Genomic DNA, 144,179 nt, shown 5'->3' with positions numbered 1-144,179 from the left:
GCTTTTATTTACGTTGTACAACTGTTTAAAGTGTTAATATGTGATTGTGTTTGCAGCTCTGTGTGCGGACGCGTTACATGTAGAAAACCGGACTTCTCGGTGCAAAGTGAAATCACCACGGCTGTTGTGTCTCGCACTTCTTCATCCCTGCGTGTTTTTACAAAATCTACTGTCTGTATAATATGATGAAACAATAAAACAATAAACACGTATATGATCTGTGTCATACAAATAAATAAACAAACTTGCTTCCACTGGGGATCGATCCTTCGTCAATGAGAAAAAAATCAAAACTTTACGTTCGCTGCATTAACCACTCGGCCATTGATCAGCTTGCAATTCACTGTTCTAATCTTTACATACCGTTCTTATTGGAGGTCGCAGGGGAATTACACTATTTCCATGTTAACTTGTGACCGCGTTTACCTGAATTTACACACAGAGAAGATATCTCCATCATTGTTTTTGTTTACAAATCACTCTAAGAATATTTTTCAAACAATCTGTGGAGCCAAACTTCAGCGCAAACTTCACAGTCCAGAACTATGACTTTGTTTCGGTTCAGATTAACTGGCGACCTACTTCCGAACATAGACATTATATACATATATAATGTCTATGCTTCCGAAGGTCGCAACATACCACATGTTACATCTGGATCACAGGTATTGTATAGAAAATAATAACATGGAGTGAATAACACGTACATCTCACTAAACATGATTATGAGATGTGATAAAGTACATAATTACGTGAAATAATGTTTTTAACAAAAATAGGGATTTGATACACACACATTACAGTAGTAAACCATTAAGTAGTATAAATAATAACAATAATACAGATACCTGTATTTACTACAATCAAAGGTGTCAGGTTACAGTGATGAATTGTAAAGTTCGATCACCACAGGCAGGAATAATTTAGCGCAACAACAATAAAGGATTCAGATTCTGTATGTTGCGACCATCAAAAGTAAGCTGGCAGTTGATCTGGGCTGAAACAAATGCTTCGTTCTTGACCATAAAGGCAGCACATTGCCTCCACAGATTGTTTGAGACTGGTTGTTAGTCATTTCTGAACGAAAAAAAAAATGTCATGGGGTCTGCTTCTCCGTGTGTAAAATTAGGTAAACGAGGTCACAACTTAACATGGAATCACTGTTTCCTCTGCGACCGACAATATTTGGTAAGTTGACAGTAGGACCAGGTCAAAAGAGCTGACTCAGTAGCCGAGCTTTAAATGCTGCCCTCAATGGATTTTGTTTTCTCAATGACGCTGGATCGATTCCGAGTGGAAGAAACTGAAGGGTTTGTTTTATTGAGACAAATTGTACTCATGCTCATTGTTTTATTGCTTCATCACGTTATACAGATTGTAAATTCTGGAACGTACAATAACACATCTGCATGATGTTCGTGTGTATTTTCTTTTTTGCAGCAGGCTAATCACACCACGATGCTCCACAGATAGCCACAGGAAATCATTCCTGCCTGTGGCGATCGAACTTTACAATTTACCACTGTAACCTGACACCTTTGATTGTAGTAAATATCTGTATTATTGTTATTATTTATTCTACTTCATGTTTTACTACTGTGTGTGTGTGTATCAAATCCTTATTTTTGGTAAAAACATTCTTTCACGTAATTATGTACTTTTTTTTTTAACGTGTATAATTTCTTCTTGTTTAACGTTTATTATTTATTAGTAATATTTCTTGAGCGGCTGTAACGCAAGTGATTTTCCCCTGGGATAAAGAAAGGACTTCTGATTATGTAATTTCACTTAACTTTTACCACGTTCAAGTAGATCAATCACATCACATCTCATAATCATGTTTAGTGAGATGTATGTGTTATTCACTCCACAGTGACAGTAAACAGTCTTTTATGTTATTATTTTCTATACAATACCTGTGATCCAGATGTAACATGTGGTATGTTGTGACCTTCGGAAGCATAGACATTATATATGTATATAATGTCTATGTTCGGAAGTAGGTCGCCAGTTAATCTGAACCGAAACAAAGTCATAGTTCTGGACTGTGACGGCCCCGCGCTGAAGTTTGGCTCCACAGATTGTTTGAAAAATATTCTTAGAGTGATTTGTAAACAAAAACAATGATGGAGATATCTTCTCTGTGTGTAAATTCAGGTAAACGCAGTCACAAGTTAACCTGGAAATAGTGCAATTCCCCTGCGACCTCCAATAAAAACGGTATGTAAAGATTAGAACAGTGAATTGCAAGCTGATCAATGGCCGAGTGGTTAATGCAGCGAACGTAAAGTTTTGATTTTTTTCTCATTGACGAAGGATCGATCCCCAGTGGAAGCAATTCAACTGTTTGTTTATTTATTTGTATGACACAGATCATATACGTGTTTATTGTTTCATCATATTATACAGACTGTAGATTTTGTAAAAATACATAGGGATGAAGAAGTACGAGACACACGTAACTTCCTGTTTACAACAGCCGTGGTGATTTCACTTTGCACCGAGAAGTCCGGTTTTCTACATGTAATGCGTCCGCACACAGAGCTGCAAACACAATCACGTATTAACACTTTAAACAGTTGTACAACGTAAATAAAAGCTACCCGGCATCAACGCGGGCAGCTATGCACCCTGGTCCTTTTTGAACACATCTGCCATTGCTGTGGCAACAAGCCACGCTACCGGAAGTCGGTCGCCAGTTAAAATGGTCGCCACTTAAACTATAACACCGGCTTGTCACAGCATCACGTTATTATTCTTCGTAAGGTTTAAGAACTTCTCTGCGTAGTTGGTGTCACACAAAACACTGCATTAAATGTAACACCGACTTGCTGGTTTACAGCAGTTACAACTGCTCTAAATAACTGATTTATTTATTTATGCCATTACTGTAACCAACAAATACTTTTTTTTTTTTTTTTTTCTGGCATTCATCACTCACTCTTTGTCGTGCTGAAATTCCTTTTTCTTGTCATCTTTGCCACAAACGATTGTAGAATTCCTTTGATCAGCATCTCGTTTTGATGCAAAAACCATTCATGACCTTTGCATTGACCATTTACGGTAGAATGTTGGTGTGTAAAGGGCTGCATAGGAAGTTATTTCACCTGCACAAATGTCTAACTGGGCTGTGATTTGTAAATGGAAAGATGCATGCAGGTGAGCTCCGCAGGGTTCCAGAATTTTTTTTTTCTCGTGTAGCACATTTTCAGATTATTGACATACGCTCACTTTTAGTGTAGATTCTTTGTTTTATAAACGAGGCCCTCGATCTCTAAACCAATCATTCCCACTTTGATGCTAAGTTTTGATTTAAGGTTTTGGAACATAGCCATGTGTAATGTGTAGTTTAAATGCAGCTAAGTTGGAGCAATACATTTGCTTTTGTTGTGGCTTATTTTTGATTTTTTCAAATCCATTTTTTTTCTATTTTTCAGGCAATGGAGGAGTCAGATTTGCGCACACAGACATCCGAGTACCAGACTTCTCTGACTACAGGCGTCCAGAAGTGCTTGACCCTAACAAGTCATCCCAGGACAGCAGTGAAGCCAGGAGAGCCTTTTCCTATCTTCTCACTGGAGCTGCAACTGTAGTGAGCATTTATGCTGCCAAAACAGTTGTCACTCAGTTTGTTTCTTCTATGAGTGCCTCGGCAGATGTTTTGGCAATGTCCAAGATTGAAATCAAGTTGAGTGACATCCCTGAAGGAAAGAATATGACCTTTAAGTGGAGAGGCAAACCCCTGTTTGTACGTCACCGCACTGAGAAAGAAATTGCTGCAGAAGCTGCAGTTAATCTCATGGAGCTGCGAGACCCCCAGCACGACAAGGACCGTGTGATTAATCCGACATGGGTCATTGTTCTTGGTGTATGTACACACCTTGGTTGTGTGCCCATTGCTAATGCTGGGGATTTTGGAGGTTACTACTGCCCCTGTCATGGTTCACACTATGATGCTTCAGGTCGCATCAGGAAAGGACCGGCTCCGCTCAACTTAGAGGTTCCATATTATGAATTTGCTGATGATGACACAGTTATGGTGGGATAAATTCAGTAGATTGAAAAAGCTGTGTATTAGAGATTGCATACACATGAAATGTTCCATTGCAGCATTAATGCATTTAGCACAGCACATCATACACACAAATCAGGCTGCCATTCTTTTTTGTTTCTGGTCAAGGATGTACAAAGATGTCATCGATATTTTTGTGCATCTTTTAAGTTATATTCTTTAAAAGGACTTGGATTCAAGTTTGCCAATAAAGATCTGTATTTTATGACGAGATGAATCAGTTTTAGCATTTTTTTTGAGGACACTAGATGTGGCGATAACATCACCAGTAATTCCTCCTTTTTTGAATATATGATCAAAGAAATGCAGGGTCCCCAAAGTCATGAAATTCCTAGAAAAGTTATGGAACTTATAAACCCGATTTTCCAGTCTTGGAAAGTCATGGAATAATTTAACTGTATTGGAAATATAGCCTATTTTCTTTAATGTTTAAAATCCAAACCTTCGCTATTACTGTTGGAAGTTAAGCAAGTCTCTTAACCCTCACACCTTGTGTTGTACATCGCTTTTAATAAATCTGTCTTCAAATTGAAATTGTAATCTTATAATGAAACATGGTAACAGTTATTTAATGTTACATTCAATAGCTGATGCATCATTATATTAAGAAAATATTGCAAAATGGATGTCAAGGGTAATTGCGTCTGTACGATGCTATGATAGATAAGTGATGGTCAATTAACTTGCATTCTCTGCCACATTTTTGCTACTAAACATGGCACACTGTCAGACCTCTGTTGCATTAGTACACTAGAAAGTCATGCTCATTTTTGCCCTCTAATGGTCTTGAATAGATCTTAGCATTTCAAAACTAAGTCATGGAAATTTGGCCAAATATTTTGGAAAAGTTTTGAAAATTAATTGTGAAAAAGGTGTGGGATATGTGTTAAGGGTGTAATGATTCATCCATTAGATCGAAAAGGTAGAAGAGTCGGGTAAACCTAATATGTATTTTTATTGAAATGAGAGCAGAAAAGTTGGTTGGACTTTAATCAATTAAAATGTGAATACATTTGCCATTAAATGTTCTAGGAACTATAAAAGCTCACGTGCACTGTCAAGTATCCAGAGGCCGTATTCATGAAGCTGCTTAGAGTCCTCTCAGAGAGCTTCATTCTAACTTAGCCTAAAAATTCAGAGCAAGAAATTTTAGCTTAAAAGTGATTCAGAAAGTTTCTGATTCTGAGAGCAACTCTGAGCAAGGAGTTGACAGAAATGTTTATCTTAGTGAGGAGGTGAGGTTGACCATGTTGCTGGGTATGATGCAGTCTGCTAAAAGCTGTGATTGGTTGTTAAAGAAAGGGGGAAAAGTGCTCTGTGCTCCTAGTAATGAAGGGAGAATAAAATCAATGGATCACATTTGACTACATTAAGAAATGTGTAATCATGAAGCATCATACGTATTTGTACACAGCTCAAAATGTTTGAACCTCATCCCGGTGCCGATTATTATATTGATTTACTTATTAACTGTCCACGATAATAATTTTACCGCTTTATATATTTGTTTTGAACAAAACACCCCCAGCCTGTGAGCCAGATAGCAAAATAATAGGTGACATGAGAGATCATCCGTGCTCAGAGGAAGAGAGGAAAGGCGTTTATGAGACAGAAAATGGCGCTATGTACGAGAGTCGACGTTCCAAGCAGCGCACACTCGACCAGAGCATGTGTGGAACTCATGGATAGTGTGGCGATGGTGAGATAAAACAACATAAAAACAAAAACGGGGTAAGCAGTGACACTGCATGTCCGGGAGGAAGAGGAAGTGTGTGAGAAAGTTGGAGGAATGTCAAAATACAGTAAACAATCCATTCAACTCTGACATAGATGGATAAATAATCATAATTTTGCCATCAAAAGCCTGGTCTCAGTGTTGTTTTCTTCATTTTATATAAGGAAACAATGTTTAGATGTTAAAGTTGTCACTAAAGCAAAAAAAAAAAAAAATAGCTTTAAAGTCACTGACAGGGGTTTTTTTTTTCCCCTCACAAAAAGGCTGTTTTCTCAGCTTTTTGCTCTGAAACTGAAGGTTTGTGTAAAACTTGCTCTATTCAACGGCTGATTACGAAACGAGCCAGAAACATTTTTTTTTTTTTTTTTGATAAAAGTAGAGGATTCAATCTTTCAGAATCTGGTGTCAGAGTTAAGATAGTCATAGGAGAAAATATTCTGTGGGTCTTTAAAATCAGTTAAAATGCTCAAAAATGGCTGGCACTGAATGAGTTAATGATGGACGCAGACAGCTGTCAGTGATTACTGTGATTGCGGGCAGGAAACTGGGTCCTGAAATCACGACACAAGGGAAGCGGCAGACCTGGGAGCGCATTGCCCAGATAATCAATGCGTTGTTCTGTTCCTGTGTGCGCAGAAGATACGAGTGTGAAGCACTGTTACCTGCTGGAATCCAAGCGACGGCGGAGATTGCAGCTCACAAGCAAGGGAGCGAACAAATCGCACAGCGATACGAGGCTGCTATCATGTTACACTGGGTGAGAGAAGTCGAAATCAGAATAGTTTTATTGCCAATTAGAGTTTAAAACAATACAAGGAATGTGACTTGGTAGAAAAAACTAAAACCAGAAACACTACAATAATAAATAAAAATGCAAGCAGTGATAACAAGCCCTCATACCTGCGAGGCGACTCCTTCCTACGGCCGCATTCAAAGTCAAACTTCATTCCGTACGGCACGAGGTTTGGTTGCAGAGTGAGGCATTGTCTGTATGGTGCCGGTAAAAATGATTGTTTCATAAAATGTACTTGTGCTCTAGAATAGGGGTTTTCAAAGTGTGCGTTGTGCCTCCGCTAGGGGGTGCCAGAGTTCTTCAGGGGAGGCGAGAAAAAATAAACCAGAAGAAATTGCGGTAATCTTTCTCAGAAAAAGAAGAAAGGGGGAAAGTGTCTTTTTGTCTCTATCTCCTCAGCTCAGCTGGTTAAGGTGTTGTGCCTATGGTGGGTTTCTCAAGCATCTGACCACAGGTCTATGTGTGCGAGTGCGATCATTATGGTGATCCACTCTACCTAAATTCTCAATTAAATTAAAAAAAGCTTTATAGGCATGATAAACATATTTAAATTGCCAAACCAAGTGAGACATTGAACAATGTACACACAAAGACATTAAAGAAGCATAATTTACATAGCACAAAAACAATAAATGTTGAAAACATTTGTCCCTCTGTCTCTCCATATCCCTGTTCTTTGTAGGCAGTACTCACAGGGGAATTAACAGCATTATGTTCATTCGCTGACGATTTAAGAGTGTTTTTGAGTCAAAGTTAAAGACATGGTGCAGGGCAAAATTCGAACCAGGGTCTTCTTGATAAAGCTGCACATAGAAGACACATAGACTGAGGTGGTGGTTTTTTGTGGAAAATGTATTGGAGGAACAAAAGCCGGAGTAAAGATTGTAGAAGGGAAGGGAGGCTGGCAAGTGGCAGAGGCACGTGGAGTCTGAACGGAGGCACTGGGAAACAAAAATGACAGAGGCAGTTGGTTTTCAAGAGGGAACTTGGATAAAAAGGTAAAATCTTTCTGTAACAAGAAGCGAGAGTGAGATCTTTACCACATTGGGCAGGCATACTCTGACAGCGTGCAGCTCTGTTGCTGGAGAGTTCATGTGCCTCTTAACCACTCCCAACCTGTGATGAAAAAACAGCAAACCCCACAGCCCTCCAAAGTACAACAAAATACACATATCAAACCACAAAACTAATCAGAACAAGACCATTCGTTACAGATAGTTATTTATTTAAGTTGTAGACCTAAAACACCTCTAATAATTCATGTCTTTATAAATGTGCTTCTCCATCTGCTGCTTGGACAGTGATCATTCTCAGGTTTAACTCTTAGGATTCATATGAAAAAAGTGAACCAGCTTTTTAGAATGCAACGTCTGTATATGTCATATCTTAACCTGAACATAAGATTTTTATTCATCCATCTACTTAGAATATGGCCCAGCATTACTCCTTTTTGGATCACTTGAAAAACTTTAAATTCCACCACTGTAAAGCACTAAGCATTGGGTAAGACAAATAAGATAAAATAATCACAATCTTTGTAATGTCAGTGTATGCGTTGGAAATTCACTGCAGAGTTTGAGTTAAACTGGGCACAATGATTGACTCTATGGTAGTCAATGAGAACGACTGCTTGAGAGCAGCTATTAAAGTTACTGGGTAGCAGAACTCAGCATCTATGCTCTCACAGACTCAGCAGTCCACTCTGATCCTCTTCACCAGGACACATTCAGAAGGAGGTCCTGTCAGGTGCTTGAGTATAGTCTTTGAAATCAGTCGGAACACTCAGCAGAGAACAGGCCTTTGCAGAAGCACAGACAAAAATATATATTCTATTACAATTTCAGTCATGCCTACTCATAAAAACAAACCATTTCTATTCTCATAAAAAAAACTAACACAAGTTTAAAGCATTATTAGTGTACAACCTTTGGAGAAAAATAGTTTAAAAAAAAATCATAAATATGGTTTGATATCAGATATCTCAAAATGCATTTTAAAAATTGTTTGGAAGACTTTAAAGGCTTCTTACCTCAAATGGAGGAAACTATTATCATCCAACACTTCTGTTATATTAAATGTTTTAAAAAATAAAATGTTTAAAAATAAATGTTTTTTCAAGAAATTGTTTGAACCTTTAAAATCAGTAGTAAACTTGTAAAAAAATTTTGTCATAATTTAATATATATTTTTTTAATAAAACAACCAAATACAACTAAATTTTTAAGCTTAAAGGAGTATAGGGCAAGATCTAGAAAGCAGACTCCAGAGTGACACCACAATGGTTAGTATAACTGCAGCCATCAGCCAAGCCGCCGCGGGGGCGTGCATTAACTGTTTACAGCTGATACTAGAGGACGAGTACCGGCCGAACCCTGATGGGACCCGACGGCACCGGACAGGTCGAGTTCGAACAGATATTTAGAACTGGTGGTCGGGTTTGGTTACATAGTGTTGTTTGTGTTCTTCCTTTCCTGCTGCAGCTGCTGTAGAGTGCAGCTTAAACTGTCTTGAAAGCAATGATCCATGGTTCAGGGAGGATGGAGCAGAGGACAATCATAAAATACACCATTGAAACATTCCATTTTCTGCACAATACATGGATTAAGTAAATAGATCTGATGGGTCTCTTGTGTGCACTGCGCCCCTGTTTGTGTTTCACTTTCGCTTGTTACCCGTGCGCTGACCTGATGTTGACGTTATCGTTTGTTAATAAAATTGGTGCTTACCACTAAAAGAAATGTCATTTCTTTAACAAAAAAACTCGGATAAGAAAAAGCGGCCCGACCCGCACTCCAACTGTGACAGTTATTTATTTACTTGCCGTTCATGTGACTGTTTACTACAAAACCTATGCACAGTCAACTGTGGAACCAAACAGTAGTTTAGTCCACCGTGCTTGTCTTCTCAGTACAAAAGGTATCACACAATCTTTTCAAGGAAATAGCTTTAGAATGCTTTATCACCCATTAGCAATAAAAAAAAAACCTTAAAATGAATGTATATTTCATTCCTGCTCTATGCTCTTTTAAATTTTTTAATAATCAAATTTTAGTGTCATTAGATACATTGCTGCAGAGCAGCCTGTATCTTAAAAGTCAGCCAGTTTGTAATAGAAGGAAACAAACAGCATGAAGTTGTTACATCACAGCGTTAGTTGTTTCGTAAAACATGCACATATGTGGTGTAATAAATTTACTGATGCGTTTCATTTCTTATGATCAACTTCCATGTGTGTTGACAGCTGCTGTTAGCGGTATTTATAACTTGCAAAATATTTTTTTTTTACTACCCCAAAAAAAAGCTGTATTTTTTTTTTTTTTTTGCAAAAGTGTCAAATGGTAGAAGTTCTAACACCAGCCTCAGAGTTAATATCCAGTCACCAGTTTATTTGGATACTATTTGGACCGTAACACTGCGAAACAAAACTACAGCGTGAGCAGGTTTTTACTGAAACATCCACAGACTGAATGAAAACATGAGCAGGAACAGAAAACTGTCGAAATAAATCCTAAACAGTCCTATCGTGTGAGTAGACCTGGTCCAGGACAAAAGGAGGGAAACCAGGTGCAGCGGACTTCAGTTCTCACTCTAATTTCTCCATAAATATCACACAAACAGAACAAGTTAAAAAAAAAAAAAAAAACAGAAAAACGCTGTTTATCTGGTTTCTGTTTTTCTGTTTTGGTTTTAAATCAGAAAAACAAAATAACCACACTGTTTATTTGTTATTTTGATTTGGTTTTAAAACGGAATAACCAAAGAATGAAGGGTACACGGATTCCTAATGCCATATAAACACAGCCACAAAAACAAAGTTAGCTCGCTAACTTACCTTATGAAGTGGTCACTACAGCATCAGCAGACACTGCTCCTCCCGACCAGACGTAAGTTTAAAATCCACGTTTTACTGTGTTGTTTTACATTTCTCACCCTTGTGAACGACAATCATCGGTACTCTATTAAATCCCTTTTAATCTTAAAATTACTCTTCTCAAAATAACAACTTTTGATATCTTTGTCACAATATCTCAATATCACCATCAGTGAAATTTTTTTTAATTTGTAAAATATTCACTGGACGTTTCTCTGGTGGTATGTGCAGTGGTGGTGGTGGTGGTTGTAGTTGTTGTTGTTGTTGTTGAAGCCAACATTACTTAAAAACAATCTGAAATTAGTGGTGACTCAAGTAAATCACCTTTATTATGCACTACAAAAATCTGTCAAATATCAAATAATTATTCCTTAAGTCTCTAAACAAGTGAAACAATGAAAAACATCTCCTAGAAAATGAAATTACAGAATATTAAATAATCATTTAATATAGATTTCAATAAATAAGGGCATCCCATGGTTTCATGTTGACTCTGAGCTTTATTCTGTCAGTTGTCAGTGGAAGTGATGGGTCGAGACCAGATGATGGAAACTAGGGTCAGCTCATGGTTTTAATGTCCAGGGAGGGGCGTGTCCACTTTGTAGGACTTGAAGAAGAAGAAATGAAAGAGGAGTTAGATATTGTCATTACATTGGATGTTCATCAAAAGAAAAACTGAAAGTGATGGAGATAAATATACTCAAATGGACTCACACGCACATGCACGCACGCACACAAAATTTAAACAAACACAAATACTCTGTCCTAAACTATCTCACACATTAAATACATCCATTTAATCTTATATTAATGTACACAAAGACTAGCTCCACAAAAGCATTTATTGATCCAAAAATTAAACTGATCTTACCTTTATAGGCTCAGTTTCCTTCTTTGATTTCAAATCCCTTTGAACCTCCATCCATGGTGGTTTTTATCATCCAAGAGTCTTTAAATCCACCGTTATTTGGTCTCTTTTAATTTCTCTTTCTTTCTCACTCACTTGGTTCTCTCTCTTTTCCTCATGTCGATTTCGACAAAACAAAACGGCATCTTTAGTGTTTCAATCACGTGTGAGTAAAATTAAATTTACCGACACTGGCTATAAAGAGCAACTTCTTATCTTTAATAAACTGAAGGTATTTCTCCGATAGAGCAAGTATGAGCAGAGTTATAGTTATTTAAATATACGTGGTTCAGGGGCACTGGGAAACCCAGTCCGTTCGCATAATCCAGCTGTGAAAAGAAGACGTGTCTGGGTAAATCTGGACGTATTGTTACCCTACGCAACAGAAGATATGAAATTAACAGCAATGAGCATGTACTGTCAACAACAAACCCAGAGTCGCTTAATGTTGACATAATGCCAAATGTGTGTCGTAAATGAACGCAATGACGTGTTTGTCTGTGGGAACCAAGTTGAGCTGGTGATCATGTCTGTTCTACCGTGCCAGAAAAGGGACAGGGAGGGGGGATTCCTGCTGTGAGCTTGGAACGGTCCGAGCTGGCAGTACGAGACAGTCACCAATCACAATGGAGCACCAACTTATTCGAGAGATACATGTAGCCTCTGCTCCAGTTGCAAACAGGAAATTTGGTCTAATTGTAAACAAACCACAAATAACTCCATTACCTGTCTGAATTTGGCTCTTATTTTCTCAGCATCATTCGGCAACTTTGCTGACTGCGGATCAACAAGAGGACAATCTTGGATCAAACCCAACAGGGACTCCAGAACCTTCAGGCGCTTTCTATTAAATATGAAAACACATTCACAAAAACAGAACATTAAATCCCAAAATTTGCTGTACCAAGAAGGTTTTCAACAAATCAATTACTCAATTACTACTGAATCAGAGTAAATGGTAGCCTTTTTTTTTTTTTTTTTAAATACTTTGAGATAAATGCAGGTAGTAAAAAGTTTAATGTTTAAGGCATACTGGACACAAATGAGAAAGGCTTCAATTTCAAATGCCCTCGTCGGCCATCTTCCCGCCCCCCCTCCCATCCGCGCTGCATGGAGGCGTGGTAGCAGCGCCCATTGGCAGCACGCCCATGTCCCCAAACGGCTGGAATCCTGTTGTTCTTCCCAGCCGACCCCCTCCCCCAGCCAACCCCCCACCCAACCCTTCCCACATGCCTTGTCTCGAGTTGTTTGACTGTGTCATGCATACATTTATGTTTGCGGAGGTGGTTTTTTTCCTGGTTTCACACTGCTTTCTCTGTTAGGGAAATCAGTCTCAAACTGGCAGTTTTTTCCCCTCACCCCTCCTCTCCTCCTGTTGTTGATCCCTTTTTCACCTAAATATGTGGGCACCGCAAATGGCTGCTCCGGTGTGTTGATGTGTCTTCTTTCACTGCAACTACCAAGTCAAATTCCTCGTGTTGTTCTAAACTGTACCTGGCCAATAAAGCTGATTCTGATTCTGTATTCACACCTGTGGCTCACTTGTTTTGATCCAAATCAGTCTCAATAGTCTCAATATAATTCAGGTCATTTGTGTCCACAAGGCAACAGCCTGCAGCGGTTCTAAGTTGTAAACAAATGTCATCCGGGGACCAGCTGGAAAGAAAGCAGATTATGCTCGCATCAATATTTGGCCTAGAGGCATGAGCAATGAGCACATCACTCTGTTTCTGACATGTGTGTGGGTGCGTGCTTGTGAAATTTGTCCATATCTCCCGGTCATCAGAGGGTCGAGCCTTGGCAGAGGGGAGAGCGGAGGCATGAAAGTCCCATGGAACCATGCGTGAAAGCGGAACAGCTGGAGCTGGCGAACGAGGAACAATCAGCTTCAGCTTTGGGGTGAGAGAGGAAAGAGGTCTGGCGATCTTTTTCCTTCTCTGTGCCTACATGTGCTGGGACTGCTGCAGCAACTGGGGCAGAGACTTTCCGGGCCAGGCAGGCGGGTTTTGCTGAGGCGGGGCGGAGGATCTCGGTGCCTTGAACAGCAGACCCTGGGGAGGAAGCTGCGTGGCCACAGGCGGAGACGTGAGCGGAGCCTTCCTAGGGAGGCATAGGCACAGAGCCTCATCCTCCCTTTTCTTCGCTTTGCAACGCCGCTGCATGGAAGGTTGGGGCGGAGCTGAATACTCCCTCAGGATCAAGGATGTCGCACCTTTCAGCATCCGTCAGCTTCGCAAGGTCGAGCCAGCGAGCACGCTCCTGGATCACCATATAGCCCATGACCTTCCCCATTGTTTGTAGTGAGCAGGCTTGGGTACGGAGGCACATATCCATCACTGTTGATATCTCCTCTATTATTGCCGGGTCCTGAGACAAAGCGAAATCCTCACAAAGTTCAGCCTGGTAGGCGGTGAGGAGGGAGGGTTTCCACGGCCCTTCGTCCACTCCGGAGGGGAGTCGGTCAGAGAAGTTCCCATCATATTCTCCACAGTCAATAATGAGGACACCTAGCAGCGGGGCTGTCACCGTAGTGAGAGGCCGCTGAAGGCCGGAGCGGCAGCATTGGAGGGAGCAGACAGCAAGAGCTGGAGCTCGGAGTGTCACACCTTGCGGCAGCGAAGATAGCACCTGCCATGCGTGAGCAAGGTAAAAGCTGCTAAACCTTATCTTCCGACCTGGTGTGGTCTAAAGCAAAGCATCAGCTCTGCCAGCGTTTATCGGCAGTAAAATAGAAAATCCCACCTGCGAACGCTTAAACTGGTCAGAGCCAAAAGTAGCTGAGAGGAGAAGAGGTTTAAGAATGGCACGCACCTGTTCGTCCCCTCCTTTTATAGGAGGTGGGAGGTTCTCCAATCTAACTGATGCACTTCACCGGCCAATCAGGATTGGCAAAGTGAAATAGATATTCTGAGGAATACATCCCATAGTGAGACATCTCACGAAATATTATGAAATAGAACTAAATGACTGACTGACTTTTTAACATTTGGTAATCCTGCTTTCAACTATTATGCTCCAAGTTGCTGGAGCAGAGGATGTGAGGAGCTGAAATAAAAGAATCAATATTTTAAGCCACGTACTTATTCAGGCCTTCATGTAATCTACTGTGTAATTGTATCGTTTAGTATTTATAGATTCTTTCTTAGACATTATTCTTTTTAATCCTATTTTGTTTTATCAACATTTTACTGTTGATAATCATTACGTATTTTATCCTTTTTTTTTATCATATTATTGTTTTACTATAATCATGTTATTTTTTTATACTAATATTTAATTATTCTATAATTATTGTTATTGCTTTATTATCTTGTTTTATTTTAACTGCAACATTTATTTTTGTCTTATTCAGTTTTGATGTTTTCTAAATCTTTTTTTTACATCCTATATTTTGTCACTTCTACTTTGAATTGTATTTGATTTGTTTTAAAAGTGTAATATAAATTAAAGTTTGATTGGTTAGCTGCTTGTCATGTTTGATTAAACCAATATAGTTGATTGCAGCCTATTTGTGTATTTCAAATAATACAACTGATTAGCTGTCCTAACATGGAAAACCACAAGTAACTGGTCTATTTAAATATTTTGATATTTAAATAGACCAGTTCTCAAAATATGTGTTCTCAATGTAACTTTATGGTGACACTACATATACTGACCAGTGGTGTAGTGGGGATTCTTTAAGTGGGGGGACGCTATTCATAAAGTCATCAAAAGAACAAAAGAATACCACGTAAATTACAGCATGCGGGAGTCCACATATACAGTAGATTTAGATATGGAAACTATAACTAATCAGTTACAAAAATGAACATCACCATCTCTTGATGCCAATTTATCTCCAGTCCAGCACACATTACAATTCTTATTGTAATGTTTTTCTTAATTGCCTATATCTGATACACGTGTATAAATGAACATGAACAATGTAAAAACACCAGCTTGTAGCAAAACCGCTCATTTGCATCTGTAGTCCTTTGGCAGGTAACAAATAATTTAAAAAACTACAAAATAAATGAAACAGTAGACAGTAGCCTACAAAATCAAGCTTAAAACAAAGTGCAATAAGAGCAATGTAGCCTAAACTCTATTAAGTGCAATGTGTGCAGTGCTTTATTTATGTCAATAAAGTGCAAAGTAGAATCTATTGAGCTGTCCTCTCACTCAGAAGTTGTGCTAGCCTTTTTTTGGTGCGTCATTTTGACGGACAGGGTGATAAAAATTCCGTCATTATCCATGAATACCCGTCATTGCCCAGCCCTAACGTCATCTGAGTTTGAATTTTTAATGATATTGAGGCATATTTATCAGCATTAAACTAAAAACAACTCTATGACGATAATAATTAGCGTAAATAACAAAGTTACAGATTCTGCATGTATAAGGGCATGGAGAGAAAAGATGAACACCAGGTGAAGTGAACCAGAATCTCTGACCCTGTGAGTGTCCAGATATTTAAAATGGGTCTCGTTTTTAACATTATGTAACTACTGTTCATGCAAAGGTAAGTTTACACACATTAATCAACTATAACTGACAACATGATCAAATGTTAGTCATTCAACTGATTTATTTACAAAAAGAACAGGTGATTATCACCTGGTCAATTTATAGCCTCCCAGTGCCTCCACATACCACCGGCTGCCTAAAATAGGAAACTACACCAAGCAATACATACACTTTAAGCATGAAATATACACAATACAGATTTGGCTCTAATAAAAGTCATGTAACCCTATGACAAACTGATGAAATTAACTAACAAAAACGTTTACATTGGTCGCAACTGACCAAAAAATACAATAGGAGGGTTTTCAGAAAACTTACTGTAATAATAAGTTTGACCAAATGTGAGTAGAGTTAGGCAAATATTACAATTTGGTCAAAATAGTACTTGCAATTATGCTATTAGGCATATTTACAGACAGTGGAGCAAATGTATTTAGTCAGCAGTTCTCCACTTAAAAAGATGAAAGAGGCCTGTAATTTTCAACTATAAGAGACAAAATGAAAAAAAAAATATCCAGAAAATCGCCTTGTGGGATTTTTAATTAATTTATTTGCAAATTATGGTGAAAAATAAGTATTTTACTCAAAATCTCACGATACATGGCCCCATTCATTCTTTCCTTTCCACGGACCAGTCGTCCTGGTCCCTTTGCAGAGAAACAGCCCCAAAGCATGGTGTTACCACCCCCACGCTTTACAGTAGGTATAGTGTTCTTTCTCCTCCAAACACGACAAGTTGAGTTTTTACCAAAAAATTATATTTTGGTTTCATCTGACCACATGACATTCGCCCAATCCTCTTCTGGATCATCCAGTACATGTCCGGGCTTCAGAGGAGCAGGATTTGAGTCCATGGCGGCGTAGTGTGTTACTGATGGTAGCCTTTGTTATTTTGGTCCCAGCTCTCTGCAGGTTATTCACTTGGTCCCCCCGTGTGGTTCTGGGATTTTTGCTCACCGTTCTTGTGATCATTTTGACCCCATGGGGTGAGATCGTGCATGGAGCCCCAGATTGAGGGAGATTACGTCTTCCATTTTCTAATAATTGCTCCCACAGTTGATTTCTTCACACCAAGCTGCTTACCTATTGCAGATTCAGTCTTCCCAGCCAGGTGCAGGTCTACATATTTGTTTCTGGTGTCCTTTGACAGCTCTTTGATCTTGGCCATAGTGAAGTTTGGAGTGTTTGAGGTTGTGGACAGGTGTATTTTATACTGATAACGTGTTCAAACAGGTGCCATTAACACAGGTAACACGTGGAGGACAGAGGAGCCTCTTAAAGAAGAAGCTACAGGTCTGTGAGAGCCAAAAATCTTGCTTGGTTGTAGGTGACCAAATACTTATTTTACCAAAGTATTTACCAATTAATTCGTTAAAAATCCTGCAATGTGATTTTCTAGATTTTTTTTCTCATTTTGTCTCTCATAGTTGAGGTATACCTATGATGAAAATTACAGGCCTCTCTCATCTTTTAAAGTGGGAGTACTTGCACAATTGGTGCCTCACTTCATCTATAGCTACACAAAATGGTTATTAATATGTTCGAAGAAATTAAGACACATCTTCTCAAGGGGGAATATCTCAAGAATGCTAATAAACAGCAGTGTTCCGTCCTTAAAAGGAGAGCTGGGAATTTCTGCATCACTGGTAAGCTAAACATCACACCTGAAATAAGTTGCAAACTCATCAAAGCAATAACTTATTCAGGTCAACAAATACAGTGAAAACTGCTTAAAGTAATCATTGACTGACGTGATCACTCGAAGAGGTTTCCACTTTACATTTCCACTTTTTATTTATTTAATATGTATTGTCTTCAAATTTACCATTTTAGTGATATATATATATATATATATATATATATATATATATATATATATATTCTACACTTATTGTTCTAATGTATGATATGATAGACCTCATTGACATAAAATTATACCTCGTTTTTTAGTTAAAAAAAAAAAAAAAAAGAGGCAGAAATTCTGAATTATTTTCATTATGGTTATGATCAGATCGGTGGTCCAGAGTGATGAAATTTTGTGGTTATACATGTGAAGAGCAAGTAAGTCACCTGAAACAGTTTGTTTGGTATGTCACACCTTTCCTTCAAAGCTACAGTGAGGACATATTTTGACAACTGGTCTAGTTAAATAAATAGACTAGTTAAAACTTAAGACCTCTTAAGTTTAAGAGAAAAAATAGAGTATTTAGTTCTTAATTTTATTTAATATTCTGTTTTCTGTAATAAAAGCCTTACATTTACCGTATTTGCCTGGGACATAGTTATTAATAAGACTATGCACTCTTTTAAACCATTTATGTATTAAAAAATAAATAACAATAAATATTATTAAAACTTTATGAAAATGTGAATATACCGAAAGGCTATATAAGACACGCTGGAATTCGACTAGTACATTTACGTGGAGAAAATTTCAATAACCGGACCTCAGTGACCTTTAATTGAATACCGCTGTCTTAATGTATACAGCAGCAATTGCTTTTGCACACTGAAACGTGACAAGGTAGCATATTTACTTTTAATTATGGTTGTAGACGCAATACCTGCACTTGGCATCCGTGTTTTGCTGAAGAAGGTATTTCCATGTGGAGGCAAACCCATGATAGAAGTAGAACTGGAAGAAAAACAAACGTCTTTTGTGGCTTGTTGTGCTTAGAAATTATTACAAAAATATCGAACAACCTATCACACGGATTACTAAAAAACTTAGGTCAACAGTGCATGAAGTGACTTGTAATAATATGGCGTGTATTACTTGTTGAATGTTTGCACGCACCTCATTGGACAGCCGAGCTCCGTGCGACGAGCCGTGTCTGCGGCCACCCATCAACCCCCGGCAGGTCCCCTGAGCATAGCCTTCCCTATAGCCCTCTCCCCGGAACCTGGAAAAAAGCCCACTTGTGTGAATCTGAGACACGGTCGGACGAATACAGGAACCTTTAGTAGACTCACATGTCATCTGCCAGCAGAATGCTGTCAAATATATCTCCACTCCGCTCAATCGCCATCTCTTGACCGCAGTTTCGCTGCTTCACTTTCACAACACGATCTATTCTGTACCGGAAACACGATCTATTCTGTACCGGAAACACGATCGGTTCTGCGCAAGTGCACAACGCGTCTCCTCTTCTTCTTCTTTTTCAGACTAGAGGCAACCAAGGCGTATTGCTGCCAGCTGCTGTCCAGTCTTCAACCGATTCCATTTAAATTGAGATACCGTTAAGAGTAACCTCAAAGATATTTCAGTATTTTTTTTTTTTTTCATTTTATTCCAGCTGTCCAGATTGAGGAGATCCTTCAGAGTAAAGCTTGTCTGACCAGTAGATCGCAATTCTCTAAACAAATAATGTCTTTGTTGCTGGTAATTACCAGAGCTAACATATTACAAGTACTGTTACTATTTAGTTGCTTTAATGGGTACTTTATGACCAGAGAACAATCAAACGTATCACACCATAGCCGACCAACCAGATTAAACGTAATGCACGACGCCAAAACAGCTATGAATGGAGGTTATTTATTTTCTCAGTTTTAGAGTTAATAAATGTTGCTACCCACAGCCTGAGAATTATCTATTTTTAATGGAATTAATTGGTGTTTTTTGTTTTTTCAAAGAATTATACATTTTGACAGACATTTTATTATATATACAGACGCCTTTGTGGAAAATAAATTCAGTTCCAATTGTGCAGGATTAGGATCCATTTTTAAGTTTATGCATGAGATGTTTACTATCTGCAAGGGAACCATACCAAGATGTATTACCCATGGTATTAAATTGAGTTTTACTTGAGTATTTTCTGTATGACTGACTTGTACTTGTACTTCAATACAATTTAAATCAAGTAACAGTACTTCTTCTACTTGAGTAGGATAAATCAGTACTCTTTACACCTCTGATAATTACCACACTGGACACGTATGATGATTACGTCATCATACAAACGGACCAGCCATGGAATCATTAGCAGGTAGTAAAACATCACGTTAAAAAGACCTGCAATGTAAATATACCCTTTCACCCACGCACACGCGAGGGCGGACACACACGGGGTTTGCGCGTGCACACACACACACACGCACACAATCTCTCTTTAGTTAGCTGGGTTATCTCTTCTATAGATAAATTGTTCTCTGCTCTGACATCATAACAGGGCTGCCAAGTTTCAGAAAATGACAAAAGTCAGACTTCATGACATGATGTGTTCCGGCGAAAAAAAACCACAACGTTGATTTATACCTTAAGATTGACGTCCTCACCACTCTGCACTGCGGTCTCCTAACGCTAGATTTATTTACAGACATGTAAACACCAACGGCATGAAAATGGTGACAACAAAACCCATTGTAGGGGGGTCTGGGGGGATTGTCTCCCGGACAATTTTTTATATATATATTTTAACACAAATTAAGCAATCTGGAGCACTCTAAATAGTACAATAAGGCAAAATACACTATTTTCTTCAAGCCTAAAAACATTTATTTACACCAAGTTGTGGTTTGTGAAAAATTTTATATATGATATATATGATATAAAAGTACCTAAAATTTGCAAAATATTAAGTACAATATATAAAAAACAATTTTATTGCCATTTTCAGAATTTAAAGTTAGTTAATTCTGTTATGACACAACTGCACTTGACATTTGACATTAACATTAGTAAACGGTTTAAACCCATTAGATAATTGTAGATGCGTTTCCTAATAGTAGTGCAGACATAAGCAACTGGCAGCTCAGGGGTCAAATGCGGCGCTTGGTCTAATGTTATGTGGCCCCCAAAGTAAATGTATAAAATAACAGAAAAACACACAAAACAAAAGCAAGACAACACAAAAAATTACAATTACAACATTGCAGGAAAATACAGTATAAGATGAGAAAAACAGAAAATACTCCAAAAACACCCACAACTACTACAAAATGAGCAAAAAGCAACAGTAATACACACAATTACTCAGGAAAATATACAACATTACAGAAAATGACAGAAAAAGTACACAAAAACAGAAAGACACAAAAAAAAAATACTCAGAAAATGCAAAATGGCAGCACAAATACACAATATGATGCAAAAAAATGTATTTAACAGGAAAAATACACAAAAAGACGACAGCAATGCTCAAAATGTCTGACAACGACTAGGACAACAACAAACATACGCAGAATGACAGAAAGACTCAAAATTACTATAAAAACTGTAGAAAAGGCTCCAAAGTTATAAATAACTAGTACAGTTGTTTGTGGAGGTCTGTTTATCTATTTTTGTGTGCGGAAGATGTGTTCACCGTTGTTAACGCGAGAGGTGGACTTACTCACGTGATCAGTACGAGACTCGGAGAATGGGTGTTACGTAGTAAGTGGTTGACAAGTTGATCAGTGGGTTCCGGCGGTAAAGTGACGAGTTAACTAGGAGTCATGTGTAAATGAAAGCGTGAGTACCCACCTCTTGTATAGTTGTCATATTGTTGGTGTTTACTTGTGTTCATGTGAGTTTGGTTGGTTAATGTGAGTGAAAGCATGCGCCTGCATGCTCGCGGTGTGCGCGGTGCGTTCATGGGGGCGCAACTGGCTCGGTGCGTCCGCTCTGCATGTATTATGTCTGATTGAGAGCATGTTTCTTTGTACTCTTATAACGTAGTGTTAGTATGGGTTATGTTTGAGCAGTAGTTCCAAGTTGTAAGTGTGAATTAAGTGTGTTTAATCAGGCTGCTGGTCAGTTAAGTGAATTCAGTGATAGGATGTAGTAACATGCTGGGTATTTCACAATAAAAGCAGCCTGTGAGTTACCGCAGTTAAAGAGGTTCATAATACCGGAAATGTTACATAAAGTTGGTTAGCAGTAACTTGATAAGATTGGTATGTTTAAGTAACTGTGATTTCTGTGTTTTATGTTAGTTCATAATGGTGTGAATGAGAAGGAGAGATGTGATATTAACAATTGAATTACTTTATCTGTGTGAGTATATTTTATATTAAGTTGAACCTGTTACTTTACATAGGTGAAGTCAATTTATGTTTGTTATTCTTTATTATTGTAATTGTATTTTGTTATTCTGTCTTTATAGAAACCACACACACACGTAAACCAAGTAAAGAAGAAGTTAAGCCTGAAACCTCTCTCTGCTCTTTTCTCCATTATACTTCGGAACGATGGCCTTAAGTGGTGTTCTGGCCGACACCCTGGTGTGAACCTAGTGCATAACATAGAACCAGTGCCTAGCCTTAGCTATCATCATTATCGCCACTACATTTAATGGTCCTTCGAGCCGGATACACTGGGTTTACGTCAGAGCTGGAACAATTACCGGAGTATGAGGCCCATGGTGCACGCCCCAGACGAGACGTTTGCCTCCCTGCGTGCTATGCTGACTATGAAGTGGATCATCGAGGCTATAGCAGCCAGGTTAGGACGACCTCACTAACCCACCCTTGTGACTCCGCCACATCAAGCCGCATGCAGCAGCGGGGTGCTACGCCACAAGAGATGGAGTTGTGCTATGGGACTGAGGGTCAACGGTACATTCAGGGGAACAAGATTGCCTCCCCAATATTTCCAGAGGAAGAGACTCGATCACCAGATCACTTCACTCCCCTACCCCTCGCGCTACACCCCAGACATCCATATGAGGATTGTATAACAGAGTTAGAGGGCATTCGTCGTGAGAGACACATCATCCAGCAAACACAGAGGCACTTGTCATCAGAGCTAGCTGAGCTGAGAACACTGCGATCAGAGATGAGCCAACTCATGGATGCTGTTCATAACTTGCAGACGCCATCTTCTCTCCAAGCTCGCAACTCAGAGTCAAGAGTGATGCCGTCACAGTCACCGCTTGAAATTGGATCCTTTGATGGGGAAGAGGATGACTGGCCTGCACCACCACCATGGCCGGACCCTGTAAAAGAAGTGCTACCACCTAACAATCCATCTCAGCCGCATCATCTTAATAAGAGGGCAGAAGAGCTTCCCTCTGTTAAGGAGGAGGCCATGCCAACCCCAACTAGTAATCACTCTGTGGGTCAATCAAAAATTCCACACTCATTCCGTAAAGTCCTGCCTACTACGAGGCCACTGGACGACAATACCCGTTACTCACCTCCCTGGTTCAAGCCTATTCAGCCTCCGCCACAGCCAAACAGTTTTCCTGCAGCTGGATTCAAGTTTCCTACAGCTTATGGTGGTCACAAGAGTGAGCTTGGATATGACTTGGCCCCCCCACAGCAGCACTCAAGCATGCCAAGGTCACAGCAACTGTCCGCTGAACGGCCTCAGGGAAATAATTACCTCATCTCAGAGCCAAGTTACCATGGGCCACGCCCAACAATCCCTAACTTCACAAGTTGAGACCCAAGTGAGTTTGCTTGGCTCAAGATCTCACTGGAGAACCTCGTACCTCAGACTGCAAGCGAGCTGTTTAAGTATCAGGTGTTGGTCGATCACCTGCACCTAGAAGAGGCCAAGCTAATTGCCGACGCCTACCTCAACTCTCCAACGCCCTTCTCAGACACGATGGTAGCCCTGAATGACAAGTATGGCCAACCACATCAGATAGCTCTGAGGCGTATAGCTGCTGTGTTGGATGCACCGGACATCAGGCGTGGAGATCTGGCTGCATTCGAGAAGTTTGCACTCCAGATACAGTCACTGGTAGGAATACTGAGAACATTGGGGCCCGAAGGAGAAATTGAATTACAGTGTGGCTCTCATGTTGCTCATCTGCTAAGTAAGCTGCCACCTGAACAGAGAGCAGAGTTTCGCCGCTGCATGTTCCACCAGGGCACATGCACCCACACCTTACCGAACCTTTCAGAATGGCTGAAATATGAGTGTTGGTGCCAGGACTCTGAAGGACAGATAGCGGGGAGATGGGCTTGAGAGAAGCCGGTGTCCAAGCCTGAAGGACGACATGGCAAGCGATCCATCACTGTCCTCCATGGTGCGAAGGAAGAAGCTAGGAATCCCGAAGTTCCAGTGCCAGGGAGCGCCTTTAAAGAGAACAAAAGCCGGCCATACTGTCCATTCTGTAACAATGAAGAGCACTACCTCAGCCAGTGTATAGCAGTATCCAAGCTGAAAAAGGAGCAGCTGACAGAGTGGATTTATTTATTTATTTATTTGTTTATTTGATATGGACATAACAACTGCATTGGACAAACCAGATACATCGTTTTCAGTGTTATAGCAAAACTGCTAATTTGCAACACCTGTCCATAGGAGGCAACACATTTCACAATACACAATGCAATACAATACACATTACACTATTTAAAAGGTAAACAATACACATCAGGATACATTTCATAAAGCGTTACCATGTGAGTAGGAGTAATAAGAGGTATTGGCGCTGTGCACGGCCACACCAAGCAGCCCAGTGCAACTTGGAGAAGACATGCAGTCTCTGCCAGGGGAAACATCTTCAGGTTCTGCATGAGATCAATGTGAGACCCCCTAAGTCATCCGCGGTGGAGAACCACGGTGCAAGGGCCACGACTGAGGTACTATACCTAGACAGACCAAGCGAAGGCAGCAGAGTTCTTCTGAAAGTAGTCCGAGTCCACATTCACCATGGTGACCGAACACTCGACACCTTTGCCATACTGGATGATGGTTCAGAGATAACTATGCTATTGCCTGAAGCAGTGGGGAAGTTAGGTGTGCAAGGGACCCCAGAAGACCTACCTCTACGTACAATCAGACAGGATATACAGACCCTTGGCGGTGCATCGGTGTCATTCACAGTTTCTTCTCCGACAAAGCCAAAGAAAAGGTTCAAGATTTCAGGGGCATTCACTTCAGCTCGCATCGGGTTAGCTGACCATACATACCCCATCAAGCAACTTCAGCAGAAGTACAAGCACCTTATTGGCCTTCCCTTGCGTAATCTCACAAAAGTGGAGCCCTTGCTTCTCATTGGGAGTGACCACCCCCATCTCATCACTCCCATTGAACCTGTCAGGTTGGGACCTCCAGGAGGGCCTGCTGCCATTCGCACTAGACTGGGCTGGACACTGCAGGGCCCAGCTAGTGTAGTCTGTGACCTCACCCGACCACATCAGTGCCTATTCACCACAGTAGCCCCCCAGGTGAACGAGTTGATGAAGAACGTCGATAGACTATGGCAGGTTGATACTGTTCCATTCAGAAGTGAGAAACTGGTTACTCGTTCAAAGCAGGACCAAGAGGCCATCAGTATTCTTGAGTCCAAAACCACCAGAGTATAGGTTGACGGCATACTACTTTATGCCACCCCTCTGCTTCATCGAAAGGACATGCCGCTCCTTCAGGCCGCTAAAGAAGCCGTCATCCCCAGTCTACGTAGTGTAGAAAGGCGACTGGCCAAAGACCCTGCAAAGGCTAAATCTTACTGAGTGGAGATGGAGAAGCTGATCAAGGCAGGCTCTGTCATTAAGTGTGGCCCAGAAGTACCAGTAGAAGAAGGCCATGAGACGTGGCATATCCCACACCATATGGTGAGTCATAATGGAAAAAATAGGCTGGTGTTCAACTGCTCTTATCAGCATCAAGGGCAGAACCTGAATGACTACCTGTTGCCTGGGCCAACTTTGGGAGCATCACTTTTGGGAGTCCTGCTACGCTTCCGGGAGCATACCGTGTCAATCAGCGGAAACATCAGAGGTATGTTCCACCAGGTTCGCCTCCTCCCAGAAGATTGTGCCCTGCTCAGATTCGTTTGGAGGGATGTCGGTTCAAGGGAGTATATGAGTGGCAGGTGCTACCGTTTGGAACGACATGTAGCCCTTGTTGCGCCATGTTTTCCCTGCAGCGCCATGTCACCGATAACAGCCAGCCAGATGACGAGGTGAGGATCTCAGTTGAGAAGTGTTTTTATGTGGATAATTGCCTCCAGAGTGTTCCTACCACCACTGAGGCGAGGTGCCTTGTCAACGAACTACGAGCCCTCCTAGCATCTGGAGGCTTTGAGCTGCGGCAGTGGGCCAGCAATGAACCAGATGTGATAAGCCACCTACCAGAAGAGAGCCAATCTGCAAGTGTTGAGTTATGGATGACTCAGAACAAGACAGATGCCCCAGAATCCACCTTAGGGCTAAGCTGGCTCTTTCATGCTGATGTACTGGGCTACAAGCATTGTCATGTAGAGTATGGTGTATCCACTATGTGTAATATTTATAAAGTGTTGGCAAGCCAGTATGATCCCCTGGGGTTCATATTACCCTACACTACCAGGGCCAAGATACTTGTCTGGCACCTTTGGGACAAGCATCAAGGATGGGATGTCTGCCTTCTGTGGAATCACAGTAGACGCATCAAGTCAGCCTACTCCAGACCTGAGTCACCTCAACTCTTGGAGGGAGCTGGTAGAAGTGACAGTGCGAGGGTCGCATGGGGAGGCCAACTCCAAGGGTCCCCCCACTGCCGAAGATTACCGACAAGCAGAGCGGTTGATCTTCCAGAGGGCTCAGATGGATAGTTTCCAGCAGGAGTACAGTCTACTGAAAGCTAGTAAACAGATCCCTAGGAGCAGTCGACTCCTCACTCTGTCTCCGGAGCTGGATGAGAAGGAAGAGCTCATCCGTGTTGGAGGATGACTCCGTCGAGCAGAAGACCTCGAACCGCCAGCTCTTCACCCAGTCATCTTAGATCCAGGTCGTCAAGTAACTCTTGGCTCTTGATTGAAGATTTCGACCGCCGCCTCGGCCACCCAGGCCCAGAGCGGGTGTTCGCTGAGCTTTGACGATCTTTCTGGATTCTGTGAGGCTGTTCGGCACCACCAGTATAGCTGTGCATACTGCCAGCGAAGGACGACCAAACCCGCTGTACCAAAGATGGCAGACTTGCCAGCGGCACGTCTGCGCCTATTCAACCCTGCTTTCTACTCCACGGGGATGCACTGCTTCGGGCCATTTGAAGTTAAGGTGGGCAGGCGCCGGGAGAAGAGATGGGGTATCATCTTCAAGTGCCTCACTATCAGGGCAGTTCACCTGGACCTCCTCACAAGCATTGATACTGACTCTTTCCTGATGGCCCTTTGCCGATTTATTGCCCGCAGAGGAACGCCAGCGGAGCTGTTCTCAGACTAAGGGACAAATTTCAAGGGAGGTGAACAAGAACTCCATGAGACCTTCATGAGAATCTCCCCTGAGTTACAAAGGCTCCTTTCACCACAGAAGATCGTCTTCCGATTCAACCCCCCCAGCAGCTCCCCACTTTGGAGGGGTGTGGGAAAGGGAGATATGCTCGGTTAAGAGTGCACTCTATGCCACAGTGGGTGCTTAGCCTCTCTCTGAAGAAGTGCTTAACACTGTGCTTATTGAAGTGGAGGGGATTCTCAACAGCAAGCCTATGGGTTATGTTTCTTCGGATGCCAGCGACCCAGATCCGGTGACTCCCAACGTTCTTCTGATGGGGCGGCCCTATGGTTCTCTTCCTCAAGTAGTCTACCCTGAGAACGAGCTCCTCAGTCGCCGCCGTTGGAAGCATTTGCAAGTTTTGGCGGACCACTTCTAGGCTCGTTTCATTCACCTCTACTTGCCAAGTCTTCAAAATCGCCAGATGTGGCAGGCTACACCAGCTGACATCGTACTGGACTGTGTGGTGATGATCGTGGACCCACATCTTATGGCTGATCGGGAAACTTATCCCAGCTCCGACGGGCACATCAGGTCAGCTGACGTGAAGGTGAAGAAGAGAGTCTACACCCGGCCGGTTGCCCGGCTGGTGGTGCTTCCCGCACTTCCTTCGGGAGAAGATGTGGACCATTCCACTCCAGCAACCTCAACTCCACCCTCCTTAGCACTTTGTTGCCTTTAATGGGGGGCAAATGTGTTACGCATTTGGGGGCGGCTGTAGAAAAGGCTCCAAAGTTAATAATAACTAGTACAGTTGTTTGTGGAGGTGTGGAGATGTGTTCACCGTTAACGCGAGAGGTGGACTTACTCACGTGTTCAGGACGAGACTCGGAGAATGGGTGTTACGTAGTAAGTGGTTGACAAGTTGATCAGTGGGTTCCGGCGGTAAAGTGGCGAGTTAACTAGGAGTCATGTGTAAATGAAAGCGTGAGTACCCACCTCTTGTATAGTTGTCATATTGTTGGTGTTTACTTGTGTTCATGTGAGTTTGGTTGGTTAATGTGAGTGAAAGCATGCGCCTGCGTGCTCGCGGTGTGCGCGGTGCGTTCATGGGGGTGCAACTGGCTCGGTGCGTCCACTCTGCATGTATTATGTCTGATTGAGAGCATGTTTCTTTGTACTCTTATAACGTAGTGTTAGTATGGGTTATGTTTGAGCAGTAGTTCCAAGTTGTAAGTGTGAATTAAGTGTGTTTAATCAGGCTGCTGGTCAGTTAAGTGAATTCAGTGACAGGATGTAGTAACATGCTGGGTATTTCACAATAAAAGCAGCCTGTGAGTTACCGCAGTTAAAGAGGTTCATTTAACCGGAAACGTTACATAAAGTTGGTTAGCAGTAACTTGATATAAGATTGGTATGTTTAAGTAACTGTGATTTCTGTGTTTTATATGTTAGTTCATAATGGTGTGAATGAGAAGGAGAGATGTGATATTAACAATTGAATTACTTTATCTGTGTGAGTATATTTTATATTAAGTTGATCCTGTTACTTTACATAGGTGAAGTCAATTTATGTTTGTTATTCTTCATTATTGTAATTGTATTTTGTTATTCTGTCTTTATAGAAACCACACACACGTAAACCAAGTAAAGAAGAAGTTAAGCCTGAAACCTCTCTCTGCTCTTTTCTCCATTGTACTTTGGAACGATGGCCTTAAGTGGTGTTCTGGCCGTCACCCTGGTGTGAACCTAGTGCATAACATAGAACCAGTGCCTAGCCTGAGCTATCATCATTATCTCCACTACAAACTCTTTGTTCTTTCCTGTATTAATGCTCAGATCACTCAGATAAACACAAACTGATTCCCTGTGAAAATTATATTTTTATGTGTAATGGTACCGAGAGGGTTTTAGAAATACTAAATCGATTAAATTGGTCAAACCAATAAAATATTAAAACCCAATGTAGTGAGAGCAACTGGCCCAATAAAGAGAAGACAGTGGATGCACGTTAACCATTTAATATTTGCAAGTCTAAAAAAGTCGCACCACACTATTAAAACAACCATAGAATACCAATCTAAAATATTATCCAGAGAGGGTAATATAGACCAGTCCGGGCGCCGTGCGTAAATACCGCAGCTCATCCACTTTCAGGGACCTCTCAGGCACTGTAGTTTTGCATCGGGGCACGATCTCCGTCTCGCTCCGCTTGCACTTCCGGGCCGCTCTGATGGACTACCGCAGCCCCTGGGTCTCGATCCTCCCTGTCACAGAATGACACAGCCAGCACACAGCGCCACGTCCCCCCGAACCCACAGCCGACACGCCCCTAGGGCATCTGTATACTTACAGGCAAGGCAGGGTCTCCCCTGCCTCTACTGTAGATTCGCGTCGGTAGCTCGCAGGGTCTGCTGTGTGCTCCAGGGCTTCCAATCAGGTGTGCGTCCGCTCTCTCCCTCGGCAAGGCTCGTCGGTCGTCCGCGTTCCAACGAACCCACAGCCGACACGCCCCCAGGGCGTCCGCTCTCTCCCTTGGCAAGGCTCGTCTGTCGTCCGCGTCTCTCGTCCCTCGTCCGCCGTTGTCTTCCGTGCCCTCCTCTTTATGATCAGGTCTGATGCGTCGCAGGTGTGTTCGATTGCAGGGGGCCATTGATTAGCCAAAAGTGACAGCTGTTGGGGTTGCTAGGGGCAACAGGCTAAAAGGGGCGGTGTCCAAAATATGCAACCAAAAAAAACCACAATAAAAGCACACAACATGCAATCAAAAGCCACACCACAATAAACCTAAACAAAAATAAAATCCCCTACTTGTTCCCCATCACATATGCATTTTATAGATGCTTTATACTTTGACATCCTTTAACTAATATTGGCCAATGAGAACATAAACAGGGCATACTAACCTGGTATTAGATATAAATCTATGTGATGACATGGCAGGTGTTTTATGAGGTTAGATGTGTTCTCTCCTTTGGCTCCTATCGCTTGATGGAAGCTCCTCTGTACCTTGTTTAAAGCCAAAATAGTTCCAAATGTGACTTTTGAAGTTTGTTTTTTGTAGCAAAATTAGTGATGCCACTGACGATCGATGCTGCTGCAAACTTGCCTCTCGGGCCCGGTGCTTCAGCCATCGTGAGTGTGTTGTCTAGTGTTTGTGATGGTGTGCGCGTCTGGGTGAGACAGAACTTTAGTATGAGGTAGATATGTTGCAAAATGTGAGAGCTTGTAAAATGTGATGTGAGAGCTTGTAGAACGTGATTTGAGCTTGTGTATAAAAAATTCCACACACGTGAAATAAATTAAATGTCACAAATGATGGAAAAAAAATTTAGACACTGATATTTACACAAAGTTACAGCTGCAAACTTGTAATCCAACATTTATTCACATGTTTTTTAATTACTTGCGTAAATTATTGTTTACAACCACAACTCTCCGGTTACAACTTCTCAAATCTGCCGCTACAGATGTGTAGAGGCCTGGAATTAGTAAGCATATGTTAAGTAAAAATAGACACCCATACAATTTTTTATTTTCTTATTTAACTACTTTATTTTCATGTAGTAACTCATTTGGTTCTTATGCAATCTCTTTTGAGTTAAGTGTAATCCCGACGCTGTCCAGTAGATGGCGAATGTAGCGCACTGATAGAGAGTAGCTGAGGCACCACAGAGGAAGAACAATCCTCGCGTGTGAACTAAATGCAGCTGAACACATGTGCCGTCTCCATTCTTTGTCACAGGTTGATAAACACTACAATTTCACGAATTGTATGCATATTATCTGAGTTCTAAGGTGTTTAAGACAATATTGTCAAGTGTGAGTCAAAGAGAAACGAAGTTTGTACAAGGTTTTTGAGTAAGTAGTGATCGTGTTTTAAGCTAACTTTCCCTTACACCTAAAGGTCAGGTGTAAGGGAAATTGCAATGTGGAAAAGGCTAATCCACGCCAGTTTTTGGTACAAAGAACCACTTGAGTATCAAATTTAAGGACATCTATGAAACGTTTTTCATACAATAGGACAATTACTGAGTTTTATTTGTTACCAAAGGTGCATTTTTCAGGTTTATTACCAAATACCAGTAATGTTATTGTTACATACCACTGTGACCTGCATATTTGTATGTGTGTGTGTCGACAGTGTGACGTAAGCGGGAGCCCGGTCTCCCGGGGGATTGTGGGTAATGCTAAGGAAAATAAAGCTGCTCTCTAAAGCACACAGTCGCCGTCCTCCTGATTGAAACATAATATTGGCGACGAAGATGGAGTTTTTTCCCGTCTCACCTGTCTCTCCGTTCCTCGCTTTGCCGGGCAAGCCGCCAATCCCGTGGCCCCGCTGGTTTGAGTCCTTTGAGACGTTCATCGCCGCCGCCGGTGTTGTTGACGCTAGCGATGCTAGGCTAAAGGCCCTGCTCATCCACAGCCTGGGAAACGAGGGACAACGTATTTTCCGCACGCTCGGCCCCGCGGATAAGTATCGGGACTGTGTTGCCTTACTGACTGGACATTTCGCTGCTCCACAGAGCGTCATCGTTCGGCGAATCATCTTTAGACAGCGCCGACAGAGGCCCTGTGAGTCCGTCCATCAGTACGTCACGGACCTCCGATGCTTGGCTAGCGTTTGCAAATTTCAACACCTAGAGGACGAGTTTATTCGGGATCAGTTAGCCGAACACGCAGCTGATCACAAACTGCGTGAGAGACTGCTTATGTCCCCGGACGACACAACTCTGTCTAAGGCAGTGGAAATGGCGTTTCAGCTTGAGTCGGCTGCTATGCTAGCATCGCGGCTAACGGCTACAGGTCCGCCTCCTTCTCTCTCCACTCCGCTAGCTCAGACTGTGACACCGGCAGACCAGGCTCCCGGCCCCGCTTTTCCTCACACCGAGCTCGAGGTTAACGTCGCGGGACGTCAGGGTGCCTCAGCACGCCGGCCATGCGGGAACTGTGGCTCGTATTCCCACGCCACAAGGGCACCGGTTTGCTCAGCCACGGGACAGAGATGTCAACGCTGCGGTAGGCTCAATCACTTTGCTAAGGTCTGCCGCAGGAGCAGAGGAGCTGTACGGCTATGGACACACTAAAATTAACATGTTGGGCACTGCTACCTTTTCTGTTCGTTATGGATCCAGGACCCTCCCAGCATTTACATTCCAGGTGTCTCGGCATGGTGCCAACCTCCTCGGTTTCGACCTGTTCTGCGCCCTGGGTTTCGCCATCACTGACATTCTGGGTGCTGCTATCCTGACCGTGACCACGCCATGGCAGCTGCGCTGGCCGTCGCTTTTCACTGGGCTGGGCTGCCTCACCGCCTTCAACCACCAACCGCTCATCGACCCAGCTGTGAAGACTGTCATCCAACCTCTGCGCAGGCTGCCCCTCACTTTGCGTGATGATGTCACTGGCGAGCTACAGAAACTGCTGGATGCTGGCATCATCGAACGAGTCGATGCATCGCCCTGGATCTCCAATCTGGTGGTGGCAAAGAAAAAGACAGGCGGCCTCCGCCCCTGTGTCGACCTCAGACAGGTAAACAAAGCGGTGGTCCCGGACAGATACCCACTGCCCACAGTGGAGGAGCTCTCTGCACAGTTTCATGGCTCAACAGTCTTCTCGAAGCTTGACCTTCGCCAGGGCTACCTGCAGGTTCCCCTACACCGTGGCAGCCACAACCTCACCGCCTTTGTGACCCACATGGGGGTCTTTCGCTACACGCGGATGCCCTTTGGACTCAGCTCCGCTCCCAGCTGCTTCCAGAAAATCATGGCCACCATCTTCGCAGGCATTCCTGGGGTGGTTGTGTACCTGGACGACATTGTGATGCACGGAGCAACATCCGCCCTGCATGACGACCGCCTTTCCAGGGTGCTGGATGTGCTCGCCGGTCACAACCTCACACTGAATGGGGAGAAGTGCATCTTTGCGGCTCAGGCTATTGAGTTTGTGGGGTTCCGCTTGACCGCTGAGGGGCTAAGCCCGCTGCACTCGAATGTCGATGCTATCCTGCGTCTGCCTGAACCCTCCTGCCCGGCGCAACTATCATCGTTTCTGGGGATGACTGCGTTTTACTTACGTTTCCTTCCCCTCTACTCAGACACTACTGCGCCGCTGCGTGCTCTCCTAAAGCAGGATGCACCCTGGATCTGGTCTCCTGCGTGCTCTGCTGCAGTCCGCCGGCTTAAGTCACAACTGACCTCCTCACCTGTTCTGGCCCACTTTGACCTCGACAGCCCCACGTTCGTAACGTGCGATGCATCCAACACTGCGGTAGGTGCGGTCCTGTCTCAATCTCACCAAGGGACTGAGCGTCCAGTGGCGTTCGCTTCTAGAGCGCTTACTCCAACAGAACAGAAGTACTCTGTGGGAGAAAGGGAGGCGCTGGCCTGCGTCTGGGCATGTGAGCGGTGGCACATGTACCTCTACGGTCGACATTTCACACTACGGACCGACCACCAGGCCCTCACGGCCCTCCTAGTCACAACCGGTTAAGGCCACAAACCGCTGCGGCTTTACCGGTGGTCTGAGAGGCTACAGGCATACAACTTCTCCACACAGTTTACCCCAGGCAGGGAGAATGTGGTAGCAGATCTCCTCTCCAGAGCCACACCTGCCTCTGCACCAGACACCAGCCAGGACTCCTCAGAACCGGAACTGATCCTCTTGCTCCACACGCCCCTCGAGGCAGCTGTTTCACTGAAAGACCTTCAGTCGGCCTCTGCACAGGACCCTATTCTCACCCAGCTCTGCACTTTCATTTGTAACGGCTGGCCTGCCAGGGTTCCTGAGGAACTAGCGCCCTTTCACCGGGTCAGAGGGGACCTCTCCTGCTGGAATGACGTCTGCGTGGCGAGAGGGCTATGCACAGTGGTCCCGAGCACTTTGAGAGAACGGGTCCTGGCCATGGTCCACGACGGCCATCTGGGCGTCGTGAGGGTCAAACAACGCTGCAGGGGCCTGGTCTGGTGGCCGGGCATTGACCGCGACATCGAGGACCTGGTCAGAAACTGTACGGCCTGCCTCACCAGTGGTAAGACCGGCTCTCCCCCACCCCCACCCTTGCAGCCCGTGCCATGGCCTCGGGCTCCCTGGACCCACATACAGGTGGACATTTGTGGTGAACTTCATGGCACCCCTCAGCATCAGCGCTTCCTCCTGGTAGCATATGATCTCCACTCCAAATGGCCGGAGGTGCTGCCTGCCGGGTCTGTCACCACTACAGTGGTCATCGGTTTCCTCTCCTCTTTGTTCGCTCGCTGGGGTGTCCCTGACGCCATCACCACTGATATCTTCTTCTTGCTTCTCTCGACGAGGTCAGTCGCACTCTCTGTTTCTCCCTCCCTTCCGTCTTATCTCTCTCCCAGCTGCTGCTTTGTCAGGTCTTGTGAAACTAACAAGAGCCTCTCTCTGCAACTCATCCAAAACCGGAATAATGGAATTAATTAGTTGGTCTCTCAGTGCTATCGATCAGATTTTTTCGACGCAAAGAACCAGGGGTGGTGACCCCGCATGTCCAAGCGGGACGTTTGCGGCTGGATACACACTTGACCCTTGGAACAAGTGGCGAGTTGTGTGTCTGTCCATCCTTTCCGTGGAAGACGTGGAGGACATCTAGATGATTGGAATAATGATAGTAGGCATGCTGCTGATCGGAGCTGGTGGCTTCCTAATCTATCGAAAAGTCCGTACTACGCTGGCGACTGTTTTGGAAAAGCTGCCAGTGATTTCTGAAGGATGTAGCAGGGCTCTGAACACTCAGACTCATGTGTTGATCGATATCAAAAGCAAGCTTTTGGATCGTCTACGCGTTATGGATAACAACTGGGAGAAGTTCGAGACCCGGCTTGGAAGTGGAAACTAGGCCACTTATTGGATTACAGCAGAGAGACCCAGGACAGAAGGCTATTGGAAATTAACATAGCCTGTATCAAATCACATTGCTTATCTCCCCTTCGGCTCCCCAGCCAGCCAAGGCTAAAGCCAAGGTTGTCTCAACTCTTATCACCAGGAAGTTTCTGCAGACGGCGGCTCTTACCCCCCACTCCCTCCCCCCGCTCCTTCCCTACATTCCTCCTGGAACTGTTGATGCTGAACTTTTCCACACGTCATCTGGTTGTCAGTAACGCAGCTACAGGTCTTCAACTTCAAATGCCTCGTCGGCCATCTTCCCCCACCTCCCAACCGCAGCTGCATGGAGGCGTGGTTGCAGCGCCGACTGGCAGCACGCCCATGTCCCCAAACGGCTGGACTCCTGTTGTTCTTCCCACCTGACCCCCTCCCCCAGCCAACCTCCCACCCAACCCTTCCTACATGCCTTGTCTCGAGTTGTTTGACTGTGTCATGCTTACATTTATGTTTGCAGAGGCGGTTTTTTTCCTGGTTTCACACTGCTTTCTCTGTTTAGGGAAATCAGTTTCAAACTGGCAGTTTTTTTCCCCTCACCCCTCCTCTCCTCCTGTTATTGATCCCTTTTTTCACCTAAATATGTGGGCGCCGCAAATGGCTGCTCCGGTGTGTTGATGTGTCTCCTTTCACTGCAACTACCTAGTCAAATTCCTCGTATTGTTCTAAACTGTACCTGGTCAATAAAGCTGATTCTGATTCTGATTCTGATAACGGGCCTCAGTTTGTTTCAGCTGACTTTGTGGCTTTTACAGAGGGGAGGGGGATAAAGCACATTAGGACTGCCTTTTACCACCCGCAGGCCAACGGAGGCGTGGAGAGGTTTAATCAGACCCTTAAGAACGGGCTCAGAGCATACATGGCAGATGGCCTGTCGTTCTCAACATCACTGCAGAGCACCCTACTGCACTACAGAGCAACACCCCACACTACCACTGGCAACTCTCCAGCCCTACTGATGCTAGGGCGTGAACTACAACTTCCTTTGGACCGACTGCGCCCTCCGGTGAGAGTTACTCCAACAGCAACACCCTCCCCAGGCGACAGAGTGGATCAGCAGCAACGTACAATGAAGCGATGGTTTGACAGGAGACACCTTGTGAAACTGCCTACACTCACCGTATCAGACTGCGTCCGAGTCCGGCGACCCACTCGATCTCACAAGCTGCTTTCTTTCTGGTCTGCACCAACACAGATCACAGCACAACTGGGGCCAGCCACCTTCCGCGTTACTGATGGGTCACGCTGGCATGTCAGCCGCCTCCGGCGGGTGAAGCAACCGTCTGTGGAGGATCAGCAAGCCGCAGCTCATCCACGCTGCACCAGTGGGGTCTGGGACCTTCCAGATGTACTGGCGAAGACCCAGGCTGGACCAGATGTGCAGGCTGAACCCCTGCAGGCTGGACCCCGTCCGGTCCGAGCCCGCCAGAGGCCCTTGTACCTCGATGACTATCTTACTGACTTTTAATGCACCAGCATAGTGTATAGCCTGTGAGGTGGCAGAATAATCCACCGGGCTATGCGGGTAAACCGGCAGTCTACCCGGTTTATCTAGCCAGGTTGGCCGTTTGGCCTTGATGTTAGTTTGTGCACTAAGGGGGGGGGTCTTAGCTCATGACCATTGTTCAGATGTTTTAAAGGGGGGGGGTAAATGTTACATACCACTGTGACCTGCATATTTGTATGTGTGTGTGTCGACAGTGTGACGTAAGCGGGAGCCCGGTCTCCCGGGGGATTGTGGGTAATGCTAAGGAAAATAAAGCTGCTCTCTAAAGCACACAGTCGCCGTCCTCCTGATTGAAACATAATAGTTATTGTACAACTGTATTAGATACAGAGCAGCCATTTTGAGGTATAGGGCTACTGCTGTGCACGTGTTTAGTGAATTATATATTAAACTTAGTGATTTGATTAAAAGCATATTTCATAGTTATTGTTAAAAAGATAAATATCTTTACAAGTTAAAAAGATATACATATAAATAGTGATTCATTTCATAGTGAAAATAAGTAAAAAGGGTAAAAAGTATAAATATATTCAAATACATTGGGTTACAAAAAATGTACATTTGGTATTGTATTTTTGTAATTTTTGAGAAACTGTAATTGTGTAATTATAATGTGTGACTAGTATAGCTGTACTAAGCTATGGCCACATGGACTTTGGGACTCTTTAAGGCCATTTAGAATTGAATAGGTATCTGGATTACTGCTGCTGTTGATTGTGAAAGTACGTATGTTAGAGGAAGAACAATCCTCACATGTGAAGTAAATGCAGCTGAACACATGTGCTGTCTCCGTTCTTTATCACAGGCTGAGTTACAGCTGAGTACTTCATACATGCACACGTATGCCCTCTGAATCCCAGAGGAGCAACAGATACACAAACTTCTTTTCTCGTGTGAGTCTGCGCTGCTTGAGTTTTGCAACACATTTTACGAGACGCCTGTAGCAAAACTGATTCATGCTCGTAGAAATGGCCCCTCCCCTCCCCGCTCCCCCATGTGTGTTATTGACCAATCAGAAGCGAGGATTTGGAGACAGTGGGCTGTGTCTTTTTAGCACAGCAGCCAGTGAAATGACCAAAACAAAGTCATTTTTCTTCACTGTAAAGGCAGGATGCTGAAATTTGCCTCCACTGATTGTTAGAAAAAGGTTGTTAGAGCTGTAACTTTAGGTGTAAATATCAGTCTCTCAATTTTTTTCCATCATTTGTGATGTTAAATTTATTTCACGAGTGTGGATTTTTTATGCACAAGCTCAAATCACATTTTACAAGCTCTCACATTTTGCAACATATCTACCTTCATACTTTAGCTTGTTTGTTTGTTTTGAACCGTAATTTTATTGAATTGGAGCTGTCTTCATTCAGCACGTATTCATGTTTGTGGTTCAGCCGGCAGAAACACACAAACAGCCAATCAGCTAGCAGACGGGTGGAACCAGCTTGCAGGAACAGCCTATCATATCCTCGGACGTCACCAGTGACAGGCAAACACTAATCATTCAGCAGCTGTGTCGTTTGGTTGCCAAGTTGATTTGTTTTCAAGTAAGCATGCAGTGAGCGTAGACTGTGCAGTAAGAAGCCAGGAGGACAGTAGAGGCAGCCACTATGACTAGGACGACTGGGATTGGTTGTCTTGGTCAGTCAATCAGAGTTACTCGAACTACGGCAAGCTGCGAGGACCAAAGTTTATTATTGTGAAAAAAAAAGTATTGACTGGGGGAAATATAAGCGGGAGAAATGTCAAGTGTGGCGTGTGGTGTGAGAATAGATCAAATTGCGTGACTGTCACACTCAAAGGGTGAGGCTTGGCAGCTCTGTCATAACATCATTATCAAACATAGTAGAGAAACTAACGTTAGCATGCTAACTGTGATCAGCTGTGTGCTGACAGTAGCCCGGTTGAAATATTTGCAAATTTAAATACTGAGATGACACAAGAAACGGTTTCTTACCGGTTCTGGCTCCAGCTCCTCCTTGCTGCACATGACCGATGCAAATAGTTTTTTCATATTTACATTGGGGCTTCTGGGAAATGCATCACGTTGCAATGTTGGGAGTGTATAAACTCGCAAAACTGAGAAGTAACTTTGTGTAATTCATTGATTTTAACAATGTCCCTGTAATCCGATTAACAACCATTTAAACTGTGGATTACAGTTACTCATATTTTGTAATCGGATTACGTAACACCGTTACATGTAATCCGTTACTCCCCAACACTGGTAATGATGCATGAAATTAGGAGCTTCTAAACCACCCTCGCTTTTATTTTTCTGAAGGGCTCAAAGGCTTTTTTTAGTTCATTTAAGTTTGATGATTTACTCTAAGCCTAGCACAGTTGCTGTGCGAGGTTCAACAAATATTGCAAAAAGCAAAGGTGAGAGTGGGCAGCCTTGTCTGGTTCCCTTCTGCAGTGTGAAGCTTTGGGATGTTATTTTGTTTGTGGTTACTGAGGCCATAGGTTTGGTGTACAGGGTGGAGATCCATTGTATGAATGATTCTTCAAAGCCAAATTTGTGACAAGATCATTGTTTTCTTTTTAGAGTTCTGTGCCATGTTGATCAAATGTCTTCTTACATTGTCTGTGGAGTGTCTATTTTTAATAAATCCTGTCTGGTCTTGGTATATAATTGACTGAACTACATTCTCTAATCTGGAAGTGAGTGTTTTGGAAATCACTGTCACTGTGTTAATAAGTGAGATGTGACATGGGGTTCTTGTCTGGTTTAAGTAATAATTTAATGTTCGCTGTATTCATGTGACCTCCTACATAACCATTTTTTTTAAATCTCTGTTACTACTGTGGTGGCAAAATTGATTAATTATGTATACTCATATATTTGCTTTTTGATGTCATTCAACTTAATACCCCAATTTGTAACTTTCCATGCCTGTCTGATGTCTTTTCCTCTTCCTGCAAAGTCAGTGGGCCCATACTCCCATAATACAGCTTCTCTAAAGGAATGTCAGTTGGCCTCAGTTTAATCTCGAAGGCCAGAGCACGTCCAAACCCACCTCAGACATCACATACACACACACATCATATACACATACACACACACTCACTCACACACCCACACACACACACACACACACACACACACATCTAACTTGCACCCCGACATCGGAGGTGTCACCTCCGGCAGACTGACCTTACCCCCCTGGTCTCTTCTTTGCTGTCTGTGGAAGGGGGGAGATGGAACAGTGGGGTATAAAAGTGTGTGAAAGGAACATTTGGGCCCTTCTTCGCGTCTCTCCTCTGGCCAGAGGAGACCACTTCTTTGTCTATCCCGCTTTGTACCTTTTTATTTAGTTTAGATTAAATCATTTTTTATTACTTCATCATCTCTCCTGTCTGGTCTTATCACCACAGAGTGTGTTTTCAAGTCAAAGACGAGGTAACCGTAAATTTCACCGTATCACTACTCTGAAAAAAAAGTAGAACCAGCATTGACCAGAAGTGTTTTAGGAATTCAGCAGGGAATCCATCTGGACCTGGTGCTTTGCCTGTCGACATGCTATCCAAAGCAATTTGCAGTTCTTGTATGGTTAATGGTGAGTCTAAGGTGGTTTTTTGTTCTATGGTGAGCTGTGGTAGGTTTAAGTTAATGAGGAAGGTTTTTATATCTTCAGGGTCAGGGTTTTAGTTTGATGAGTATAGGTTTTGATAATGTTTATGAAAAACCTTATTAATGTCCTGAGGCAAGTTTAAAGTTTGACCTGAGGTATTATAAATTGCCACTATAAAGGAATTGTCTTTGTTGTGTTTAAACTGATTGTGTATTTGCCTGATTTGTTGTTGTAGTCAAAGTTTTTGTATCGCAATTGTTGCGAAATAAAATCATTTTTTTAGATAAGATGTTATCCAGATAAAATTTTGTATTTTGGAGTTTTTTCCAGAGAATTTCAGACGGGTTTGCTGTTTTCTTCATTGAATTGGGTTGTGTCCAACCCCAACCTAGACAAGTGGATTGCACTTAGTCAGGCCTACCTTCATACCTGTCCAACTTGGGTGTCAAATCTGAAGACTAAGCTCCTGCTGGTATAGCTCTTAAGGTCACTGAGGCACGCAAACCCCCTGACCACAATAAGGTGGCAATCCCTCAAGGGGGGGGGAATTTAAAAATTAAATTAAATTTAAATATCCTTCATTCAGATTTTATCAATCAACAACATAAAATATATCTTAACTGAATGATTTTGATTTTGGTTCTGTGTTGATGAGTTCACCCAGAGAAAGGGGCTGTGGGGTCCTTTGGGGTTTTGGTGAAACTGGGTCGGATGGGAGTGAATTTCAACAGTAGTGGCTGTTTCAATCTCCCCAAATGGTGACCAATTCCCTGGTGGCTCTGTCGTGGTAGCCGTGGTAACCATTGAGTATGGTCTGGTGACAACAGGGGGTGAAATGAGGGAAGGGCAGCTGGGGGGGGCCCTGGCCACCTCTGCTACAGGCCTGGAGTCAGCTCAAATGTGCACTTCAGCCTTGGTTGTGATGGTGGGACATGGTTGGGCTGTGGGGGAAGGCTCTCTGGTGAGGATGAGACCCTGTCTCCCTCCCCCTCTCTCACCTCCTCCCCTCACATCTTCTACATGAGATATGACGAGAGCTTCCATCTGCTTCTGCTGTGGAAATGCCCAGGACAGTTTTATATCTCATATCAACATTGTTACACACACACACAGACATATTTGACCATGGAAGAACATTCTGTTCATAGCGCCTCAAAGAAAGTGCGCATTTGCGCTGTACCAACATTATCTTCATTTGCCATTGCAATTTCACAATTTATAGTCGTTAGAAATAAAACTGGTATTCATGCCCTTTACTTTTAGTGTCTTACTGATAAAACTCAATTATGTTCTCAGTTTAGTCAACAATAGCAGAAAGGCAATTTTAATGGAAAATTATTCAAATTAAATGTAAATTTTACGGACAATGGAATTTGTATTCATCATCAAATTTGTTATAATTACATTTGAAGATATTAGTTAACTTTAGGTTATGTATATAACCCCGGTTCTATGAGTAATATGAGTGAGATGTCTCACTATGGGATGCAACCTCTCTCTGCATTCCTCAGAAGCATTATTTCACTCTGCCAATCCTGATTTCCCGGTGAAGCGCGTCCATCCACTAAGGAGCCACCCACCTCCTATAAAAGGAGGACACACCATTTAAAATGAACTCCTCTTCTCCTCGTTTGAGCACAAAGGGTAGTCTGGTGAGAAATCTCACTCATATTATATACATAACCTAAAGTTCTATTTCATAATATGTTTTGAGATGTCTCACTATGGGATATGGAAACTCCCGTAGTGCAGACATGCTTATCAAGCGGTACCAGCCCCCAGAGCTGATCACATGAAGACAGTAAAACCTCCCGTGCCACGCACGAGGTGGAAACGTCCAGCATGTAAAAGGTCTAACTCACTGTCGCACAGATGTCCTTGACAAACACTCCCCTGAACAAAGCCCAGGATGTGGCAAGACCCCAAGTCGAGTGTGCACACAGACCCGTAGGCGGCTGCAGACCCTGACACGAGTAAGCCAAGCCAAAGCAATAGCCTCCACCACCCAGTGTGACAGGCGTTGCTTAGAAACAGGCTTCCCCTTGCGGGGATTGGCCCAGGAGACAAACAGCTGATCGTTCCTCCTGAGGCTCCTCGTCATATCCACATAAGTGCAGATTGCATGAACTGGACATAACACATTCGGCCGCTGCTCACCCTGTGAGGCAGAAAAGGCCAAAAAGTCAATGGGAGAACATGAGTTCACAACCTTTGGCACAAAGGAGGGGTTGGGTCTCAGAATGATCCTCGCATCACCAGGGAAAAGCTGAGCGCAAGACGGGTGAACCGAGAGTGCATGGATCGCCCATGGATGGGAGAAGAACATTGCGCTTTGCACGTTGTCTTCCCCTGCAAACAGGTCCATCTCGGCATGTCCGTAACGCTCACGTTCATGATCCCCGGCACGTGCGTTGCTCTCAGCGAAAGGAGACGCCTAACACTTCACAGAATCAGTTTGCATGATTCTGTGAAGCAACCGACGTGAGCGCAACCCGCCCTGGCAGTTGATGTACGCCACCGCTGTGTACGCGGGACATGATGTCCCTTGAGAGATGGAGGGGGACAGGGAGAAAAACACCGCTGACACTTCCAAGTAATTTATGTGAGCACGCTGGAGGATCGCATCCCAGCAACCCCTCACAGGTTTGCCCTCATGGATCCCACCCCAGCCTGTCAGGCTGGTGTCTGTTATTTATTTACTTATCTTACTTAACTTACTTACTTATTTCATTGCTGCTGTTTTATTTTATTTTTTTAAATTATTATATTAATTTAATTTACCCTTAAAATAGTGCTACCTTAAGTTCACCATGGAACATGGAGCAGTGGAACATTATTCTTTTAATATTGACTCCGACATCACCTTTTTAATTTAATTTTTTTTTATTTGTTTGTTTGTTTTAGTAGAGCCAGGGGGTGATGTTAGAATCCCTAAACAGTTGGTCGTATATGTTAAGCTTGTCTAGAACCATTTTTGAATGTCTGCCTTTCTGTCGGTTTTCCTTAAAAATAGGATAAAGGATGTTCCGACGTTCCTTTATCTCTTGAGGGAATTGATCATTCATATCAAACTGCGTGCCTTTAAGTTCCTAACTTTTACTTTTAATCAGAATTTTTTATCGGAAGTGCTCAAATTTGACAATGATGGGGCGTGGGTGGTTACCTCTACGTGTTCTGAGCCGATGAACACAGTGGAAAGTGTTTCTGCCAGGCTTTTGAGAGCAGACGACATTAAGTTTTCCAGCCTTTTATTGATAGATTCTAAGAGATTCGTGTGGGAATCTGCCTCCAGATCTGATGTGTCCTTGGATTAATCATTTTTCGGCATTTTGCTGACTTACCTGATGTGCACGTGGCTTTAGATCTGGCTTTCATCACGTATTTGATGTAATAACGGTCGATGAACTCTTCGAGGTCCTCCACTCTGGCTGGTGAAAGGGTGTGGTCGGCTCTCATTTGGTGGCGTGGATTTAATGGTAAGAAGCAATACAAGTAATACAAAGTTGGTAAACTAGTCAAGGCACTTTTTATTACAGACATGGTTTGCAAGTGAGAAAGAGACTATACAGCACTGGTCCTGAGAGTTCCTTCCTACTTTGAGATTTGCTCGTCAAATCAGAATCAAGTTTATTGGCCATGTAATGTATGTTATACACATAAGGAATTTGACTTGGTGAACTGTGCTCTCTCTAATAATGTAAACATTAACTAATAATAATCAACTTGAAAAAATATAAACATAAATATAAACTAAATAAAATAATATAACAAGATAACAACAACAAGATAAGATGAACATTCTCAGTGACAAATTGATCCAGGGTTGTTATGTTTAGTTCCAGGGTTATTTTACAGAAACAGGTCTGACACTCTGACTGTTTAGCATTGATCAGAGCGACAGCCTGGGGGAAGAAACTGTTTTTATGGCGGGTTGTTTTGGCGTACAGTGATCTGTAGCGTCTGCCGGAGGGGAGGAGTTTAAACAGATTGTGTGCAGGGTGTGAGGGGTCTGCAGTGATGTTACCTGCCCATTTCCTGACCCTGGACAGGTATAAGTCTTGGATGGAGGGCAGATCGACACCAATGATCTTTTCTGCAGTCCTGATTATCCGCTGTAGTCTGTGTCTGTCTAGTTTGGTTGTAGATCCAAACCAGACAGTGATGGAGGTGCACAGAACAGACTGAATGATGGAGGTGTAAAACATTATCAGCAGCTCCTAAGGCAGGTTGAACTTCGTCAGCTAATGTAGGAAGTACATCATCTGTTGTGCCTTTTTTCTGGTTATGTCTATGTGGGAGTTCCACTTCAGGTCCTGTGAGATTGTGGATCCCAGGAACCTGAAAGAGTCCACGGTAGCCACTGTGCTCTTTAGAATGCTAAGGGGGGAGTGGGGGGGGGGGGGGGGGGATTCCTCCTGAAGTCCACAGTCATCTCCACAGTCTTGAGCGGGTTCAGCTCCAGATGGTTCTGACTGCACCAGAGAGCCAGCTGTTCCACCTTGTCCAGGATGATGTTGAACGCAGAGCTGAAATCCACAAACAGGATCCTAGCGTAGGTCCCTGGGGAGTCAAGGTGATGCAGGATGTAGTTCAGTCCCATGTTGACTGCATCCTCGACCAACCTGTTTGCCCAATAGGGCAGGAGGGGCAGAGTCCAGGTGATGGGCTGATGCTAATGAGCTGGGGGGTGGGCGTGAAAAACTGCAGTAGAAGCTATTCAGGTCTTCAGCCAGTCTATTGTTACCTGCAGGGTGGGGGGAGGGTTTCCTGTAGTTAGTAACCTCATGCAGGCCTTTCCACACTTCTGAAGGGTCTTTGTCTGAGAAGCTTTGTTTTAGCTTCTCACTGTAGCACCTCTTGGCTACTCTGATCTCCTTGGTCAGTGTGTTCCTGGCCTGCTTAAACAAGTCCTAGTCCCCACTCATGTAGGCTTCCTCCTTAGCCTGACGCAGCATCCTAACAAAACCAGGGTTTGTTGTTGTTGTATGTGCAGAAGGTCCTGGTCTGCACACACATGTCCTCACAGAAGCTGATGTAAGATGTCACAGTGTCAGTGAGTTCATCTAGGTTGTCTGATGCAGCTTCAAAAACACTCCAATCAGTGCAGTCAAAGCAGTCCTGTAACTCCTGCTTTGACTCCTCTGTCCACCTCTTTACAGTCCTTACTACAGGCTTAGCAGATTTGAACTTATGCCTGTAGGTCGGGATGAGGTGAATCAGACAGTGATCAGAGAGCCCCAAAGCTGCACGGGGAACAGAGTGATATGAATCCTTTATTACAGTTTAGCAGTGGTCCAGTGTGTTAGCACCCCTGGTGGGGCACCTTATATGTTATTTAGGGAGTTCGTGGGTTAGATTTGCTCTGTTAAAATCCCCGAGAATGATTAGCAGAGAGTCAGGATGTTGGTTCTCCACGTCTGCTATCTGGTCAGCCAGATGCTGTAACGTCTCTGTTACGCAAGCCTGAGGTGGGATGTAAACACCAACCATAACAAACGAGGAGAACTCCCGCGGAGAATAAAACGGTTTACAGTTCATGAAAAAACTCTCCAGATTAGGGCTACACGTCTGCTTCAACACTGTGACATCTGAGCACCAACCTTGGTTAATGTAGAAGCATATTCCGCCTCCCCTCGTATTCCCAGAGAGCTCTTTTACGCGGTCCGCTCTGAGGAGCTGAAAGTCCGGTAGATGTAGAGAGCTGTCCAGGATGAGTTCACTGAGCCATGTTTCAGTAAAACGCAGGGTGGCGAATCTGCAAAAGTCTGTGTTTCAGGTGTTTAGGAGCAGCAGTTCATCCATCTTATTTGCCAGAGAGCGGACATTCGCCAGGTAAATGGATGGAAGCGCAGTGCATAATCCCTGCTGTCTCAGTTTGACGAGCGCGCCTGCTCGTTTACCCCGTCTTTGTCTGCGGCATCTCCTGCAAATTCTATAGAGAGAACTTTCGGGTTCAATGAAAACCGGTGGAAAAAGATCAGCAGAGAACTGTCCAACGTTTAATAGTTCTCTGGTGAAAGAGACCAGAGAAGGGGAGCAAGAAACTACAAAAATAAAGAAAAATGCAACAACTACGAGAGAGCGCAGTACCGAGGCAACTATCCGCGGCGCCATCTTGAAAAATGTAAAGTGCATTATAAATAAAATGTAGTAACATTATTATTACATCATCATCATTCCAAACGGAACGATTGAAGCAAGCCATTGCGGAATATATAAGCACATTGTTTATATGGCATTTAATTAATTGAGTTTATATCCTTCATGAGGAAACCAAAGAAATAAAACATGTACAGTAGGTAGCAATATGCACCTATTCAAGTTAGTTGCAACATGCTAATCACCAAGAAAGAAGAAGCAAGCCATCAAATTCTGTGTACGCCCACATCACTGCACTAAAGAGCACTGAAAAAAATTTAGTACCAAAACTGTGAAAGGTGTCTGATGGTCTTCTATTTCACCTCAACCCACTAATGATCTTGATAAAGTCGCCAAGAAAAACAGTAATGTGTGTGACGATCACATCATTTGTTTGTCTCAACATCCAGCTGAAAGTGTAATTTTATTTTACCATTCCAGCACATCAATCTCACTACTTTAAGTACTCTCTTTCCACTGAGAATGTTCCCTCGTTCTACATATTCATTTAACTCTGGTACCAAGCGTACTGTTGTGAATGCTAATAGGTTCCCACACTTACATAGTACAATGCAGTGAGCCTTACTGTGTGTATGTGTGTGTTGTGTTGTGTTGTGTGTGTGTGTGTGGTGGGAAGAGGGGGCGCTCCACAGTCAAGCTACAGTTCCATTAACCAGATGGAGTTTCTATTAAATTAGAAACCCACTCTCCCACTGTGTCTGTCTCTCTTTTCTCTTCCGCCTTTTCCCCCAATCACATTAGTGCTCTTATCTCAACTGTGGAGGCAGTGCCGGTAGGTTGAGATGATGGGGGCTGAAGGTGAAGTTATGATCCAGTAGTAGACAAGAAAAAAAGACAATTGCTAATACAGAGAGGGATGATAAATGAGATGTGTGTATAATAAATTCATATGTGTATGTGTATTTCGAAAAAGAGTTTATGTGTGTGGTTTAATGTAATTAACTTTCAGGGATGTTATACAGAAATCAGCTCTGTTAACAACAAAGTTGTGACATGAAACTATAGGTAATGCGTCACAATGAAAACATTCTTCCTCACCAATAAATATGGACTGGATTAAATTATTTAAACCTTAACTTTTTAAATATTTATTTGGAAACAAGCCTATATCATGATACTGCGTCACATTGATGTCGTAGCTATGCTTAGTCGTCTGTGTTGACCTCTACACCGTAACCTGACGCCAGGGGCGGACTGGGGGACGAAAGAGGCCCAGGAGTCATTGACAGACGGGCCCACTTCATGCGTGGTGTGGGGAGCGAGCCAGCCAGCATACAACATAAGTTTCATGTCCCTTGATTTAAAAAAAAAAAAACTGCATTTGATGTTGCTTTGGACCATAATCATATAGTAATCATTAACTTGAACCCTTAAGTAGCCTACAGTAAAATAATTACAGCAGTATAGTGATTTTAAAGCATTTAGTGATTTTAAGGCAAACAGGTCATTAACATATGGCTGACTCACCACCCCAACCAAGCTCCAGTATCCCTTATATTTTAAGACAAGTGTACAGGTAATTTAAAATAGACACTTATCTGCTAAATACAATTCGGTAATTAGAATCTGGAAGGCCTAATTTTGTTAACATTAAAATGCTGTGAACATTCCTACCAGGGCTGGGTATGGACCAAAACTCAAATCTCAATATATTTTCTCAAAATGGTGATATACGATATAAATCTAAATAATTTTATTTTAAATCAAGTCTGACCAGGAAGACAATTCTTGGTAAAAATGTGCTGATGCAAAATGCCACTTTTGGCTTTTTCTCCTGCAAGGGACAGCACGTGTGAGTGAGTTCTGTAGTGTGGCTTGTTATGGGGAAGGTCTGGGTTAGGACAGACTCATTAATCCATCTAACTGAGCTTTACATGCTGTTCTGAGAAGTAAAAGTATCAACTCCTAAAACAAGTATTTTTTATGCAAAATACGAGATATATCTATATATGCATTTTTGTAGTTTTCTATATCGCCAAAAAAGAAAACTCAATACATCTTGAATCTCGATATATTGCCCAGCTCTAATTCCTAAATTATAATACAGCTGAAATGAAAACATTTATTTTTTATTTATTCAGTTTATTTCCGACATGGTTACATTCCCTTTTTTTTTTTTTACATTTTTTTTTTTTTTTTTTTTTGTACATGCCGAAAAAGGAGACGAGAGAAGCAGTTTGCTTATCTGGGTCCCGTCCCCTGTTTTACCATTGCAAATTCACATGGGTTTACATGTCTTTCTGGTCAAACATTCTTGAGTTGTTCTGAACAGTCCTTTTTTGTGTATTCTCATCTGTAGTCAGTGTTGTCTTTTTTTTTTTTTATTCCTCCTCCTAAATGTGTATATGAAGCACATGTTTATTTCATGTACTTACAGTTCATATACAAGTCAACAGGTTGCATATTTACTGTTAATTTCACGTTGCTTGTCTTGATTTTCATTACATTTTCTTATAATTTCTCCTGCTCACTCATGTGGTTCTCTGGCATTCATTAATGACTTATTAGACACATTTGCTGCAAACTTTACATCATTTAACACTTTTTGAAAGCAGTGTATATTTGTGCCGCTTGTGATTGGTGGATTTTTCATGATGACTTGCGTCGTTCCTTCCGCTGTGGGAGATTCATCTCAGTTACAAATCTTACAGAGTGTGTAACTTTGTCCCATCCTGCTGCTTTTTAGGAAGGTAAACTCTCTGTCCCATTTTACAAGGTATTTACATGACTTATTTGTTTTTTTCACCGGAACGTCTTCATTCATCCATCTCGCAACTCTTTTTCATGGCCGGACCTGACCTCAACTTACCGGCCCACCAGAGAAATCCCCGGTGTCCCCGTACGCCAGTCCGCCCTTGCCTGACGCGTACCATCCAAAGATTCTGACTACGTGTCGCAGTGACACGGACCTGAAGGGATGTAATTGGTCCAAATCTCATCCTCAGTGTAAGATTATGTACACTGACATTGTATGAGCTGTTTAGTACTGTTGGCTTATATGTAATGACTCTGACGGATGTTATTTGCACTCACAAACACATGGTTACACTTAGGCTTACAAATGGCTTTGAAACACCGTGTCTTCCACACACCGTTGCATATCACATGGGTCACTGACACAGGTTAGGTCAAAGGGCAGGGGTCCAACAAACAAGGAGTTGCAAAGAAGGAAAAACTGGATGCATCCCGGAGGTCGGCCTTTTTTTGCTTCCGGAACCCATCGTGAAGGACAGCAATCGAGCCAGCACAGTATAGTCTCGTACTGACTTGTAAAACGCATTTGTAATAAAAAGCGTCAACTATATTCCTTGACTTCAGTTTTATTATAAGTGTAAGTCCTCCTCTAGCATTAAAGAATTGTGCAGGATTTCAGCTCTGGTTGGCTGTGTAGACCAGAAGTTAATGTTGTGGTAGTCAAGACCGGTCTTGGTCTTGGTCTTGTCTCGGACTCTGAAGCATTTTGACTCGGTCTTGTCTCGGACTCGGGATTTTCTGTCAAGACCGTTGGAGACCAGCACTAATTCCTGCTATTTTTAAACTTTTTTATAATGTGATAATAACACGGAGAAGAACGGGATAAAACAATCCTTTATTCATGATTTAATCCACCCCGTATAATGACCACAACCTTCCTTAATGTGACTGAGTGACGTGTGTGACACTCATACATGTGTGTGGCTACGGTGTCAGTTTGGACCGCGGGGGAGCAAAGGGAGATATGAACTAACCAGAAAACAATCACCAGTAATAAATATTATCTCACTGGTAAAGACAGTAGCTCTAATAACTGGTAAAATAATAAACTGATGATATTACAGCCTGTGAAGGCTGGATAGGGGACGCACTTACTCTGCTTCTGGGTCCTAGTGCCAGCCGACCGGTGAAGCCTGTTCCGTTTAGCGTGTGTACTGAAGTCCGTGTGCGTTTAATAAGTCCGTGTGTGTCCATTTGAAAGTCTGCATGTTTATGCCTCTGTCCATCCACTCTTTTCATTATATCCATGTCTTTTAAGGCTTTATTACATAATGTCGGCTGTAGTCCGGGCCGCCGCCATCTTGGTTTATGTTGTCACCAGTGCGTCATCGCCGCAGAGTTGCACAAGCCAGAATGAGTCAAATAACTGTAAAGAGGTCTTATATTAGACTATTTTCTTTTTAAAGTGGTGTTTTTTTTGTGTCTTTAGACTCCAATTACATGTATATATATAATATGTTCCCCACAATATAAACAGGTTCACAATATAATTACTATTTATAGTTTCTGTTTCCACTGTATCCAGAATAATAATAATTCTCAACAAGAACTATTGATTGATTTGTCACATGACTGTTCCAGGGTTTGAGTTTGTTTTATTTAGTTTCACATCTACCTGTAGCTCTATGTTTTTTACACTGCTGACAACTTGTTTGTAGTTTTATTTCAGAAAGTTTCACTTTTACAGTTACAGCTGGAAACCTTTGTTAATTGAATATCCTAGTTATATTACAGCAATCAAACTAAACTATATCAACTAAGTGAATTAATAAAAATGGCCTGTGTAAAGGCTTTTTCAAACTAAAAAATTATCTTGTGAACTCTGTGACCTGTTGACCTGCACAACTGAAAGAATCAGAATCAAGAATCATTATTTCTTGGCAGAAATGCTTTTAAACACTTGCTGTACATTCAGCTGACATAAAAATCTTGTTTTCAAATATGTAGAATAATTGTGAATTTATCAGTAGCAGTAGTAGTTTTAATATTTTAGTTAATTTTTTGCTGGCACCTTTTTTGTCCATCAAATGTATTTAAAATAAACTAAAATTAAAGAGAGAATGTTATTTAACCGTTGAACCTTGCCATAATTTTGTTTATTTATATATTTTTTTAAATTGAAAAAATAATGTTTATGGTCTTGGTCTTGGTCTCGGCTTGTCTCGGTCTTGGACTTGACTCGGTCTCGGCTCCCGAAAGTCTTGGTCTTGTCTTGGTCTCGGGCAAGTCTTGGTCTCGGATAGTGCGGTCTTGAACACAACAGAAGTTCCCAAACTTTTTGTGCCCAAGGCACACCAAAGGACAAGTAAAAATCTGAAGGTACACCTATTGTGCAAAATAGCCTTTATAACATGTGTTATCACTCATATGATGTGCAATATCACAGGCGACCATACAAGAAAGCGCTCCATTTTTCCTCTCGCTGTTTCTCTGTTTTAATATTGTCTTACAACCTTTGTCACGGTCTTATAGTTCCCGCCTCCGCAACCGTTGGAACAGCTAAATATTGCATTCTTTCTTTTGCCTCTGTATTATGAAATGAGTGCATACAAAGTAATACATCATTATTTTTGTGTAGTTGTATATTGCAATAATAATGTTTGTGGCAAGTGTCTGTGACTTCCTTCAAAACAACCGCCTGTTCGAGGACTTCCAGTCAGGTTTTAGAGCTCAACACAGCACAGAGACTGCTTTAGTTAAAGTAACTAATGATCTACTCTGGGCTTCAGATGAAGGACGACTCTCAGTGCTGGTTTTATTAGATCTTACTGCAGCTTTTGACACTATAGATCACTATATTCTACTAGAGAGATTAGAGGAATTACTTGGAATCACGGGGACTGCCCTAAACTGGTTTGAGTCCTACCTATCTGATAGGTACCAGTTTGTAAACATGAATAATAAGTCTTCTGTGTACACTAAAGTAAGCTACGGGGTTCCTCAGGGCTCTGTGCTAGGTCCAATCCTCTTCTGCATCTATATGCTCCCCCTTGGTAATGTTATGAGAAAATACTCTGTCAACTCTCACTGCTCTGCTGATGATACCCAACTGTATGTATCAATGAAGCCAGGTGAGACAAATCAGCTATCTAAACTTGAGGCCTGTCTAAAGGACATTAGGGCCTGGATGGACCAAAATTTTCTTCTTCTTAACTCAGACAAGACTGAGGTCATTGTACTGGGCCCACGACACCTTAGAGAAACCTATGCTAGCCTAACTGCCCTAGATGGCATTACTCTGGCACGAAGCACAACCGTTAGAAACCTTGGGGTTCTACTTGATCAGGATTTATCCTTCAACTCTCACATAAAACAAACTTCAAGAACTGCCTTCTTTCATTTCCGTATCATTGATAAAATCAGACCTATCCTGTCTCAGAGCGACGCCGAAAAGCTAGTCCATGCGTTTGTTACCTCTCGACTGGATTATTGTAATTCTCTTTTAGCAGGCTGTCCGAGCAAGTCGCTTAAGACACTTCAGCTGGTTCAAAATGCTGCAGCACGTGTACTGACTAAAACTAGGAGAAGAGATCACATTACTCCTGCATTAGCCTCTCTGCATTGGCTTCCAATAAAATATAGAATAGAATTAAAGATTCTTCTTCTCACTTTATAAAGCCCTAAATGGACAGGCACCAGTCTATCTCAAGGAGCTTGTAGTGCCATACAATCCCCCCAGAACACTACGCTCTCAAAATGCTGGCCTACTCATTGTTCCATTTGTCTCTAAAAGTAGTATAGGAGGAAGAGCTTTCAGTTATCAGGCCCCACTTCTCTGGAACCATCTACCAACCACGGTTCGAGGGGCAGACACCCTCTCTACCTTTAAGGTTAGGCTCAAAACATTCCTCTTTGGTAAAGCTTTTAGTTAGGAACCAGCTCATAGCTCATAGTTAAGATGCAATAGGCATAGACTGCCGGGGGGGTCTGGCATGCTCGGTTGGAGAGAGGTTGGAGAGGGCGTTAAGAGAGAGGTCATTTAGGTTAGAGAGGGACCGGAGAGGGTCCCATTCCTCTCTCTAACACTCCCTCTATGTCTGCTTCTTCCCTTGTGTGTTTGCTCCTGTACTCCTTCTGGCTTTTGTCTTGCAGGTCCGTGGGATCCTCAGTGTGGAGTTACAGAGTCTCAACAACTTTGTCTCCACCCTTTCCTCTGCACACACCCAACACAGCCTAACGTGGATGGCTGTTCATCATAAGAATGGGATCCACACAAGGTTCCTGCTGCTTAACAGAAGGTTTTCCTTGCCGCCATGATGAATTAATGTTGGGTGTGGGATACATATGTATGTGTATATAAGTATATATGCATTTGTGTGTATCCATAAAATGAAGAGTCCGTCCTTAAGACTGCTCTACTGTAAAGTGTCTTGAGATACCATTGGTTATGATTTGGCGCTATACAAATAAAAGATTGATTGAGATTGATTGAAATAACGTCATGGCTTCCCACACTTGAAAAAGGAAGGACTGATTCTTTTCAGTGACAAGAAATGTGAAAAACCTTTTAACACAAAACACAAATAAGTTCATAATTTTACATCAAATAAGGTAAGTACAAATAAACACAATTTCAAGTAAGTACATTCAATTTGGTAAAAGCATATTTTAAACTTGTTTTTATTAAATCAATGCAGGTTATTAATCTGTAAAATTAGGCATTAACCAAACAGAAAACTAGGTCTAATTATAACCTGAAAACTTTTCCCTTATATCAAATATAGTTTACAATTTCAATTTAACAATTTCTCAACAGAAATACTTTTGTATTATACTATTTTCATACATAAATTAAATATTTTCCCTCTGAATTTCATGAAAGAGAAGTTTACTATATTTTAAATACTAACTTATTTTAGCCTTTAAATACATGATTTACATTTATACAAGATTTTAAGCAAATTTTAAACTATTTTCCTCTTCTCAAACAGCTTAATTAACGCAGCAAATTAATTATACAATGATGAGTTCACATTTTAACAGTCCAGTCATTATGAGCCCTTTGGTTTCAGTCCCAGTGCAGTGGACATTTCAGGTGTTATCAGCTCCATTGTGCACAGCCAAAGGCCATTTATTGGGTGACTTCTCATCACGGCGATTGCGCTCATCCGTTGATGCGCGTACACGGAGCCTGCAGGCGCTTGGAGCGGCAGATGCACCCAGCATTAAGCCTGGTTTATGCTAGACGGGCGTGGGACATCGCGAGGTGCGCTCCCCAAAAATGACGTCACCGCACTTGGAGCACTCAGGCAGATTGCCAGAACAGTATGGTTGTCACAGTATCCCAAGGCACACCTGGACTTGCTTCACGGTACACCAGTGTGCCTCGGCACACCGTTTGGGACCCACTGGTGTAGACCTTCGGGACCGGACTGGAATTATATGTGAAAGAAATCCCAACAATATGATGACGTAAGTACCAAATGTCTCCGAGCTGCCAGATTAGTCCGTGGTCCAGCAACTGCTGATGATGTCACAAGAGCGGGCGAACGGCATTGGCTGTATTGGCATGGGCAGAAAATCAGTGTTTGTAGCGGATAGAGAAGGTTGAAGGCAGTATGGACAAGGTTGAAGGCAGTATGGAGCAAGAGGTTTCTCACAAATTCTCACAAGAGGTATTAGTGCATTTACAGGTATTGTGTGACTGTTCATTGTCTCTAAAATAAAATTTGAATATACTGTATATGATGGTCAAAAACACAGTACACAGTAGATTTGAAATCAAGAAATGGCTTTGTTTTATTCTAAACAATACCGTGTTTTAAAGGTTGATGCGTGTCCTCACTGTCAGCGTCATGAGACAATTAAGATGGCTGCACTTGTGCTACACCCTATTGTTGTCCAAGAGGCATGGAGCGTACTTGGAATTGATCTGATTGGTTCCCTACCTATCAGTGCAAGAGACAAATGGTAATCGTCCCATGTAAAAGTTGTTGTCCAAAAAGAAATGTAAAACAACAGTCAAAGATGCAACTTTTTTTACAACAACCTACATGTTATGTTGTAGATATGGCCACTGATCTATTTACCAAGTGGGTTGCGGCCAAGTCCTTGTGCACCAAAATGGCCGCAGAGGTGGCCAGGAAAATTTCTAGTATCCTACTTGACTTTGAACTGGTCGAGTGGATTATCACAGACCAAGGTTGTGAATTTGTTAATGAGGTACAGCTACGTTTATAAAACACACCGTTATGTGTGAAATAGAGTAATTGTAATTGAATCATATTGTATCTCTCAAGAAAATTTACTTACACTATCATGTCTGTCGTAGGTCAACAACTGTCTTTTTGCTGCTTTGGGATCAAACACAGCGTTACCACCACGTACCACCCCCAGGCTAATGGTCAAGATAAAAGGACAAACGGAACAATAAAGACTGCAATTGCCAAATACTGTAGGGAGCAGCAGAATGACTGAGATCTTTATTTAAGGAGTGTTGCAGTTAGTATCAACACAGCTAAACAGGTAATATTGTGTAACGACTGCAATTGGAAATAATATTCAACTAGAATAAAAAAACTTAAATGTTTTTTGCTTCTTCTTTCCCAGAGATCAACCAACTACACTCCATACTGTGCATTATTAGGTAGACACCCTCGCACCCCAGGTGATGTCAACATTGCACATAAAGTGGAGGAAGACATCCCGGTTGTTGTGAATATCACAGAGCAACAGATTGAGGACAAGACTGCAGAAGTCGGCGACCTACACAAAAAGGTGATGTTACAATGGCTGTATATATACTGTATATATATATGCATCTTAAATTAACCAAAACATATCCAAATGAGGGCAAGTAAATTTATAGGAATCTCTTTTTTTCAGATCTACCAAAACATCCAGATTTTCCAGGACAGACAGACAAAGGGATATGACAGCCGCATAAGGAGGAATGTGAAAACATTTCACTTGAAAGTTGGTGATGAGGTTTTTAAGGCCAACAAAAGAAAGGAGTGATGAAAAATGGGGTGACTTGAGAGTAACTGGTGTGGGCCTTACCTCATAAGTTCCATATCAGAAAACCCCAGCAGAGGCAGAGGCCTCCAACGTTGTACGGTTGGACAGTCTCGGGCTGCGCAGGCGGCCTCCCAAAGGGGGCGCCGTCACACCACTTTTGGGCTCTCCAGTCGTCTTCGGCCTACCAGAGCGCTTGACCTCTCTCTCCCTGAGGATAGAGAGATGGAGAGAGTTTGCGACTCCACCTTAGGTGCTACGGACGATATTGAAGGGTTACAGGCTGCAGTTTGCATCTGACCCTCCCCGTTTCACCGGCATGAATGACTCTTGGGCCGACGGAGAGTTGGCCCGTGTGTTACAGGAGGAGATCACATCCCTGCTGCACAGGGTAAAAATCTCAGTGGTCCCTCCCACTCGGTCTCGGGAGGGGTTCTACTCCAGGTACTTTCTGGTCCCCAAACAAAGGGGGTTCGGGATCCGTCCCATTCTTGACCTACGAGACCTGAACAAGTACCTCAGGAAATACACCTTCGGGATTCTCACGCATTCCTCCCTACTGCGTCTGGTGTGACATTGCGATTAGTTCATGTCTGTTGACCTCAAAGATGCGTATTCCTACGTTCCAATATATCCCCCTCTCAGAAAGTACCTACGGTTTGCTTTCCGGGGGGGTATTCTGCCTCTCTTTCAGCCCGAGGGTGTTTGTGTGCTGCACGGATGCTGCGATCGCTCCACTGAGGAGGCTGGGCATTCGCCTGGCTACGTACCTGGACAATTGGCTGCTTTTGGCACATTCAGAGGCAGAGGCCAGGGCGCACACACGCATTCTGCTGGATCACCTGTCAAATCTGGGATTTGTGGTGAATGCGGAAAAGAGCGTGTTGTCCCCTACACAGGAAATCATTTTCCTGGGTCTGTTCCTGCACTCAGTGCCGTTCACCGCGCGTCTTTCTCTGGAGTTTGGGGCGTGTCTCAGATTGTTTAGTGGGCAAATCTGTTCAGTTCAGATTGTGTTTTTGTTTACTCGGGTTGATGGCTTCAGCCATCCTCGTGATCCGCCTTGGTTGCCTTCACATGAGGAATTTCCAACTGTGGGTAGCCTCACATGGGCTCGATCCTATGCGTCACTGTGCACGGAGGGTTTAGGTTATGCCAGATTGTGGCGCGGCTCTGCGCCACTGGCGTGCCCCGGGATTCCTGACGGATGGGGTGCCTATGGGCATCATTACGTCCAGGAAGGCGGTCTCCAAGGACGTGAGCTTGTCAGGCTGGGGTGGGACCCACGAGGGCGGGTCTGTGAGGGGTTGCTGGGATGCGATCCTCAAGTGTGCTCACGTAAATTACTTGGAACTGTCAGCTGTGTTTCTCTCGCTGATCCACTTCCTTCCATCTCTCAGGGGACATTATGTCCTGGTGAGGATGGACAATACTACGGAGGTGGCGTACATCAACCGTCAGGGTTAGTTGTGCTCGCGTCGGTTGCTGTCACTGGCACACAGACTGATCCTGTGGAGTGTTGGACGTCTCTCGCTGAGAGCGACGTACGTCCTGGGGAACATGAATGTGGGCGCCGACTTGTTATCCAGGGGCGCGCCGCTTTAGGGGGAATGGATGCTGCACCTGGAGGTGGTGCGGCAGCTTTGGGCCCAGGTGGACCTGTTTGCAGGGGAGGAAAACGCACAATGCGCAATGTTATTCTCCCTGCGCAGCACGAAGGCTCCCCTCGGCATAAACACACTAGCGTGTTGCTTTTGTTTTCCTAAAGCACTTTCAGTCTTCGCAGTTCCAGAAGGTTGTGTTGACCTCATTAGAGCCAGATCCTAGGTCATTCAGCAGTGGGGCGAATCGATTACCCAGTTCTACATGAAACTGGGTTTGTGATTGTGATTTGGTGATACTCCTGCCTGTAACAGATGTCCACCAGGGAGTTGATGTTGAGGCTGCAGTCTGCGAAGCCAGTGCAGACCAGTCCATCTCATTATTGATATCAGGGCGTTTTGCTCGGCCCATTAGCCTTTAAAGTGGATATGACTTTTTTTTAGGCTTAGCTCCCAGGGTATTCAAGGGACGACTCGCACCTGTTGGCTTATCAACGGGAACAGGATCCTCCTTAAATCTGATAGCTTTGTTAGCACGGGCTGGTAGCGAGTTAGCTTTATCCACTCCGCTGTTTTGAAACAGCGGCACAGTCTTATCATTATCATACCCACAATGTCCATTAACCTCAATGTTTACTTGTATTCCTCGCACTGTAGTCTCCAGTTCAGTAATCTTTTGGAGAAGACTGCTGTATTCTGGTGTGGAAAGAGCCATTTTTCTGCTAGTTAGCTTGCTACTTGTAGCTAGCTAGCTTGCTACTTAGCTTTCCAGTTGAGCAAATAAAAAAGCAGTAGATGATTACCTCAGAGTCAGATGGTAAATGATAGTTTGTTGTTGAAGTATCGTATCCTTTCTCAGAAGAAAAAGTTAATGTTTAGTAAATAAATTCCTCTGTGAGCTTCGCTCCTTTCTTTTGCTGCTGTCAGCTCAGCTGCCGGAAGCTGCTGTATTCTTCCATATGTTCATCAATTTTTTCTTCAATCGTTTTTTCTGCTATCTGTTCCTGTTTTTTGTTGTGAGAAGAGTATGATATAATCTTAACTGTAGGAGAGGGGGTTGTTGTGTGGATGTTAAAGAAGCGTGGTCGGCTCTCATTTGTGGTGTGGATTTAATGGTAAGAATATGTGCAAATAAACAGAGTTACTCGCGTGACTTACCTCTTTCTTCATTTTTACTTCATATTTAGATTAGATTCCAGTTCAGTTAAGCTATTTTATTCCAGTTCAATTATGCTATATTTAATTATTTTTGAGCAAACATGTTGCAGAAGCAGAAAATCATATTAATACATAATATTACACAGTAAATTATTAATTCATGCATAACACGAAAGTACAGTATACTAAATTATTCTGTCACTAATAATCAAAAGTCACGGAGTACAGCTCTGTTTACAAGTTGGTGTCGGCATCGCTCATACAATCTGTGTGCAGACATTTGACACTAACAAAAGTTAATTGACCACAATGGCTCAAATAGAAACAGGTTACAGTTAATACAGGATCCTGCAAAGGCAGCCCATAATTCTGACTGCATCATGTGTGCCCCTCCCTAGTTCCTACGCCACTAGATGTACGTCTCTGATAATTTCTGTATATTAAATATCATACCAGAGGAAATCTTAGCTCTTGCTGCATAGGGAAATACCACTCGTTTTCATTCCTAAACTGAATCTGCCGGTCTTAAATGTACAACGTTTAAGACCGGCAGATTCAGATTCCCTTGTGTGTTTGCTCCTGTACTCCTTCTGGCTTTTGTCTTGCAGGTCCGTGGGATCCTTAGTGTGGAGTTACAGAGTCTCAACAACTCTGTCTCCACCCTTTCCTCTGCACACATCTAACACAGCATAACGTGGATGGCTGTTCATCATAGGAATGGGATCCACACAAGGTTCCTGCTGCTTAACAGAAGGTTTTCCTTGCCGCCATGATGAATTCATGTTGGGTGTGGGATACATATGTATGTGCGTATACGTATATATGCATATGTGTGTATCCATAAAATGAAGAGTCCGTCCTTAAGACTGCTCTACTGTAAAGTGTCTTGAGATACCATTGGTTATGATTTGGCGCTATACAAATAAAAGATTGATTGATTGATTGATTGAACGTGAGGTCTTCTCCTCCTCGTTGGAAAGGCCAGCCAGGCCTATCACAAACCAGCCAGAACCAGCTAAACTAACTGTTAAGACTAGCTTTGAAACGAACTGTAAAACGGGCTGAAAACCCAGCTAAAGGCTGACAAAGCCAGAACCACGCTTTGCTGCTACAGACTCTTTTCACCAGCCCGCTCTGCCACAGAGAAGGACCACAGACTCGTCAGAACCAAGGTACGCTGGAGATCAAAATTCCAATTGGGCCTTAAGTAATTACAATCACATTGTTCATCTCTATACTGATCCTAGCATAGCTACAGTATCTCACATACGCACAGGCACACTCTCTCACATGCACACAAATCATACTGATATGTAAAGCGCTTTGAGACTGCTTCAGTGTGGTGATAAAGCGCTATATAAAATCAAGTCCATTTACCATTTACCATACTACACTTTCTTTCTTTGCTAAGCTTTTTACCTTTAAATTGTATATAAATGTATCCTTAGTTTAGGGAGCGTGTTGTGTAGATTCACAACCCTGGATGACAAGGTATTAATAACTAATTAAGTAACTTAGGACACCTTAAACTCTATCTTAAGTGGCACCTCTTGGCAAGAATTAATTTAATATTCATACTAATTAATATCATAATTCTCATCACTCCTTGTCTAAGTTCTTCCCCTTACAAAAACATATTTAAAAAAAAATCCAAGACAATAATGAAATATTAGTCTTGTTTCCTTTACAAGACGGCTTCCAATAAATACAAAACTTGGAAGAGGAAATTTACAATTTATGAATATATTCTAAATGTGATTTTAATTGTACTCAAGTACAAACTTTAAACTTTGATTGCTAAATCATTTTCAACCGTAATTTCCCTTCTTGCCATGATTCAACATGTAAGGATCCTCTCACCTAAGAGTTTGGAATATGGGAATCCACCTGGTATTGTAAAAATCTTATTTCCTCATGCCCACCAACCATTCATTCCTCTCTTTGTTTGGCATCTGTTTGGTTTTGTTTGTTTATGACATACTACCCCACCAGCCGAGCTCCAGTTGCCTGGAAAACATGACGGTATCTCCAGATCCTTTCACAGACTGGGGTTCCCCTCCTTCTTTTTGACCCACTAACCCTCCCTCCGACTAGATGCTGTCATTTTGATGATAACGCGAGACTTTGCTGATAGATGAAAACAGTTCATGCATGCGTGCGGGTATGTGTGTGCGTACATGTATGCATGGGAGCAACCTCACAGCTGTGAGATGGCCAAACCAAACAGGTACTGGAATCTTGTGGCCAGACATACCGTGAACAACTTTGTGTCCATGTATGAGACTCTGCAGGGGTTTATATTAAACTCATGTTACTTATAACCCTTGTTAGAAGTTAGAAAGTGTAAACTAGAAACATTGGTACAAATGTCTCTTTGTGTTTTAATTACTGATTATTTGTGAACTGTGATTGTATCCATTGGTTGTTGTATATATATTATAGATATTGTATATATATATATATATGCTGAGTGTATAATAATCAGCATTAATGAAAACTTTACACACATTTTTTTTGCCCGGAGAAAAAAAATTGTTTTCTTGCATCGATTATGGTTTATTTTATTGCAAGTATACTGACACAAAATGCAATTCAAAGAAAACCATATTTATTCACAATTTTGATAATTCCACTGTTTTGACCACCGTTTGCCTGGACACAAGCTTAACATTGCCTTGCAGGGAGCAAACCAAACGTTGGAGGTTATACTGGGGGATGTTCTGCCACTTTCCTTCCAGCACTGCTACCAGCTTTTGGTGATTTGTAGGATTTAGAGCTCCTCTGGATACTCACTGCCCAAAGGTGCTCCATCGCTGGGGTAGATGCTCTTCTCCTTGTACACCAACAGCTGCACCTCCACTCACCAGTTGGTCAAGCTCCTAAAGTTTGTGGACGACCATCATTAAGTTTTTAAGGTGCGTTATAGATCTCATCTACCTGCTTGCTGTTGCTCTCGCACACCTCCATGTTAGTGATGATTGTGCATCGGAAACACAGGAAAGAATGAAATACGTGAAAAAATCAATGCAACCCTGGATTTTACCAATGCTTGCACGCAGCAAACGATGCATCACGATTTCACCCGTCAATTGGATTGATGCACTTGCATCTCACACTTTTGTATCTAGATACGGATTCGTATCAGTTAATCTTCACATGCTTAATGTCTGTACGCCATAGAGTAAGGAATAGGCAAGTGATGAGTTTTTGAATTGTCCGACAATTTTCCTTCCCCTTGTAACAATATTTGCGATGCTGCGCTGTGCTAGTTGTCCCTCGTTTAGAACGAGTTGCAGTGTGTGCCAGGCAGGGCAAACTTTTCAAGTTGGCTTCATCCAGTGCCTTGGCCATATTACAAGCATTATCCCTTAAAACAATGTGAACTCTTGCGAGATTCATTCCCCAGTGAGCCAACATCGCCTTAAACCCCGCTGATAAGTTAGCAGCAGTGTGAGACCCCCTGTAGAGATGTAGGACAGTGTAGAATCACTTTATGACGTTCAAATTGTTTGTCTATCCACTGCTTAGTAAGATTCAACATCGACATTAAATGTATATCAGAAGTCCATATGTCTGTAGTAATGCTGTGGGTCTCTGCTTTGGCAGGCTACGGGTGAGTCTCAAAACTTTGAACAACTCTGGTAATGTGACATCGGAAAAGTATCTCCAACTCAGTTTTGTGCCCTTAGCATGGCCTCCACCTGAACCCTCCATTCTGTAAACCAAGGCATCACAAGCTGTGCAACAGTAGAATAATTTGCACTACTCTGGGCTGTATTAATTTTAATCTCAATATATATACTGTATATTTTTTTAACAGTGGAGCTAGTGTCTTGTTGAAAGCACCAAAAGCATAAGGTTTCCACTGTAAAAAAACAAAACAAAAGCAACAATAATAATGAGCTATTTTCCTTAAATGCTGTAAGAATATTAAAAGGTCTCTAAAGTGTAATCCCGCTCAAAAAAGAGTCCAGAGTCTTTTTCAAATAAAAGGAACTTCCACCAAAGTAGGAGCGAGGATATACGTGAATGAAACACTGTTCACTTTCACTGATCCTCTGGATTATCCCGTCTCTGTTGTGTCTCATTGCCACTCCTCTGTCATCAGCTGTGCTGTAGGAGGAAGGAAGAGTGGCTCAGTCTCTGCACCGTACAAATTATCCACAACCCACGCACGCTTCCAGATGAGTAAGATTAATTTCATCCCTTCACTTAGCTGTTGTTGCACATTGTATCCACCCTTCATGGCGTTGCAGTCCTGCCACGATCCAACTCCAGTCCACCACTCATCCATAGACACACTGGACACTGCAAGGATGAAGGTGTCTTCAGTACCACTAACTACCACTACACACACACACAGTCTGTAAGAGACTGGACACTTTCCTTCACTTAGCTCAAATAGCACATTGTCTCAGTCTCTGCTCTCCAGCCACCCGCCCTTCCTCTCGTGTTCCTCCTAATCATGTCTTCTGTTCACGTGCACTCCTGTGTCTCTTTTACAATGAGTTCAGTTTCCTTCTATCCACTCAGTGGTGAATGAAATCAATTCCAGCTGTGTTAATCAGAATCAGAATCAGAATCAGAAATGTTTTATTTGCCATGTACAGTTTTGAGGACAGTACAAGGAATTTGACTTGGTGGTTGGTGCACAAAACAAGCAACAAAAAGAAATAAAAGAAATAAAAACAACACAACAAAGAACAACCCAGCAACAATAATAATAATAATAATGATAAATATAAAGGATGAGGGATAAATAAAGGATAGATAGAGAATAAAGGATAAATAGGATAAATATAAATATATATATACAGTGCAGCAGGTATCAAGCTGGTGGAGGTGGTGATCGGGTGGGGGGGTTCAGTGGGTGACTTGGGGTGTGTTCATGTGGATGGTGGCAGAGGGAAAGAAGCTGTTTTTGTGTCTGGAGGTTCTGGTCCTGATGGACCGAAACCTCCTACCAGAAGGGAGAGATTGAAACAGTTTATGACCGGGGTGGGAGGGGTCGGCCACAATCTTTCCTGCACGCCTCAAAATCCTGGAGGCGTACAGGTCCTGGAGGGAGGGCAGATTGCAGCCGATGACCTTCTCTGCAGAGTGGATGATACGCTGCAGTGTACCAGATGGTGATGGAGGAGCAGAGGATGGACTGGATGATGGAGCTGTAGAAGTTCACCATCAACTTTGTTGGCAGACTGAACTTCCTCAGCTGCCGCAGAAAGTACATCCTCTGCTGAGCTTTTTTGATAAGGGAGCTGATGTTCAGCTCCCACTTGAGGTCCTGAGTGATGATGGTCCCCAGGAAGCAGAAGTACTCTACAGAGCTCACTGTAGAGTCTCCCAGGGTGAGGGGGGTGAGGGGGGCTGGGTTCTTCCTGAAGTCTGCTATCATCTCCACTGTCTTTAAAGCATTGAGCTCCAGGTTGTTCTGGCTGCACCAGGACACCAGCCGGTCTGTCTCCCACCTGTAGTCGGACTCGTCTCCATCAGCGATGAGACCGATGATGGTCGTGTCGTCTGCAAACTTCAGGAGTTTGACCGACTGGTGAGAGGAGGTGCAGCTGTTGGTGTACAGGGAGAAGAGCAGAGGAGAAAGAACACAGCCCTGAGGAGATCCAGTGCTGATGGTCCGGGGAGCAGAGATGGTTTTTCCCAGCTTCACGTGCTGCTTCCTGTCAGACAGGAAGTCTGTGATCCACCTGCAGGTGGAGTCTGGCACGTTCAGCTGGGAAAGCTTGTCCTGAAGGAGAGCTGGGATTATTGTATTGAAAGCAGAGCTGAAGTCCACAAACAGGATCCTGGCGTAGGAGCCTGGGGAGTCCAGGTGCTGGAGGATGAAGTGGAGAGCCAGGTTTACAGCATCGTCTACTGACCTGTTGGATCTATAGGCAAACTGCAGGGGGTCCAGGTGGGGGTCGGTGATGTCCTTGATGTGGGAGAGCATGAGGCGTTCAAAGGACTTCATGACCACAGATGTCAGAGCGATGGGTCTGTAGTCATTAAGTCCTGTGATCCTCAGCTTTTTAGGGACAGGAACGATGGTGGAGGCCTTAAAACAGGCTGGTACGGTGCATGTCTCCAGTGAGGTGTTAAAAATGTCTGTGAACACTGGAGACAGCTGATCAGCACAGTGCTTCAAGGTAGAGGGAGAGACAGAGTCCGGTCCACAAGCCTTACGGGGGTTTTGTCTCCTGAAAAGTCTATTCACATCTCTCTCTTTGATGGAGAAAGGTGTCTCTGTAGGAGGGGGGGAGGAGGGGGGGAAGATAGGGGAGAGAGCCTCCGTAGGCAGCTGGGGTGAAACTGTAGCTTTGATGTGGGGGGTGAAGGTGTTGGAGTGAGGCTGGTCAGAGGTGTGAGGGGGGTTGGAGTCAGGTCTGTCCCATTGTCTGTCAAATCTACAATAGAACTCATTCAGACTGTTGGCCAGGCAGAGGTCGTTAGCAGCAGCAGGGGCTCTGTGCTTGTAGTTTGTAATTTGCCTGAGCCCTCTCCAGACAGAAGCCGAGTCATTTGCAGAGAACTGATATTGTAGCTTCTCTGAGTACAAACGTTTGGCTTTTCTCACCTCCTTTTCAAACGTGTACTTCGACTCTCTGTACCTGGCTCTGTCTCCACTCCTGAAAGCGACCCCTTTGTCTGCCCTCAGCCCTCTGAGCTTAGCTGTGAACCAGGGTTTGTCATTGTTATAACTCACCCTGGTCTTTGATGGAATGCAGCTGTCCTCACAGAAGCTGATGTAGGACGTCACAGCGTCTGTAAACTCATCCAGAGAACTGTTCGCAGACCTGAAAACATCCCAGTCAGTCCAGTCCAAACACTCCTGGAGTTTCTCCACTGCTTCACTGGTCCATTGTTTAGATTCCTTCACCACAGGTTTACAGAGCTTCAGCCTCTGTCTGTATGAAGGAATCAGATGGACCATCAAATGGTCCGATTGGCCCAGTGCAGCACGGGAAACGGCGTGATAAGCACTGCTTAGTGTGGTGTAACAGTGATCCAGTGTCTTCTCCTCTCTGGTCGGACATTTAATTAATTGTCTATATTTGGGGAGCTGGTGTGAGAGGTCCCCTTTATTAAAGTCACCAAGCACAATGATAAAAGAGTCCGGGTAGGTCCGCTCCATGCACAGGATCTGGTCGGCGAGTGTGCGCTGTGCCTCGCGCACATCAGCTGACGGTGGGATATACACACCAACCAGGATGAATGAAGTAAACTCACGGGGAGAATAGAAGGGTTTGCTGTTGATAATAAAGGATTCCAGGTGAGGAGAGCAGTGCTGGAGGATCACTGTCACGTCGTTACACCAGTTACTGTTCACATAAAAGCAGATTCCTCCACCTTTCTTCTTCCCGGTGAGCTCCGCGTCTCGGTCCGCTCTGTGAAGTTGGAAGCCGGCCAGCTGCAGCGCAGAGTCCGGTACCGCTCCACACAGCCACGTTTCCGTGAAGCACAGAACAGAAGATGAGGAGAAGTCTCTGTTTCTACCTAACAGCAGCTGGAGTTCGTCCACTTTGTTACACAGTGAGCGCACGTTAGAGAGGAATATCCCCGGTAACGGTGTGCGCCGGCCGCGCTGGCGGAGGCGCACCAGCGCACCAGCTCTTTTTCCTCTCCTCCGGCGCTTCACTGCGTGAGCAAAGGTGAGCGCACCTTTGAGTAAAATGTCCAGTAAATCCACAGAGGAAGCGATGAAAGTGGGAAATAAATCTCTCGGGGTTGTTGCCCTGACATTCAAGAGCTCCTCTCTTGAATAAGAGAAGCCAGTTGCGGATTTTATAACAAAAACAAGACAAAAAAGTGCACACCAACACACCACAGCAGCCATCCGCGGCGCCATCTTTGCAACAGGAACAGCAATCCCCACCCCACACTAAAGGTTCATACTAAATTTGTGACCAAGACACAGTTAAAACAAAAAAGTATCATGCAATTAAAACCACACAAAACCATGCAAGATAAAAAGTTAAACACAGCTTACCAACATAAGGACAAAGAGAACCACAATTTTACTTGTAGCTTTACATTTATTGAGGTGATGAAAGAAAGAAATTGAGTTGTCCAGGTCATTGGAAGCACCAGTATTAAAAGTTTAATGCTGATTAATTTCAGTTAGTTATTACTTTTTTAGTTAACAAAAATGTTTTTTTACCGCTAGTTTTTTGTCTGGCAACACGTTGGTAGCGTGGTGCAGGGAGCCGGCATGAAAGAGAGGGCAGTGTTACACCTAGGTAAGGGGGAAGGGAACAGGGAGGAGAGACTCAAGGTGGCAAAAGGAAAGGGTGCGGAAGAGATGATTATTTTAATGTGAGAGTGAAATGTGATGTTGTAGTTGTGCATATTGTGTTTTGTAATCAAGCCAGTCTGGTGACAAGTGTGAAGCTTAGGTATAATGCTCCCCGTCACCAACCCCTAACCCCAAGGCCCCCCTCCAAGATCAATGCTGCCTGCGCAATGAGCCTTAGATATTGCTGAAGTCAGGCCCCCTACCCAAGGGCCCAGCCAGACCGCCACATCTGCACGCGCAGAGCCGCAGATCCTAGCCCCACAGGGCACCACCCATGCAGGGGTCCCGGAAGACCCTCGCCAGGACCGGCCCAGCCAACAGGCCAAGCCTGTTGGACCCCAAAATCACCCCCCCGTGACCAAGAACCCCCAATGGTGAGCCCCCGGGCGGAGCCCCCTCATGGAGAGCCCCCCCACGATCCAGCAGGTCCGCACAGCCCCAGACGCTGCAAGGACAGCAGCCCAGGCACACTGGACAGTGCAAGCAACAGGGCAATGCCTCCCACCGATGCGTGAGCACCCGGTGGTCGCCACCTCGGGAAGGAGGCACACCAATGACACACATCCGTGCGGTACAGCAGCGCCAGAGACCACCCAGACATTCACGGAGGGGGCAGGAAAGCAAGATCAAACACCCCGGGGACCACAAGAACATCCAGAAGGAATGCGCGCGCAGAGGAGTGTTAGTAAAGAGTGTTGCTGGCAGTCGCTTGCAGGTTAAATTAAAAAAGGAGTCAAGTGCTCCTCAAAGCACTTGACTATTTTTTCTGAGAGCAGACATCTTTTCTATGGAAATAAATTCTATGAGGATATTTTGCCATTGGTTTATGTTTAAGGATTTTTTTGTCTTTCCAATTCTTTAATATTTTTTTTTTTTTTTTGCTATGGTGGGTGCTGTAAGGATGGATTGCGATTGATTTGCTGGAATATCAAGCATCGTCAGGTGTCCTATCATACATAGATTTGGAGATAGATCAAACCTGCAGTCCAAAAAGAACAGTTTTTCAGTATCCGTAACGAGCGACGGACAGAAAAACAGATGGCCGAGGTTGGGTGTGGAGGCAAATTTAGAGGAGGAGGGTTTATCAGGTGTAGTGTCTCCCGTGAGGCGAATCATGAAGGCAATCTCAGGGTCTTGGCCATGTAACGTTATTAGGCCATTGTCGGTTACCGATGTGGTGATCTGCGAGGACGTTGGGGCGTCGGTCTCGGCAGCAGCACGAGAGCACGTAATAGCATTCACTGACACCGGGTGGGGCTCAGGGAGCTGGGTTGGGTCAAAGGACCAGGGTGCCCCTTACAGTGTCCTTTGTTTGGCGAGGGCATCAGCCCTTTCATTCAGATCTCAGTCTAAGCCGAGGATTTTGGAATGACCCTTGACCTTTTTCCAGTAGACCTGTATGTTGTGTTTTAACACCAAGTCGTCGCATGCAATGAGAAGGTCTTTGTGTTTAATGGGTTTGTGACCCGATGTCACGAAGTCATTGGCCTTCCACACAGGTAGATGGCACACAAAGCTGAGTCGCACATAATTGGAATCAGTGCAGATTACCAAGTTTCTGAGGCCATGGTCGGAGAGGTGGATTTGGAAATCACAAGTCTCGTTAGAGGAATTCTGACAAAGTAGGTTGGTGGTACGATTGTGTACCTCCAGCAGGGGTGTCGCTGTAAGGGCGAGACCTAGTTTTGACAGTGTGGCAGAGGGTTAGAAGAAGACCTGGGAGCAGTCAAAGCTTTATGATAACCAACCGGATGCACATGGACTGGGCATGAGGCGGAGCCGGCGTCATCAGTGACCATAAGACACTGTTCACGGTGTCTAACCGGACACCAAGGCGGACTAACATTTCACTTCCGATACATACTGCGTGGGGCAGCTTCGGTACGATCAGGAAGTGGTGGAAAAATTCTCTACCATTCCACGACACCTTGAGGACGCAGGTGCCCGTTGACTTAAGGGTGTTGCGGTCAGTGGGTGCGACGCGGAATCGGTCAGTGTTTTTTCCATTGTATGGTGGGGGTGAGACCAACCATGAGGTCGAAAAGCTCTTGCCTGATAGCAGACCTGTTGAACCAAGATTACATCGCTGATGTGTTGGTTCTGAAGTTCGAGGCCACCACTAACGATGACAGCCTGTGTGTTGGTTAACAAACACAGGAACGTACTTCTGCTCGTTAAAGTGCGGTCTACTGTTTCAGTAGCTGGACGTATTTGTTCTCTTGACTCACGGGCTTGAATTTTCCACCACTCAAGACAAACTTTCTTTCCTTTCTCTGTACCTCTTCTTCTAATATTTCAAGCATTTTGGGAGTCTGGGGTTTTGAATGTGTAGAGTGCCGAAGTCCTTCTTCTTTGTTTTCTAGAGATTGTTTTTGGAGGTTTTTTAGAAATTCTTCTGCTTTTAATACAATAATCCCAGCTCTCCTTAAGGACAAGCTTTCTCAGCTGAACGTGCCAGACTCCACCTGCAGGTGGATCACAGACTTCCTGTCTGACAGGAAGCAGCACGTGAAGCTAGGAAAAACCATCTCTGCTCCCCGGACCATCAGCACTGGATCTCCTCAGGGCTGTGTTCTTTCTCCTCTGCTCTTCTCCCTGTACACCAACAGCTGCACCTCCTCTCACCAGTCGGTCAAACTCCTGAAGTTTACAGACGACACGACCATCATCGGTCTCATCTCTGATGGAGACGAGTCGGACTACAGGTGGGAGACAGACCGGCTGGTGTCCTGGTGCAGCCAGAACAACCTGGAACTCAACACTTTAAAGACAGTGGAGATGATAGCAGACTTCAGGAAGAACCCAGCCCCCCTCACCCTGGGAGACTCTACAGCGAGCTTGGTGGAGTACTTCTGCTTCCTGGGGACCATCATCACCCAGGACCTCATCAAAAAAGCTCAGCAGAGGATGTACTTCCTGCGGCAGCTGAAGAAGTTCAGTCTGCCAACAAAGATGATGGTGAACTTCTACAGCTCTATCATCCAGTCCATCCTCTGCTCCTCCATCACCATCTGGTACGCTGCAGCTACGGCCAAGGACAAGGCCAGACTGCAGCGTATCATCCACTCAGCAGAGAAGGTCATCAGCTGCAATCTGCCTTCCCTCCAGGACCTGTACGCCTCCAGGATTCTGAGGCGTGCAGGAAAGATTGTGGCTGACTCCTCCCACCCCGGTCATAAACTGTTTCAATCTCTCCCTTCTGGAAGGAGGTTTTGGTCCATCAGGACCAGAACCTCCAGACACAAAAACAGTTTCTTTCCCTCTGCCACCATCCACATGAACACACCTCTAGTCACCCACTGAACCCACCCCCTCCCACCACCACCCGATCACTACCTCCATGATGACATTATCTGCTGCACTGTATATATATATATATATATATATATATATATATATATATATATATATATATATATATATATTTATATTTATCCTATTTATCCTTATTCTCTGGCTATCCTTTATTCATCCCTCATCCTTTATATTTATCAGTATTATTATTATTGTTGCTGGGTTGTTTTTTGTTCTTGTTTTCTTTGTTTTTTGTTTTTGTTTCGTGCACCATCTACCAAGACAAATTCCTTGTACTGTCCTTAAAACTGTACTTGGCCATTAAACATTTCTGATTCTGATTCTTTGATTTCTATGTCCTATGAGCAGGATTACTATTGCAACAACACATCATCATGTGGGGTAAAATAAACCTGTGTTTTCAATTTCACAAGTCTCTATAGTTTCTGTAAGAGCATCCTTAAGCCTTTGTATTTTATGCTGTAGACTAGCTATTTGATTTTCTAATTGTACCTGTGTAAGAGGATGACTTTTCTCTGTCATTTTAACTGTGGCTTAATAAATCTGATCCAATAAATCATTTATAGTTTTACTATTTAACTTTGCTAAGAGGAACATAAAATATTTTATTAGGACCGCACTGGATGACTTTGTACCTAAACAACAGGCTTAATGAAAAGTGACATAATATTAACCTCTCAAATTAAATGCAAAACTAAAAATGAACCTGTAATCAAATCAGTGCCACTGAGTTTCTTATTAAATGTGTTATTTATTACTTAACCCTTTTAATTAAATGTGTATTTTTATTCTTTTTTTATTTTATTTATTTATTTAATTTTAAGTAATAACAGAAAATACAGAAGCCCGTAGTAAGAATTCAACACTAAAGTCAGAAAAATTGTTTACAAAATGTCCGTGCAGTAATTGTAGACAGCCGCTTTCTTCTTAAACCGTGACCAATGATGATGAATTGCTCCTTATCAGTTAATCAGTTGTTTCATACCTTTGAATGATGCTTAATGTTCCTTTGTGATTGTTCACCATGTCTGACCTTCACATCAAGTCCTTTAGCCAGCTGCCTGTAGACCGTATTTCTCATCTAGATGACCTATCGTTGCTGGATGAAAAGTCCGTAGCAGCAACTTGACCCCATGATTTGTCGTCATAAACCTCTCAGTGCAGCGTGGCATCAGAGTAGATGTTGCGTGATAGCTCTTACTGTAGCATCCCAACCAAAACTTCAGACTCCAATGATGACTGATGGCTCATGATGAAGGTTCAATCATTTATCACACACATAAACCAATATCACAGGCACATCGTAAGAGCTGAAAGCACAATAAAATACTGTTACAACTCACAAAAATTCCACCCAACCACACTTTCACTGACTAATAACATGTAAAACACTAACTAGCATGAGCTACACTGCTAATCGCCGACCGCTAGGTTAGCATGATATGATGCACACACACGATGAAAAAATTCCATTACATACACATTTAGTCACCAAAACATACCACTGTGCCTTCCAGCAGGGTGCTATGAACCAAGATGAACAGTAACTCCTTCAGGTTTCTTGTAACTTTGTAGCATGAACAAACTCCTGTCTTAGCTTTTTATATTTGCATCTCATTCACTTTTTATCGCTTGCACATAAGTAGTAAAGCTGCAGCTGTAACAGACTTTACAGTCTCTAACAACGTAGCTCCACCTTCGCTAAATGTCTACGTGCTCCCACGGCCGGTGGATGCCGATTGTGTCACGGGGAAGTAGATTGGCACAACAACCGCTCAATCCACCACTTTATATCCAGACAAGCGCACACTGAACGCGGGGTTTGCTGGTTCACTGTTCCATTCGGCTTGTTTTTCTTGGTGCATAACTACAAACAGCAGACTTATGAGTCCATGGAGCACCCGCAGTGTCTGCCATGTTGCAAACCAATTACTGAGCTGCTGCGGGAAGCAGGATGGTCAAATGTCATCAGCTGTTGTGGTCTTTTAAAACATTTTTGCTTGTTTTACTTGAAACCTTTGAATTTTATATCACCGTTTTTTATAATTTCGGGGTCACTATGTTTTTGGCACTTAAAGAGTTGTACATTATATTAAGAATTGTATTTTTCGAATTAATTTGGGAAAACTTAAATGAAAACGTTAAATATAAAACTGTATTTGTAGGCGTGCATGTCACTCACTCCCTGGGGCAAATATATCCTTCATATATGATATGATGTGAAATGTTCAAAGTTCAATTATTTCACACAAATGTATCAATTACACAAAGCTGTCTTTAATTTTATCCTTCTCCTGTTGGGGGTCGGAGTTTCCGATTTCTCATGATTTTGTACTGTTATGGCAATTATTATATTCATCATCATATCATCAAATGTGTGTTCATGTGTACAATTTGTCATGTTTTAAAACACAATGACTGCATTACTCTTTGCACTTTTGAACAGCTGACTCATGTTAGATTAACAATACAGATCGTATTGTATCCACAGTGCAACACACAGTCTCTACTGAAGGCCAAACTCAAACTCACATGCAGATATACACACACATACACACTATCAAGGACAGATACCAGTGGCGCAGGCCTTCCTCATAATATACACGTCTTCATCATCCTCCAACGTTTCCACTGTTGGGAGCATCTGACTCTCTCCTTTTCTTTTTTTCAGAGTTGGGACTTTTTCTCATATCTGTATAAAGCTTAAGCTGTGAAACTGTTAGTCAGTCATGTATATCCTGACCTTTTGGACCATTCTGCTTAGTACCTGGCCGCCTTCCCACAGGATGGGACTCTCCATTTTTTGTACTCTTTTTCATTTAGTTTATAATAAATCCTTTTTTTTTTTTATATATATATATATATATATAAAATCATCATTCTCTGACTGGACATCATCATTCAACACAGAGCATATTTTTTTCTTTTTTCTTTGTTCTGGTGAAACAAAAAAAACACACGGTTTTTTATTTCTCTTATTTAATTGGGTTTGAAAGGGAATATCCAAAGAACAAACAATACGTGGATTAAACACTGACCAGTTATTTTGTTTTACCAATTTAAACCCAAACATCAGATAAACTGCATTTTTCTGTTTTAAATTTAAAAATGAGAAAATGGACAAATCTTGTTTTATTCGCGAGATATTTGGATACTTATGAGGAAATCCTTAGATGAGAGCTGCATGTTGGTTTACACTGTGGTAACGCTATCTGTATGTATGTGTATATACTGTATATATATATATATATATATATATATATATATATACAGGGTTCAACAGTAAACACTTGTGGGGGATGGTGGTGTATTCAGGGACAACTCGCAGAAGTACCTAAACTACACTTCAATATTATAAATGTATGACTGCAAAGGTTTATGTGTAGTTTATGCAGTTTCTAAGCATGATAGAATCTATGTGGTTTTCTGTGTTGTCAGTGTAGTCTACATTTTTTTTATGTTCGATCAAAGCCATGTTTAGTGTTAGGCCTAGTAGTATTGTGAAAAATGAATTTCCTCTGAATGCATATCATCCAGGACCCTCCCCCACAATCACAAGGACCCTGTGGCCACTCTGCTGTGCTGTCCTTCCCGTGTGAGACAGGAAGCAAGGTCCTTTGCACAGTGACCTTACCACAGGAAGACCGGCAAGGGTGTGAGTGTGTGTGCGCATCTTTTTGAGCATTTGGCTGCATAAGAGTCTCAAGAAGAATACTCAGATGATTTCCACAGCATTTTTGATGTGTACATGTCCTGCATGGTTTCTTAACACACTCAACTAGAGATAAACACACGCTAACACAAACATAAAAAGTCCTATGTCTTCTAAAGAACATCCGAGAAACAACCAATCAAAAATAATTGGAATGTTATTACTAAAACCATGCCAAGTCTGGATAGAAAATGCAAATATTCAAAATTGGCATAGACAAACTAAATTCTTATTTAATTTATTTTACCTCTTTCTTTTCTCTAAAAAGAGTTTTTCTACTTACAGAGTCACTGGTCATAAAGACAGAAAGTCACATTTCTGGCCAGAATTGACTTGATCCAAAAGACTTCCCTCTCTGTTTGCTGCAGGAGGTCAGCGGATTATGTCAGATGTACATCCATTTCATCCAAAGGGAAAAAAAGTTTTTTCAAAGTGGGATAGCACAGAGTAGGTCAGTGGGGGGAAACCATGAAAAGTGTTTACAGAATCCCACAATTTAATTCGGTTGAGGAGCAGTCAATTTACTTCCTCAGTCTAGGATCAGTTGATCTAGTGTTGTTTACCTCCGACTGACTGATTTTAGCAGTTGCTAGGTGATGCAGTACAGGGACAGTGAAATGAAGCTGAAATTGAGATGAGAATACCTGCATTCCATCTGCCTTCTATTATAAGGACTAAAAAGCTGTGAGTACTTAGCGCGGCTCATCCTAAAAGACAATTGAAAGCTTAACCACATCTCAGCATGTGCTTACTTTACCAAAAGCTATCAAACATAAAATTAACAACACATTCTTAACCTCTTAGTAGTGGAAAATGTTCCTGAAGAGGGATCTATATGCCGACTCCACTTTGTGAGGCTGGACTGTAGCCTGAGTTGGCTTTCCGGGGAAGGCTGAAGGATTGGTGGGGGTGGGTGTAGCTTGGGGAAGACAATGTTTGTGTGTGTATTCTGGAGTGAAGGAGAGGAATAAAATACACGAGGAAGCGGTGGAAAAGGGGGAGGAAGAGAAAGCCATTGTTGCTATTATGATCCCCTTGGGCTCAGAGGGTTGGACAAAGAGAGAGAGAGATTTACAATCAGAAAAACAGGCCCAAGTTAGTGGGGTTTGATTGATCAAATACATTTTTTCAAACTGCTGACTGCGAACATTCAGTTCCTTTAGCTCTACAGTGGTTTTCTTTGAAGTGGTTAAACCTCAGTGGGCTCTGATAAAGAGCAGCTATATGTATGTCTTTGTGTGGATGTGCATGAGTTTGCAATCGCTGGTCCTTAACCTGTCTGTACTCGTGTGTTGTACACCCCACTGGAGAACGAGTGCTTTTAACCCTGATTAGCTGCATTTGCCCTTCCTCCCCCGATGATGGAGAGGTGACTGATGGACACAGGTCATCGTTTCCTGGCAACCATCATCGACCTGCATCAGATCATTGTGCAGACTTAAGACGAGGGCTTATTTCAGTCCTCCTGTTTCTCATGTCAGCAGCCTGTGAGCTCAGATCTTTGGCTCAGCCTTACAGTGACGTGGGTTTCTGTTAACACACAAACATCTGACCAATGTGTCCGGATTTTAAACCATGTGAATACAATATATATATTAGCCCTGAGAAGACTCCCAAAAAATAAAATCTTCTCCAAACTGAAGGCTAATGTTTCCACTTTGGCTGCAGCTCAGAGCTACCAGGGAGTATTTAGGTCAGCCAGGTTGCCAGGTTTCTCTTCCCACCCCTCCTTGTTCCAGAGATCTAAATATGCCAGCTCAGGGAGACAAGTTTAGCCCCAATTGGCTTCCTCTTTCCTTGTCAGTTTGCTCCTCAGCCTGCTTCAAAACTGTCCCTTTCCTTCTTTTAAGGTCCAAGTGGCATCTTTTTGTCAAATATCAGAAACATCTGAAACCAAATTAAAACCTTTCCTCCTTCAGTGTCCTTCAAGTCGGGTTTGACAGAGAAATCAGTTGTTAACGAGACAACAAAGGCCCATCTTTTTTTTTTTTATCTGTTATCGGCATTTACCAACCATTAGCTTTAATGAGACTATTATTCTAAGCCGTAAAACAGAGTACACACATAAGGATTTTGTACATCTTTATCTGTTACATACCTCACACATGAGGATAAAACAATCAGGCATAGAACAGTTTTTATTGTACAGTGTGGTGTGCTCCGTTAATCTTAACACAGCACACCACACATAACGATTCTTCCTCCAAGCCAGAAATCTTGCATGATCAAAAGAGATGAAAAAAAAAAGCGATCTAATACTACGTTCAAAGCAATGCGGAACTCCGGAATTTCTGACCTCCTACTAGAAAAAGTGACTTGGAACGCCACCTGAACAAGTCAGTAATTCAGAGTTTTCAGTTGCTCGCTTCTTGATTGGCTTCACTAATCACAGTCATGCATCGAGAGAAATCAGGTTTCCTCACACACACGAGGGGTTTTGGCCGTAAATATTGAACAGGTTTAATATTTGAGCTTGTCTTCTCCAACTCCTCTCAGAGCCAATTATTGGGACAAATTCACTCTTAGCACACCTCAGACAACAGGATAATCTTATAAAACACAAGATACCGGTAATCTGGCATTTGACGTCCTTGGTCCGCATTGCCGGCAGTAAGTCAAAACCGTTTCCGGTGAGGGTTGGACTCCGCCAGGGCTGCCCTTTGTCACCGATTCTGTTCATAACTTTTATGGACAGAATTTCCAGGCGCAGTCAGGGCGTTGAGGGGGTCCGGTTTGGGGGCCTCAGTATTGCATCACTGCTTTTTGCAGATGATGTGGTCCTGTTGGCTCCAACATACCGTGACCTTCAATGCTCACTGGATCGGTTCGCAGCCGAGTGTGAAGCGGCTGGAATGAGAATCAGCACCTCCAAATCCGAGTCCATGGTTCTCAACCGGAAAAAGGTGGAGTGCCTTCTCCGGGTTGGAGATGAGGTTCTGCCCCAGGTGGAGGAGTTCAAGTACCTCGGGGTCTTGTTCACGAGTGAGGGAAGGATGGAGCGAGAAATCGACAGGCAGATTGGTGCGGCGTCTGCAGTGATGCAGAGTCTGCACCAGTCCGTCATTGTAAAAAGGGAGCTGAGCCAAAAAACAAAGCTCTCGATTTACAGGTCGGTCTACGTTCCAACCCTCACCTATGGTCATGAACTTTGGGTCATGACCGAAAGAACAAGATCACGGGTACAAGCGGCCGAAATGAGTTTCCTCCGTAGGGTGGCTGGGCTCTCCCTTAGAGATAGGGTGAGAAGCTCAGTCATTCAGGAGGGGCTCAAAGTAGAGTCGCTGCTCCTCCGCATCGAGAAGAGCCAGATGAGGTGGCTCGGGCACCTAATTAGGATTAGGCACGTCCCTCCGGAAGGAGGCCCCGGGGAAGACCCAGGACACGCTGAAGAGACTATGTCTCTCGGCTGGCCTGGGAACGTCTCGGGGTCCCCCCGGAAGAGATTCGAACCGGTGACCCTCCGATTACAAGCTCGCTTCCTCCGTTATGCCACTGCTCCCTGCACTGTGAGTATTTGGTGGTGGTCGCTTCCATCAGACTGCTTTGAGTTGTTGTGGCGACAAATGTGGTTTGCTTCCACCAGTTTGTCAGGAGAGGTTTCACTCTTGCATGGTATTAATAAAGGCTGGTGTATGAAGGAAAACTTTTTGCCCAATTGTGGGATGTGACTGACACCATTTAAAACAAATTGAATTTTATACCATGTAATCAAAGCATGTAGAAATGGATACACTTTACTGTCCTACAGACAGCTGAATAGTTATTTTTAGGTGGATTGTTCCCAGATATTTTGAGATGTTCTGATATGGAGGAATGCAAATCACTTTAGTCCTTAGTTAAACAGTGGGTTCTTTTGATCAATAGAAAGTATCTACATCAACAGCAGCAATGTTAGTTTGCTATAGTGTCGCTATCTTTCTAAAGAAAAGCAGCTGCAATTCAAAGTAATGTTAGATTAATCAATTATTGGGCTTCTAGCGGGAGTCCACTAAAATAGCAGCAATTTACTCAGTGCACAGATAACACGTCATAAATTGAACTCATCTCATAACTATAGATTAAGGGTCTGATAAGAATATTTTTAATTATAGTGCCTGTTGATGAGCAAATATCTTCACAGTGAAAAAGCTTAGGCATTCAAAAGCACATTTAAAAAGTGAATGTACCTGTAATATTGTCATCTGTATGACAAGCTATGAGCTTTAAAAAACAACTAATTTAACAAACTTTGAAATGAAAAGGAAACACTGACTTGTTTCACTTGTGGGAGTTCAGGGATTAGTGGAGCGGTCTTGGAGGGTAACAGCATTTGCCCACACCTGCTGTTATTTGATGAGGAGGATTATCTCATGTTCATTTGAGCTGGAGTGTTTCAAACCCACCCTGCAGCTTGCAGATATTCTTCTTACAGTACAAGTCAATTATGAGATTTCTAAAACTCTTTAAAAAATACAATCTGTAAAATGCCTGCGGTAAACTGTGCGCTCCATAGCTGTGCCCTGTGACTGCTGCGTTACTTTTATGTCCTGATTAAAAGTTAGGACTGCCACTTCTGTTCTTGTTTTATGTCTTTCTGTCCCCCAATTTCCACTGGATGCGGCTCCGCTGCATTACGTCATCGCCGCGTCACTGTAGCTGATAGGTTTCCACTTTAGTCTATGTGTTAATTTCCACCGGGTCCGCTGCACTGCGTGTCAGCTCCTTCCCAGATGCAGTAGTCCGGTGCCCTCCTCCAGATATACACAGGGCTTCTATTTCTGGCGGACACCGGAGCACGACGCATCAATCAGCATAAAGCAAATGAAGCTAAACAGGAAATTAAGCACATACTCCGCAATAAAATATTGGGTTACTTTTCAAACTTAAACACTTCAGATTATATTTCAAGTAACTACCAAAACGTCATAATGTGTAAAAACAAATTCACATCCACTATATTGATTCCTTTCATACTGTAACTGCACTGTAAACTGCAGCAACTTTGATTTAGTTCATGTTTTACTGGTGCAGTTTTATCTCTTCTCTGTTGGCTGTTGATAAAAAATGTGTCTATGACAAATCCAGAGTCCAACCTTCTTGTTCTCCTTCGTTAGAAAAACTGACCTGTTTATCTGTTTATTGTTGCGTTTATAACACATACATTTAACTGTGTTCCCGCCGGATTATATAAATATCGTGATAACTGCTCTGTCTCGTGACGTCACAGTCGTTCAACCGGAGAGCACCGCGGTGGACAGCGGTGAAAAACCGGATCGGTGCCGTGGCGCAGCGGAGACGTATCCAGTGGAAACCCCGGTACCAGATACAATGAATGCCCATCCTGTGTAGTTAGACAAAAAGCTAAGTTTTTACAACAGCAGTCAGTCTATTTTTTGTGCAGCTCTTTCTAAGAAAAAGGTTCTATTGTTGACAAAAGAGACTGAGAATAAGCCCGTAATAGAAAACAAAGGGAAGAGGCCTCCTTTAAAGTCTGTTTACCCTTTCAGCAGAGGACTTTAAACAGACTCCAAATAGGGAAATAAAAACAGGTAGGCACAAGATCAAAGAGAGAACAAAGACGTGTGAGCTGGAAGGACTATTACAATTACTTTTCTCAAGCTATTTCTTTTATTATCATGTTCAAATTTGATCTCATGATAGAGCAGACTCATTTAATAGAGGAAGAAATATTACTAGGTAAGAAGAAATGCTTCTAGAAAGAATGCAAGATAAACAAGTGTAAGTATGAGACTTGAGAACTTGATGTTCTTGTTGATGCCTCACAATGATTAGTGAGGTCATCTTTTTATCCATCAATTGTGACAGTAAACAATTTGTATCATGGTAGACTAATGAGTGCATAAAACTGTCAAAGAAACCTTTATTTTAAACTAAACTACCTGGTCATTTTAAACTAAAATTGGTAGAAGTTGTTTTAAAGATTTGTCATTGTGATAGTTAAACACCATGCAATGGATATGAGATTGTACACAGTAGTCTCTCGTTATAATGCGGTTCACCTTTCGTGGGCTCGGTGTTTCGCAGATTTTTTTTTACAGTGCAATTTTGAATGCATTGTTTAACAGCATATGAACGCGCATTGTGTTCTGTGTCCTGATCCAACTCAGTGAGTTTCACTGCCTGCAGAAGCGAGGAGCTGCACTCCCTTTTCTCCTCATAAACATAAACCACCAGTGAAAAAAGCTGGTGTGATTAGCGGCTAATGCTATCCTAGCTCAGTGCTACAGAGATAACTTTTACCTGCTACTACCACCTCCTCGCTGATTCTCCTCCACGCCTAATCCTTCCCATTCCGGTCCCGGTTAAAAAGGCAGTGTCATACAGATCCAGGTGGTCACACACAGCTTCTACTCCATGGTTGAATGAGTGAACAGACAAGTGTCCGTGTTGATGGTCTGACGTCATCGTCAACAAAGACTCTTAATGCGTTCGGCATCAATGTCTGATCGCTAGCAGTGTGACTATAAAGCGCTTTATGTTTGAAAACAGGTTTATGCTTTAAAATCTACAAAGGTTTGAACTTTGAGAGTGTTTAAACAAGAGAGAAATGTTAATTCCTGTCTGGGAAAAGTGTATTAAGTGTGTGGTGAAGGGTTTTACAGCCTTAAAACATGTATAATATTAGTAAAAAATAAAGCTGACTACTTTGCGGATTTTGCCTATTGTGAGTTATTTTTAGAACAAAACCCCCGTGATAAACGAGGGACTACTGTATTCAAATCTGTTTCCAGGCCCCAATTGCTAATTGTTTTAAATTGAGATTCAAGTAAAAGAGAAAAAACTGATCAAATACTTTAGGCTAGAGCCCATGGATGATTGTCTGTCTTGAAGGTCCTACGGACCTTTGCTCTGAGCTACTTTGGATATATCACATTGGAAGCCAAGTAGCTTTGGTACTAAAAATCACATTCCTGAATCTTGCCAAAAGTTGTTGAATACAGGAGGGCTCACCTGAACAGCTAGCTAGCGTAATGAACCAATGCGGCAAAAAAAAAAAAAAAAAAACATACATACATACATAACTCACAGTTCTGATTTGCACCTTAAAGTTTAACAAGACTCAGAAACTAATCCTTTTTACTAATAACCTTAACCAACTATTTTACAAGGACAATAAAGCAATTAAGAAACCTTAATCTACCTCCTTCTATAAAGGTTATGGCATCAGCATATGTTATGACACAACAAATGTGTTATTCAATGAGACGGACCCAGCTCTGGGAGATGGAGCCTTATTGGTTTTGAAATAATCTTAAAAATCAAACAAAAAGTCAAACAAGGTGACTCAAAGAAACCGAGAAAAAAAGTGCAAACTTCTTTCATATAAATAGTCTACAGTAACTACATTGTAGAGCACCACAGGAGACAGGATGAGGTTAGGGTGGTGTTATGACTATAAGACATGTCATGTTAGCCTTTAAACTCTTTGTGATTCAGGACAGTATCAGCATGGATCTATCACCACTTGGAGATGCAGAAGCAGCTGAGCAAAGAAACTTGAAATGGGTACATCATGTATGGAGGCTTGTATCATAGGAGAAGTATTCAAAATCAAAGTCATGTTAATGGTCAAAGTTTAAAGCCCCCTGTTGTCACACAGGATTTGTCAGACCCAGTCCTGAAGAGAGCGCTTGCAGTGTACCAGCAGTCGCGGCGCGCCTTTGCTTTGCAATGTGTTGATGATAGCGTAGATCAATCCCAGGATACACAGCACCAAGACCAGTGGGATGGTAACAATGAGGATGTTCATTGTCCGCTCCTCGTTATCATCCACCTTCAGTACCACATCCACTTCGTTGGTGTCTTCCTCACGTCCTTCAAGATAATCTTCATCTTTGTCTTTCCCCACATCTTTATCTGTTTCTTTGCGGCCCTTTGTTGTTCCATCTCGGTCTTGGCCTCTATCACCATTGCGTCCTTCATCTGGGTTAAAGGGTGGATGGTTATCATCTGGGTATTTATGTCCAAGATCTGTGTCTCTATCAGGGTCAAGGTCAACTGTGCAGCCCATGAAGTCTTTGAGGATAGACTTGGGGTAACCTGGTTCGCTCTTCATCCGATGATTGTCAAACTTCCAGTATTTGGAACCCTTGTAGAAGTAGGTATATGCTAAAATGTACATGAACAAATAAAATGCACTAGTTAATAATTTAGTGTAATTCTATTTGTAGCAGAATTTAAAAAAAATAAAGAAAGTTGAACAACTGCAAACAGACTTAAAGAGGGGGCGTTGATAAACATTTCCGACTTACAGTATATAAACTTTAGTCCCACCCCTTTCCATCAATAACAATTAAATATTTAACTTTCAATCAGTATATGCAATAATTATTAATTTTGTTCAATAAATCAAAATAATTATCTCCATAAAGACATAAAGCCAAACACCAATATTAAATATACTACTCACATAAATTATGCATGCATAAAAACCTGCACAATTGTCCGAGTGCATACGTACATACAAAAAATAAGTAATAAACACCCAGTAATAACACCCTCACAATTTCCGTACCTTGCAAAAATAAACTATTTTTAAACTGTTTTATGTTTGGACATTCTTTGAGTGTGGCATTTAAATTATTTCACCGTTTTATTCCCCAAACAAAAATGTTGGAACTTTGTGTTGTGATACGCACACTTAAAATTAAATTAAAGCCTCGTCCTCTTCCAGTGAATAGATTTTGAATGTTTCCTGTTTTAATATTATAGTTTGTTTTTGGCTTTAAAGATTATTTGGGCACTCTGTAATTCCACACAATCTATTGCATGTATTTTTTTTAAATGTAAGAATAATTACTTTGCCCCATGAAAGACCTGAAATGCTTTCTCTTGCAGAATAATGAGTGAATAGAACTGATGCAGTTATTGCCTCCAACCTCTAAACAGTAATGTAGATCATACCTGTCAAGTTTTGGATTTGAAAATAAGGGAAATTTTCTGGCGCCCACTATCATCTGTCCCGCCCGCTCAACCAAGCTCCAGTATCCCTTATATTTTAAAATAGGTGTATAAGAAATCTAAAATAACCACTTATCAACCACTTACTAAATCCAATTATGTGATTAGAATCTGGTAGGTCGACCTTTATTAACAAGCAGCTGATCAACATGTGCACTCCATCTAACTGAGCTTTACATGCTGTTCTGAGAAGTAAAAGCAGCGACTCCTAAAACTAGTATTTTGATACATAATAAGCTATTATATATATATATATATGTATATATGATATATTAGTTTTCTATATCGCCAAAATAGAAAACTCGATACATCTTGAATCTCGATATATCGCCCAGCCCTAATTCCTAAATTATAAAACAGCCTAAATAAAAACATAAATGTGTATATGAAGCACATGTGTTTCTCTAATATACTTACAGTTCATATACAAGTCAACACATTGCATATTTACTGTTAATTTCACGTTGCTTGTCTTTAAGTTAGACATGCTTGTGGCTGACTTTCATGCTGATTTACGTCGTTCCTTCCGCTGTGGTAGATGCTAAAATCTCAGTTATTAATCTAACAGAACGTGTAACTATGTCAGATCCTGCTGCTCTTTAGGAAGGTAAACTCTGTGTCACATTTTACAACGTATTTACACCAGTTCTTTGTTTTTTCTTCGCCGGAACGTCTTCATTCATCATCTCTCTTCTTAGTTGTTTCTGGGTTTGTTGCCGCTGTCGGCACTAATCTCGCGAGAACTGCCACTAAGGCCAGACCATTTCAGGTGGAAGTTCTCGCTAGGCTAGTGATGGCGTTCATTTTAGTAAGGCGTCTTTTTAATTATTATTACATTAAAATACGGGATATTTACGGGAAAATACTAATACGGGAAAATGGCGGAAAAGAGGGGTAAAATATGGGAGTTTCCCGGCCAAAACAGGATAATTGACAGGAATGATGTAGATATGAAAGAACTACAGAAGAGTAAAGAAGTCAGTGATTTATGGTTTCAGAGTCCATTTAGCTTTAATATTGCAGTGCTTTTTGACACTTCCAGCTCATTTTATCATTTATTATAACCCCCAGAAATATGATTTCTTAACATTTATTGATAATGTATTTCTATCCAACTATAATTTCAATTCCCTCAACTCAGCATTACCTGCCAGGTAAACAAAACAAATTTATTAAAAGGTGCATTATGATATGTTGAGGAATTTTGCATCTTCTGATTACTAAGCAAAATTTGTATTTATCATAGAACCTTAGCATTGATGTTTTGCTATTCTATATGGATGTAGCATCACTGACAATGTCAGGTGAAAGCTTTGTATAGACTTTTCTCTCAACAAATAAATAAAAATAAACACATCTCTGCAGGCAAAAACATGTGGTATCCCCTTTTTCTCTAACACCCAATTTCCACTGGATGCATAACGGCATGCATGCTCCGGTTTACATTCTAGTCAATATGTCAGTTTCCACCGCCAGTGGATGCGATGTGTCACGGCTCTGGCACCAGTGCCCTCAGCAACACATACGCAGAGCTTCTATTTTATCCAGACGCCAGAGCACGCTACATAAGATCACCTCATTTAGACAGGAAGTCGTGCACAGACACAAAATAAAACATCTTGTTTATTTTTAAAATAAAATACTCCTTGGTCAAGGCGGATCGTATTTCCACCCATCAATCCATTTTCTGACTCACTTGCTCCTTTTCGGGGTTGCATGTGTCTGCTGTTGCCTACAGTAAATCCAGCATTATTCATGCACTAGGACAGGGCGGCACCCTGGACAGGGCGGCAGTGGGTTGTATTTTACATATAAATATTGCACTTATCCATGGTTGAATCACAATAATCTCCACAAAAGTGGAATATCTACAGGATAGGACTGAGTAGATTTCCTTCTGCTCCTCTCGAAGGACACAACAAACTATTTATATGGTTTTGTGGTTCTCTTTTTTAGAGATGACAACTCTTTATATTACATGGTTACGCATTAATTAGTGAGATCTCCTGAGTCCTTGCAATTCCTGCTGTATGGTGGAGCCCCAACAATGCGCATCACAGATGCAGCCGGTGGGTATTGATAGACAGCGAAGCACGAAGATGTTCCGCCATGGAGCGGTTTTGGAGCAGTTACGCATCCAGTGGAAATCTGGTGTAAGGATCACTCGACCACTCCCTGCTTCTTTGTTTCAGCCACACGCACTTTCACCCTTTCTGAAAACTTGTACTCAAAAAATAAAGCCTTCCCCTGTCCCTGCTTACCTCCATCATCACTGAGAAAAGCCCCTTTGGGAGAAGAGGGCACCGAGGATCCCCACACGCTGATTGGCTTTGGGTAGCCTCTGTCAGCTAAGCGTGACTGCTCATTAAAGCGCCAGTACCTGCAGGTAAGAGTGGGAAATAACAAGAGCTTTGTTATTGGAAGGGTGAGTGCTAATAAAATTAATTCAGAATGTACATTTTTTACCCTGATTGCTACGTAGGCTTTACAGCGTTGATGTTGGTCAAACAAGAGGCACTCATTTTACTTTTTCATTACTTCAGTATTAAAGTTGAAGCACTTAAATAACACAGTATGTAATTGGCAACATGCTTAAAATGATTATTTGCTATTGTACTCATGTTTTTGCTCTGTCCAGCCTTGCTGCATTCCTTACTTTTTTGTTAGTAATGAGTTATTCTCAATACAAATAATTAATTTTTTTATGCTAAACAGATAGACCCATGAAGTCTAATTATCTAAATAGTAAGGGTGTAACGCTTCATCCATGGGACCAATGAATCAATTTATATTCCTATGATCAAACTACATTGATCTGTGTTCGGCTTTTAATGTTAAAGACGTTACAACCGACTTGGTCAGCTCTCCGTGACCAAACGATAGGTGATATTGTGAGGTGATTCTGTGTCGACTGTTGACCACCAGGCCCTTCTGGCAGTGTTCACTGCAGCAGCAGCAGTGGTAGGGTTAGCTTGTTAGCATTGGCTCTGCATAAACCTCATGATAACATCAAGTTAAAAGGAAAAGTATCAGGTTCAACCCGTGCTTATTTAACCTTAACAGATCTTGGTTGCACTTAATTTTTTATATTAATATTGTAATATTTTTATGTATAAAAAACCAGCAGAAGAGTCAGGTAAACCGAATATGTATTTTTATTGAAAATGTATTGGGTATTGAAAATGAGAGCAGAAAAGGTTAACATCTTGTTAATTTAAACTCAAGTGTTGGTTGGACTTTATTCAAATAAAATGTGAATACATTTGACATAAATGTTGTTTATTTATGTCCATATTAAAAGCAATAAGAGAGTCATCAGAGGTTCTATCAATCATAACCCACACTGCAGGACTTAATTTGGTCAGTCTGCCTTTATCTACAATAGTGCTAAGTTGTGGAATCATCACCCACTGAATTAAAGACCACAGCAGGCTTTAAAACGTTCATCTGTAGGCTTAAGTCTTGGCTGAAAAACAAAACAAAATTGCATTCATTTTTAAATAGCTGTGTGCGTGTGTGTGTGTGCGTGTGTGTGTGTGTGTGTGTGTGCGCGTGCCAAAAAGACCCAACCAGGGACAGGGGTTGTAAATTAGCATTAGCTACACACTATGTGCATCATATCAGCTGAAAACTTATTTTGTATCTGTGTTGAACTGCATTCTCTCTGTCAAATAAATGAATACATAATTTATAGATGAGTTCCTTTACTAGAAACATCAGGAATCTATGAAACCTTACCTGAACTTTACAGTATTCCGGTATTTATTTCAGTCACACTGGTTGAATTATTATTTTGGCTAAAAAGTTACTGAATCGATTTAAGTCAATGAATTGTTGTGGATCGAATCGTTCTAATGTAACAAATATCGTCCTTAAATTGAATCAGCAAGAGCCAATCGGGATTCGAATCATTGCTAAAACTAATCGTTACACCCCTACTAAATAAAGTACTAGTAAACAACCTTTTGGTTTTGTCCATGTAGGTACACAAAGTTAAGTACCAGTTTGCTGTCACTTTTCATCAAATAGAAGCTAGATGCAATATCACTGTGTACAAACTAATTTTGAATGGAATCGAAATACGAAAGACATTCTCTTTTTTTTAATTTGTCTTGTCTTGTGTTTTTATGGTTTGATCACTTCCTCAGACTTCTCAATTGTAAACTACAGTACAGTGCTTGATCAAGCTTGAAAATTGACCACGATGAGGCATATACAGTATGTCCAAACCCAGCCCAACCCGTCAGTTCCCGTCAGACTTGGGTAGGGTATCCAAACCTTAATTTACAACCTGCATTTTTACCTGCACTACACAGTAGTGTAAATAGCAGTTAATAAGCTAAAAAATTAAATGTACAGCTGGCAGCAGAATGTTGATAAATCCCATAAGATTTAAATCTAATGGAATTTGATACTGAATAGATCAAAAGTTAATGTTCATAAATACATTACCAGTCTCCCTGGAAAAAGTAAGTGTAGCCAGAGGGCTCCCACCAGATGGCTGTGTCTATTCGGTCATAGGGAATATCTTGACCATAATCAACCAGCTCAAGTGGATACCCTGGTTCCAGGTTGGCCTCCCTGAAAAGCCAAAATCGGTTTCCTGAGAAAGAGAGGAGATATTGAAATTGTGGTTGTTTGCCAATTTAATTAGACAGTGGCCACCTGTACTCAAATTGAAAAAGACTCAGATTAAAGCTTGATATATGCTACTGCGTGAGGTCCACGTAGCCCTCTTCGCCGACCATATGGACTGTGGTTGGTCCGCTCCAAACCTCAACCCCTGTCATTGTCTTTTCCAGTCAACATCGCCATGTTTCAATTTTTTGCGGAGCGATGAGAGAGTGGACTGATTGAGTCAAAGAGAAAACCGAGATGGACAAACAGTGCCAGAGTTTTATTATTTCCTTTCATGGCTGCACCACACGTGAAGCACGAGCAAACATGACGTTATGTTTAAAGTCTACAGCTCAATACACGTTCATATTTTGTTTGCTTGTTGCATATGCTTAAATAATAAAATAAAGCACATGTTTTAAAACCGTTGTTTTCATGTTTATGTCCAACAATACATGTGGTTAGGTAGGTAAGTAATAATTGTATTTTAAGATGCTTAATAACATAAATTATTGTTTATTGTGACCGGAAGATAAGGACTGTTTGATGCACGCACGCACGCACGCACTCACTCACGCACTTGTAATTAGGGGGCTAAGCCCGCGGGGCCAGGGAACCGCGTATGTAAGCATAGGCCACGCCCATTTCCGCCTAACTTTTCTCAGAGCAAAATCGCAAAAACTTGAAAACATACTTTTTCGGACTCCTCCTTGGGGTTTTGTCCAGTCAGCGTGAAACTTGGCACGTAGAGTCTTCAGTTGGACGTAATCTCCAGTTAACCCTATGAGTTTGTTCGGGTAAATTATGTGCAAATTATTAACGAGTAAAGTTTTCTAGCTAGAAATAAAAATGCAAACTGGCGCATATCAAAATAAATGCTAACAACACCAAATCTGAGATCCTTAGTTGGCATGTGACTGTGAGGGTATGCGCCAAATTTGAATGATGATCTCTTAATTGGCACCACCAATTGTTACCAAATTTGGAGGGTATGATCTTGGTCCCTCCTGAGGCGATATCTCAAAGTTATTCATGATTGGTCAAAGTGGGCGTGGCTAATGACATAATAACACATAAATAAACAAAAATGTATTTCTGCTAAATTATTATGCTGAGGGCAGTGAAATTTACAGGGTAGATATTGAAGACCACACAGACCACCCATACCAAAAATTGTGCCACTAGGTGGCCTTTAACTTACACAATTTAATTCACATCTTTAAAAATTTCATATCCACATGTTCCCTACATTAAGTCGCATCTTCTGACATAGGCCACGCCCACTCCCACAGCACATTGCTCTTTGTACGTCACGACATATTAAAAACCTACTTTTTCAAATTCCTCCTTGGGGTTTTGTTTAATCGGCATGAAATTTGGCACGTAGAGTCTTCACTTGGACCTGTTCTACAGATCAGCAAAAAATATGCGTAAAATATTAACGAGTAAACTTTTCTCGCTAGCTATTAAAACGCAAGCTGTTGCATATCTTGGTCAAAATATTTGCTAACACCACCAATTCTGAGATCCTTGGTTGCCATGAGACTGTGGGTGTATGAGCCAAATTTGAATAACTTAGGCCTCTAGGGGGCACTGCAATTATGAGAAATTTCTATCTCCTAAATGGCACAACTGATTTTTACCAAATTTGGTGGGTATAACCTTGGGTCACTCCTGGGACCGTATCTCGAAGTTAATCGCGATTGGTCAAAGTGGGCGTGGCTTATTACTACATAACATATAAATAAACAAACCTTTATTTCAGCTGAAATAATATGATGAGGGCTGTGAAATTTACAGGGTAACCATAGAAGAGCACACAGATCACCCATACCAAAAAGTGCACCACTAGGTGGCGCTACAATGGGTGCAAATGCATTTTAGCCTGTAACTTTCACACTTAAAATCACATCTTCCAAAACTTCATATCTACCTGTTCACAGCAAGTGGCACGTTGGCCTGTGTCTTGACACTCGCCCCGTGCCGGTCATCCTTCGTGACATACTTCCACGGGCTCCGTGAAACCTGGGGGCTGAGTCGCGCAAGAAGGCTCAGCCCCCTTTCATAACTGCTTGTAGTTCTAGTTGTAATTGTAATTCCAATTACGAAGGCAAGCCTTATTATTTTTTAGTGAGACAAGAAAATACGGTCCTCTAATACATTTATATTAAGCTTAAGTCTACTTTCTCCCCAGTAATTAACAAACCATCCACCCATATGTCCACGAGCCCGCTTTGGACCTTTCTGCACTTAGGATTTGAACAGAAAACAAGATTGACGCAATGTTTCACAGAGTTCATATGAAAATGCCAGAACCCATGTCTTCTAAAGTGTTGTTCAAGACATCCACAATGGTTTAACTATCTTGCAGCTGTGAAGTAAAACATAGTGGTGAAATTAAATTTCAAATCAAGTTGTTGTCCTTAAAACCAAGGAGCTTTCAGTACTTTCAAGTTAAATATTAGCATTTTCAGACATTCAGTCTCATTCCATTCTTGTAAATAAAGTACTGATCTTCAAGCTTCAGTTTTTGAGACCTATTACAAAAAACTCTGATACTATACACGGTTCCCACAGACATAAAAACAAGCATCTTGCTCTTCTGTTAGTCTACTGCACTCAAAAGTCCAAAACTCAATGTGTGAATGAAAGTTTAGTCAATCAAGTCAAGATGTACAAAGTAGTTACATGATGCGTGACAGTGACAGTATCAATAGTGTATACATGGCAGGGTTTCTGGGAAACCACAAATCATAAGCATATCCTCAAAGTCACTCTAAGAACGACACTGCTTTAGAGCATTTTGAATAAACCCTGGAACAAGATTAATGGTCCATCCACACAAACACGAGCAGAAACATAAAAACCTCTGCTGCAGTCAAAGTGAACTCATCGACTGATGCAATTTGTTTATTGAGTCTAGATTACATATGTCTCACTGTTGTGCATGTCTCTGCTTGCCTTGCGCCTTAAGGTCTAGTCTTTACCTTTTTCTCTCTGTCTCTCTTCCTCTGCTAATAAATAGCTTGTGGGCAAGTGTCACACTGAGAGGCATGCTAATGACATCACTACATTCATTATCGACAGCTGCCCCCAGTGCCTACAACCACTCGAATCAAACGCGACTTAAGACTGCTGTGTTTTTTTTTTTAAATCCACAAACATATCCTGCTCTATAAAAGATGAGCTGCTTTTAGCAACTTGGCATAAGTAACAAACTGTTCTTAAAATAATAGTAAAGTGCATGTAAAATACATTAAGAAGTGTTTCTTTCTTAACAAGGTAAAGGTTTGTATGTGTGGGAGAAGAGAAAAAGTCCCCAACAGGTTTTCTACTACTAAACTATGATGGTGTCAAGACATTATGGCTTTGGAATATCCATGCAGTGATATAAAGGTTTTTGATATGTAAAGAAGCATACAGATGGATGATTTTCCATGCAGGATAACATCTTGAGTCATGTAAAGTTAAAAGGAGACTTTTGAATCCCACATGTTACACAGGTGAGACAAACTGATTTAGGACTACCTGGGCACAGTGAATGTCACTGCTATATATCCAGCTCTGAATGGGGATTTGCAATATATATGATATAATATATGGAAACAGATTTTACACACCCATCTGCTGTCATTCATACATCACAGAGTTTTCCATGTTACTTGTCATCACCAATACATGGTATGCAACATTGAAGCCAGTGTCCTGACTTCAAAATACATGAAAATAATAATAAAAATAGGGTCATACAAACACAAATGTATTAATCGTAAACCGTATGAAATGACGGTATATTAAACACATTTTTAAATGTGCCACTATTTATATGATGAGATGTTACATATCTATCATAATTCATACCAACACAAAACTACCATATTGGTCTCTTTTGGCTGTAAACAGTGGCTACACTCGTTTCAGCTGCCCACAGCAATGGCGCTCGGTCGGGAAATGCCCGTATGTTGTAACGTCACGTGGGAACGATATATATCCGAGCCTGTGGTCACGTGACTGCCATGAAGTGGAACGTTCTCCAGGCAAAGACGGTCTGTCTCCTCCAAACTTACACAGTCGGTATTTCAAGATGGAAGCCCTGCTCGGAGCATTGATACTGTCAAGCACTGTATATTGGCCTGAGGAATAATTTAAAATAACTCATATAGGTCAACTCTTTAGGTCAAAAAGTCTATGGTGTGCCTTTAAGGGTAAACTAAGGGGGCAGTCAAGGACAAAAAGCAAACCGATGTAGAACCCGTTGTAGAAAAAGTAATTAGAAATGAAAAAGCAATTTTATTAAACAGCCAACTCAAAATGAAATGTTTTACATCATTGCTAAAATGTCAAGCATGAATACTAATACAAAGAATACTGCGGACTAGAGTCAGTTGTCTAAGTTCCTGAAGGATTCAATAATCAAATGATTGCTGCTTACCTTTAAAGAAGACAAATCTGCCATCATGCCTTTCATAAGCAGCATCAATGTCTCCAGGCAATCCCCTCCAGAAGTGACCAATGGGCATGGGGTAATTATCAAGAATCCTGTTCCTACGTACCCTCCAGAACCAGCGGCCCTAAGTAAAAAAATAAATAAAGAGCTGTTACATTTCTTTATTTGTCAAAAAAGTGCTTGAAAACCAAAATATATATTTCACATTTCTTCTTATGTGTTTGAAGTAAAATAAAAAAAAAAAAAAACATTTCTTGAAGACAAATGACTAGCATGATTGCATTTATTTCTCTGTCTAACTGCCCTTTTAAAGTCTTGCATTGCAGGTCAGAACAGGATGTGTAGAAAATATATTGGTTTTTTTTAAAGGGGGGTATCGTGTTTTTTTTCAGGCACATAATACCATTCTATAGCATACTCAAATAACTATGCTACCCAATAGTTTTTAGAAAATGCAGCAAATATTAAAAAAAATTAGTCTCTTTAAGAAACTCCAAGCTTGTCTGACGCGCCCATGAACACTCCCCCTTCAGTACTCATACAAACACATGGATTTTGTTTACTTCTATTTTTCTGTGCGCTGTATTTGGATACTTTCTACAATACATTAGAATGATACACGCACGCACACACGCACACACACACAGTTATCTCAGCTGTTTGCTGTGACTACAGCTGATTTGACACAGCTGGAGGGGGGTACGGGTTTTATTTACATTTTATTTTATTTTTCATTTTAATACGTACATTGATGAGTACAGACAACATAAGCCATGGGTTTCTTACAAAAGTATTTAAAATAAGAAAAATGAAAAGTTAAATTTGCAGAGGAGGGTGCTGTGGGCTGAACTAAGGAAGAGAACATAGGAGAGTTAGGGGCTCTGCTGTGGAGTGGTGGGCGGTAGCTCGGCTGGTGACGAAAGGTCCAAGGCGTCTCCAGGAGGTGGGGGCGTTCCTTGGAGGACTCAGGCGTATTTACACCTAAAATGGATGCCGTCAGAGTTTTTAAAGATTACTCAAACATACATGAACGAGCCAAGGCAACACTCCAGGCATGTTTTTAATGAGGGAATGACATATTAACATGATATAAATCTTGAAAAAGTCCCCCCCCCCATTTAAGACAGGAATGAAAAAAAAAGAACCTAAAGTGCAATCCATACAACTTTGACAGCTGTTTTATAAATAGTTAGCAAGCAAATCCTCACACAAGGACTCCGTCATTGAAAAAAGTAGTCAGTCATTTGGCCTGCCTGTCCCGAATAATGTAACAGTGAAATGCTCACTAATGCTTTCTTTTCTGGCATACACACATTGTTTCGTCCTTCACACAGGACACTCTGACAGACAGTATGGCGCGGCACATTGTGGGACCGATTTAGGATGAGACAGCAACAAGTAAAAAATAAAGCCTGAATAAAAAGAACCCAGCACTACTTCAGATGGCCCTATTTGTTTGGTCTTACGACTGCTTAGAATAAATTCCAGGAGAACAAACCAAATCTCATTCAGGGAGTTTCAATACTGAAGACAGTTAACTTTACGTCCAGTCAGCCCATAAACAATAATTAACTTTTTCGGCCCCAGCGGCAGCTCCATCCTTCTTTTATGACATAGACAGGGCTCAGTGGAAAAGTGAGTACAACTGATATGTTATGGGAATACACTCAGACACGAAGAAACTGTTAGTCAAAGGAGAGGATGGAGGAGAGTCTGTAGGAGGAGAGTGTGTACGTGAGACTAGGTGGGAGAGTAGAATGGCTTGGAATATCAAATATGGGTATAAGATTTTCTATGATGTATGGCAGTAGACAGCAAGAGAAATTGGATTGATATTGCTAGAAAGAAGAACATTTTCAAGAGAGTTTCAGACTCATGAGCATGAAGCTGGAAGTAGATGGTGCTTTAGGTAAGGATGTCCTTGCCGACCTCTGTCACTGTTAGTAGTTGCTGTAGTAATGCAGCACGCAGATGTTGTGAATGATAACCACAGCATTAGACTGCCCTTCTAGGTGCTGTGTAGTTTTGAACTTCAGTGAAGCCATTAGAAGTGTTAATATCAGAGCAGTGTGTGAGGTCTACATGTGCTTATGTTACATACACAACTGCACTTTTCACCGTAGAGTCACTGCAGTGACATCACATACAAAGTTATGTATCTCTGCACGATGCCAACTCTGATGTATTATGATTTAATTTAAAATATTTACAATATGTCTTCTTAAACAATAAAATAGTTTTAAAATAGGTTTCATTTCAGTTTTAAAAAAACTATTAATGTTTAAATTATTGCCAACCTAATATGAAAAACAATACTAAATAGCTCACTGTCTTAACCACTTGCCAACTGTTCAGCTGTCGTTCAAATGGTCATTTTGACCTTTGGTGATGTGTTGTTGCAGTCGTAAAGGTGACCAAGATTATTTATTTTCTAGAGAATCATACCAGCTGCATTTGCAATTATAGGTATTTGTATTGATACTTGGTATTGGCTAATACACAAATCTGAGTATTCATACTAGTACTTGTGGAAAAAAAGTGCTATTGGACATTCCTTGTTCTTGTTGTAGTAGTGCAGAGCATTCCCAAAGAGGACAGAAGCATGAATGGAGCAGACCTAAAAAAAATATAGGTTGGAGAATGGAATGGAGGTAATGAGGACATGATGGGGAAGTAACACCAAAGCTGGTTAAAACTCCTGCAATTTGTCAGAAGTTATTTTTGAATTTCTGACAGATAATGAAAGTGTACATCACACGCCTTTAAGTATGTTACACATAATACATCTAAATGAAAAATATATGCCTATCTAAATGTCAACTTATAGTTTCCACAACTACTGATAAAAGCTATCCTCAAAGTTGTAGGACTTTTTACACATGGGTGTTCATGAACACCCATGTGTAAAAAGAGGCGCATTGAGTGACCTACAAAAGTAGAGGATGATTTACCCAAAATGATTACATCTCATGCAGGTGGTTTAATTTGAATGAGATCAGTAACTGCAAAGTGGTGGCGGGGCAAATTGTACGTCGGCATTGTATGGTCTGAAGAATGACTGAGATCAGTTTGGAATTGATTTTAGTCAACTTGGTGCCACTTGGCCTTTCCACTGTATGTGCAATGATTGCTCAAATCAAACCTATTTTGGGACTAAATGGCAGCCATGAATCAGTTAACTGTGCACACTGATTGTTGTTATCCAAAGCAGAAAGCCGAGGACCCCAGAAGCACACACTTTACAGTCAGGGATGAAGCCCTGGAGAAAAGATAGCATGTGTAGCACAAGAGCAGGCAGCTGGGTGTCAGATCTCATAACTGCTGGTCAGTGTCACACACACCAACACAGAGATAGGAGTGGTCAGTGGGTTACTATAGACAGAACACAGCAAATTTGTTTGAACCATTCAAACAGAACAGAAAAAAATACTGCTGTCACAATGTGGCTGTTCAGTGTCATATATATGATGCATCTTATCAGTACTAAACACCTCCCCTGACCTCTCTCTGAAGCCTATCATTATCTTTGCAGAGCTTGTCTCTGTATGCACTCGGTAATTAATACTTGAAAAAGGTGTAAATGCACAGGACACTGAACTCATCTCAAAGAAAGACCTTGTGAGCCAGTTGGATCGCTGACACTGGCTTGTAAGCACTACAGTTACAGAAAATAAGGATATTGGCCCCAGTGGGCACAGATTTTTCAAATATTAAACCTTTCATTTGAGAGCAGCAGTAGCTTTTTGGTTTAAAAGAGGTTTTCAGCCATGGAAATGACCACCCCCACCCTTTTAACAAATTCTACATCTTACAATCCATAAGAGTTTGAAAATAGATCCCTCATCAGGAGCCGTTTAAATCATTGCCCAATCACACAATCATAAATCAATCTACAAATCTGAGTTGCGTACCTGCACAACACAAATGTGCACCCTTTGTCACAAGCATCACTGTCATCCTCCTTTCTGCCAGCAGCCAACCGTTTATACCGCTCTGACTGACAGCATTGGCATCTACAGACAATTTTGCTCACTCCCTCACATAGACTTAAGACAAACGGGCTAAAAAGTGTTAAAAGTACTTTTTTACATTGATTAACTTAAAAGAAAACAATAGGGATCAGAGTAGTCAGTCCTCCTCACACTGAATGACCCTGAGGAAATGAATAAAACAAACCTTGTTTCCTCATTCGTTGTGTCACTGTTTAAAGCATTTGTAGAAAAACATCTTATGTTGATAGAGGAAAATTAATTTTGTGTCTTTCTCCGATGTCATTTTGGAAAAGGGCCCTACTGCTTACCTTAAACACAAACATCTCTCCTCGAAGCATGGCAACTGAGTCAAAGTTGCCTTCACAGATATTGGGTCCATAGTGATCTGGTCTATCAGTTGTCCTGGGCCGATCCGGGTGTCGAGGTGGGGATTGAGGGGGTCTGGGCTCTGGACGGCGAGGATTCACTGTGGGCAATGCTTGCGTGGGACTGCCGTCAGGCTGACCTTCAGGGGGAGGGGGGGAAATGGGTGGTGGTGTCAGATTTGAAAAATTAAAAAATAAGAAATATTTCACACATGTAAATACATGTATTGTTAAGATTTTGAAAAAAGAGGCCGTCATTCTTCAAAATGCTTGTGTACTCAAGAGCTCATAGTACAAACCTGAAAGCCCAATGTCTTTGGTCAGTAAATGCCAGTCTCATCTTACTTTTCATCAGTGTCAGCATCATGGGGGGGCATTCGCTCAGTGCCCCCCCCAGTTGACCTACTTTTTTTTTATTAATCAAAGATATCTGATTGACTATGAACTGAACGTGTCCATTCACTGACAGCGGACGGGATGGGAGTCTGCTCAGATATAATATGCTGTAGTGTAGTTGTTTAACATTTGTACCCTAGAGCTATTGTTAGGATCAGCCAATAGAATGTGGCCTGCTCAGTTGATTCACGTGACGTCACTCACATTGCTGCACCGCGACAAAGCGAGAGCGCTAAATTTAGACGGAGAGCAGGAAGAACAACCCCGTATTTTAAACCTACGTCTGCGGTCGGAAGGAGCAGAGTCTGCTGATGCCTGTGTCTGTAGCAACCACTTCATTTAAGGTATGTTAGCGAGCTAACTTTGTTTATATAGCATTAGGTTGTTGTCGTTAAATGCACATTTACTATTATTTACCTTCTTTCTTTCACCCCTGCTGCACACTGTGCATATAAAATTGAACACCCTGCTATTTCACTACATGTCATAAAGTACTATTCAGTAGAAGTAAGTAAGTATGTGACAAACAAACCCACCCATCATCAACCCTCTCTCTATGCAGCAGCAGTCCTCCCAGCGATGCTGCTCGCGGCTCCATGGACACATTTTATTCACACTATTCCCCAGTCGCGATGAGCGCCCCTTTAGAGCAGGGCAGGCTCATATTCCCAAACGCCGGCTTATTTCACCCAACTGAATGAAATAAATCGCTCTCCTCTGGGTGGTTGCCATCATGTCATGGTTCAAATCATTTCCATAACTCAAAGTATCTTTTTATTCATCGAAAAAAATAAGATCAGTTAGGCTTTATATCAGAGGATGGTAACAGCATACAGAAACACAGATGAATACTACAGCACAGCAAAACGTAAAAAAAAAAAAATTGTGCGTAATCATAATCACGTGATTGAAACCCAGCAAGCTATTCGATAATTCAAATTGAGAAGAGAATGATGGATATTAGAAAAAGGCTGAAAGGTGGGCCAAGTTCTCCTTTAGCTGCTACATCAACCGAAAAGGGAGACAACGCGTTCGGTGCAGGTGCAGCAGCTGATGCTGCTGCTGCTGGAGAGCAAGCTTTAGTTCCTGTGGCTGCCCAAGAGACACATGCTATGAAAAAAAACCCATCATCCAGCGAATGACCTCTGAAGAGACCAACCTAACCAAGTTGTTCTTCAACAGTACCCTGTCAGCATTTTTGGAAGGAAGAAATGTGCATTTGTTTCCTCTTGGTATCACAAACGTGACTGGCTAGAGTACAGTGTGAAGGCCAATGCAGCATTTTGTTTTTGCTGTCGCCAGTTTAACTCCGGCCAGAGGCCGTCCCAGGCCGTCGTGACTGTAGTCGATCATGCCTTTGTGACTGTGGGCTTTCGAAACTGGAAAAATGCTGTGGAAAGAGACCATGGATTTCATAAACATGAATCATCAAAGGAGCATATGTCATGTTATGCTATGTGGAAAGAGCGAGAGAATCGTAATTCTGGAAAAGAAGTTTCAACAATTGTCAACGAAAAACAGCTACAAAAGAACAGGTATTACATATCCTCTCTAATTGACATTGTACGATTTCTGGTGGAAAACCAGCTGCCTTTACGTGGGAAAATAGATGCATTTGAAAATATGTCGGAGGGCGGCAGTGGACTTTTCATCTCCTTATTGGATTACACGATCAAAAAGGACCCTGAATTGGCAGAGGCTATTAAAACAATCCCCCGCAATGCCACATACACCTGTCATGACATGCAAAATGATATCATAAGCTCTCTCAGCAGTGTTGTGACAGAGGCTATTGTCGAGGAGGTAGGTTATTTCAGGCTGAAATTGATGGAACACGCGACCCCACCGGTTGTATAAATAAATTAATTGTACTTTGCTTAGTAAATAAATCCTATGAAGTCATGGAGCGCCTGTTCACCATAGCAACAGCCAGCAAAGGTGATGCACTGACATTAACAGACACTGTTTTGGCTGAGCTAAATGCAGCTGGAATGGACACATCAAAAATCTTAAGTCAGGTTTATGATGGAGCTGCACTGATGTTTGGGAAGCATGGTGATGTCCAAAAACTGCAGCAAGAAAAACTGGGCCGTGAGATCCCTTACATTCACTGTCTGAACCACCAGCTACACTTGGTTGTTGTGCATGCCATGTCAGCTGAGACTGCTGTTGTAGATTTTTTTCATGTGTGCAATGCCCTGTATAAATTTTGCAAGAAACCCACTGTGGCTGTACACTACAAGGGTGAGCACCTCAAATGCCTTCTGGAACAGAGGTGGACAGGGCATCTTGCAACTGTTTCAGTCATTCTGAAGTCTTTCAGAGACATCGCTGCTGTTTTGACTGAAATTGACTCTGTCCCAGGTTTTTATTTTTTTACTTGTCTGCACATGCTGTCAAAGGTCAACACTGCAAGAAGTGCAATCATTTTTAGACAGCAATGCATTTTTTGTTATTGCAATTAAATAAATTGTATTATTTTATTGCATAATTGTGACCATCACCAGCCCTCCCTAAGGAAGGGTAAGAAACGCTTTATTAAAGAGAGAATATAAAAAGAGAGGTCAGTGTTACACCTGGGTGAGGTGGGGGGGTTAGAGAGCAGGGAGGAGCGATTCAAGTTAGAGAAATGGAAGGGTGGGGAAGAGTTGATTACTGTAAAGTGAGAGTGAGATGTGAAGTTGTAGGCATGAAGCTTAACTATAACGGTGGTGGCTGTGGACAGAGGGAAGGAGTGAGTGGTAATACCTGAAACAGGTGTTTGGGATCAACCTATCTAAAGTTAAGCACACTACAAGTTTTATCCCACAGTATAAGGCATGCTAGTGCATCGTATACCGATGTATGTGCAAGAAACTGCCATTGCAAACCCAAGCGCTGCCCCGGACTCGAGGACGCAGCCAGATTAGCAGAAAGAGCGTACGCCCGGACGCCATCTTTGTAGTCATTTATATCGTTCGAGACAGAAGATTAAAGACAGGCAGACACTGTGCTATTTTTTCAATCGTTGTATCAGCTCCAGCTCAAACTCATGTTCTCACACCTCTTCTGTCGAATGACTCTGAGTAAATGGGCAAAAGTTGTAGACAGAGGCTGTTAGGGACTTTCTAGAGAAGTGCTGCACCTCGTTTCGTTCCCCCACACCCCCACCCTATCCGATCCAGGACGTCTCCTCACACAAAAGGACTGTTCAGGATTTATTTCAGCAGTTTTCTGGTCCTGCTCATGTTTTCATTCAGGCTGTGGATGTTTTAGCTCGTAAAAAGCTGCTCACGTTTATGTTTTGTTTCGCGGTGTTAGGATCCAAATAGTATCCAGATAATCTGATGACTGACAATGGACTATGAGGATGGTGTGAGGAACAATCAATGTTAGAACTTCTATCATTTGACACTTTTACAAAAACCATTTTTACGGCAGTTTATTTTGCACGTTATAAAATCTTTTAAACGAAACGTCATCAACACACAAATTACACCTCTGCTATCGGTGTGAGGTGTAAAACATGATGCAAGATCATTTTTATCAAACGCAGCAGAGTAAAAGTCTGTCTGTCGGTTGTTCTGTGTGGTGTTTTTTCATATACAGTATATATATATACAAATACACTTTCATATAGATAAGTCTTTCATTTATATATATATATATATATATATATATATATATATATATATATAAAAATAATTAAGGTACTTTTTTCACAACTACTTTTTTTTTAGCTTTAGGATCTTTTAAATGCACTCAGTATGCTTTAAACTAAGGGTGCAAAGATAAGTCGACATTGTCGGCAAAAATCGATAACAGAAGTAGTCACAGACAAATGTAATTGTCAACAACTGACGGTTACGTTATCATCTGTCTTTTTCAAGCTGTGGATGGAGTTGAACATTGTTTTTCATGAGGAGGGGCTCCACTCACCTTCTATATATATTTGCTCAGAACTGTATACACGTTAGGGACATGATCAGTGGGAGATATATCGTCAAAAACATTCCCACTGGTAAGGCGTCATCCCACAATAAAAATGATGAATTCCCATGTTGGAAATTAGCAAAGGCCATGGGCTATTTGTCCTTCAATTTAGCAAAGAATGCCCCTAAAAACCTTGTTCCATGAGTCAAAACTGCCTCCTGCTTTTGTCAAGAACTTCTTATTATCTAGAGCAGAGTGCTGTTCACTGGAGCTCCGCACTGCCGCTCAATCACACACAGACTACCTGAAGCTGCCGTGCAGCGGTACATCATGGACTGCAACCAGACCAGACACCCAACAAGGTGAACCAGTCCAAGTTCTTCCACCAGATCCCAAAGTTCTCACAAACACGTTGACAGAGATGTACCAGCAAAGATTATTAACTAGAAACTGGACTAAAGCATGCTAAGCTAAGCCACCAAAAAATAAGACAGCTAAAACTAATGACGTCATAAAAGGAAGAGACCAAGTAAAACGTACACAGCTTACTGTCATCAAACCACAAAGAACCACTGATTTACTTTTATGGAAGGACAAAAGCTAACATGCCACACGTGTGAAATAAATGTTTGCATTAAACTAACATCACTATTAATTTGTCCTAACTTTTGAAACGCAATATTTTAAAATTATATTTCACTTGATCACAGGACAAAGCTGGTCCCATTAGAGAGTAATGTACCTAACTTTTGTGATTATTACACCAAAATATCCTGTTAGTGCTGCTCTCAGTAGATTTATGATTGTAATGGTAATAATACTAATGATAATGGTTTAATTTTAGGAAATCAGAGTGATATTTAGCAGCCATACCTTTATGCAACTTATTATCAGATATAAAATAAAGAAGATTCAGCAGCAGTTGTTTATATTAAACAGTAAAAACACTATTGGAGTTATTTTTGCTCTTCATGTGCTTTAAAGAAAATAATTTCATTATAAATGAGGGAATACTGTAAATATAATGCATACACTAACACTAATCGAATGAACCACATGCACATACTGTATATGTGCCATAAAATATCAGCCCATGAGCTCTTTGATTCTGCAGCTATTGTAGCCATTACTGAAGCAGATTATAGTGTTGATGTATTCAATTGCATTTGTGTTTGTAAGGAACCTGTTTACACTTTGGTTGGGAATTGTTATATTTATTTATTTATTGTAATTTTAATCATTACCGTGATGAATACCAGAAATTATTGGGATATTTTTTTTAGTCTATATTGCACATCCCTAGTCTGGGAGCATTTCATCCTTGACACAATGATAAAGGCTTGCCTGCCCCAAGCCAAATTTAAAAGACTGTAGCAACATAGATCAAATAATTGTAAGATTTATCATCCGATTAGTCAATTCATTGTTTCAATAATCGATGACTAGTCGATTATTAAATTAGTCGATAGTTGCAGACCTACTTTAAACAGTATACTTATATAATATGCTAGGTGTACCAACAACAAGTGAACCACACATAAAATTACAACAATTTAATTTTGATAAATTTGATAAATAACTTAAGAAAAAATATGTGAAAGAAAAAATATTGTAAAACATTTGAATCAAAAGCCAACATACCATAGATCTGCTGAATGCCCCTACGGTCATCGTCAGGCAGCTGGAAATTGTCCGTCTCCATCCATTGGTAAAAAGGAGCCATTATGGCAAGAGGATTGTTGGAGTGCTCCAAACCCAGCGCATGTCCAAGCTCATGGACTGCCACAAGGAAAAGGTCGTTACCTGAGATGAAAAGACGCACATTTGACACAGTTTAACTTTCAAAGGAAACACCTTTTAATACATGTACTGAGGTAATACTGAGATACTTTAATTTGGTAATCTATCAAGTATTCTGACAGGAAACAACATTATGCTAAAATTAATTAAGAATAGCATACACAGCATACACATTGGTTTCTATTGTCCAACCAGCACACAGTAGTATAACTCTATACTGTCTGGCTGTTTAGTAAATGTTACAACCTCATTGCCTCAGAATTGTATCAGGAATATCCTCCTGTGAAAAAGAGACTCAATGGTGACTGTCAATTCCAAAAGGCTTTGGTTGCATGATCCTCCTTTCTCTTTAAAACTCAGACAAATGACCCTCACTGTTCCTCCTGATGCTTTCTATAATTAAGTATGACAGTCACATGAATGTCATTGCGGTTTGTTAGGTTGCAGCTAATGCTCCAAAGAGCGAAAACAGCAGTACCAGAAGAGGGATGCCAGACCACCAATGATGACGGAGAAGGCTCTCCGATCAGATAACGAGTCATTTGTGAGGTAACCACGTCAACTGCTTGGGATGACACAGAAAAGTAGGATGGAGCCTCAAATGACTGGGCTCTGTTAGAAGTTCAACCAAAATATTGCCAGCTTGTAATAATCCTTAAACTGCACAAACACTGCCAGCTCCAGGAGGTTTGTTCTCAGGTTGTTTTCCCCTTAGCAACAGGGGACTCCAGCGTAAATAAAAGGTACCATAACATTGCCCAGACAACCCACACAAACCTCCCAAGTTTTTTGTGCCTTTTGCCAACAGTTAGTTGATCCATAACAATATGCCATTCCTGTAAAACAGTGTGTTAACTTCCAGATTAGTAATTAGGAATATTTTTCAGCTCACTTTACAAAGATGAGAAGTATTTTTTATAGTTTTTAAATAAGAATGAAAAATTATAGTTCTCGTGTACAATTTATCCAAAACAGGTTTTTTCATTATTTCTGAATTTTATCACACCCAACAACTTGATTAGAAATTACTAACAATAGGTGGACCAAATAAAGGACACTTTCATAGTGAGATGATGACCAGTGCTGCCTCACAGCAGGGAGATATATCAATGCAGATCCTTATCATTGATTGGCCTTTTTGCAGAGTCAACACAGTGACAAATAATGACATTAACAGACAATTGCTCATCTTGTAATTTACACCTCATAACGTACCATCCATGCTTTTGGACTGAGGGTGCCCACGCACGTACGCAAATACACGCGCACACGCACACACGCACACACACATACACACACACTGCTAAAAGTTGGTAGTTCACTACCTTAAAAACTTTAGCCATGCCTAAACTGTAATTTGTGTTTTTTCTTCAGTGTGATCCTGTTTAAGTAATGTGGTGCAACAAATAACCCAGTCTGCAAATCACCCTGAGTAAACTCACTGCCACTTATTGTGGCATTTAAACCATCTCTGTAATCTGTCCCGTAACACACCCCACACAACTGATCAAACAGATTCAGACACACACAGCAGAGCTGTCTGTTTTAACTGTGGGTCTGTAGATAACAGGGAAGGAAAGCCCATTGTCCAAAAAAAATACCCTTAGGTAAGCAGGGTTAATGGGTGCACAAGATACTAGCAAAGGAAGTCTGGACATGCAATGCAGACTCCTCGAATGGTTCTCCTCATTCTCACTGATGTCTGTCATTAGTTTAGAAGTTTTGACTTGGAGCTCAACTTAAGGAGAGAGGTTAAGCATGAAGCATTCAGAGAAGTAGGGGACAAACCTTCAATTAAGCACGACATATTATAAGTAAGCAAACAATGTCTGAACAACAATTGTGAATGTGTTTTTGGAAATACATGAAGTGACATGATAGAAGATGCAGTGCAGTTTGAAAAAACAACAACAAAAACATTCAATTATATAGATGTATTCTTAAGGGTTCTAAATTTAAAAATATACAAAAAAAAAAATCAATTTATTCATTTTCCTTTTCCTTTTATATGTGTTTGCTAGGTGTTACATGCAATGGTTTGATATGTCATGAATAAATATTAAAATATGTAAAAACTAGCACGTTTCTGTTGTTTTTTTTTTTTTTTTTAGAGAACTTGAAAAGTGTTACCAACCTAGACTAGTACCATGACTAGAAGCAAACTGGGCAAAAGGTTTATTGTAAACTGTAGTAAAAATAATAATGATAATAAGAGCTATTGTGGTCAGTTTAATTACAGTTTTTGCACAGGATATTTGCAATTTGTACAGCACGACATGAGTGAGCAATATTTTCATCCGCTGCTTGCCCAAGGAAAATCTTAATTGTTACTTAGCAACAATAATGAAGCAAAACAGCTGAAGCAATCTGTGTGTTCATGCAGGAGTTTACAGTCATATGATACAACCTCAACAAATCTAACCTTTTAAACCTTTTTCCAATAAATTATTGGCAGTACCACCCGGTAAACCAATGACACATATTTGTATTACCCCAACCGTAGCTATTTACCTTGTATGTTCTGATTTCCTATGGTCCATGGTTCATCAGAGTCAAAATGTGTGTCCCCGCCCATTCCTGGTCCAGGGAAATAGGCATGAGCAAGAAAGCCCCCCTCCCCATCGAAAGGAGAGCTGTCACCATGAAATCCTGAGGCAAAGAAGATCATGATGTCAGGCTCCTTGCGGCGTCCATATTTGATTTCCTGGTAGGGGATTTCATCAAAGGTCAGAGGGGTGACCTTCTGCCAGGCTTTAAAGGCTTGCCGGATGGCCTCATATGATTTATACTCTCCAATTTTAGGAGTGTAGTTTTGAATACTACAGAACATAAGAAAAGAAAACAATCCAAGTTGTTTATCACAGTTTGTAAAGCATTCCATTCCATAAACAAGACAAATGACAATCATAAAGATGTACATGTATGACTTATTGCAGCAACCAACGATAAAGTGTGTAGTCATCATCTGTGACAAGTTGATTCTTGATACCTATAGGTGAGGTGGTTCTTGCTCCATTTATGACCCGTCAGAGCGTAGCGTTTCCGCCGCACATTGGTTTTGATCTGGCCTCCAAATTTGTCAGGCACGCCACAGCGGGGTCTCTTCATGGCACTTTAAAAGTTAAAAAGAAGTAGGTAAGAGGTGTGAGTGTTTTAAGAAAAAATAATCGCTCAGAAAAAGATGAAAGTTTTAACTCCATGCTTTGTCCTGCTATCTAAATTGATGTGTTATGTCAGGAGCAACCCAGTGTATTAACATCACAAACAGTAGTGCCCTTTTTTACCACAGTGAGGAAGTAATATCAGCATCAGCTCTTCTCTTCATGAAAAGTTAGTTCAAAGCTCTCTGCTGTATCACTTTTTGAGTAGCCCAAAAATCATTGTGCTATGCTCATCAGAAAATTATCAAAACATTCATTGTGATAACATTCAGGTAACCTGATAGTTTGAGGGTCCATCTGTCCAGTGACCTCCAGACTGTAAAACCTCTGCATGTCACTGACGGCTTTGGACATGATCTGAGCTGATCGCATGGTGGACATCTGTCTGCTTGCCTGGGGCAGGTAACCATACATCCTCAACCATGACTGCAGGCATAGAAAGAAAGCAAAACAAACCCTTACTGCAATTTTATGCTGTTTCAAATGAACAGGGTTTAATTGAGATTCAAACAAATTTAATTTAAATTTAAATAAACCTGCACATTACAACACGCAAGGCTCTTGAATATACTCTACAGAATGAATATGTAAACTGATAGCTGCAGTTTGATTGCAGCTGTAAGGAAACAAATGAAAAAAAAAAACAAACAAACAATAAAGTTGGCTTCTCAGTTTCAGATGCTGTAATTTGACATTCTGCTGCAATAATCTGTGGTCTAGTGCAAGATGATTGTACTTTTGTGTTATCTGATTGTGCTTGTCAAAGCATTATTCACTATTTTGTGTTTTATGATAGAGATAGGACAGGAAGGAGAAAACAAAAAGGGCTACTGTCTGTAATGTTGATTAAGCAGGGTCAGCTTGCAGTGACGTGCAGTCAGGGAAGGCAAGGTAGGCAGTGCCCATATTTTGATGATTGATGATTATTTGTTTTAATTATAATATAATAAATTATTTATTTTTCAATTTCTGATAGCCTACAGTACCTATAAGTTTGAAAGTGTCAGCATTTTGTGCTTTTCATAGCCCAAATTACTAAACAGTGCTATTTCCTAACCACTGTAAGGCAGGAGGAGGCCACACCCCTTCTCAAAAGCACATTGCTGCTCTGCCTCTGATCCCATAGCGTGTTTTTATGTGTTTGCACATGCGCAGTCAGTTCCCCAAGACGACAACCATTTATGTAAAAAGGCAGCTCTCTACGCTGCCTTTGGACGTAACTGTGCTATGCTAAATGCTATACGTAAGTTCACAGTGCATTAGTGAATTGAAATCACGTGACCACTGCTGCTACGTTCTGTAGATAAAAGCGGGATAACACTACAGGCAGGATGACAGCGCAAGAGACGATAAAGAAACTTTTTTTAAGGAAAAACGACAGTTTTTAAAAGATGGGAGACCAACACCTGAGGTACCAGACCTTCAGCAAAGGTAAGGTCAGAAAATTGTTCGTATTTTCTACAGTGAATGGTACAAAAGGAAGGATTGGCTTTGTGGATGCGCCTCACTGAGGCTGTTCCGAGTTGTTTTTGTCATTTTCTCTGTGTTTCTGTGTTCCCAACACAAACAACCGTGTCATGAGATATATCTTGTTGGGAGAGTATGGAGGCTATATTAAATAATTGTTTGCTTCTTTAATGATGTTTTACGACATTGATTTTGTTAGATGGCTAAATGCTTGTTCATGTGGATCTAGTTGGGTTTTTTCTCTCTTATTATGAATTTTATATTTCTATAAACGCATTGAGATTACTTTGTTGTAAATTGCGCTATACAAATAAAGTTGAATTGAATTGAATTGAATTAACACTTGCCAGCAGAAACACATGAAATTGTCATTGGTGTTGACATTGGTGGTCTCAATTTGGAACGCCCTGCCTACCCTACCCTAGTGCTCACAGCACGGCACGTCACTGTCAGCTAGTGAGGGTTCGTCACTGATTTGAAGCAGACAATGTGATACTTAACCCAATTGCAGATCATATAAAGTCTGTCCCACCTGTTATGCAGGCATTTAATACCGCTTGCTCACACACAAAAGAGCTGTTGCATATTGAGTAGTCTGGGATAATATATGGTGTAAAAAAGGTGCTGCATGAATCTAAAGGGTGTGTTTAGAACCTGAGACACACCCATCTGTCAGAATGCAAACATCTGCTTGATAAGAGTCTGTTTATATACCCACTCCTTCAAAGCTGTTTTTAACTTCCACTGACAAACATTGTTATATCCTTGATACGTCGCTCATCCATAGTATAAAAACCTGCCTAACATTACGCACATGCCTGATAAAGCTATACTTCATAAAGAGAATGAGATTTACAGTGTATCCCAACACCATTTAATCAGTAACTGTTGCAACTTGAGTGACAAAAAACCAGGAGTTGTTGTCTTTAAAGTCCGTCCCATGCTATCACTAGCTCTCAAGAACTTGACCACAGGAACCCTTTCATGTCAATGCCTTACAAATTTTCAGAATGTAAAAATATTTGTTGCTTTAATGCCCTAGATGTTTGCACACACTGTTCACTCACTCATGATTGATTCAAAGTCTGATTTTAACGGATGCTCCTCTTTGCTAATAAAACAGCTGAGCTCAACCTTCACATGCTGGCAGAGAAGTGTTTTACTGGTGATAACAGATCTGACAGTGTGTGTGTGTGTGTGTGTGTGTGTGTGTTCCATCAAAGCATAGTAAAAAAAAATTCAGATAGCCTCGATTAGAACCGTGCATATTTTGCCATGAAGATGATTTTGGAAGACATTTGAAAGAAAAAGGAGATGATTTAGAATAGCACAAACTTTTCAAAGCTTTCATTTACATTATACATACATATATAACAATATGGAAAATGAAGCTTCAGAGATTCCACCAAAGATGTCTTTAATCAAGCAGATTATGAAGGGAAAAAGATCAGCAATTTTGTCAACACCAGGCACCAGCACAATGTGTTTCTTTGAAACCCTTATTCCAAGTTGTCAAAGAGCACAGGCACATGTTCTGTGATGTCAACAAAGCCACAGTGGTTGCTGGACTTTTATAGGTAACATTTTTGTTCACGTTTCAGTTTGTTGTTGCAGAAACAATATTTACAAATTATATACATACAAAGGAGGGATCACATCCAATCCCATAAAACACCAGTGACGTTATCCAGCAAAAGCATACAAATATAGTTTCCTCAATGAATCAGTTCCTGTTTATTGTATTTTATCCTCTATGGTTTATTATGTTGAAGAAGAAGTATTATTTTTATTTTATTTTTTTAAAAGACAGTGGATTTGTTATCCTAAGTTGATTTATATTAGCTATACATAAATTGATGTGCAATATCAACCATATAATTCTAACTTCATTTATTAGTTTTTGTTATTGCTTATATGCTTTTGTTCATGTACTCTTATCATGCACCAAACAACACTATAAGTGATTAATAAGTATTTCTAACTTGTACAAATACATTGCAGTTCATAAAAATAATAATAAAAAAGGCTTCAGTATGAAGCCGCAGTGTCGTGACAACTCTAAAGTGAAGCACCGAAAAAACAACCCCGCTGAAACAACGAATGAGCAAACACCAAGGTCAGAGCGCTCTTGTCTGGAAACGGGCCCCAGTGTCCGCAGAGTGGCCATATTTCAATACATCTGAGCACTAAATGGTAAAGGGACTTGATTTATATAGCACTTTATAACCACCAAGGTGGTCCCAAAGCGCTTAACAATGTCAGCTCTTTCACCCACTCACTCTCACAGTCACACAAACAGAGCTGCCATGCAAAGCACTAATCAACCCTGAGGAGCATATTTAGGGTTCAGTGTCTTACCCAAAGACACTTTGACATATAGGCTGGGTCCCAATTCCCACACTACGCCCTACGGACTTCCACAAAGGGCACACTTTGTTTAAGTGCACTTTGGATGTAAAGTGTGCGTTGGAACAAGTGTGCTGAAAGGGTTGAATTGGGAGTTTGTGGATACATCATCCACCTGAGTCAGGGTGTTATCAATGGTGACGGCCAAATAAGTAATTTTTTTTTTTTTTAGCTTTCCTTGTTAAAACCACAAAAAAATCAGTAAAATGTGTGTTCATAGTTTCCTTTTGAAATTTTGGATTTATGAGACAAATCGTTAAAATATTGAGTTTTTGCCACCTTGCCAGGCCTACAAGGGTGCTCAGGTTTCATCAATTTTAAAATTGGAAAATTTTGAATTACTCAGCCGAAACTCATTCAATCAAAACCCAGTCATGTGCAGAACGGGAAACGTGTTCCGCACGCAATGACATGACAACTCACGTGGCAAGTCTTACTGCCCCCTGGTGGTGATAGAAAAGCACTTTTTTCATTCTATTACGAATTGTGTTGACAGTTTTCAACACATATTTCATAGAAATGCATACATACAAATAAAAATAATTGACTGTAGACACAGCGCCACCTACTTATGAACATGAGATGTTTTTTCACAAAAATCAGAGGAAGGTCCGAGGAAGCTGAAACCTGTCTCTAATTAATCATCATTCTATGGCCGACATTTCAAACCCTGCAACCTCGTGTGTTAATGATGCATTAAACCAGTATTGAACTACTTCAATTGTATTTCAAATGGATTCATTCATTCAAAGGCTCATTTCAGTAACATTTAGTGTTGTTATAGGAGATGGCAACCACTGTCTCATGTGTAACTCAGGTTTGTTTCAATAATGTAAAAACATTTTCATAGAGATTGATGGATTGTTCACTTGATTCAATAAACAGTAGTAGTTGGAATTTGGAGAGAGTGTGCTTGGGAAAACAGAATTGTTGATGGAGAAGGTGGGGTGTGCTTAGGTAACTAGGACAGTGTGCGATTATATTTTCAAAGGTTTTTTATTCAGTAACAATTTTTCCACTGTTTTTGAAATCAGATGGTTTTGTTTTTTGCTGAGAACTTCTCTAGTTTTTGAAAAAACACGTTCACAAGGAACTGATGAGGCTGGTGTGCACGGATACAAATAAAATAAATGTGGATAAACATTCCTGCGGTGGTTGCAGTATGTCAGAGGATCTTCAGATCTTTCCAAGGGAGGATCTGTCATGTACTGCTGAACCTCCACAGTGGCATCTGCTGTGGCATTTTGGTGTGCTCTTTCTACTGTCGTATCTTGGTCAAGACTCCTCCAAAGGTTAAAAGCTGAATGACAAAGATACATGTGACTGATAAATACAGAAAAGTTTGACTCTGTTTCATGTTTTTACACATTTTTCTTATAATAATGATTACCAACTTTAACAATTACATGTCGAGGATGAATTTTGAACATCTAATGTTGCTGGTTGAGGTGGAGCAGAAGTAGTTGAACAATCTGATGTGTCCACTTGTGTGTGCCTCGACAGCATTGCACATTTTTAAGTAAGTCGCCGCACTGCATGTGGGGCTTTCTCTGGACTTTGGAAACCAATGCCTTTAAATACTGGGTCCAGCAGTGTTGAGAGTGATAGAACGATTGAACTTTCTCAAGCGCTACCATACATGCTACCTGTTACAGCCGCTCCGGCTCTTTTTATACTTTTTTAACATTTAACTCATTTTAAGTGATTTTTCTTCAGTTACCTCCTTATTTTGACTTGCTTACCTACACTTTCTAATAGTTTTCGGTTTGATGATGGACGCGCTACTTTCCTCTCTGCCAAGCGCATCAACACGCTCACATTGTTTACACCAGGGATCAGCTGATGAGCTGGCACGCAGACCAAATGGGAGAATATCCCCAAAGAGATCTGGAGAAGGACTCATAGAGGCTGCAGGGGAGGTAAAAGACAGCCAAATAACAAAGCCAGGTTGAAACAGCGGAGGCTTATGGACAAAAAATGTTTTAAACCGAGTATCCCCTCGGTTACCATGGGCAACGTGAGGTCGCTGGCAAACAAGATGAAGGAGCTTACGGCCCTAGTCCAGAGTCATAGGGAGTATCGGGAGGGCAGTTTAATGTGCTTTACGGAGTCATGGCTGCACCAAGTTTCCATCGAGGGCTTTCAGACTGTTCGGGCTGACAGGAAGTGCTCCTTGAGTGGCAAGAAGAAAGGCGGGGGTCTTGCTATTTTTGTAAACAACCGGTGGTGTAACCTAGCATACAATACCGTCAAAGAGCGTCTGTTGCCCAGACATTGAACTGCTAGCTGTTGGGCTCCGACCATATTATTTGTCACGTGAGTTTTCTCATGTTTTAATGGTGACTGTTTACATTCCTCCTGCTGCTAACCCAACATCAGCCTGTGAAATCATTCACTCATCCATAGCCCGGTTACAGACTCAGCACCCAAGTGCTTTCATCGCTATCTCGGGTGACTTCAATCACGTTAATCTGAATAAAACTTTGCCTGGTTTCACTCAATATGTGACCTGTCCAACCAAAGAGGGGAAGACTTTAGACCAGTTGTATGCTAATGTTACTGATGCATACAGCTCCTCTTCTCTCTCCCCGCTGGGTCGGTCCGACCACAACGTCATTCACCTCAGCCCCTGTTATCTGCCCCTGGTGAAATGCCAGCCTACGACCATGAGGACAGTGTGGAGATGGTCGGAGGAGGCGTTTGAGACACTGAGGGTGTACTCATACTGCCAGCTCGAGCCGTTCCAAGCTCACAGCAGGAATCCCCTCCTCCCTGTCTCTTTTCTGGCATGGTAGAACGGACCTGATCACCAGCTCAACCCGATTCCCACAGACAAACACGTCATCACGTTAATTTATGACACACATATGGCATTACGTCATCATTAAGCGACTCTGGGTTTATTGTTGACATTACATTCTGTTAATTTCATATTTTATGTTACATAGTGTAAATATAAGTCAAGGTTTACCCAGACACGTGCTCTTTTCATGGCTGGATTAAAGGAACGGACTGGGTTTCCCAGGGCCCCTGAACGCAACACGTCAATTCAAATGACCGTAACTCTGGTGGAATTTCTCCGATAGAACAAATATGAGCAGTTTATGAAAGATAAAATTTTGATCTTTACAGCCAGTGTCGGAACATTGCGGTAATTTTACTCACACGCAACGGAAACATTAAAGATGCCGCTTTGTTTTGACGAAATCGACACGAGGAACAGAGAGAACCAAGTGAGTGAGAAAGAAAGAGATTAAAACAGACCAAATTTATTGACAATGAAAGACTCTCTCTGACAATAAAAACCACCTTGAATGGAGATTTAAAGGGATATAAAAACAAAGGAGGAAACAGCCTGAAAAGGTAAGATCAGTTTAATTTCTGGATCAATAAATGTCATTGTGCTTTTGTGGCGCTAGTCTTTGTGTACATTAATGTAAGTGTAAATAGATGCTTTTAATGTGTGAGACAGTTTAGGACAGAGTATTTGTGTGTTTGTTTAAACTTCGTGTGTGTGTGTCCGTCCATCTGAGCATATTTATCTCCATCACTTTCAGTTTTCCTTTTGATGAACATGACATTATCTAACTCTTTTTTTATTTCTTCTTCTGTAAGTCCAAGCAGAGTGGACACGCCCCTCCCTGGACATTAAAACCATGAGCTGATCCTAGTTTCCATCATCTGGTCTAGACCCATCACTTCTACAGACAACAGACAGAATGAAGCTCAGAGTCAACATGGGAACATGGGATGCACTTATTTACTGAAATGTATATTAAATGATTTAATGTTCTGTCATTTTATTTTCTAGAAGATGTTTTTCATTGTTTCAATAATTTAGAGATTTAAGGAAGGTTTATATGATATGTTTCAAGAACAGATTGTTATAATGCATAATAAAGGTGAGTCATCACTAATTTCAGATCGTTTTTAAGTCTTTGTATAAAGAGACTTTAACAGGACAACAATGATGTGCAGAGCTGCAGTAATGTTGGCTTCATACATAATAATAACAACAACCGCTGCACACACCACCAGAGAAGCTTCCAGTGAATATTTTACAAATAAAAAAAAAAGTTCACTGATGGTGACATTGAGATCTCAATGTCACCATCAGTGAACTTTTTTTTTATTTGTAAATTATTCGCTGGAAGCTTAGATATTGTGTTACAAAGATATCAAAGGTTGTTATTTTGAGAAGAATCATATTTATGATTAAAAGTTATGATTGTATTATATTCTAAAGTTTAGAATTATCTGGCACGTCTTCCTTTCTTTCTGTTCACAGCATAACCTTATATTTAGTTCTACAAAATGTGTTCACAGCTAATTTTACTGATTATTGTTACACATCATCCTGTATGTGCATTATATACAGTATAAATGTGTAGATTTAACTGTTGGAGAAATCATTTTATTAAATATAAAGCAAACAACATGCAAACAGAAAACAAAGGTAGAAATCGTGTATTTAAATTATGAAATTAGTGAGTTGTTAAAGTGCTGAGGAGCAACGGAGGGTCTCCTTCTGCAGAGACGTCATGATGAGGGGTTCGAGTAAAACCCAGAATTCCAAGGTACTTTTGAGGATATAAACATGCATATAAACACATTACTGGTATATTAACCCATATAAACCAAAAAATATAGAAATGGGACATTTTACTGCTGAAAATGTGTAACATATTACTGGTATTTTGAGAACAGGACACATGTAGATTTCTTAGTTGTGCAGGACTCCCAGAAACTCCACATACTGAAAATTGATAATGCCACAAGTGCACAAACACGACACGGCCTAAGAAGAGAACTAAAATAAGATTTAAAAAAAAATAAATAGTTGCAACATTTTGCAGTCTTGTTCCTGGTTCTGCTGTCATAATATTCCCATCCTTGCACTCCCAATGTTTAAATGTTTTGTTTTTAAGGTTCATGTTAAAATTTTCAAAATGTTTCTGTATTTCTATATTTCTGGCTTATTGATTTTTGTTTGGCAAATTATTACCCTGTCTTTCAGACATTTCATTTATTTGGGCTTGTATTTGTGATGTTCTGTTTTTGGTTACATTTGGACAAATACATTAATACACTACACTTTGCTCCCCAAAACACTTTGTTTGTTGTAATTCTACAGAGTTTGTGAGTATGTGTCCCAGAACACTGAAACACCATATAGATATACCTACTGTGTATATATATATATAGACATTATTTATACATTAGCAGCAGTACAATGTCCAGTTTCCATTTTTTTCTGGGTTATATAATAGCCAACCACATGTGTCCTGTCCACAAAATACCAGTAATATGTTACACATTTGCAGCAGTTTATATGGGTTATTATACCAGTAATGTGTGTTTATATGTGTATTTATATCCTCGGAAATACCCGGACCTGATGATGAGCTGCTACACTCTGTTACTGTCCCGCTGTCGGCTGAACAAAGAGAAGTCCTGACGGTCACGTTGTCCTCTGCCTCCATGAGTTCTCTGTGGTGTTGTTCATATACGTATCCTCAGGTAACTCCATCTCTTACCTTTTCATCAGCTAACGAGCACTTCTGACACCATTATCATTGCAGATGTTTATGTGCCGTACCAAAGTCATCACATTTTGCGCACGGGTCGAGTTGAGTTGTGTGTGCGCATGGCCGGCCCACCGTGCCAGTCTGGCACGGTGTTTGGACCACCTCTTCCAGCAGGACCATCGGGCCGTTATCCCCCCTGCGGTGCAGTTCACACCTACGCAGGCCAGACAATGCCCCCCATGGTTTCACACATGCACAGAGCTGGTTAGGAACGGCCCTGGTTTCCAGTGTGAGTACACCCTGAGAGGATGTTTTGAGGCTACAAACTGGGAGGCACTCTGTGAATCACATGGACAAGATATTGGTAACCTCACAGATTGCATCACAAATTATATTAACTTCTATGTGGACACCACTGTCCCAGCTAAGACTGTGAAATGTTACCCTAACAATAAGCTCTGGGTAACAAAGGACATCAAATCCATCCTGAACAATAAGAAGTGGGCTTTCAGAGATGGTAATAGGGAGGAGGTGAGAAAAATACGGGGGGGGGGGGGGGGGGCTTAAAGGGACATCAGAAAGGCTAAGGCGGTATATGGCAGGAAGCTGAAGAAGAAGCTTCAGCAAAACAACATTTGATACTGCAGAGACTATCACCCCTCGCCACACCACTGCTGGCTGTTCTCAAACACAATCATCCCCCCCTCCTCTTAGCCTTTCATTGTGAGCCATCCTCTCACCACCTCCCCTGCTTCCCACATTCCTTTGGACTGTACTGACACCCCTCCCCCCACAATGCCTGCTCCCTTCACAATGGACATCACAGCTGACCAGGTGAAAAGGCAACAGGTGAAACTCCACACTGGAAAAGCTGCAGGACCTGATGGAGTCTGTCCCAGAGCTCTGTTGAATATTCCAGCACATCTTCACCAACAGCTATCAGACCACACCTGGACCCGCTACAGTTTGCCTGATTGTTGTAAATATCTAAATCATATTTGTATTATTTTGTAAATATCTGTATCATATTTGTATTATTTTGTAAATATCTGTATCATATTTGAATATATTTTTGTTATTATTATTATTAGTAGTAGTATGATCTATCCTACTTTATTTTCTACTACTGTAATGTGTGTGTATCTGATCTCTATTTTGAAAGTCTTTTACTTAATTATAAACTTATTTAACATTTATTATTTCTTTCGTCCTTGTTAAACGTTTTAGTTTTTTCTGTGGCTGTAACAAAAGCAATTTCCCCCTGGGATTAATAAAGGAATTCTGATGGTTCTGAAGGTTGTCAAACTTATTGGAGAGGATTATCAAGATGGCGCCGGTGTGTCTGGTGTGCCGCTTGGCTCTGCTCAGTTTTATTTGTTTTATGCTGATTTTAACATCTGTTACAAGGACCATCGACTCACTGCTGGTGTATAATTGTCAAGAATTGCTAAAAATAAAAGAAACGGTGCAATCGTGTACCATTCGTGATGCAAACAACAAGTCAGGTTCATTCTACCTGGCCGACCTGCCTGCGCAACCTCCTCAGGGTGAATGCGCCGCTGCCCAGGAAGCGTAAACGCCGAGGAGTCCGATCCGGTCGGCTCGTGAAGCTGAAAGCCTGGTTGGCTCTTTCTCCCACCGCGGTGTGGTCCTCGGAACTTCCACGGGATTACAGAGACTGTTTTTTCCGCTATGTCTCACGACGCACACTCGCTCCAGTTGGCGCTTGGTTGGTGCCCATTACCGGACAACGGGAGGATCTCTGCGCGCTGCGCCCTCGCCGCTCTTCTTTCCGGGTTTCTGACGGTGAGTCCCCGGCTAACCTCAGGCCGCTGAGCTGGGTAGCTCAGGCGGCTACTACAGCTTCTACGAGGTGCGCACTTGTGAACGCGAGGTCTGTGGCGAATAAAACTTTCATCCTGCAGGACTTCTTTACATCGTGCGATTTGGATGTACTGTTTTTAACAGAGACTTGGATCAACAGCGGTGAGTCTACTGCTTTCTCAGAGTTATTACCTCCAGACTGTACTTTTATCAACGTACCGAGAACCACTGGTCGTGGCGGAGGTATAGCTACTGTTTTAAAGAACTGCTTTTATCACAAAGTGGTATCTGAGAGGTCTTTTTCTTCATTTGAACTGAGCTGTGACAGGCTGACCCAGTACTGTGCGCTGTCATTTACAGACCACCGAAGCACAACAAGGATTTTATTAGAGACTTTTATGAATTTGTTGCTTGTGTGCTCACGCGTTATGACAGGGTTTTAATTGTCGGAGATTTTAATGTGCATGTATGTTGTCCTTCTAAACCCATGGCCAGAGAGTTTTTGGACTTGGTGGAAGCTTTTAATCTGACGCAACATGTCACTGGCCCCACACAAGTGCACGGGCACACGCTAGACATTGTGTTGTCTTGTGGTTTTCCTGTGAACAATGTCGTTGTTGGAGATGCCGTGTTTTCTGACCACAGCCCTGTCATGTTTGATCTTATTTTGGACTTGGAGGTGAAGCTGTCTTGCGTGCGTCATGGTCGTGTTATCAACCCCGACACGGCCGCTGCTTTTTCTCCTCTTTTTACTGCATCGTTTCTGGATCATCTAAACTCCGCTGCATCTATGGACACCGAGCAATTGATGAACTCTTTTACTTCCACCTGCTCTGAAGTCTTGGACAGTGTTGCTCCCCTCAGAGCCATATGTCCTAAGCCAAAGCAGGAACCGTGGCTCAATGACACTACGCGCACAGCTCGGCGTGAGTGTCGGAGGGCAGAGCGGAGGTGGAAGAAGGACCATTTGGAGGTCTCGCACCAGATTCTTAGAGAGTGCTGGAGAAACTATCAAAGTGCTGTTAAAGCTGAAAAAACTCAATATTTCTCTAACTTGATCTCGAATAATGTCAGTAAGCCTCGAGTTCTTTTTAAAACGATTGGTTCTGTTTTTAATCCGAGTCCGTCCACTTCATTGGAGATGACAAGTGGAACTTGTGAAAAATTCCTCTCCTTTTTTAATGAGAAGGTTGCTGCTATTAGGGCCAACATATCTCCCTTTTCAGAGTGGAGTTGTGTATCCACCCAATGCTTAGCTGTTTTCTGTCAGTTTGAGTCTGTGTCATTGTCTGTGCTCACAGGGATAGTTAAAAAACTTAAACCCTCCTGCTGTCCCACAGACCCGGTCCCTCCTCGCTTTTTTAAAGAGGTTTGGGACACCATTGGCTCTTCTGTTAGGGAGATCATCAACAGCAGCTTGGCTACTGGCATAGTGCCAGCTTTTTGTAAGAAAGCTGTAGTTGAGCCTTTGATTAAAAAACCTGGCCTTGACCCTGCAAATTTGGCGAATTATCGCCCAATTTCCAAACTACCATTGGTATCGAAAATTTTAGAGAAATGCGTTTTTGCACAGTTGCAACCTTTTTTAGATGAAAATGGCACTTTAGACCCATATCAGTCAGGCTACAAAGCTTTGCACAGTACTGAATCTGCACTTTTAAAGGTTTTTAATGACCTGTTTTTAATGACTGATTCTGGAGGTTCTGCCATTTTAGTGCTTTTAGACTTGACGGCTGCTTTTGACACAGTCGACCACACAATTCTTTTAGATCGCCTAAGAGATCGCGTGGGTGTCAGGGGGACCGCGTTGGAGTGGTTTAGGTCCTACCTGTCGGAGAGGTCATTCTCCGTCAGGCTGGGGGACTCCACTTCATCTTCTGCCCCACTTCACTGTGGAGTCCCCCAGGGATCTATCCTGGGTCCCATTCTTTTTGCGATATATCTCCTCCCACTTGGAGAGATTTTTAAGAAACATGGCATGTCTTACCTCTTCTACGCAGATGACTGGCAAATTTACATGCCCATTGCAAAGAATGACCACAGCCCCCTGACACCCCTGCTCCACTGTCTGGGTGACGTCAAGGCTTGGTTAGCCCAGAATTTTTTTAAACTGAATGAGGGAAAAACAGAAATAATGGCATTTGGATGTACCCTCACAGACTTGGGATCACTCCAAAAGTATTTGCATCCCAAAGTCACCAGCCTTGGCGTCACCATAGACAGTGATTTTAAATTTGATAAACAGATCAATGGCGTTTTAAAATCGGGTTTTTATCATCTTCGTCTTTTATCCAAAGTTAAGCCTTTTTTATCATTTAATCTTTTTGAACAAGCCGTGCACGCTTTTATTTCAAGCCGTCTGGACTACTGCAACGCACTTTACTCGGGCATCAGCCAAAAGGCACTTTACCGCTTGCAGTTAGTCCAGAACGCAGCGGCACGACTTTTAACAGGGACCAAAAAGCGTTAACACATCACCCAAATCCTTCCTTCTTTGCATTGGCTCCCTGTTAAATTTAGAATTGATTTTAAAATTTTATTGTTTGTTTTTAAAGCTTGGAATGGACTGGCCCCTGAGTATATCACAGACCTCATCCAAATTTACCGACCCCCACGCGCTTTGAGGTCTGAGGGCCAGCTCCAGCTCGTGGTTCCGAAGGCGAACCGTAAAACTAAAGGGGACAGAGCGTTTTCCGTTGTCGGCCCTAAGCTGTGGAATGCTCTGCCCCTCCACATCCGTACGGCCCCCACCGTGGAGTGTTTTAAATCTCGTCTCAAAACTCACTTTTATTCTCTGGCTTTTAGCACCGCGTAAGTTGTGTGGTCCTCTGTGTCTTTTATTTTATGTTTTTGAGTTTTATTCTTATTTATAGTTTTTAATGTGTTTTTATTTATATTTATTCTTTTAAACTGTTTTATTTTTATTTATTGTTTTATACTCATTTAGTGGCAGAGCTCATTTGTATTGTTTTGGTTTTATTGTTGTGGTCGCATGTTCAGCAATTTGGAAACGTTTTGTTGTTTAAATGTGCTATATAAATAAAGTGGATTGGATTGGATTGGATTATGGAGGGTTACAATCATATTCTGTCCAAGCAGTGTTGCTGTGGAATTGGTGGTATTGACCAGTACCTTCTGAGTTGGTGAAACAACATTTTGATCAGTGGAATGACCACCGAACCAGACACACGTTTCTCCTAGGACAATTCCACAGTTGCTGTGTAAAATGGTGAGAGCACTTGGAGACATCCTTGAATTATGTCAGAGTCCTAAAGAAAGGATGAACATCCGTTCTGAGTGATGCCAGAGCTAATCCCACTGCCTATTGCTCACTATACAAGTGCTGCAACATCAGAAAGGTGCTGTTCCAGTGCATGTTCACCTCCTTTAATACCTTTGCAAAGGTAGAAAAGAACAGTTTCATATGCAAGGATCGGCCAATAGCCGATCCCCCAAAATAAGGTAAATCGATGCATCCCTAGTTGTGACCACGGGACTGATAGTTGCTTATGTGACCGGAGCGTTTTGAGTTATTCATAGATATAGTTCACTCTTAAACATCCTCCTAACGGCCTGTTTAATTTCATTCACATTCTTAGTTCCATATTTGGCTTCAGTAGAGTTTGATTGTAGTGCAGCTGCAGCGTCTATTTACGGTTTCATTTTTGATAGCCGCACTGCGCTTGTATTTCCTTCATCGGTTGAGCTGATGACAACACTACAGTGAAACAACTGGTCCTGTATGTGCTTCATTACTTTAACATGCAGCTTTTAGACCAAAACCAATAGCAAAAACGTGTGAATTAGGTGTGAATACTTAAAGAAAGTTGGTATATTGATTAGCGGTGCTGAATAATCATTTGCCCTGGAACCAAAACTAAGAAGCCTCCGGGCAGGAATTTCACATTAAAAAGTCGAATTCAACACAAAGTTTATCGTAAAACCTTCGATACTGTTATTTTAAGCATGGAATGGTTTCTTCATGACTTCATGACAGGCATATTCTGCAAAAAACCAAACTCACCAATAAAGCGCTTTGTAAAAGTTGTGAATAAAGCAGAAATCCTCTCCTTAACATGCTGTAACAGTGTGTTTTTGTGACAGCACACCCAAAAGGTTTTTTTTCTCAGGCAAATCACACCATTTACTGGTCAGGCTTATGTTAGTACTACAAAGAGACTGAAGAATTATGGTAATCAGAGCTCAATCCCTGCAGAAAGTACGCTCCGACTGAACACATAAGTGCTCCTGGAAGTAGAATCATGTTTAGGCATTAAATAAATTATATTTAATCTTTCTGCATTGCATTGCATTGCATTTTTTTTTTTAAATGATGGTATTGAAACTGATACAGGTGCATTTTTATGACACCTCGGTATATGGTATTAACCTATTACCACCAAAGCCTACTTTGGTGTGTTGATTACAGTTTTAATGGGCACTATTGATGTTCACTTCATTTTAGCTGATTCCAATTGCAGTAGGCCTGCAGCGACACGTCAACGACGTAGACTACTCGATTCTAAAAAATTGTCAACGTCAAATACGGAAGTCGACGCGTCGCCACACCTACTCATATGTGTTTGGCGGTGTGCCTGGCGGCTGCAGGGACTAGTGTCAGCAACAGATATTACACAGCAGATAACTCAGTCAGTTTTAGTAATTTCTTAGTAAACCTGCAGCGTAATTACTCTAAAATAGTATACCACTGCCAGGCAATCTTAGATTTAGGTCAATCAAACAGTTATATTCCGGTAGATGCGACAACTCTGGACCTACTACGTAGCTTCGGATTGCTATGCCGGCTACACCCAGCAGCCTAAAATAATCGCCCGAATAATCGTTTTAAAAATAATCGTTAACCCCCAGCCCTAGTTTGCAGTTCCTGCTATCTCTGACAACTACACACATCTACAGAAGGAGAATGTAAAATCATTGTTTCCTATAATAATAAGCCATATTAGGATGAAACCATGCAGCTGACTTTTTTTCGCACTTCAGCCACAGCTTATGTGTCATATGCCATTGCTTATCTATTGATTTTTACAGAGATGTTGACATTTCTAAATTCAAGATTTAAAGCATTTAATGTCTTAGTTAAAGAAAATGAAAATCTTACTTTGCTGCCCATGCTGAATGCAAAAGAAATTGAGGTACAAAAGGCATGCAAGATAATATACATATAATGTACACAAAAATATTAGCTGTTACTAATGAGGGAGATGTTAACATAAATGTGCAACATCTGGGTGTGCAACTGTCAGAAGTAAAAACAATACAGCATGTGCAAAATTGCCTGAGATAGGTGAGATGTTATTGAGCAAAACTTTCAGATGTAATGGTACAATATCTGTATATATAAGGCACATAAGTGTCAGGAGTAATTGTATGTTTAAGTGTGTAAAACGTATGACAGTGAAGTATACGTAAAGGGTACAGATCTGTGCACTGTATTGTTTCGTCTGTATTTTCTTTGTAGGCAGTTGTCAGGTACAAGGGCAGAGTTACAGCACTGTTAGAAAGATGCATGAATGATATTATCCATCATCAAATACTAAAGCACTTCAGACCAAATACAAAACAAGTCAATGAGTAGGAAAAAAATGTGGTGTGTGTGTTTCCAGGCAGCCTTTTGTCTGTTAAAAAGTGTTTCAAAGAGTCCTTGAGCTTACCTGCCAAAACTGGACACAGCAATATACAAGGAGCTGTAAAAGCTGCAGTGTGTTTGTGGTTTTGTGTGCGTGCCCAGCTCAATGTCAGCCAAGATACTAACTGCTCTTATTCTAAGGCTTGGATGGCTTCCATCTCTTTAGCTCCAAAGTCTTGTCTGAATGCATGAAAATAAATGAAAGTGAGAGAGAGGAGTGGCAAAGAATTCCCTTTCAGAATTTTATACTTAACATTGAATGGTGTTGTTCGGATGCATTTGCACCACAACAGTCCAAAAGAATTGGTTTTATTTGGTAGGCAATGACAAAAATCTTTGCCAAACCAACATTCTGACAACTGAACTTTTGTTTTTTTCTGGATTTAAGTATTTCCCTATTAGTGTGTAAAAGCTCATCTCAATACTTTGTAATGTACCCTTTGTTGGCAATGACAGAGGTCAATTATTTTCTGTAAGTCTTCACACACTGTTGCTGGTATTTTTGGCCCATTCCTCCATGCAGATCTCCTCTAGAGCAGTGATGTTTTGAGGCGCACACGTACTTTCAACTCCCTCCAAAGATTTTCTATGGGGTTGAGATCTGAAGACTGGCTAGGCCACTGCAGGACCTTGAAATGCTTCTTACCAAGCCACTCCTTCATTGCCGGCCAGTGTGTTTGGGATCATTGTCGTGCTGAAAGACCCAGCCACGTTTCATCTTCAATGCCCTTGCTGATGGAAGGAGGTTTTCACTTAAAATCTCACGATACATAGCCCCATTCATTCTTTCTTTTACACGGATCAGTCGTCCTGGCCCCTTTGCAGAGAAACAGCCCCAAAGCATGATGTTACCACCCCCATGTTTTACTGTAGGTATGGTGCTCTTTCTCTTCCAAATGCGACTGCTTGCGTTTTTACCAAAAAGTTCTATTTTGGTTTCATCTGACCATATGACATTTGCCTAATCCTCTTCTGGATCATCCAAATGCTCTCTAGCAAACTTCAGACGGGCCCGGACATGTACTGGCTTAAGCAGGGGGACATGTCTGGCAATGCAGGATTTGAGTCCTTGGCGGCGTAGTGTGTTACTGATGGTAGCCTTTGTTACTTTCGGCCCAGCTCTCTGCAGGTCATTCACTTGGTCCCCCCGTGTGGTTATGGGATTTTTGCTCACCGTTCTTGTGATCATTTTGACCCCATGGAGTGAGATCTTGCGTGAAGCCCCAGATCGAGGGAGATTATCAGTGGTCTTGTATGTCTTCCATTTTCTAATAATTGCTCCCACAGTTGATTTCTTCACACCAAGCTGCTTACCTATTGCAGATTCAGTCTTCCCAGCCAGGTGCAGGTCTACATATTTGTTTCTGGTGTCCTTTGACAGCTCTTTGATCTTGGCCATAGTGGAGTTTGGAGTGCTTGAGGTTGTGGACAGGTGTATTTTATACTGATAACGTGTTCAAACAGGTGCCATTAATACAGGTAACAAGTGGAAGACAGAGGAGCTTCTTAAAGAAGAAGCTACAGGTCAGAAATCTTGCTTGTTTGTAGGTGACCAAATACTTATTTTACCGAGAGATTTACCAATTAAATCATTAAAAATCCTACAATGTGATTTTCTGGATTTTTTCCTCATTTTGTCTCTCATAGTTGAGGTATACCTATGATGAAAATTACAGGCCTCTCATCTTTTTAAGTGGGAGCACAATTGGTAGCTGACTAAATACTTTTTTTGTCCCACTGTACCTTGGTTACGATTTAGGTGGGTGGGGAGGCTTTCATTTACCCCAACCAACTGTTGAACAGGTGACGTACCTTGATTAGGTTTTGTTAAAAAGCATACAGTATGTTGTCTGTTGTTCTGGACTTGAGACAATTGCAGTTTACCAAAAAAAAGTAAGACTTCCAAAATGCAGTCAGACGTTTACATACAGATTATATACTGTATCTAAGATACAGACTATTATTAGGGTCCGATGTCCCAGAATGGGACAGAGGAACCTATTGTTTTCGATGTTTTTCACTATTATACACAGGCAACCTTTGAACGCTAATTCGACCCCCTAAAAATGCCCGAAAACTCACCGAAATTTGCACGCACCTCAGGCCTGGCGAAAAATTTGATAATTTGGTGGCGTGAAAAAAAACGGACAGAAAACGCACGCATTGCGTGCGTTTTCGCCGCCAAAACAAACGATGGAACCACACGACCGCCAGGTCTGACCGATTTGCACAAAAATCGCCACATGTAGTCTTCGCCCCAGAATGAGCAAAAAGTTACATTGTGACCCCGCCCAAAACCAAACAAGAAGTCAGCCATCATGGGTCAAAGGTCAAAAATGGCATTTCGCCCTCGAAACGCATCTGCGCGAACTAGTCTGATTCATCCGATTCGCTTAAAACTTGGCAACACCACATAGGACCCATTGAAGATGAAAAGTTATCGAAAGAATTTTCGTATCTGTCACGGTTTGGTCGTGGCGCCGCCACAAAAATGCAATGCTAATTTTCGTTAGCACGCAAAAAATTCCAAATCTCCATAACTCTGACACACAAACTTCGATCAGCTTCAAATTTCACACAAAGGACATGTGCCCAAGCTTGGTCATGACTGCTTTGAAACATTTCCCATCATGCCTTGTGTTTTCGACCGGTGTCATTTAAGGTCATGTACACGGTTAGCATTTACAGGACGCCGTTCTAGGAAAAAGCTTATAACTCTAGAATGCAAAGTTCAAACTGCTTCATATTTGATACACATGATGACCGTACAGCCATAAACAAAACTCGAGAACCAATTTACCCATAATGCCTTGCGTTCTCAGAGGGCGCCGCTTCTGTGGTCGTCCAACACGAGCAGCTGTAGCGGACAGACGATATGTCGTGTTGACTTCAAAACACTGTAGGATGAACCTACACAGAGGGGAGCAAATTCCTATTGAAGAAACAACAGACTGTGGTCAGTGGAAGGGGCCTAAAATGTCACTGGAAAATTCTTCGCCATCAACACGCTGTAATAGGAAAATGCTTATAACGCTTCAATGCAAAGTTCAAACTGCTTCATATTTGATACACACGATGATTGTCCATCCATGAACAACGCTCGATGACCAAATTACCCATCATGGCCAGTGGGAGGGGCCTATAATGACACACGAAAATCCCTCGCCATAACTACGCCGTTATACGAAAACGCTTATAACTCTAGAGTGCAAAGTTCAAACTGCTTCATGTTTGATACACACGATCGCTGTCCAGAGCTTAACAACAAACGATAACCAATTTACCCACAATGCCTTGCGTTCTCAGAGGGCACCGCTTCTGTGGTCGTCCTACACGAGCAGCTGTAGCGGACAGACGATATGTCGTGTTGACTTCAAAACACTGTAGGATGAACCTACACAGAGGGTAGCAAATTGCTATGGAAGAAAAAACAGGCTGTGATCAGTGGGAGGGGCCTATAATAACACGGGAGAATCCTTAGCCATCAGCACGCTATAATAGGAAAATGCTTATAACGCTCCAATGCAAAGTTCAAACTGCTTCATATTTGATACACACGATGATTGTCCATCCATAAACAATGCTCGATGACCAAATTACCCATCATGGCCAGTGGGAGGGGCCTATAATCACACAGGAAAATCCCTCGCCATAACTACGCCGTTATACGAAAACGCTTATAACTCTAGAGTGCAAAGTTCAAACTGCTTCATATTTGATACACACGATCACTGTCCAGAGCTAAACAACAAACGATAATCAATTTACCCACAATGCCTTGCGTTCTCAGAGGGCGCCGCTTCTGTGGTCGTCCTACACGAGCAGCTGTAGCAGACAGACGATATGTCGTGTTGACTTCAAAACACTGTAGGATGACCCTACACAGAGGGGAGCAAATTGCTATGGAAGAAAAAACAGGCTGTGATTAGTGGGAGGGGCCTATAATGACACGGGAGAATCCTTCGCCATCAGCACGCTATAATAGGAAAATGCTTATAACGCTTCAATGCAAAGTTCAAACTGCTTCATATTTGATACACACGATGATTGTCCATCCATAAACAACGCTCGATGACGCTCAATTACCCATCATGGCCAGTGGGAGGGGCCTATAATCACACACGAAAATCCTTCGCCATAACTACGCCGTTATACGAAAACGCTTACAACTCCAGAATCCAAAGTTCAAAGTGCTTCATATTTGATACACATGATGACCGTACAGCCCCAAACAACAAACGATAACCAAAAACACCCACAATGCCTTGCGCTCTCAGAGGGCGCCGCTTCTTGGGCCATCCTACGCCAGCAGCTCTAGCGGCAAGACGACATGTCATGTTGACTTCAAAACACTGTAGGGTGAATCTTATTAGATGGAAGCACATTGCTATGGCAAATAGAGCAGGCTGTGAAAAGTGGGAGGGGCCTATCATGACACAAGAAAAATCCTTCGCCATAACTACGCCGTTATACGAAAACGCTTACAACTCCAGGCCAATTCCCAAATCCCCAACAGTGGTATACGTGACCGTGGGTTACCGTCCCCAGCCGCTTCATCGGACCCTATGACGCCGCTCGCGGCTTTAATTATTATTATTATTATTAGTACAGAATATTCTCTATAAGCAGGCATAAATTTTAAATAAATGTAGCTTTGTTTTCAATAAAATATCCTATAGAAGGATGTTATTTTCTCATCACATGGAATATTTAAAACAAGTCGGTAGCTTATTAGTAGTGACTGTTCACATACATATGACGACCGACATACTATGTTCTGAGAATTATAACAAGAAAGTACATATGTTATGTAGTAGCACTCACAGCTGCTGCAAGTAGTCATTGTAATGCTGCTTTCACACCAAATGCGTCTTCTGTGGCACCGGACTGCTGTACAAAACGTACCGCAGGATCAAAAAATGTCCCCACTCTCTTCATACGCACGTCTGAAGCGAAGCCCCGCCCACCAGCAACACATCCAACATGGTGAGTTTCACTGCCTGCTGAAGCAAGGAGCTGCGCTCTTTTTTCTCCTCTCATAAACATAAACCACCAGTGAAAAAAGCCGATGTGATTAGCTGCTAATGCTATCCAAGCTCAGTGCCGACTTTCAGAGATGAAAACTACAGAGAGAACTTTTACCTGCTTCGACCACCTCCCCGTTGACTCACCTCCATGCCAAATCCTTCCTAGTCCGATCCCGGTTATAAAGGCGGTGTCATACAGCTCCAGGTGGTCACACACAGCTTCTACTCCATGGTTGAATGGGTGAACAGACCAGTGCCATGTTGACGGCCTGACGTCATCATCAACAAAGACTCTGATTGGCTTTCGTCTTGCGAAACAGCCGCATGAGTTCAATATTTTCAACTCTTGCGGGTGTGTGAATGTGCGTAAAATCAAAAGCGCGCTCGCATGGCCAACGCACTTGACGTGCGGATCGGACTGCACCCCCGCACAGGAAAGATTTCACATCTGGGACGCATCTATCATTGACTTTGTATGTAATCTGGACGTACAAACTTTTAGTGACGCATCCTGTGTGAACGCAGCTTAACTGCTACATTTTGATTGGGCATATCCCCGATGAGTATCATTGCACATTAGAAGCAGCATATCTACCAGGAAACGCTCCAATGATCTTAACAAATTGCTTGATTGAAATTCATCCCAGAGGTTTCATCTGTATACTTTCAGCCAAAATGTCTTCAGCTGTAGTGTTTTGTTTTCAGGAATACCATTTTATAAAGGAAATTGTGGATTGCATTGCTTTGTAACAAAAAATAGTAAAATCATATTTTTATGCTTTAGGAAGGGATGTAACGATTCACTCAACTCCCGATACGATTCGATTCACGATACTGGGTTCACGATACGATTCTCTCACGATTTATTTTACAAAATTTTCCTTTTATTTTTCATTGTCAAAAGAATTCCTTGATAAACTATTCAAAACAATTTAACTAAAAATAAATCTTGAATGAAATAAATAAAGGAATGATACAAATGAAAATGAAGCCTATTAATTTAAATTCTGGTTCTATAATAAACAATGCAAAACTGCATAATAGTTCTTTTTCTTTTAAAAGTGCAACTGAAAATGTATTTTGTGCTTTAACAATTGGACTTTAAAAAAAAAAAAAAAAACCGATTGCACTGATTTACGTCATATTTGTTTGGACCAGCAGAGGGCGCTGGTAACACAGTGGTCAGTTGGCAGCAAGATATCTTGCAGTGAAGAAGAGAAGCTATGCTAGCAGACAGAGCTAATAGAAAAACTTGACTTTTACAGATATTCAAGTAATATTACAGATATTCCTTCGGTGCTAAAGGGATAATGAATCATTTATTAACATATTTAAGAGTAGAAGGCGGCCAGAAAGTATTAACAGACTTCGCCCGCCGCCTACCCTTGTGGATAGCGCCCTCTGCTGGTTAAAAAAAGGACTGCGATTTAATTTTCAGAAAATCAATATCAACCGTGATACCTATGAATCAATTTTTAACTGCCTTACGATTAATCGTTACATCCCTACTGAAAAATATTCCTTTATTTTTTTTGGGACAATACTATACTATTTTTCATTGTCAAAAGAATCCCTTGCTAAACTATTCAAAACAATGCAATTTAACTAAAAATAAATCTTGAATGAAATAAATAAAGAAATAATACAAATGAAGAAGAAGCTTATTATTTAAATTCTGGTTCTATAATAAACAATACAAAACTGCATAATAGTTCTTTTTCTTTTTAAAAGTGCAACTGAAAATTTATTTTGTGCCTTAACAATTGAACTTTAAAACAGTCATTTTACTGTATTTAGGTCAGATATTTGTTTGAACCAGCAGAGGGCGCTGGTAACCCAGTGGTCAGTTGGCATGCAGATATTTTGCAGTGAAGAAGAGATGCTATGCTAGCAGACAGAGTTAATAGAAAAACGTAATATTACAGATATTCTTTCGGTGGTAAAGGGGTAAGGAATCATTTATGAATATGTTTAAAAGTAGAAGGCGGCCAGAAAGAAAGTATTAGCAGATTTCGCTCGCCGCCAACACTTCTGGTTAGCGCCCTCTGCTGGTTAAAAAAAGTACTGCGATTCAATTTTCACAGCATCGATGTGAATCGTTATACCTATGAATCGATTTTTAACTGCCTTACAATTAATCGTAACATCCCTAGCTTTAGGTGCACTCGTATTGGGTAGCTGTAGTGCAGTGCAAGAACAACAGTGAGTGCAAGTACCCAATCCATATTCACAGGGAATTTAAGGGGTGAAGAACCTGGAATGTAAAGAAGCAACGCCTGAACACAAAACCACTGATGATGAAGGAAGTCACATGTTTCTGTTAGTGATGATCCCTCCCGGCAAACATATATAGCTTCTTTTCATTGTTTACTTGTACTTTTACCCACACAGCCAGCAGTCCCTACTCTGCCGGAGTGCCTGACTATGCTCTTCTGCCCTCTTGCTCTATGCTCACAACATTTCTTTTCTTTTTGTCTTCAGACAAGAGGGTTTGTTATATTGCCGAGAATGCCAGGGCGGATTGTGCATGTGCACATTTTGGCTGTGCCTGTGTATATAAGTGTTTGTGTAGACTGTGTTCATTGGAGTTTGTCGCGGTGCCATTTAGAGAACAGCTGTCACAGTCAACCCTCACATGTTGCACAGCTGAAGAAAAAGAATCTAAAATAACACTCGTACATCTACTGTCATTCTAGCATTGCCTACTTCTTAGCACTCAAGTTCTTCATTTCATGTTGCACACACTGATAATATCGCTCTTTTTCTTCAATCATTTTAACTCCAAACTTGATCCTTTTGGCCAAGAAAAAGTAGCAATTGTTATGGCAATTATTATATTAATCATATCATCAAATGTGTGTTCATGTGTACAATTTGTCATGTGTTTATACACAATGACTGCATAATATTGTTGTACTTTTGAACAGAGACATTGCTCCTTTGCCAAGTTATGTTAGATTAGATTACCCGCGGTACAGACAGATTGTGCTGTATTCACTGTGCCAGCAACAAACAGTCTCTGCTGAAGATCTCATACCAAAGCTCTGATAAACAGAGCTCTGTAACAGTGCCTATGATGTGATTCTTGTTTTATGCCTTTCACATGGTTTCGAAGGCCGACTTGCATTTTTTCACCTACTCACACAGATAAGCTGCATCTAACCAAGGCCAAACTCAAACTCACATGTGGACTCACATCCTGACTGACACACACACACACACACACACACGCACACACATTATCAAGACAGATATCATTGCTCCAACATCTCCACTGTTGGGGGCATCTGACCCCTCCTTTTCCTCTCATCAGGGTGGGACTTTTCTCTATCTGTATAAAGTTTAAGCTGTGGAACTTTCCAGTTAGTTGCTGGCTGCTTGCCCTTCCTACAGGATGGAAGACCTTTTTTTGTACTCTTTTTCATTTAGTTTATAATAAATCCTTTTTTAAAAAATCATCATTCTTTGACTGGACTTCGTCATTCAACCAGAGCACAAATCACGTCTCCAAATGAGGGCAACCGCAAATTTGCTGTGACAGTCAAGCTTTCAGACTAAATCTTAAAACACGGGGTGAGGGGAGTGGATTGGCAGTCCAGAAAACATGTTTCAGGATGTGAACAGACTGTGTAGCAGGTGTTTGGTGAATGTGTAGCACAATTTCACCCAGTCCAGTAAGCTTCAATCAATGATTACATTGCACAGCAAAACTACCCATCTCTCTGTTACCAGCTTGTTATCTTGCATGTAACTCACCACTTGACTTAAGCACTAGTGAAACTCTTGCTAGGTTAGCAAACATTCTATCAGTCCTAAAGCTGCAGTGGGCTATACTGTAGCACGCTCCCCTTGTATGTATCTATTTACTTTAGCTGCCAAGATGCAAACATGAATGTTATTAATTTAGGTCATTTAGGTTAGAGAGGGACCGGAGAGGGTTCCATTCCTCTCCCTAACACTCCCTCTATGTCAGCTTCTTCCCTTGTGTGTTTGCTCCTGTACTCCTTCTGGCTTTTGTCTTGCAGGTCCGTGGGATCCTCAGTGTGGAGTTACAGAGTCTCAACAACTTTGTCTCCACCCTTTTCTCTGCACACACCCAACACAGCATAACGTGGATGGCTGTTCATAGGAATGGGATCCACACAAGGTTCCTGCTGCTTAACAGAAGGTTTTCCTTGCCGCCATGATGAATTCATGTTGGGTGTGGGATACATATGTATGTGTATATACGTATATATGCATATGTATGTATGCATAAAATGAAGAGTCCGTCCTTAAGACTGCTCTACTGTAAAGTGTCTTGAGATACCATTGGTTATGATTTGGCGCTATACAAATAAAAGATTGATTGATTGATTGATTAGATAATGATCTGCAGAAGCGATGATGAGCTGTAAATGGATAAAATAAATGCCAGCATGACTTTTTATTCATTTTTTAAAACCTAATCGCCGTGAGATCACATCTCATTGAGACAATTAGGATCATAAAATCAGTGGCTTTGGATTTACTGCAAAATCTGAAGTAATCTGATTTTGCAATCATGCCAAAGACAAAAAAGGACCTTCGTACCACATTAGCATCTAATCCTAAAAAGATGATATTCCTTGATGGTGGAAAACAGACAGAAAATACGGAACTGACTTCATGATAGGGCTGGGATGACGCGTCAACGTCATCGACGCAAAAAAAACGTTGACGAAAAATATGCGTGCTGATGTATCATTCGAACAAAACAAAGATGGTAGCGCCGAAGAATAGCTATAATGCAAGTGGTTCCTTCGAGTTTCAAAAGTGCAAGGCAGCGAAGGCACGCACTCGTTTGTCGAAGATAGCTGTTCCCCGTAACCCTCGTCCTTTATCCAGGGTGTGAACGAACGGCAGTGCGTCAATGTAGGCGGGACAAGGAGGAAACACCCGCCGGGAGGAGCCTCATCAGCAGCAGCAGCAGTCACATTTAAACACATGCACGCACACACGCACTTGTACACTCTTACTCGAATTTTATTTTGGAATTTTGAGTTTAAGAAAAAGGTGGCAGCGTGTATTACTTGTTATTTTCATGTGAATGAAGAATTAAAAGATGCACTCTTTTCAGAAAGCTAGGCCTAGGGCTGGGCGATTTTGCCCAAAAAGAATAAATCTCTGATTTTTTAAAGAAAAATTCAATTTTCGATTCGATTTTTGATTTTTTTTTTTTATGTACTTAAAAATGACTGCAGACATCATTGTCAAAAGTGCAACTGTATTGCTGTGATTGTCCTCAAGAGTTAAAAAGGCATAGAACAATCCCAAAATAAAAAGTAAATGAGTCATTCAACAATTTAGGCAAAAGTGCAACAGCACACAGTAGCTTAAATTTTCTGAATAAAAAAAATCAGATAACTACATATTCTATAACATTACAATTAAAATAATAATAAACTCTTCCTCATCTCAGCATAGTGCGAATAAAAAAATGATCATGCCAAAGGGTAAACAAATGTAAACAAAGAGGAGGCTGGCTCACAACACGAAAAAAATAATTAAAACTCAATATCGATTAATCGATTTGTTTTCAACATAAATCTTAAATTCTGTTGGTTCAGGAAGGACACCATGACCAGCTGCATTATTTTGTACTTTTATATTCTTACTTGAATTTTATTAAGAAATGTTGAGTTAAAGAGCAATAAACATATATTGCAATGTTAAAGAATTCATGTTTTTTTTTTTTTTTCCAGATATGTAAATCAACATGTATAAATTGTTGTAAGTCAATTTATGGGGAGATAATCGATAAATGAATCAAATTGAACTGAAAAAATTAATCATTAGATTAATCGATGCATTGAAAAAATAATCGCTAGATTAATTGTTTAAAAAATATTGTTTATACCAGCCCTACCTTATGAAATGTCTTTTTCTTTTATAGTTGTTTTTTTTCTAAAACAAAACCAAGCATAAATTGCAATATGACAGGGAATACACTAGGGATGCAACAATTCAGTCAGCCCACAGTTCAATATGTACCATAGGTTTAAAGGGGACATATCATGCTAAATCCACTTTTTTAGCCCTTAAATGCATGTTGTTGTAAATTTAGAGTGCTTAGAAGTACATAAATAATCAAATTAGTCTCTTCAGGTGTTCCGTAGATACTGTATCTTTATATTCTGTTTTGGTCATATTTTCCAATCTGTTTCGATTTTTCTATTCTGTATTACGTTTTTTGAACTATTACGTCAGTATTTGCAGCGGAACTGCCAAATTAGGACATCGACTACAGGCCCAACACTTCGAGCAATCCGCCATTTTTATTTCTCGCTGCGATTTTGTATTTCGAGCTCAAGGATGCAGAAGTTACGAGAGGAGAAATCAAAATGTTTGGTTGTTGGATGTAGTAACCCACACGCTTCATTACACCCTCTCCCAGCATCAGAACCTTTTAGAAGTGCCTGGTTGAGTTTTATTTTTTATGGAAATGTACCCACATCTGTGGGTAAGGTCATTTTTGTGTGCGCGAAGCACTTCAAGGATGACCGCTTCTGCAACCTCCGCCAGTATAAAGAAGGATTTGCCGAAAGACTTTGTCTGATTGAGGGTTCAATTCCTTCTATCTTTGGAGACAACGAACAGAGCACTTTGGTAAGATGTAAATAACGCTAGAAAGTGTGATGATAAGACGTCCCTGTCATTGTTTTGTTAGCATTAGCAGTTGCACCATCTTCAGACTTCATATGTTAGCGCTGTGTGCTCATTTTAGATCCTTGATGATATGGCCTACGTGATGAAATTTAAGTCTAAAGTTTTCATTAGTCATTTCATTTTGCCATTCTTGTCTCCGAAAAAGATTGTATTTCATTTTGTGACGTTAGCTTGGCGCTAGCGTTAGCTCGGTGCTTGTGTTAGCTCACTTGTTAGGGTTCTGCAGGTTCATCATCTTCATTTTCATCTCGCTCCGCCGGGTCAGACTCTGGCTCGAACATGTAAGGCTGGATGGACAAGTCTTCTGTTGTTGACATTTTGTAAATAACCTCTGAATAAAAAGTTTATGCGCCGCTACATAGCCGTATCTCTTCTATCAAACTACAAAAATGGCCGAGCAGGGTGGAGTTGAACCGAGTGTCACCTGAAGAGGGAAAGGGTATGAAGTGTCTCATTTGCATTTAAAGAGACTGCACCAAAACGAGTTGCTCTCAGAAGCACATCAGAAAAAGGGTAGAAAAGGGGCCTGTGGAGCTATAATAATGAGGAATTCAGACCCAAGCATTGCAGTTCCGCTTCATATAGACCACAACTGTATGATTTATATGTAAAAAGAAAGGATTTAAAACCATATGTCCCCTTTAAAGTCATAGTTCAGTACAGTTCTGATGACCTGGACCATGTTTCCAGCGTTTTAAGTCAATTTTTTAAAAAAACAGCAAAAGATTAAAAAAGACCTGTCCTTTTTTCATTTAAAATATTTTAATTTGACTTTGAATCAAAACAAAATTCATACACATTCCTGTGTATGGTGTATTGTATTATATCAAATAAACAAAACTTAATAAAAGAAATATAAAATAACGCTTCCAAAGGACAAGTGCTTAACTCTGGCAGCCCATGAACAAACTAGGGAAATATTAATTCAAAAATAAAATGAACAAAAAATCATTACTTTCAAAAAATAAACCTGTACTAATGTAAACTTAAACTGGCCAATTATTTTGTAACATAGATCCAACTTATTTAAAAGATAATTAAGCCCACTTCCTCAAGCACCAAAAACAGCTTTAAATCCCTGGTAATGAACACCTACTGCCTTTGTTATTTTCTTTGTTTCTCCAAACAAGTGGAGTAAGTCTGAACAAAGGCACTGGGAGGGACGATTGCTTTTTGGTTGACGGTGTTACCTGTTGGTCACCCTGCTTCGGACAATGATATCACTGAGCAATGGCGCTGCAGATGTGAAGTCATGTTGGAAGTGTTTCCATTTAAATAGGCGATACAAGTAAAACACAGTTTACAGACACTCGTTTTTTTATTCACCATTTACTAGGGATGTAACGATTCACTCAACTCCCGATACAATTCGATTCATGATACTGGGTTCATGATACGATTCTCTCACGATTTAATTTACAAAATGGGACTGTAGAAAAATGATGACTGAAAATTATTTCTTTATTTTTTGGGGGAAAACAACTATACTGTTTTCCTTTTATTTTTCATTGTCAAAAGAATCCATTGATAAACTATTCAAAACAATGCAATTTAACTAAAAATAAATCTTGAATGAAATAAATAAAGGAATAATACAAATGAAGAAGAAGCTTATTATTTAAATTCTGGTTCTATAGTAAACAATGCAAAACTGCATAATAGTTATTTTTAAAAGTGCAACTGAAAATGTATTTTGTGCCTTAACAATTGCACTTAAAAAAACAAACACTGTATTTAGGTCACATATTTGTTTGGACCAGCAGAGGGCGCTAGTGACCCAGTGGTCGGTTGGCATGCAAATATCTTGCAGTGAAGAAGAGATGCTATGCTAGCAGATATAAAAACGTGACTTTTACAGATATTCACGTAATATTACAGATATTTTTTCGGTGCTAAAGGGGTAAGGAATCATTTATGAACAATGTTTAAAAGTAGAAGGCGGCCAGAAAGAAAGTATTAGCAGATTCCGCCTGCCGCCAACACTTCTGGATAGCGGTTAAAAAAAGTACTGCAATTCAATTTTCACAGTACCCTATGTCATTACACTAGACAATCAAAGCCAGGCCACAGCTGCTCCTCACTGCTAATATGCTAAAATTAAAAAATGTTGTCAGAGCTGCCAAACTTTAGTGCGTTTTGATTGGCTTAATAACTCACGTGGTGGGACTTACAGGCACACTCAGGCACATAGGCAGAGAGAAATAAAATGCACGGAGCCTATACTCCAAACCGTAAAAAACGCAGTTTAGAAGTAGGTATTGAACTGTGGAAGCCGTATCAAACGATTCAATATATTATTGAGAATTGTTGCATGCCTAGAATATATCCTTACAACATGTTTTTGGAGAATGTCACATTTAACATGCAATTTTGCCCCATAACTGAGTGAGAGAGTCGTAAATGTAAAATCTCATGTAAAAGGCCGGTGATTGCATAATGGTTAAGGTAAGTAGGTCATCACTGTCAGATGTTGAGCAAGTTTCTTAACCTAACTGCTTGTTTTGTACGTTGCTTTGGATAAAAGTGTCTGCTGAATGAAATTAAATTTCGTAAAATTTGTAATTTGCAATGTCGCTATGAATTCTAAAGTTATGACGAACAAATACACCTCGTGAAATAGAAACAGCTATACGTCATGAACTAAACTCTCACCTATGTTTTGGGAAAATATCACTTATTTCATATACTTCACAGTAAAATGGGAAGCCTAATGTCTCGCAAGTGTAGGAATAACAGACAGCCATGTCTAATGTCTAATCTTGTGTGAGTTCCGTGTGTGCTTTTGACACACTTCTACAGCGGAGAAACTTAAAATTACAACAATGGTTGACTCAAACTACCACATTTAATCAGGTTTCGTACATTTTCAGTAAGTTTAATAGCCAGTAGTGACATCTTGTTGGGGAAAGCCCATGAAATTTAAATGAAAATAGGTAGCCTGATGTGAAAAATGCACGAAAATGGGGACATTCTGAAATTCACGTAGAATTAGGAAACATTTTAAACTGAAAATCAGATGCTCTATATAAAACAAAAATAGGAAAGAGAATCAAATAATTTAATTTTGGATCATATTTGGCAAAAACATTGCGCCTTTCAGTGGAAAATCACCAGTTCAAACTTATGGAGATGTTTAGGCTGGAAGAGCATTTGTAGACACTTCATTACGCCAGCTCAGAGTTCACATTATTCTTTATACTTCCAGCTGTTGGAGAAACTGTTGTGCCCAGGGATTGCCACAATACCATATGCATCACTACAACATTTTTGGAATTTGGTTAAAATCAAATTGAAAATCATTTTAAATCTACAGACAACTTTAAACTGGGACGAACTACTAATTGGCTCGTTATATTCTAATCATGCAGATAAAGAGACGAAATGTCTGGTATGCTGAGTTTAGCAGCATAAAAATCACTCACAAAAAGATGGTTAAATTCTTAATCCCCGAACTTGGATGATTGGTATAATTTGGTATATGCAATTTTTGTTTAGGAACAAATTACATTTCATAAAAGACTCCAAACAGACAAGTTTAACAAAATTCTGGAGAAATGGAAAACTTATATCTTGCCCCGGAGGTCCAAGTATTTATGATCCTCTGTATTACATGTATAAACTGTAAAACATCATATAATTGTATTATGTACACCTCTTGTTTTTTTTGTTATGTCTTAATTTTCTTTTTGTTTCTTCTGTATGGAAAATTTTGGGGGGAAAAAAAGAATAAAGAAAAGAAAGAAAATCAGATGCTCTACATACACTGCATCGTTGCCACCAAAACAGAAAAAGATGTAACCTGACTACCAGTAAGGCTCCCAGGTCACAGAGTTTGGTAATACTGTACTAGCATTCATCCAATGGCCAAGAGGTCTGGCATTCATTCAGTCAGTGTTTGTTTTCTCTGTCAGCCAACAAACAAATGCATTTCAACTACTGGTAATAACCTTTACTCAGGAATGGGAGGAGCTGACTCTTATCTCTTAAATCGTCTTCACCAGTGTTAGTTTACCTGGTGACACGTCACAACAGAAGCAATGCAACTCCAATTACATGGCTGCGCAGGAGTTTGTGCAAAATGTGAGGGCAATTGGTCATTTGGCAGTAAGTAAAGGTTTTACAAATCATGTTTTGGGAACATATCACACATTTCCGTGGTATTTTCCCCGTAAAGTGTTGCAAACAGACATGTTAAGCTCTTGCAACAAAATCTTGCGTGATTTCAGCATTAATCTCATGTTTTTTGTAAGTAATTTGAAACATATAAAAATAATAATAACAGTAGATGACTATTTACCCTATTTAGCAAGTTTGAAAGCCAGTAAAGTTGTCTAAATAAAGAAAGATGATGAAATAGAAGTCATTAGCGGAGTTTAAAATTTCAAAAAAAGTAAAGTTAATGTAATGTATGTTATAAACACATAAATTAAGTGCCAAAAACACAGTGACTAGGAAATGATAAAAATTAGGGTATAAAATTCAAAGGTTTACAAAATAAAACCAAGTTAAAGTTTTAAAGGACCAGCAGCCGATGACATTTGACCCTCCTGCTTCCTGTAGCAGCTCAGAGCTTTGTTTGTTTACAACATGGCGGACACAGCAGGTGATCTGTATACCCATAAGTCTGTTGTTTGTTGTGATACACAGAGAACAAGCAAACCCTGCGCTCAGTATGCACTTGTCTAGATATAAAGCGGTGGATTGAGCGGCGTTGTGATAATCTACTCGCCCGCCTCCCCACAACAAAAACGGCATCCACCAACCACGGGAGCACATAGACAATCAGCAAAGGTGGAGTTACATTGTTAGAGACTTTAAATACTATAATCTACGTTGTTGGACTTTTAAATGCTGTTAATCCATATAGATAATTTTATTATTTCCTATCTGTTCTTTAACTTAGTGAATTACAACTGACAGCAAGTCTATCCCTCCATGTTAAAGTGTATCTCCCATATTAAAGCACATGTATTGAGTGTTGTATGATATATCATGTAGAATATAATAAATAACACTGCTTAACTCACTCAGTGCCATTGATGAGTTCATTTGTAATTTCAAATCCAAACGCTCAGTGCCATTGAAGAGAAAACTCGTCATTTGCGTTTTTTTTTCCACGGGAATTACAAGAATACACCCTGGCAGAGGTCCCTCATCAATATCTAAGCTGTAATGCGATGTAGTGACGACCCACTGGTGCCCTGAAGGTGGCAGCAGCGCACCTTTAGATGAGAGATTAGCCACTGACGCTACCATGAGCTAAGGAGGAAGAAGCAGGGATGAAGGAGATAATGGCGCTACAGAGTGATATTGTGAAGTATTCAGCAGCTCACAGCACCACATACTAACACAGAACATGTGTGGACCTGAGTGTATTATCTAAATTGTCGCAATCATGAGATAAAACCTTCACTGAACCCTAAGTTGCTCCCAGTGGTCGACTAGCGCCTTGCATGGCAGTCCTGTCCCACTGGTGTGTGAATGTGAGAGTGATTGGGTGAATGAGCTGATATGTAAAGCGCTTTGGGACTGCTTCAGTGTGGTTATAAAGCGCTATATAAATCAAGTCTATTTACCATTTACCATTTTTCAACTAACAGGGCTAAATGTGTCATCCCTGCGAGTCGGGAGAAAGACGAAGTTATGTCTGTGTGATTGACAGGGGGAGGAGATACAAAATACAGTAAGTAAAAGGAAGGAAACCAATGTTCAGATGTTATAGTTTTCAATAAAGCAAAAAAAAAAAAAAAAAAAGCTTCAAAGTCAGACAGATTTTTTTTTAGAAAAAGTCTGTTTTCTCAGCTTTTTGCTCTGAAACTGGCGATTTGTGTAAAACTTGCTCTATTCAACGGCTGATTAATGGAGAACGAAACAAGCCAGAAACAATTTTGATGAAAGTAGAAGATTCAATCTTTCAGAAATTGGTGTCAGATTTCAAATAGTCATATTATAAAATATTCTGTGGGTCTTTAAAAATCAGTCAAAATACTCAAAAATGGCTGGCACTCAAGAGGGCACAAATTCTGAAAATGGCTGGCACTGAATGAGTTAATTTGAACAACTTTACTCTCTCATTCTTTAAGTAACAGAGGTTGCAGAAGATTTCAAGCTGCATTTTGGAAGGAAATGTTTTATTTATTTATTTATTTATTTTTTGCTTTTTTGGGTACTACTGGGGTTTAAGGAAGGTTTGCATCTGTCTCTAAACCAAGATGGTATAAACATTGCCCAGATGCTAATAGCACTCAGTCCCCCACTGAGGCATCTGCAGTTGGGCTTAATGTGTGACAGGGAAAGTACCAATAGAGTCTTTGCAGGATAGACTCAAGTTTCTCCCAATGGAGGTCAGGTCCTCTAGGCAGTTGCTCTATATAAAACCTATCATTGTTACACCCACTGACACATGGTGGATTTCAGTGACGTGCCGTGACCACTAGGGCTGGGTAGGCACATTGCAAATCGAGACCACCAATGACAATTTCATATGTTTCTGCTGTCAAGTGTTAATTCAATTCAAATCAATTTTATTTGTATAAAGCAATTTCCAACAAAGTCATCTCAATGCGCTTATCAAAATATAAAATTCATAATAAGAAAGAAAAAACCCAATAAGATCCACATGAACAAGCATTTAGCCATCTAACAAAATCAACATCGTACAACACCATTAAAGAAACATAAACAATTATTTAATATAGCCTCCATACTCTCCCAACAAGATATATCTCATGACACGGCAGCACATCCACTGTTTGTGTTGGAAACACAGAAACACGGAAAAAATGACAACTTAGAACAGCCTCAGTGAGGAGCATCCACAAAGTCAATCATTCCTTTTGTACCATTCACTGTGAAAAGTATGAAACATTCTTACCTTACCTTTGCTGAAGCTCTGGTAACTCAGGTGTTGGTCTCCATCTTTTAAAAGCTGTTGTTTTTCCTCAAAACAAAGTTTCTCTATCATCTCTAGCGCTGTCATCCACACTGTATTGTTGTCCCGCCCACTAGCTAGAGAACGTAGCAGCAGCAGTCACGTGTCATCTATTCACTAATGTGCTGTGAAACTTACGTATAGCATTTAGCATAGCACAGTTACGTCCAAAGGCAGCTCTCTGCGCTGCCTTTGCACGTAAATGGATGTCATATTAGGGACCTGACTGCGCATGCGCAAACACGTAAAATCACGCAATGGGAACGGTGGCAGAGGAGCGACGTGCCTTTGGGAGGGGGCGTGGCCTCCCTCTGCCTTACAGCGGAGCGAAAAAAAAAAAAAAAAAAAAAAAAAAAAAAAAAGACTGTGCAGCTGTTCCAGGAAATAGCGCTGTTTAGCAATTTGGGCTATGAAACACACAAAATGCGGACACTTTCAAACTTATTGGTACTGTAGGCTATTGGAAATGGAAAAATAAATAATTTATAATTTAAAAAAAAAAAAAATTATAATTAAATAATCAAAATATTAATTCACCCTTGGGTAGGCACTGCCTACCTTGCCTACCCTGACAGCACGTCACTGGTGGATTTATACTGGGCAATGTGTCAAACGACCAAATGCATTAATAATTAATGATACTGTATTATTCCAACGATGGGGAAGTATCATAAAGGAGAAGTATTATCAAGTCAGTAGCTTTAGGTTCAGTTACTGAAAAGAAACAAAAAAATATACAATAGCAAAACTAAATTTATGACCTGCAGAAAAAAATCTTAAAAACCGTAGTAACCAATAAACAATATGGATAAATAAAAAAAATAGAAGGGGGAAAGGACCTTTATAGGCCTATCACAGCAATGCAAACTAGTAGCCTACCCGTTGCGAAGATAAAACCCTAAATTATACGCCAAAGACATACTAATCATGATTTAAAACCTGATCTGACTGCAGGTTGCTCTGCAGTTTAGTTCGTCACTGGATTTCTTATGTACATTTAAATTAAACATTTTGTGTTTGGGGCAATAACAAGCTATAATCTGTGGAGTATGTTTTACCATTTCAGTTGACAGTTGTATTTATATCAAAGACAAATGAAAAATAATCATTACCTCTGCGTTGAAGGCGTCCTCGTCCTCACCTCCACGCGCACCGGATGAGCACAACCATAGCGCAAGGAGGGTCCGTTTCCACAGCAACCACGCGGAGCTGTCCCGTGGTACGCGGGCCATGTTACCGTGAACCAGTAAAAAAGGGTATTTTCTGTTTAAATTCACAGTTGTGGGACGACACGTCTTTAGTGGATTGTTTTTAAACAAAACAGTTCGTTTACGGGTTAAAAGTCGCCATACAGTCCCGTTGTGGTTGTCTTCTTCCCGTTGAAGAGCTTCATCATTGTCGCATAACAGAGACTCGTATTCATCTTCAGCTGTCTCCTTCAGTGCTCTTTCGCCTTCTCTGGACTGCTATAGGTTTATTTAATTCACATCAGAGTCGCAGCGAAATTAGTGGCGTTACATGCTCGCTGCTCTCCTGTCTTCACTTCAGAGACTCTTTCGTAAGTCACTATTAAGGTGGTCAACTCCAGTTATTAAAGTCTTGTTATAATGTCTGAATTAACCACAGTTAATCTGAGAAGTTTACGGCTGATACAAGATCGGTGATTACAAGTCGTCCCCAGTGCAGTGGCTCGCCTGGCATTCGTTTAAAAATAAATTAATATTTGCCCAAAATTAAAATATTCGCTCAACGCGAGCAATTCATATCCAGGGTCGGTATTTGAATAGTTCTTATCTGCTCCGGTCTTTCGGCTGCTCCTGCTGTCCTCCAACGTTCCAGGTCGTACAGTGAACCTCTGCTTTGTGTGTAATTCCAGCGTGTATCTCTCGTGTCAGCGTCAAGTCTCACTACATTATGACTGTAATCCTGTTGTACTTTCAAAATAAAACAAAACTTTTATACGGTGGCTGAGAAGTGCAAAACACATTTACAAATATCACAACAAATTTACATGTTTGAACATAACACTTTTACAAATGCCAAAACCAATTTACAATTTTTTAAACAAACGGCGCATTGTAAGTGTAAAAGTGTTTCCATATTTGTTAATTTGTTTTGACCTTTAGTAAATGTGTGAAATCATACGGAAGGGGTGTAACTGCGGTCATGCCAGCCTCCACAAATCCTCGGTCAATTTATCCGCCAGTCTTCTTCTCCTTCTGGTTTCCGGCAGGCTGTACATACCCACCAGTCAATTTGCAGTGCCTGTTTATATACGGTATTATGGTAAAGCAGTGCCAGAGCAGAAATAAAAGCGAAATTTATGAAGGCAGTCTGTAATTTCACACGAATTAAATCAATCAGTCAGTCTGTTAATTGATCGATCGATGAATTCATTAAGTAATTAGTTAATTAATTAAATGAGCATATAAGGAATTCATTAATTGATTATTTACTGAATTCATATTACCATCTGATCACATTGAAGCCTTAGAAGATGAAGGTAATGAAAATGAATCTGTGTGTATAATTGGTCCAACATTAAAATAACACAATAGCTGGAGTTTCTGAAAAGCCCAATTAATTGTCAAATATCAACATTTCCCTCATGATCAGATTGCTATTGGAGGGTAACTGCATATTTCCACAGAAGCATTTCACTTCAGACAGATAGTACTCCGCCTCAGAGTTGCACTCAGATAATTCCAGGCAGATCTGAAGTGGATTTTCAAAAATAAAACCCCCTAAAATGTGACATTTGTCCCAATATTTCCCTTTGATTTCTAAATTTACTTTTAAAGAAAACTAGCTGTTTCTACAAACTAATTTCACTTCTGGCTGATATTACTAACTCTTGGCAAGTCACTCAGATACTTCTAGCAAGTTCTGATGTGTAGTTTCAAAATAAAAGCCAATCAAATATTCATATATTTGACTTATTACATATGATTTTGGATTCAATTTAAAAGGAAACGCCCTCATATTACCAATAATTCCACTTCAGGGTTATAGTACACGATCCCATGGTGTGACTCAAAACGTTTCAAGACGTTCTGATGTGCAGTTTCAAAATAAAAGCCCACCAAAGATTCAAATACGGGATTTATTACATATGATGTTGGATTCAATT

General features: G+C 41.3%; 3 protein-coding genes and 1 long non-coding RNA gene across 6 annotated transcripts in view; 1 reads left to right on the top strand and 3 right to left on the bottom strand.

Moving 5' to 3' along the window:
- The window catches only part of uqcrfs1 (ubiquinol-cytochrome c reductase, Rieske iron-sulfur polypeptide 1), a 5,218-nt gene extending 929 nt beyond the window's left edge, over positions 1-4,289 (top strand). Inside the window, exon 2 of the mRNA XM_028443136.1 lies at positions 3,438-4,289. Coding sequence (XP_028298937.1) covers positions 3,438-4,048 — 611 coding nt within the window. The 3' untranslated portion in view covers positions 4,049-4,289. The remainder of the gene's footprint in view (positions 1-3,437) is intronic.
- A 3,142-nt stretch (positions 4,290-7,431) lies between these two features.
- lto1 (LTO1 maturation factor of ABCE1) lies at positions 7,432-19,026 on the bottom strand. Of its 2 annotated transcripts, XM_028439448.1 has the most exons (6): positions 18,861-19,021; positions 18,685-18,790; positions 18,452-18,522; positions 12,105-12,222; positions 7,641-8,398; positions 7,432-7,541 (listed from the first exon to the last, which is right to left on the bottom strand). In XM_028439448.1, exons 1-5 carry the CDS (start codon positions 18,914-18,916, stop codon positions 8,327-8,329), a joined length of 423 nt encoding a protein of 140 aa, XP_028295249.1. In that variant the 5' UTR covers positions 18,917-19,021; the 3' UTR covers positions 7,432-7,541; positions 7,641-8,326. The 2 variants fall into 2 exon arrangements, with proteins under 2 accessions (XP_028295249.1, XP_028295240.1); XM_028439439.1 differs by lacking the exons at positions 7,432-7,541; positions 7,641-8,398 and having other exon boundaries at positions 11,352-12,222; positions 18,861-19,026.
- Positions 19,027-19,029: 3 nt separating this feature from the next.
- Positions 19,030-45,660, bottom strand: LOC114457526 (uncharacterized). The gene is made up of 4 exons (XR_003672948.1): positions 45,539-45,660; positions 41,555-41,561; positions 33,414-33,422; positions 19,030-19,040 (listed from the first exon to the last, which is right to left on the bottom strand). It is a non-coding gene; the product is annotated as an uncharacterized LOC114457526 (long non-coding RNA).
- A 33,805-nt stretch (positions 45,661-79,465) lies between these two features.
- mmp15b (matrix metallopeptidase 15b) lies at positions 79,466-142,946 on the bottom strand. 2 transcript variants are annotated; one of them, XM_028441946.1, is made up of 11 exons: positions 142,162-142,946; positions 105,810-105,958; positions 105,361-105,483; positions 105,012-105,190; positions 104,883-104,948; positions 102,213-102,374; positions 96,207-96,403; positions 91,892-92,030; positions 87,295-87,445; positions 85,104-85,222; positions 79,466-81,990 (listed from the first exon to the last, which is right to left on the bottom strand). In XM_028441946.1, the coding sequence occupies exons 1-11, from the start codon at positions 142,279-142,281 to the stop codon at positions 81,488-81,490; spliced, it is 1,908 nt and encodes a 635-aa protein (XP_028297747.1). In that variant the 5' UTR covers positions 142,282-142,946; the 3' UTR covers positions 79,466-81,487. The 2 variants fall into 2 exon arrangements, with proteins under 2 accessions (XP_028297747.1, XP_028297739.1); XM_028441938.1 differs by having other exon boundaries at positions 104,883-105,190.
- Positions 142,947-144,179: the final 1,233 nt, after the last annotated feature.

This window comes from Gouania willdenowi, chromosome 3, assembly GCF_900634775.1.
Source record: "Gouania willdenowi chromosome 3, fGouWil2.1, whole genome shotgun sequence".
In the NCBI taxonomy this organism is placed as follows: domain Eukaryota; kingdom Metazoa; phylum Chordata; class Actinopteri; order Blenniiformes; family Gobiesocidae; genus Gouania; species Gouania willdenowi.
This window is presented reverse-complemented; position numbering and strand designations above follow the sequence as displayed.

Excerpts from the sequence above, each read along its gene's own strand:
- lto1 (XM_028439439.1), bottom strand. The coding sequence starts at position 18,916 with ATGGCGATTGAGCGGAGTGGAGATATATTTGACAGCATTCTGCTGGCA. Across the intron at positions 18,523-18,684 it reads GAGCTCGGCTGTCCAATGAG|TTCTACTTCTATCATGGGTT; the intron begins GTGCGTGCAAAC and ends TTTTTCTTCCAG. Across the intron at positions 12,223-18,451 it reads AACACGGATGCCAAGTGCAG|AAAGCGCCTGAAGGTTCTGG; the intron begins GTATTGCGTCTA and ends CATATTTAATAG.
- mmp15b (XM_028441938.1), bottom strand. The coding sequence starts at position 142,281 with ATGGCCCGCGTACCACGGGACAGCTCCGCGTGGTTGCTGTGGAAACGG. Across the intron at positions 105,959-142,161 it reads AGGACGCCTTCAACGCAGAG|TCATGGTTGAGGATGTATGG; the intron begins GTAATGATTATT and ends CTATGCCTGCAG. Across the intron at positions 87,446-91,891 it reads CAGATTTGTCTTCTTTAAAG|GAAACCGATTTTGGCTTTTC; the intron begins GTAAGCAGCAAT and ends TCTCTTTCTCAG.